At 48.3% G+C, this 111690-nt stretch overlaps 2 protein-coding genes across 13 annotated transcripts; one reads left to right on the top strand and one right to left on the bottom strand.

The window, feature by feature from the left end:
- Window positions 1-15456: 15456 nt before the first annotated feature.
- On the bottom strand, window positions 15457-63654 carry NIPAL3 (NIPA like domain containing 3). 8 transcript variants are annotated; one of them, XR_006411433.3, is made up of 13 exons: window positions 63515-63644; window positions 60052-60385; window positions 43321-43389; window positions 41581-41752; window positions 38846-38905; window positions 36144-36289; window positions 32036-32132; window positions 29837-29972; window positions 27892-27980; window positions 25815-25878; window positions 23777-23871; window positions 18446-19652; window positions 15457-16101 (listed from the first exon to the last, which is right to left on the bottom strand). XR_006411433.3 is itself a non-coding variant. In XM_026517037.4 (12 exons), the coding sequence occupies exons 2-12, from the start codon at window positions 60142-60144 to the stop codon at window positions 19453-19455; spliced, it is 1221 nt and encodes a 406-aa protein (XP_026372822.1). In that variant the 5' UTR covers window positions 60145-60385; window positions 63515-63654; the 3' UTR covers window positions 15457-19452. The 8 variants fall into 8 exon arrangements, 6 of the variants coding, with proteins under 6 accessions (XP_026372822.1, XP_044246394.1, XP_026372823.1 ...); XR_006411434.3 differs by having other exon boundaries at window positions 15457-16098; XM_026517037.4 differs by having other exon boundaries at window positions 15457-19652; window positions 63515-63654.
- A 124-nt stretch (window positions 63655-63778) lies between these two features.
- Window positions 63779-110513, top strand: STPG1 (sperm tail PG-rich repeat containing 1). Of its 5 annotated transcripts, none has more exons than XM_026517043.4 (11): window positions 63785-63953; window positions 64385-64492; window positions 67407-67509; window positions 69295-69435; window positions 77162-77280; window positions 86447-86548; window positions 90836-91006; window positions 95384-95492; window positions 99209-99374; window positions 107053-107243; window positions 109227-110513. In XM_026517043.4, the coding sequence occupies exons 4-11, from the start codon at window positions 69363-69365 to the stop codon at window positions 109301-109303; spliced, it is 1008 nt and encodes a 335-aa protein (XP_026372828.1). In that variant the 5' UTR covers window positions 63785-63953; window positions 64385-64492; window positions 67407-67509; window positions 69295-69362; the 3' UTR covers window positions 109304-110513. The 5 variants fall into 5 exon arrangements, with proteins under 5 accessions (XP_026372825.1, XP_026372828.1, XP_026372827.1 ...); XM_026517042.4 differs by having other exon boundaries at window positions 67400-67509; XM_026517040.4 differs by lacking the exon at window positions 64385-64492 and having other exon boundaries at window positions 63779-63953.
- The last annotated feature ends 1177 nt before the right edge of the window (window positions 110514-111690 follow it).

The following is a 111690-nucleotide window of genomic DNA, read 5'->3' as shown; positions in this document are numbered from 1 at the left end:
TCCCCTGTACACGTTAACGTTATATACAGTGTTAATGATATTCACATTTTTAGTGCTTTATTTTCCATTTACAAAACACTTCTCAACGCACAGTCTTGCTTGATGCTCTCAGAGGCCCCGAGAGACAATGGGACATAATTATGCTTATTTTACAAATAGAGCAAGCCCCTAAGCTAGTCCATGAGTCCTCCGAAGTTACAATGGTAGGCCTGGGGCTCTTTGGCTATTATTATTATTATTATTATTATTATTACATTTTCTTCTTCTTTTTTCTTTTTACAAGGCATCTGAGCCAAGCTTGGAAGTGAGCCTGTATCTCTTCCCTTAGCTGAAGGGGAGGGAAACAGAGGCAGAGAACAGGAATGGACTTTATCTTAAGGATGTGCAGTTGGAAGAAAATCAGTTCTGATCACCCGCCCCTAGCTGCCTCAGAGGCACGGTAAAGCAAACTGAAGGTCAAAATCAAGGAGGCAGTGTTGTCAGGCACTCAGCACCCTGGGCATGGGGCAGGAAGAAGGATTAAAGTGTCTGGAATACATCTAATGGCATTCACCCTAACTGACGCTGCACCGTCAGGGAGATCACCCCTCCTGCTTCCTGCTCATCGCTTCGGCTGTTTCTGCTGCTTCCAACCCTGCTGCCCCTGCTCCCCATCTTGACCTAACCAAGTTCTTCTCTTTTCTTCATTTCACGAGTATGTATTGAGAGCCACTTCTTTCATCAAAGACACCCGAAGAACAGCGATCATTTTTCTTCTCTAGCTGCCTCTCACCCAGCAACTTGGGCAAAAAATTGAGTTTTTAGGTCCAATGAGTTTGGGCACTGCTCCATTCGGTAGCACTGCTTGAAGGTCCATGATGCCTGTGAACACAGAAAGGGTTCTGAGAGGCCCTCATGTAGAAAGACCGTGTAGCCTCGTTTAGCCCGGAGTTCCCCTTGAGGTATGAGGCTGGGCCCTGGGCTGTTAAGGGTCTACCCTTTCAGGAGCTCACAGACAGAGGAGACAGATAAACAAGTGACTGTGTGACAATTTTCTACACGCACTGAGGCAGCATTTGCGAAGCGCTGACAAAACAGAGGAAGAAGTGAGCAGTTCTGCCGGGAAGATGGAGGGAAAGATTTGCAGAGAAGACACTGTTTGAGTAGGAGTTTTCTAGGTGGAGAATATGGGAGAGGGCATTTCATAGTAACAACAGCATTTTTAGACACACGCAAGTATACCTTTGTGTTGGTCTTTGGGGATCGGTATTAAGTGTTATTCAAGAGCGTTTTTTTTGTTTGTTTTTGCGTGTAGTAAACCCAGCTAGGCTAAGCAACAAATGGAATTCATTGCGTCATGTAACAGAAAAGGTATGGGCTCCAGGCAGACTGGATCTGGGGACTTAAAACTATGACATCGGGACTTAGTCTTTTTTTTTTTTTAAAGATTTTATTTTCAAGTCATTTCTACACCCAACATGAAGCTCGAACTCACAACCCCAAGATCAAGAGTCGCCTGCTCCACTGACTGAGCCCGCCAGGTACCCCCGACTCAGTCTTTATTCACCACTTCCTGACTGTTTTCCTTTGTGTTGATTTTTCATTCTCAGGCTGCCTTTCTCCATGAGATGGCAGAATGACGGCTTACAACTTCACATCACGTCCTCAACAACAGAAAGAGAGTTTATTTTCCTCGCAGCTGTCAACAAAAGTCCTGGAACTCCCTTTTGTTCGGACTTGAGTTACTGGTTCCTCAGTAAACCAGTCTCTTGAGAAGGGGCCTGGAATAGTCTAACTGCCCAGGCTTGGGGCACATCTCAGCTCTGGAGCTGCGGTGCGGGGAGGTCGGCAGCTCTCAGATCTCACAGGCTGAGAGTTGAGGAGAGCTGGCTTCCTGTGTGAGGGTATTTTCTGTTGGTCCCTTTCGGTGGTGTACTCCCCACCCTTTTCCTTCCTGACCTGTATCTCAGGAGGCCAACCTGCATTCAGTGGGTCCCTTCTCCTCTGGCTTCCAGTTGAATTTTTCCAATGGAAGACTTAGGAGATCAGAGGGGTTGGAGGAAGACGAAGTGAGGGTATTATTACACAGGCCCCTTCCCTCCCAGGTTCCTGCAGGTTGGCTGCATACACCTACTGAGGCTTCTGTCAAGTGTCCTACAGATCTCTCCTCTAGTCTTGCGCAGGTCTTTCTTCTCTTGGCCTAGAGATGGTCATGCCTCCCCTCCTGGCAGCCTCAGGGTACCTCTTCCATTCCTTCTGGTTTCCCTCAACCCTGCCCGCACACTTGTGAATAACTTTCACCAAATGCGCCTCCGATTAATCCTTTCCTGGAATCCTGATGGTTACATTCACCAAAGGTAATTCAGGTGTCTATTACCAAAAGAAAGGGAAGAGGATACAGAGCAGACACTGGCAGGAAGAGAGCCATGCTGGTTTTGTAAAGCTATGGCAGTAAGGCGGACCAGGGATGGTAGTGCCTTCAGCCAGGGTCGCCGGGAAGCATGTGGTGAAAAATAGTATGATCCCGACTGTATTCTGGGTTTTTAAAAAAGATTTTATTTACTTATTTATTTGAGAGAGAGAAAGAGGGTGCACAGATGGGGGGAGGGATAGAAGGAGAGGGTGAAGCAGACTGCCTGCTGAGCAGGGAGCCTCTGTCGGGTCTCGATCCCAGGACCCTGATCTAAAGGCAGAAGCTTAACCGACTGAGCCACCCAGGTGCCCCCCTGACTGTATTCTAAAGGCAAAGTTAACAAAATTTGCTGATGAATGATAGGTAAGTATGAGCATTCGACAGTAGTTGAGGATGGAAGCAGTTTGAAGACATAGGTCTGGAGCCCACGGTGAGGTCAGACCAAGCATGGTGACCTGGGAGGGAGGTGTGATGGGGAGTTGAAATCATGGGCTCGGATGAAAGTGGAGTAGAGCACAGAAAGAGCAAAGGGCAGAATCCAGAACAGCATCTGGTCTTTATTTGGTAGGTAGAGAGTTGCCACCTGGTATCCATCAGCTAGGTTGTGAGCAACTGGAGAACAAGAATGGAAACTTCCACATCTTTCCTCTTTCCTAGTGTGTCCAGCAAAGGGCTGGGCACACCTGTATAATAAGTGCTCCTTGTGAATGAACTTTACACAGTTTCACATTTCTAACACTCCCTCCTTCTCCTGAGGTCTGAGTTACAGGCAGAGAAAAAAAGAGAAAGAGAAACTGATCCTTCGTGGCTCAAGTCTTTGAAAGCTATACCAAGGTTGATAGCATTTTGCCGTCCTGGAAAACTCAACCAGAACCTGTCAGGTGGTATTCCGGATCCTCGGCAGCCCACGCCTGACTCTCAGGAGAATTTCCAGAAAGGCGATTTCACTCCAGATTTTGTGATTCTTAGTTGATTAAATGTAAAAGTCAATACTTTAAGAAGTCATTATGGACGTAACAGACGTAGTCAAAGCTCTCTTTCTCACACTCATGCAGTGCGGGTGAAAGAAAGGATACAACCACTTCCGGAAACTGTTTGCCGGCTTATCCATCTAAATGGACACCTACCCAATGACCCAGAAGTTCCACTCCTAGTTGTACACGCAAGAGAAGCGTAAGCAGAGGTACACACACACACTGCTCTTACTGTCTTTATGCATCATATCCCCAAACTGGAAATATTCCAAATATCTGTCAAGAGAAGAATGGAGGAACTATGGTATAGTCAAACAATGGAATAGTACGCGGTCATAAAAAGGAACGGACTACTGATATACGTAACGACATGAATAAATCTCAAAAACAATTGTTGAGGGGCGCCTGGGTAGCGCAGTCGTTAAGCGTCTGCCTTCGGCTCAGGTCATATCCCAGGGTCCTGGGATCGAGCCCCACATCAGGCTCCTCCGCTGGGAGCCTGCTTCTTCCTCTCCCACTCCCCCTGCTTGTGTTCCCTCTCTCGCTGGCTGTCTCTGTCTAATAAATAAATAAATAAAAATCTTAAAAAAAAAAAAAAACAATTGTTGAGCAAAAGAAACCAGACACCAAAGAGCTGCAGATGTGATTCCATTCGTATCAAGTTCAAGAGAAGGTAAAACTCGTCTCTGAGTAGTGACTACTTCTGAGGGGTGGGATTGAGTAGAAAGGGGCACGAGAGCACATTTGGGGCTTATGGGAATGTTCTTTCCACATGGTACATTCAACATGTATTTATGTATGTGTCTGCCATTTGCCAGGCACTGTTTAGGACATTGGGAATATAGCTGTGAACAGAACAGACCAAGGCCCTGCTTTTACACAGATCTATCTCAACTCTTTTCACTGGCTGCATGGCATCAATGCTTTTTTTTTTTTTTACTCTTTTTTTTAAAAAAATATTTTATTTATTTTTTAGAGAGAGAGAACAAGCAGGACGAGTGGCAGGCAGAGGGAGAAGCAGGCTCCCCGCTTAGCAAGGAGCCTGATGCAGGACTCGATCCTAGGACCCTGGGATCATGACCCGAGCCAAAGACAGACGCTTAACCCACTGAGTCACCCAGGAGTCCCTCCATGCATTTTAAATAGAAAAAGAAAGTGGCCTGGCTTTACATATGGATAATGACAAGCCTGAGGAACTTCTACTTTATTTAGCTGCTGATGAGAAGGTAGCAAAATATAGTGGAAAGAGCCTGGGATTTAGGGGGGTCAGCTCCCCCATTAACTAGTTCTGTGACCATCGAGCAAGCTCATTAAACCTACTGAACCTTACTTTTCTTGTGTGTTAAATGGCATCGATGATAGCTGCTTTACAGGGTTGTTTCATAAAGTGCCAGACACGTTCCAGATGCTCAGTACACACTAGTTGGTTTATAATCAGTTTATCAGTAAATTTTACTCAAGGCAGCAATATTTTGCCTCCCTTGCAGCCATGTATGACTTAATTTTGCCCAATGAGATATGAGCAAAAAGAAGGTGGTTTCACTGGGAAGAGGTACCCTTTTGCCCTTCTACCGTTTCTCTTTCTTCTAGCCTGCGATGCGAATGTGATGTCTGGAGCTTCAGTAGCCATTTTGGATCAGGAGGTAACCCTGAAGATCGAATGCTGGGATGGTAGATCAAAAAGATGAGAAGCCTGATTGCCTTGTGATACCGGAGCTGCCGTGCCGGACCTGGGTTGCCTATATCTAGCCTGCCTTTACTTGGGAGAGAAATATAATTTTCTATTGTTAGGTGTCAGTTGCAGCCAAACCCAATCCCCACTGATATACCCTGTGAGTCATCCCACCATCTAGTCTGTTCACTGATCGAGCCTTAGCTCCTATAACAATATCTGGTTCTGATACATAGTAAGTGTCCAATAAATGTGGAAGAGAGGAAGGGAGGGAGGAAATTGAGCTGCTTCTGACTGTGAGACAGCATGTAATGAGAAAGGAAGAGAACTGAAGATAGAAGCCTGGCTGCCAGTTCAATCGGTCTCTCTCTTTCCTCTCCCTCCCACCCCTCAGGCTCATTAATGGGCATCTGGGCTTTCTAGGTATTTAAATTCCTCATCTGCCTCACACTCTAGGTCTCCTATGGGGTTTGTCTCACAGATGGTACTTTTACTGCAGAGCCTTAAACTAACCTGCTTCCCTCATTTGTCTCCCCCTCTTGGCAAATCAGTCTTGCCCCCAACAGGAGAGCTGCAACATGGTCCAATACTCGCTGGAGGAGTGGAGCTTCTTACCAGCACCACATTCAACATTGGTTGGGAGATGCATCATGTAGATTTTTGATATTTTTAATTTTCCCATTATAAAAATTAGTCTTGTCCTGTATAGATAATTTGAAAACAAAGAATAAATAAGAAAATTAAAATCACTTACAACCTCATGGTCTAGAGATAGCCACTATTCAATATTTTGGTATAGTTCCTTCCAATCTTTTTAGTAAGACTGGGTATATCATTGGAATCATTCAGTTTGGATCTCCCATTTATTTTGCCTCACATAATATTGCAAGCGTTTCCTTGTGTTTTAAAGTACTATTTTGAAGTACATTTTTTGATGACTGCATGATATTGCATTGTTTGTATTCCATTACTCATCTAATTGTTCATTGTTGGAATCAAGATTTCTTTAGAATTTTCTCTTCTATAATTAGCTAAACAAATACCTTTTAAAAAAAGATTTATTTATTTGAGAGAGAGAGAGTGCGTACTATGGGGTGGGGAAGGGGGGAGGGAGAGAGAGAATCACAAGCAGACTCCCTGCTGAGCACAGAGGCTGATGGGGAACTTGATCCCAGGACCCTAAGATCATGACTAGGGTGAAATCAAGAGTTGGCCGCTTGACCAACTGAGCCACCCAGGCACCCCCAACAAATATATATATAGAGAGAGAGATAGAGAGAGAGAGATACTTCATATATAAATATACTGTTACATTTATGATTATTTCCTTAGGGTAGATTCCCAGAAGAGGTAATTAGGCAAGGAGGCATGAACATTTGTAAAACTCTTCTTGGAAATTGACAAAATGCATTTCAGAAAGTTGTACAAATCATACACTCCCACATCCTCAGTGTACATCTTACCACATCTTTAATAATATTGGGTTTTGTATTTGATTTTAAAAGCCTTTCCTGTTTGGTCAGCGGAAACAACCCCATGACATCTTGATTACTGGAGAGGAGGAACATTTTTTCATGTGTAATTACAAGCTATCAATATTGTATGATTGATTGTAAGAACATCTTATATACTGAAGATAGTAACCCTGTGATGATCATACTTGTTGACATGTTCCTTTAAAAAATAAAAAGATTTATTTATTTGAGAAAGAGAGAGAGAGGGGTGGGAGAGGGAGAGGGAGAGTCTCAAGCAGACCCCACGCTGACCCCAGAGCCTGACGCAGGGCTCAACCTGACAACCCTGAGACCATGACCTGAGCGGAAACCAGAAGTCGGATGCTTAACCGCCTGTGCCACCCAGGTGCCCTTGTTGGCATTTTTCTTAGTTTGTATTTTCCCTTTTGAATTTTTTCTTTCCCCTTCTCCTCCTCCTCCTCCTCATTCTTCTTTGATATACAGATGTTTTAAAATTTTTGTTTGAAGGTAACTGTATCTATCTTTTACCCCCACAATTTCTTCCCTTGCTCTCCCTCTTACTGACATCTCATTAATAATGACCTTCATTTGGGGGGATGATTTTTTTTTAAGATTGATTAATTGATTGATTTGACAGAGAGAGAGAGACAGCCAGTGAGAGAGGGAACACAAGCAGGGGGAGTGGGAGAGGAAGAAGCAGTCTCCCAGCGGAGGAGCCTGATGAGGGGCTTGATCCCAGGACCCTGGGATCATGCCCTGGGCTGAAGGCAGACGCTTAGGGACTGAGCCACCCAGGCGCCCCTTGAGGATGATTTCTATTTTTTATATTTACTGCTTTAGCTCAAGTGAAATTTATTTTAGTATAAAAATATGAAGTAAGACTCTAACTTAAATTCTTTATTTTTATAGATTTAAAAAAAATCTTTAAGTAATCTCTTCACCTAATGTGGGCTTGAACCCCAAGATCAAGAGTCACATGCTCTGCCTATTGAACCAACCAGGCGCCCCTTAAATTCTTTTTTCAATGATTCTGACATTAATGATTACAGAATCCATTTAACCCACTCCTTGTATATATACAATTTAGTATATATAAAAACACAGTACGTGTATATTTCTGGTTATTTCTTCTGCTTCACAGATCCAGCTGTTAATAGAAACTGTTTTGATCATTGTAGTTTTATTATCTGGAAGGGAATGTCAGGGTACGGATATTTTCAAATACTTTTCAGAAAAGTGTTACCAATTTGTACCGCCTCCTTCCTGTCTCCCCCTTCCCACATCTCTCAAGCTGCAGCAGGAAAGGACAGAGCCATTCTCAGGACGACAGGCGTTTTACTGAAAAGTCTTCAAACAACTGCAGTCACGTCCAGGTTGCTGACTAGATGTTGAACCTTGAGCAAATCTCACACGATTTCCCCTTCCGCTACATGGAGATAACAGTGGTACCTCCCTCCTAAGATGGTTTGGAGGCACAAATGAACTGTTTATTGAAAGCCCCTGGAAAATGATAAAATCTTAATAGAAATGGAGACAATCGATGACGATTACATTTTTTATAAAGAGAAATGTTGTGAGTTTTTAAGCGTGTGAGTTTTAAAAAAAAAAGAACGTGTGAGTAATTTTGAGGATTGGGTATGGAAACATGTCTTTCAGTGTGTTCTGAAGCCTGGATGCTGCAAAGATTTGATCTTCTGTGTTGCTCTGAATGACAAAGACTCTGCTCCATCGCCCGCAGACCCAGGGGCCCCGGTATTCACTGCAGATCAGCTCCAGGGCCGCGGCGCCTGCACCACACTGGAAGGAGCCACCCTTTAAATGTTTCATTCTTGCATTTGCTACGTGGAGATATTATTTCCTGATTAATTTGAGCTGCAGATGGGTTGAGGAGACTAACAGCTAGATGACCGTAATTAGGAAAGAAGGAGGGGTGGGGTGCACACAGAGGAAATTAAAAAATGGAACATTAAAAACGGGCAGCTGCATAAATGGACCAGGGATTCGAATTATTTTAATTTTTCTTGACTATCAGTCAGGGTTTGATTAGGGAACAGAAATCACAACAGTGATCTGAACAGAAAGAATTTAATATAAAGAATTGTTGGGGTGCCTGGGTGGCTCAGTCGGTGAAGCGTCTGCCTTCGGCTCAGGTCATGATCCCATGATCCGGCGATCGAACCCTGACTTGGGAAGCCGGCTTCTCCCTCTACCCATCCCCCCCTTCTCGTGCGCACGCGCGCTCTCTCTCAAATAAATGAATAAAATCTTAAAAAAATAAAAAGAATTGTTATCTAGATAGAAGATTATTAACTAGTCACCCAACAGGTAAAAGGAACTCAAAGGGATCACGGCGTTAACAACTGCAGGAAGCAGCTACCATTCCTAAGACGAAAAGAAGCAAGCGAAGAGGTGGTATTTATTAAAACTTATAGGGTTAAGAGGATATTCAGCCATAAAAAGGAATGAAGAACTGATACGCGCCACGACTTGAATGAACCATGAAAACACGATGCTGAGTGGAAGGAGGCGGCCATGTGAGTCTATACGTGGTACGATTCCACTCACGTGAAAAGTCTGGAAGGGGGAGATCTGAAGAGGGAGAAAGTGGATTAGCGGCTCCTCGTCTTAGTGGAATCACACAGTATCTGTCCTCTGGTGTCTGGCTTACTCACCCAGCGTACTGTCCTCAAGGGTTGGCCACGTGCTAGCACGTGTCAGCATGCCCTTCCTTTGAAGGCTGAATAATCCGCCCATGTGTACACCACAGCTTGTCTGTCCATTCATCCGCTGTTGGACGGCTTGAGTGGCTTCCATCCTCAGGCCGTGGTGAGGAAGGCCGCTCTGAACATGAGTGTGTTCCTATCTGAGGCCCTGCCGTCAGTTCTTGTGTGTATATGCCCAGAAGTGGCCTTTCTGCGCCATGGGGTAACCTGGTTTGAGTCTTGTGAGAAATCACCACAGCGTCTACCACAGTGGTTGCGCCATTTTACGTCCCCCCGCCGGTCCACAGGGGTTCCCGCCTCTCCACATTCTTGCCAACGCCTGTTCATTTCTTTTCAGCGTTTCTTTTCAAGGGGATGAAAATGTTCTCACACGGACTGAGGTGACAGTTACACATATATGTGGATTTACTAAAAACCATTGAGTTATATACTCATATTGGATGGTGTGTGAATTGTGTCAATAAAGCTGTTGAAACAAAGCAAGAGGAGGGGTCCCCAACCTTGGGGAGAGCATGCTGATGTCTCTGAGGAGTGGGGGCCCCGAAGCGGGTTGTGTACGGGTTGGAATGAACTGCAAAGTTAGACTCCACTGCTGATCTGTAAGGCGAGGAAGTGTGGCCGGGGGATGTGTGCAGGGACAGGAAATAGGAAGGAGCGAGCCCCTTCCTCCTGCAGCCTCACCGTCCCCCTCACGGGCGGCCAGGGAGGAGCTGGCCCAGGGGGAGGGTGGCTTGCAGAGTTCCGGCCCCAGCGTCCCAATGCCACCCCCTAGAAGGGCAGGTTTGGAGCTGAGAGACAATAGCTTAATGACTTGCTGTCTTAATCGGCTCTGGTTGCTATAGTAACACGCCATAAACCGGGTGGCTTATCAACAACAGACATCGATTTCTCAGTTCTGGAGGCTGGAAGCCCGCGATCCTGGCGCCAGCGTGGTCGGGCTCTGATGAGGGCCCTCTTCCCGGTTATGGCCGTCTTCTGCTGTACCCTGACACTGCGGGGAGAGAGCAAGCCGGCTCTCTGACCTCTCCCTGTAAGGGCACTAGTCCCACTCACGAAGGCGTAGAATGTGTGCACATCAATAAATGAAAAAACCAACAGTTGAGTTGGTTTTGTGCAGGGTTTCCGCTGTCCTGATAAGAACACATCACGTCTTCGTGTATACGTTCTGAAATACGAATTGTATGATATCCGTGATTCCCATACGAGTGAAGTGCTCTTCTCTGTGCCTTTAAGATGGGTATTGCAGGAAATAAAAAATGAATGGTAAAAAATTGTCCCTTTGCTGGTGATTTTCCTGCTCTTTGAGCAAGGGGTCCCTGCCTTTTCGCTTTGTGCCTGGTCCGGGAAGTTGGGGAGCGGGCTCTGCAGCTCTCCTGGTTTGGATGGAAAAGTCCTTGGTCTCTGCCTTTTCCTGAGCTCTTTTCTTTCCTCATGGCCCACCCCAGGCACCGGGTCAGGCCAGGCCCAGGCTCTGGGGCCACCCTCCATGCTCCCACCTCCTTCCCTGCTTCGCTCACCTCCTCCTTAGGCCTGACCCTGCGGCATTTCCTCATGGCTCCCCGCGTGCTAACACCCTCACCCTTGCTGCTGTGTGTCTCCTGCTCTGACTCCTTTGCACGGAGTCTCTCTTGTTCACTGCCATGCACAGAATCCGTGCTCCACAACACTTTTGCACTTAAAAAAATTTTTTCCCCACTTTTTATTATGAAAATTTCAAGCATACATAAAAATCGAGAGGATCATTTAAACACCCCTTGTGGACTGTGACCCTCTTTGTCTGCATCACCCGGCATTTCCTCTTTCATCTCACTCGTTTGTCTTTCTCTTTGATGCTGATCACTTCCTCAAATGCCCTGTGATCCTCGGTAGACCGCTCCGTCGGGAATAAAGAACTGCACTGTTTGCTGCAGAGAGCTGGTGTGGGTTTCCTTTGCTGTTGCGGGGCCCTGTTTACCCAAACCGAGGCCCACTGTTCCCTGGACGTGAGGGGTGGTTTTCTTTTATCTCTGAGGAAGCGAGCTGGGGCTGTCTATGGCTTCCCCTTAAGGTGTGGGAGTGAGGGGTCAGCAGGCAGCCTGGGGACGAAGGCAAAACCAAGCAGGACCCGACCCGAGACGGGCAGAGTGCTTTAGCGCTCACCAGACCCGGCAGGGCTGCCTTTCCTCCTTCCTCCTCCCGGTCACCGAGGAGAGCCACGTTCCTTCAGCTCTGTCCTGCCTCCCTCCCTGCCCCAGTTCCCTTGCCGTTGGGCCCCCCACAGCCAGATCGTCCACTGTTGGCAGTCATTCTCAGGGTTCCATGTGGGGCAGATGCTGCTTCGTGTCTGTAGGGCCCGTTAGAGTCGCCCGAGGACTCCCGCTGACTGCTGCCCACAGCACCCTTGTTCTTGGTACCTGCTGACCAAGCCCAGAGCCGCTCCGGGACCGGAGGAGGCGAACGTGGGTGCTTACGCTCCGCACTGGGCAGGACTCCTAACATATGTCTCTGGCATGAGGAGGTGATGTTTTCCTCTCCCACTTCAGTTCGGGGAGTGCGTCTTCTTGCTCTGTGCTGTCTGGGGGCTCATACAGAGCCTCACGGGTTGGGGCCCCATTCCATCAGACCTCTCCTCCAACCCAGAGACAGCGCCAGCTTTGGCTTCGGCGCCTCTGAGGATCGGTTTTGCAGGGCCCCTCCTTGAGACAGAACATCTAAGTTTTAATAATTCCAACCTCTTCCTCGTCTTCCCCCGGCCCTCGGGCGGGAGCTGCTTCTTAGAGTTGCCGCCTCTATGATACCTTAGCCTTCTCTCCATACCCTTTCAGTTACCTGGTTACCAATTCTTTCTATTAAATTCGCTGTTCCAGTGACTGTTGTGGTTTCTGTCTCCTGACTGGACCCTGATTGATTCAATAGCTGCCTAAGAAATTAGGTACTAAGTGCACCAAGGGAAAGAAAGATGGCGCATCCCAGGCAACCATGAAGATGGGCAAGCTGAGGCTCTTACGCTACTCCAGACTCAGAGACAGGTACATTCGATACTAACCAAAGAATAAAGTATTTAGAAGTAAAAGAATTATTGTCTGTTGACATATCAAGGACTGGATTTAAAATATCCAGAGAATGGACTATGAGAAACAAACTGAGGGCCTCGGGGGGGGGGTGGGGGAATGGGATAGGCCGGTGATGGGTAGTAAGGAGGGCACGTATTGCATGGTGCACTGGGTGTTATACGCAACTAATGAATCATGGAACTTTACATCGGAAACCGGGGATGTACTGTATGGTGACTAACATAATATAATTAAAAAAAAAACATAAAAAAAAATAAAATAAAATATCCAGAGAGACTTTGGAGTCCGTTCTATCTGGGTTTGAATCCAGGCTCTGCCACTTACACACCAAGTGCCCTGAGCAAATCACTGAACTTGTTTGAGCCTCGGTTTCTGTGTTTGTAAAACAAGGACTGAGCAGATTCCTTGCAGAGCTGTTGTGAGAAGAGAACGAGACGAGGCAGTAAGTAACAGAATGAGCCCAGTAAATGGTGGTGGGTGTAGAGGACAGGCTGTGGTAGGACTTAGTGGTGCAGCGGAAGAGGAAGAGGCCGGAGATCTGAAGACCTGGGTTCTAGTCCCGCACCTGCAGCTAACTGGCCAGCAAACCCCTCTGTGGTCCCCTCTTTCCTGACATGCGTAACACCACATTTGAGTCACAATCAAACCAAGTCTGGTTCCCTAATGCCAGTGTCATCTTACGGGCCTGTGGCAAAACAAGGCAAATAATGACACTGTCCTACCTGTTTCATAAAGCTAAATTAGTCAGCTTAAAGGATTATCCTTTATTGTGAGATTTTGCCCTTCTTACTATTTTGGTGTCAATGTCCTGTTTTAATGAAATGGTAGTATGGGAGGGTATTTTTTCCTTCTCTTATTTGACAAAATAAGAAGTATGAGTAAGAGCAACACGTGGAGACTTGCCCTACCAGACATTGAAGCACAGCCTCTGTTAAAACCCTCAATAATTAAAACAGCATATTAGTGGTGAATGGATAGGCAGACAGTTCAGTGGCACAAAGTGGAGAGTCCAGAAAATAGAGAAAGTTAGCATATTATAGAAATGGCATCTCAATTCAATTATGATTATAAAATGTTTATAAAATATATAAAGGAACATATTTAAAAAAATTTTTTTTAAAGATTTTTTTGGGGGAGGAGTGGGGTGGAGGGGGAGGGATGGAAGGAGAAAGAGAATCCCAAGCGGACTCCCTGCTGAGTGCAGAGCCCTATATGGGGCTTGAGCCCACAAAACTGAGATCACAACCTGAGCTGAAACCAAGAGTCAGACGCTTAACCGATTGCACCACCCAGATGCCCCTAAAAGAACATATTTTATAGCAATAATTGGATTATATGTAAAATAAAATACATACAACAAACAAAAAGATTTTCTCATAGCAAAATAAAAAATACTATAAGCAAATCAAAAAGCAAGTAACAAACTTTGAGGACTATTTGCAGTTCACATCACAAAGAAGGGGTTGATCACTGCAAAATACAAATCACATGCTCGAGTCAATAAGAGACCCACAGAGCGACAGAATGTGCGCCAAGACTGTGGACAGTTCACAGTAAAGGAAACGGAAATGTGTATAAACACATGCAAAGATATTTACTGTCATTCACGTGAAGAGAAATGTTTGTGACTTGAACATTTTGGTAGAAGATGACATTTTGGTAGAAGGATAAGACAGCGATCTAGTTGCCTGAATTGTTCTGGGATGCTTACGCAGACCAGAGTGGGAGGGACACCTGCAAAGATAGATTTCTGGTCCTGTTGTTTTCATAACAAATAGGCTTTTGGAGAGTTAAAGAAGGGCTTTGGGGAGCTTTTTGGTTTTTGTTTGTTTTAACTTATAAAGTAATCTTGAGAATTAAGCGCACAGATGTTTCTAGGGTTCGCTGTTGAAGATTCACATTTCAGCGTCAACAGGAGAAGGCAGCCAGCAATATTCTCCCCTCAATGAGAACCTTCTCTCCTTATACTGGTCTCTGGGTCCATTCAGGCTGCTATAACAAAAACATCCATAGACCGGGTGGCTTCATTTCCCGCAGTACTGGAGGCTGGGAATTCCAAGATCAAGGTGAGAACAGATTGAGGCTAGTGAGAACCCGCTGCCTGGTTCATCGTCTTCTCGCTGTGCCCTCACTTGACAGAAGGGGCGAGGGAGCTCTCTTTTTACAAGGGCACTAGGAGATAACCGCAAATATACAGATCGGTCTCTGCACCCTGTCCCTGCCACAGAGCTCCTAAAACCCTTGTAATTTCCTCAGTGGTAAGAACACTTCAGAGCATCTCTTGCTCTAGTATTTGTCTCTGGTCCTGTTCCTGACTCGGGGCTCCTAAAGCTTCATAAATTTGTGAGTAATCCGAGCACTAGAAGTATCTTTTGTTCTCATGAGGCGATGCCAGGTGGGCTCCTTGATGGCTCCGGGGTGGGGGCTGGCTACCAGAAAACCAAATCATGATTAGAGGGATGGGAATTCTCAGCCCCCCCAGCCCCCGGAGAGGGGAGACTGAGTACCTAATTGTTCAGCCTTCATAACGTCCCAATCATACAGGGAGGTGGGTGAAGACATCCACAGCAGGAAGCTGAATGACCTCAACTCTTCACGGACAGAAGTTCCTGTGCTCGGGACTCTCCCCATTGCTTCAATATAATATAACATTCTGATGGGATGCTAGACATAGTCGCAAGACTTTACATCTATTAGCTTCTCTGATCCTCATAACAACCCTTGGGTAGATACTGTTACTATCCCTGTTTCACAGACGAGGCTCCGAGAGTTTCAGTATCTTGTCATTGCCACACAGCTGGTAAGTGGTGGAGTTGGAATCAAACCCAAGCAGTTGGCTAGAGTCTAGCCTCTTAACCACTGCAGGAAAAAAAACCAAGTGTTTACTCCAGGCTTCGCAGCAATCCTGGGCATCTCTAGAACTGTGCTGTCACTAGAGCAGTCACTAGCCACGTGTGGGTATTCAAATTTAACTAAATTTAAAAAAATAAAAAATCGAGTGCCTAGGTTGTACTTGCCACATTTAAAGTGCTCAATAGCCCCATGTGGTTAGTGGCTGCTGGACTTGGCAGCACGGACACAGAGCAATTCCATCGCTGCTGAAAGTTCTATTGGGCAGCACTATGCCAGAAACTTTAGAAAGTATTAGCCAAACATAAGACTCAAACTAAACAGGTAACACACGTTTTTTAATTAAATACCACTTCATAAGGTTATTTGCACCTAACACACACATTTTTTTTTGAAAAATAAGACATGAAAAATAAGAAACATGAGTCATGGAGTTAACAAAATATAAGCATCCACATAGAATATATTCTAAGGTAACTTCATTTACACAGCTTCTCAGAGAAACACACAGTCCACTTTTTTTGCCTATCAGCCGTGGTTGGACCGGATTTGGAATTCCCAAGAGTGCTGGGTGGAGGCTCTCCAGCACTACCCTCATGGATGTCTCATATACACACAGTACATCAAGCCGGCTGGATTCCACCACAAAAGCAATGGAAACGTCGGTCCTCCCTTCCCTACCCAGCAATCAATTCCACATGGTGAGAACCCCATGTGACCTGAAGCTTATTGTGATGGCCTCATCCGACCTGTGGCTTCAAGGGGGGGGGGGGGTCCCGGGGAGGGGCTGAGCGCTCATCAAAGCCCACAGACCAGTCTTTCAACCGGTTCTAATGTCTGATTGGGGAACTCAGAGTCCCAGTCTTCAGAAGAGAGGGGCAGACTGGAGTGCAGAGAGGAAGACCAGGGAACAACGGGAAGTTTAAACGCAGGTTTCTTGGCCTTGCTTTAGGTCCTGGCTGCTAGGAAGGAGAGGAGAGACATGTTACTTAATGTGGCTTGGAGCATTCAAGAGGGCTTGGGGAACGGCAGAGCCAAGAGAAAAAATAAACAATGGGGGCTGTGAGTAGAAAGTTGATGTCCTCCTCCCACCCCCCACCTCCAGTCCTAAAAGCAAGTGCCACCAGCAAACAGTTCCTTTACACTTGGGGACAAAGGGTGGGAGAAGACAGCCCAGGACAGATTCAGAACTCTGGAGCCCGGGGCTCCACATCAGCTGTTATTCCAGAGTACCCAGGCGCCTACCCTGGCGTCCACTCCGGAAACTGCCCGGCACACTCTGCTCGGACTTCCTGTGGCTCAGCTTCATAGGATGATGCCATCACCCCGACCCTGAAGGTAGAGGAGGCCCAGGCCCCAGGGGCACTGAGACCATGACAGTCAGCTGACCTGAAACTATAATGCACTTTTATCCACTCGTCTTAGTCTTGCCTGGCTTGAGACTAAAAGGCGCATGACCAAAGAAGGGAAGGGAGCCCATAACACCCCAAAATGATCACCTGGATCCGGCACACTGAAATGGCTTCCCTGCTCACCTTCCATTTATCCACTCTGCCCTCACACCTCATCCCTGCCCACCTTAGAAAAACCACTTGGAAAATCGCAATAGCAGCAAAACCGGATTTTAATTCCCCTTTTGTGTTTTGTTCTGGTGGGCTTACGGCTTGAACTTGAAAAGTGACTTTTATTATCCCTTCAGATTCTCTCTCTATACTCTGCATAGAGCCTCCTTTCCAATCAGTGCTGATCCTGCCGTTCTCTTCCTTACGAATCATCAGTGGCTCCCATGCTCTCTAAGATATACCCCGACCTCCTTCAGCAGGCATTCAAGGCTCTACTGTGTATCTTTCCAGGCTCGTTTCCCACCACCCTCTCTACCTCTCCTTTCTTTGCCAACACCCACTCCCTAGCTCTGTGCCTTTGCAAATGCTGGCCCCTCTGACTGGGTGTGTGTGTGTGTGTGTGTGTGTGGTCACCCTACTTCCTATGCTTTGCTCAAATCTTAGCGAGATTTGCCCCCATTGATGAATGAAGCCCAAATCATCTCCAATACTTTTTATTTTTTAATTAATTAATTTAAAAATTTAAAACCTTTTTAAGTAAACACTATACCACACATGGGGCTCGAACTCATGACCCTGAGATTAAGAGTCACATGCCCTACTGACTGAGCCAGCCAGACGCCCCCAAATCATCTCCAATTCTGAATACCCTGTTCTGGGTTAGGGCCTGACCTTTAGCAGGGCTCCCCTAACCGTCCTTTTTCTGCGGCCCATGGTTGGCTGTGCACCTCTCGTGGCCCACTCTGCTGCGGTTTCCGGGTACATGTTTTCCTCTGCAGATTTGCAGGTCAGGGACCAATGCTGTTCTTTGTAGCCTTCGCCACCCAAATGCTTATTTATTTTTTAAAAAGATTTTACCCATTCATTTGGGAGAGAGAGAGAGAGTACACACACGAGGTGGGGGCAGGGGAGCGGCAGAGGGAGAGGGAGAAGCAGACTGCTGAGCAGGGAGCCTGACTCGGGGCTCGATCCCAGGACCCCGAGATCATGACCTGAGCCGAAGGCAGACACTTAACCCACTGAGCCACCCAGGGGCCCCCATCCAAATCCTTAACACACAGCAAATGCATCACAAATATTGTTGAACGCAGTTGACACGTATCCTGAAAAAAAAAAGGTCATTCATTGTGTGCTGCCTTCTCAGGCACGTAAGACACAACACCGAAGCGGTTATCGCAAGCAACAGATGCCCGTTCTCGAAGTCAAGGTAGTAAATCGGTATTAAGCACGATCCATAAAGGTTAATGATCTATCAACACTGGTCTATTAACACTGTTATCTCGCCTATTAGTTAAAGAGTGCCCAGGGAAACAGTTAAGTGCAGTTCTAAGTAGTAATCACTGGATGGATAAATGCCACGGATCCTATGGGAATTATCTGACCAGCGAAATGAACCCTAGACAGGAAAGAAGGAAGGGTAATTGCAACTTTCCAGCAGGGGTGTGTCGGCCCCTGGAGGTTTCTGCAGCCCGTCTCTCTCAATTACTAGGCTTTCAGGGTGTGTGATCCTTGGATTGCCTGCATCAGAATGACCCGTGCTGCCCATCAAGAATGTGGACTCTTCTCCCGTCATTCCCTCAGAGGATCTGTGCTTGGGGTGTAGGAATCTGCATTTTAAACACACTCCCCAGGGGATCCTTACGCTAAAGTTTGCAAACCCTTACTTGCCATTCTCAGAAGTTTACAATCAGTCTGGGGGGAGACAGTCATGTATGTAGCCTGAAAGAAAGCAGTAACCCCTTACCAAGAATGCCCTCTTTCCCAGACATACGCGCATGGGAATGACGTGACCCGAAGAGTCTCGGTCAGCTCCAAGGAAATGAACCAATAATTGAAGTTTGGTAATGATGGAGGCTGTCTCTGCGGCAAGCAACCCCAAGCTTCCCAGAGGGCACCAGTGTCCAGGAACACACACAAAACAGCCGGATTTTCTGCCTATCCTTTTATAAGTGGTGCAATCACCTTTTGTAAGATGAAAAGGGATTTTTCTTCCTTTAGGGGCGAACGTATCATTACCCCTGCTCCTGTTCTTGTTTCCCTCCTTCTCTTAACTTCTCAGTTCCTTCAGGGAGTGGGGGGGTAGAAAAGCAATTACATAGTTCACAGAACCAAAAGCAAATCAGTTTTCAGAGCAGATCTCATATAACCACACCAAGCATGTTTTCACTGGAAGGGCGCAGACGACTGGAAAGCAGAAGTGCATTTGCTACAGGTGACTGATAGGATGTTCCCAGGGCTGGCCTACTCTGCCTTGTGATGACAACACGAATGTTACCGGAAATCTGGAATCCTGAGTGAGATGGAGAGGATCAGGAAGGGGAGATCAGATGCAGAGGTCTCCAGCCTTTCACTGGATGTGGAAAGTGAGAGCAGAATCTCTGCCTTGCTCTGGCTCCGAGGAATGTGGCAGCCTTTGGTCAGGGCCGGAGAAGCTCAGTGACCGTCCTCAGGGATGAGGACGGTTTTCCCCAGCTGGCTGCGCAGAACCAGGCAGGGTCTGAACTCCGCACTCCCCCAGGAAATACTGCTTTCATCTCCCCCACCCCCACCGTGGTCATCTGAAATCTCCGAGACCAAGATCATGTATTCTTTGCCAGAGACAAAGGCTCTTCGAGATCCCCTTCTAGAGAGGTCTCCGTTTAAAAAAATAAAACTAGAAAGGCAAACTTTAGAATTCAGGGTTGAACCACTGTCGGCCCGGCTTGAGAGCAGTTATAAATGGAGGGAAGGAGAGTCTCCTTCAAGGTGGGCTCATTCCTTCTTGGTGTGTTCCAGGACTCGGTAGGGCACCCCAGAGGCACCCCCGGAGCTGTGTTCCTCTTGCATGACCGGCAGCGTGGCAGGAGCGTAGATCTCAGAAACGTTGTCGTTGTTTTCCAGGGCCCCATAGGAAAAAGAAGCTTTGAGGTCAGGCTGAACTGTCATTCCCTTGTCATGCATGTTTTGCATACCTGAAATGAAATCCATTTTCTCCAAATCATTACGGGGCAAGGGGGCCAGAGGAGACCGCCCCTTCCTCTACCGGACCACGGCCTAACTACAGCGCGGGTGCTAGTCATGCGCCTCGCCAATCTCCTGGATGCTTTAGGTTGAAAAAAGAACACCCACAAATATATGTGAGAAATATTATGGTTGCCAAGCAACAAGGGATGAATCTTCAGGAAATATGCACACAGACCAGCCACTGTCAAGAGAAGCATGGGTTGGCCTAGAATGAGGTGGGAACGTGTGTCTGGGCCCCAGGGGGAGCAGAACCAGCACTGTGCTTTGAACGTGGTAGATGCCAGTACCTTCCTGCTGAAATAAATCAGGATCCAGAGAACCTCATTATCCCCTTGAGAGAAGAGGGTAACTTTCGTGTCATGGACACGTGCTGGTGACACATGCATCACGACACTCAGAGGGAGCATTTCGACCTTTCACATTGAACATCCCTGATCAGCAGAGAGGGGAGGTGTGATCCTGCCTGCTGCTTCTGGGCACATGCTGGTGTTGGATTTCCACTTCCGGTTGAGAACGAAGACTCTAATAAGAATCCCCTTAGCCTTATTCTACAATTCCTCCGTCAGGTGAGACCTGGTCTTGGAGGCCAACTCTCTCCCTGGTAGGGAATGAAGACTTCAAATTCTCTTACCCCCAGGCTGTCCTACGAAACTGAATGCCAAGTGTCCTCCGTGAAACTCTGAAGGTAACAGCAGGTGCCGGACCGCTACTTACTCTGCCCAGGCTCCGGGCTGAGGGTTTAGACCCTGACAGTCACAGCAGCAAGCAGGAGAAGAGCTAGCAGGTACTGAGTGGGGGGGGGGGGAGCGGGGGCGGGGGCAGACCCTGTTCTAACCAATTGAAAAGCTTTATCTCCTCTGATCCTCACAACTACTGGCAAGGAAAATGAGGCAGTTAGCGGTGAGGTAACCTGCTTGAGGTCACGAAGCGGGCCAGCGGCCATGCCAGGATGGTAAAGCCCAGATGGTTTGAACGCTGAAGCCCACCGTCTTCACTAGAACCTGTCCGGCCTCCCTAGGCACTTCCACTGAACGCCCCCCAAATCCTATCGTCAGCATCTGGATAAGAAACCAGGTTCTAAAAGGCGAAGTTACTTGCCCGAAGTCACACAGCCGGGATCTGACACCACAGCCCATGGCCTTGTCCATTCCGTGAGCGGCCTGGGGAGCCTCTGTGCTGTCATGTTGCACAGGCCTTAGCTCATGGGCATTGGGAGGGTACAGTTTAAGAATCTGTGGTTTGGATTTCGGAGGGGGGGGCGCTTGCGAGAAGTTGAAGGGGGTGCCTGTTCCTTAGGGGAAACGGTTAGTTTACCGGGCACGGGTTAGCTTTCGGATTTCTTCACAGTTCCTCAGCCAGAGAGCGCCAGGACTACACCTCGAGTGTGACAGACGTGGCTTTCTTGATTCACTGCACTGAGAGACGTCCACCATGGGGGCCTGTGGGGTGTCTCAGTGAGGGGGTGTTAGAAAAGTCGGGATTTGGATTTGTGTTGGGTGATTTGGGGGAGGGTTTAAGGAAGCACAGCTTGGCTTTGGACTAGATGCTGTCGGGAAGTGGGGCTTGATTTTGTAATTGGGGGTCTTAGTAATTCTTATCTAGATGGAGAGGAGTCTGTGTTACGGCTCAAGCTATAATCGGTAAAGAGGCAGCAGCTCTCGTGTTGGGGGGGGTCAGTCCTCCACAGTTCGGTCAACGTGCGTGTTATGTCTGCGTTCATGCGTGACAGCGAGTGGTCCTGATTGTGTCGGGATCTCTCGTGGTCAGAGTGGCCCTGTCTGATGCCGATGTGCTATGAGGCTGGTTCTTTTCAGCCAGGCAACGCCGAGGCCCAGCTCTGAGTGCCAGGCAAGCTCCCAGCTCTCAGGGACGGCCTTTTTTTTTTTCCCCCATTTTTTAGAAGTTTTTCAGGTGCTAGAATTACTTAAACCTTCTCTAAATTGCAACATGCAGCGCATTCTTTGGAAATGGAATCCCTCTTGAACTGCGGCTACCGGTCTGTTGTGAAGCTACCGATCTAGCTGGACCAAAAGCAAGGTTCTAATGCTGGCCAGGGGGACCAAGTAGCTAGAAACGACACTCTGTTGAAGCAGTTTCATCTTTTTAAATTTTAATTAGTGAATTAATTTATTTCTAAAGTTTAAAAAAAATTTATTCATGTAATCTCTATGCCTGATGTGGGGCTTGAACTCATGACCCAAGATCAAGAGTCCCATGCCCTTCTGACTGAGCCAGCCAGGCACGCCCCCCTTTTTTTTAAGCAGTTGTATTTTTCATGTTCTACCTGGCGTCAAACAGTTGTTTGAAATTTTCGAAGTTTTTTTTTAAAGCAAAAGGGATGTGAAGCCAAATTTAACCAGGCATCTACCAAGTCCCAAACACTGTGCAAGGGGCGCTTAACCCATTATCCCACTACCCCGAAAGAAGGAATCCCAATTTACAACTGAGGGTCAGAGGCCTTGGGAGGTCCAAGGACACGCCCAAGGTCACACCATGGGTGGGTGGTAGAGCTGGGATTTGAATCCAGGCCACCTGAACTCCAAGCCCAGGCTTTTCATTGTACAGAACTCGTCTACTCCAAAGTGTCCTGACATGCCACAGCAACAGAGCGGGGGCTCCTTTTGTCAAGATCCGACTTCCCGGCGGCCACAAGGTACAAAGGGGAAGCCGAGAACCACATCCACGAAGAGACCACAGAATGTTGGTATCTAAGGTTACCTTAGGTTACCTCCTACTTTCCGTGAGCAGATACATCTGCATATATGCATGTACAAACACTTACAGCGATATATACACAAACACGGTTCGTAAACACACAAACACGCAGATACATACACATACTTGCACACACACGGAGTTGACACCTCACCTATCTGGAATTCAGCTATCCAGCGCCCTCATCTATCCGGGACACAGCCGAGAAACAAGGAAGTAAGCAAAAAAGGCATCTGAGCAGCCAGATTAGATGTTTTCAAAGTCCATGCACTAAAAAGCTCATGCACTTAACTCCTAGGAGAAAGCTTAAAGCCCCGACTCGGAGCTCGTTTATTCTAATTTTATACACAGTTCAAACAAGCTGGGTCAAATGAGACGTTTGACCCGGAATTGCTCTACACAGGCGGGCTGGTGAGAGCAGGAAAGACAGACGACAGCTTGATAGCCAGGGATGAGGAAGTAATATAAAAGTAGACACATAAACCTTGGGGCCATTTAAAGCAGGGGCACCGCAGTTGGCTCTGAGAACACACCTGTATCCCAGAGTACTTTAGTAAGCGGGGCTGTATGCCCTCGGAGGGGTTACAGTTTGCTCATGAGGGTGTCTTCACGGAGGGTGGGGATTGCGTTCTGGAGAGAGTTCCATCTTTCTAACTAAAATAAAAATTAATTTTGACTGAAGGAGTGAAAGCTAGTGGTCACTGGCCACCTACAGAATTTAGGTCGGCAAACCCGGATTAACTTTCCTAACCCGGGTGCCTTGAGGCTGGGCAGGCACTCTCCGGTTCTCCACAGACTCCCCCACTCCCTTCTGTGCGGTTCTCTGCCAATTCACACCTTCGTTACTGTCAGGACCAAAGGCATCTGAGCTTGTGCTTCTCAGTGTGAATCCCCCACTCCTTGGGAAATCAGGCTTTCCAGAACAATCCACCCTCTTGCAGCATCTAAGAAGGGAGGCAATAGTCTCTGAATTTCATTCATCCTATTTTCCTTCCCCTCTCTGGTCATTCCATTCCAACTCGATGAATGGATTTTTTTCCTTTCACAGGCCTGAAGCCGGACGTACAGATCATAATTATATTCAGTGTGAATCAGGACTGTCTTTAAGAGATCCCAAAATAGACATGGGGACTGGCAAGATGGGCTCAAAACCAACCGAGGTGCCTCAATCATTGCCTCCTATTTCGCAAAGCGAGATTTAAAAAGAGAGAGGGAGAGAGAGACGGTCACACCATAACGGCACAGCACACCTTCCCTGTACCAAACCCAGCAGCTAGTTGTCTCGTTTTAAACAGGAAGTAGCAGTCACTCTACATGGATGGGCCGGCCAGCGGGACACATGGGGTTTTAACGTTACCTGGCATGGCATCCATGGAAATATAGGGCTCGAATGGAATGGCCTTCTTCCGGTTCCGTGTGATTAAGAAGACGCCCAAGAATGCAATGAGGCACCTGCGGAACGGAGATTAGGGAGGGAGAGAAGAAAGGCCAGAGTGAGGGCGGGAGGGCTCGCTTTCCAACCCGGGTAATGGGAAAAAGGGAGAAAGAGGGCTGCGGGCTGCAGAGGGGGGGCTTGCGGCTGAGCCTGAGATGGGCAGGGAGCCGACACGGGGTAAAGAAGAGCCTCGCACGCCTTTCAGACGAGATCGGGCGCGTTCAGGGTGGTATGGCCGGAGACCTCGCACGCCTTTCAGCCTGCACCGCGTTAATCAGAATAAATGAGACTCTCCTGGGTGAAACTCCCACGGCTCTTCACTCCCATTCAGCCTGTATCTTAGACACTCGCCTTAAAAAATATTCTTTTTAATAAAAAAAGTTCTTTATGGCCTAAATTCAATCAATACAGGAGGAGAGAAAGAAAAAGAAAGTCCCTGAACTCCCCCTGCTCCCACTCCCCCAGATAAGGGTATATTCTTCTAGAGTCTTTTTTTTTTCTTTTCCCTAGAACTTAAATAAGCACACTTTCTAAAAACCGAGGTGTCGTTTACATGCAGTAAAAGGCACAAACCCTAAATGTAGTGTTTGAAGAATTTTACCTGTGTAAATGGTGACCCTGTGACCACCACGCAGGGCAGTAAAGAAGACATTTCCATCCCCCCCAGCCCAGAAAGTTTCCTTGCGCCCCTCCCGATCCGTGCTAGCCCAGAGGAAGCCACTGTTCTGACCACTATCATCCAATACTCGATTTGCCTGTACTTGAACTTCTTTTTATTTTTTTAAAGATCTATCTATTTATCTGACAGGGGACGGGCAGAGGGAGAGGGAGAGAATCTCAAGCAGGGTCCACGCTGAGTGCAGAGCCTGACGCGGGGCTCGATCCCAGGACCCTGAGAGCACAACCTGAGCTGAAACCAAGAGCTGCACGCTTAACCGACTGAGCCACCCAGGCGCCCCACCCTCTTCTTGAACTTCTTATACATCAAATCATACGGCGTGTACTCTGTCTGGTTTCTTTCCCTGGTAAATATTTTTAAGGTTCATTTGCTTTATTGTATGTATCCGTAGTTCCTTATTTTTGTTATACTGAATCCATCGTCTGAACATACGACATCATTTGTTCTGCACTCTCCTGTGCATAGACATCCGGGTCGTAACCAGTTTGAGCACATGATGAATAAAGCTGCTGTAAATATTCAGGTACAAGTCATTTTGTCAATAGATGTACTCATTTCTTTTGGGTATATATCTAGATGTGGAATTGCTAGGTCCTAGGGTAGACTGTCCATTTTAAAAAATGTAACTTTTTCCATTTCATGTATCCTAGACATGGCTCTTTGTCAGCATCTATAGGCTGGCCTCGATTTTTCAAAATGGCGGCACAGTACTTTATTACGTGGATATACCGTAATTCATTTAACCTGTATTCTACTCCTGGGCATTTTCCAATTATTTACTTATACAATTAATTTCTAAATTAATTCACAGCCTCATACATGTGTCTTTGTGTCCCATTTGGAATGTTGTATCACACACTGCTCATTTACAATTTTTCCGGACATTGCCAAACTGTCCCCTGGCATCAAAGATCCTCTCAGTGTGGCAGAGAGCTGGTCTCCTCATCCTCTTGCCAACATGGATACTACCAATCCTGTTAGTTTTTGCAAAATGATGGCGTCTCATGTGGCTTCAAAATGCATTTCTGTGATCTGGAGTGAGGCGGAGAGGCTTCTCATGCGTCGAAGTGGGATATTTTAGAAATGACAAGGAGATTAAAGCCCAAAAGAGAAGAAGGGGGAAGAAGACAAAGCCCTTTGGGGAGTAAAATGCTCATTCATCTCTGGGGGACAAAGCTCCAAATCCCGGCTGTTCCCCGGGCTCTAGAGGGCTGCCCGAGAGGCAGAGACAGCAGTGGGGCCAGAGCGGCAAGCGCACCGGGAGCAGGGAGCAGGACTCACCCCAGTGCAAACATGCAGATGTGCAGGGCATCCTCCCCAACGAAGTCCAGGTAAAACACTGCGCCTGGAGAGGCAGAAAATGGCAAACACGGGTGAGCTGTTTTCAAATCACCTTCTTGCCCCTCTGTCTAGGATTCGGCAAAGCTCTCCCCACTACAGGAAACCAAAGTGGTCAGGAGCCTGATGACCAGCAGGGTACATGTTAGAAGAGTGGAATAAAAGCCATTTGGGGGGACAGATGGTCTTCTCTTTCTCCTCCTACACCCCTCCATTTTTTTAAGATTTTATTTATTTATTTGAGAGAGAATGAGAGCTAGAGAGAGAGAGAGCACACAGAGACAGAGAGGGAGAGGGAGAGGGAGAGGGAGAGAGAGAGAAGCAGGCTCCCCACTGAGCAGGGAGCCTGATCTGAGACTCAATCCCAGGACCCTGGGATCACGACCCGAGCTGAAGGCAGATGCTTAACTGACTGAGCCACCCAGGCATCCCATACACCCCTCTTATCTCCATCTTTTTTTTCTTAACTGTTTGAGATAATATTAGACTCACAAAAATAATACAGTTCACATCGACCCTGCGCCCAGCCTCCCCCAATGAAACATACTAAGAACGAAACTGTAGATCTTACTTGCCAGTTTTTACACACCCCCTTCATCTGTCTTTTTTTTTTTTTAAAGATTTATTTGTTTGCTTTAGAGAGGGAGAGAGAGCGAGCAGGATGGGAGAGGGGCAAAGGGAGAGAGAGAGAGATAATCCCAAGCAGAAGAGAGAGAGATAATCCCAAGCAGGAGAGAGAGAGATAATCCCAAACAGGAGAGAGAGAGATAATCCCAAGCAGGAGAGACAGAGATAATCCCAAGCAGGAGAGAGAGAGATAATCCCAAGCAGACTCCGTGCTGAGCATGGAGCCCGATGCGGGGCTTGATCCCATGACCCCGAGATCAGGACTTGAGCTGAAATCAAGAGTCCTACGCTTAACCAACTGAGCCACCCAAGCGCCACTCTCTGGTCTTTCTTTAGATGGAAAAGCAAGCCTTGGAGTTAAGCTGTCGGAGCCTTCTAACCTGGCGTGGCCAGCAGACGGCAGGACTGCAGCCTGCTCCTACGAGGCGGGGGTGACATGGCCTTGCCACCCTCACTGCCCTGCAGCCAGCCTCTGTCTGGACTCATTTCACCTCCACAGGCTTCGTCCTGATCCCCACCCCGCTTCTGACTCCATCACGCTGTTGGCTCTTCCCTTCAACCTCACCTGGACCCAAGTTCTTGACCATGACTTAAATCTTCACACTGGGTTCACTTTCTGGCTGCTGTGGGCCAACGACCCACTTGATCCCCGGTTCTGCCCATTGCACAGGCCCTCGTAGCCGTGTGCCTACCGTGCTCCCGCCTCTATGGGCAGGATTTGAGCAGCCCTTGTCTCAAGTGCAAAACATACTGTTTTACAGCCAGGCTCTCCTCAGAGGGAGGCGCACTGGCTCTTACTGGTCCATTCCCTTTGAAGATTTTCCTCTTCACTGCCCCTTAAAAACAAACACAATCTGATATGCTTGCGGCCTCTGAAGCCACGTAAGAAAGAAAAAAAAGTAGGGGTGGAGTAGAAGAAAGGGGAACTATAAAAATGATGACAGGTTACCCACCACCTATTATGTCACAGATGTTCATTTAGTCATAACCTCTAGAAATTATAGGAAGAAATCTGTGGTCACTTAGTCAGTGGAGCTAGCAGACGATGGCAGAAGTTGTTAAAGAAACCTTGTACAAGCTGTACTGAGTACATATTGGACATTCACTTCTGGGAGGTGAGTCTTATTGCTCCCGTTTTATGAACGTGGAACCGAGGCTCAGAGAAGTTAAGGGATTTTCCTAGAGCCACACAGCTCTGTGTCTGTGCTGGGGCGCAAACCCACGTCTCTCTGGCTCGAATGGACTTTCTCTATGAAACCATATACAACTCTGACAGGTAGAACACGTCAGCAGGACTGGCCTTTGGACAGAGACAGAGCCTCATCCCTCCACACTGGGGTAACGTCGCTGCTGCTAAGGGAGGAGACGGAAATCTAGCAGTCGCCACCCTTACCTGCTGTGATGGCGACAGTAGTGGACAGGATGTAGCCCACGCTGGCAATCAAAGAGGAGTCGTACAGCTGCGAGGCTTGACTTAAAAACCTTCGATACAAGAGCACTCTGGTCAGTGGGCATGTCAGACAGGCTGAGGTGAGAGCCGGTGACAGTAGGCTCAGCTTGCAATATGAAGACAACACGTGAAAGAAAGATGCCATCCTGGTGCATCTCTGGGTCTGGGGTCCACGCTTCGCTCCCATTTGTCCCCTGGACACAGAGCCTGCGGTTCACCGCCATCCCCAGGGCGGCCATGCCTTCCCGGTCTCACGCCTCTCACCACATGGTTCTCGTCGCCCGAGATGCCCTTCTCCTCACGTCGGTGTTCCCTGCAACTCCACCCCCTCCCTACAAAGGGCCGTCCTGTTCTCGCAAACAGTCCAAGAAACTCTTACAGCCCTTATCACAGTTTGCCTGTTGCTGTCATCATTTTTTTTTAAACACATTTTCCTCTTAATGAAAAAATAATGCGCTCACTGCAACAAATGCAGGAAAAAGAGAGAGAGAAAATTAGAATCATTCCTCCTCTCTCCACCTACAATCTACACGCCCTCATTTCGGAATATATTCTTTGTCCATTCTCTACATGGTTGCTTGTATCATGACAGACTTCCCACTTGACTGTACTCGTCCGTTTACAGGGCTGGGAGTGCTCCGAGGACAGTGACTGTTGCTCCTGCCTCCGTGCGGCCCTCGGTGGCTGTGTGGGTGTGCGGATGTGTGCTGCCTGGGTGAGTGGGAAGCTCCCCAGGAGGTGGGTGGGCACTGACTCTCCTCTGTAACCCTGGAGTGCTCAGCGTGGAGCCTGGTGCTGGGATGGCTCGGGGTGATGACCAGAATCTCTGTAGTAGGACTCAGGACAGTAATAATCCACATAATAATAGCCATCATAATCGTGAAAGAGGCTGAGATTTTCGGGAGGTTATCCTGGGGACGGCACCGAGAGCTTCATGCTTCTCTTAGAGAGGGGCTGCTGTTATTCTCAGTTGCGGACAAGGAATCTGATCTTAGAGAAACTAAGGCAGAGGCCTGGAGCGGAGGGGTGAGGGGCGAGGGGTGAGGGCCATGGGATGGGGAGCCTGATGCCAGGGTTCATATCTCAGCCCTGCTTCTTCGGTTTCTCAAATGCAAAATGATGATGGTATCATTGGCTTCAAAGGGGTTTTGGGGCGGGGAGTCAAATGAGTTTAAGTTCATGTGAAAGTGGGGTGTGGGAGTTGCTTCCCCTGGGGCCCCCACAGCAGCGGTCACTCCAACAACTGCTGGAGGCCACCGCTGGGGGATGGTAAGCCCAGGCCGCCAGGGTCCCGGGGCCTGCCTTGCCCAGGATCAATCAGCCTTGCGTGCCATACTGAGCCCTGTGCCATTCACCTTCCTGTCCCCAACAGGGCCATCCCAGGCCCTCCCCGGCCCTCTGCAGAGCACTGGGTCTCAGGTGGGAACAAGGCCCAGGCCTACCCTCAGGACCACCGCTTCTGAGAGAGAAACGATCTTCTCTCTGGGGAAGATTCCTTGAGGACAAGAAATGACAACTTGCTATGTCCCGCCTAGCAGACAAAGAGGTGCCTCATGGGGACCACAGAGCTTCTTCTAGAGTCCCTGAGACAGACGCCTGTCTTGGAGCAGGGGGAAGTGAGGCTGCCTCTGATAGCACGCGTCTCCCCATGAGAGGCAGAGAGAAAAAGACATCCGCTGCAGGTTTCGTCTTTCGAGCGGCACAGAGTCCCTCCACGGGACAACTTAGCAAATCAGCGACCGCTCCCTCCACAGTGTGTGCTGGACCCTGGTGACAGGCTGTGTCTGAACGTTCTCCCCTCCCGACAGCTTCAAAAACAAAAGAAATCAGGCCCAAGAAATGGAAGAGCCCCCAAAACGTGGCGAGGCCCGGCAGGAAAGACACTCACGCGGCCTGGTAGACAGCGGTGGCCACCATGCACGCGAACATCACGTAGAAGATGGGGGAGTCGAGCTGCAGGTGGCCCTGTATGGACAAGACGAGCATCCCGGCCACGGCCTTCACCGTCACCACCGTCATGGAGCCTGCAGAGGGTGCGCGGGGACGGAGGGAGGCCGTCAGATCCTGAAGGTCAGTTTACGACCCCAAAGGACGTGGTGAAAAAGATGGAGGGAGCACGGGCAGGGCCGCCCCAGGGATGGCGAAGACGCCACGGGCAGCGGATCTCACGCTCTTTCCGCGAGCTGCCCCGATCCGCGTCTCCGTCCGAGGAGAGAGGGAAGGAAAGTACCCACAGGCGCTTCCCAGTGTCACCTCTGAACTTCAGCAAGAAAGGGCGTTGAGTTTCTGTCTCTCAACAGCAGGGCAACGGCCCTGTGCCTGGACCATGCTGGGAGGTCAAAATCATCCTTAAGGGATACACGAACTTTGTCTGAGTATCATTCGCACGGCAATCACAGGGAAAAAACATGTGGTGTGTCCAGAGCTCTCGCTCTCTCTTTTTTTTAATGCTCACTCACTTGTATTTTTAAAAAACATTTCATTAGACAGAGATCTCCAAGTGTTTGGGAACCCTACCTTCAGGCACATGCACGTACTTTTCCAAAATACAGGTGTTTGTGCATTTTAAAGTGATACACACGTAACACTGTGCTTATAGGGCGTGCACGTTACAAAGCAGGGGCCGGGATATCACCGCTCACCTCACCGTGGAGACCGCTGCTTTCCCTGGTGCTGCAGAAATGGCTGCCAACTGTCCGACCCCCACTGCCCAACCCCCTCCCGGCCAAAGCGGGAGTTCAAAGAAACCAGGTACCCAACTCTGGGTACAAATGAAGCCCCTTATTCTGGCTGAAGGGTTCTGCTTTCCTGTTTTTCTCGGCTTCTGCTCGTTTTCCCTCTTGCTAACAGCCCATCACACACAGCGGCTTCTGGCTCCCCCCCGCCCCCCCCAGCGACCTAGATGACCGTTTCCAAACATCAGCAGTCAGTTAGGACAGGCACTTTCATGAGGGTGTCCCTGTTAGTGAGAAGGGGACAGAGGGAGAGTGGCCAATGTGCCTTAGAACCTTCTGGCCTCCCTAAACGCCAGAGAGGACATTTGGGGACCGTGATGTTCCAATCTGCTTTGAAAACAAGATCACCAAGGATTGGACCACCAATATTAGCTACTCCAGGGACAAACGTCTAAAGTGTTATGCTCAGTGAAAGACGCCGGTCACAAAAAGCCACATATGATAGGGTTCTGTTTATACTGTATGCTTTCAACAGGTGAATTTTACGGTCTGTAAATTATAGGTCAATAAAGGTGTTTTAAAAATATCAAAATAATGCAAGCTTGTCCTGCGGTGGCCCCTCTCTGTGTGGCTGAGGGGTGGGGTAGAGTGGGGGCTCGGTGTGGGAGGGACAGAAGACCAACAACGGGTCCTGGGCCCTCGTGCCCATCTCATTTAACCCTGCTCTCCCCCTGAGGTCTGGGCGTTCTATGCCGATTTTGAGAGGACAGTGCGGCTTAAACAGGAGGGAGTCGCCGCCCAAGGCCAGCGTCCCCAGGAGGCAGCAGGAGGGTGTCCCCACCTCTCCCCCTGGAAGCTTGGGTACTTCTCACAGCTCTGTGCCGGGTCAGGCCTCGCCTCGGTCTGACTGGGGAGCCGTCTCCCACCTGGCACCCGCCCCTCCAAAAGGAGAGAAAAAAAGCGAGAGAGCAAACTGGGTTCCTGCTTTTGAATCCAGAACTCGTTCCTAGCCTGGCAGGTTTACCTGAAGCCCTAAGGACCCAGTTGTCGGAGCCTGTCCGCCTCTACTTCTCTGAAATCACCTCTTGGCCCGCCTCACCCTTCCTCTGCGTCCTCTTCACCGTGACCCTCACTGCCCCAACGTGTCCCTCTCCTAGGTATTCGTCTACTCACTTACTGGCCGCTCCTCCCTTCGGAACAGAGGCCCCGAGGGCAGGGGGCTGTCTGTCTCGTTCACCCCGTGGCCGGTTTCCTGCACCATTCCTGGCACGGAGGGGACTCTGGGTATTCAAGCAAGGCCACTGAACACAGTCAGCTGCCTGACAGGACTGACGGAAGCCGCCTTACATCCGCGGGGACCTCGTGGTGCTACCAGGCGGTGGCCACATGCAACCACCCAGACCCCCACTTACCGAGTAATGCCACCAGGAGAAGAATCACGATGATGTTGTGGGCGTTCTTCTCCTTGTAGAAGTAGAGCAGGAAGCAGAACAGGATGATCTCCACGAGCTACGGAAAGCAGCAAGGGGAGGTCAGCGGGGCGGGGACCTGGCCAGACTGGGAGACGCTGGGGGGTCAGCAGGGCCCAGGGACCCGGGCAAGACTGGGAGACGCTGGGGGGTCAGCGGGGCGGGGACCCGGGCAAGACTGGGAGACGCTGGGGGTCAGCGGGGCCCAGGGACCCGGGCAAGACTGGGAGACGCTGGGGGGTCAGCGGGGCGGGGACCCGGGCAAGACTGGGAGACACTGGGGGGTCAGCGGGGCGGGGACCCGGGCAAGACTGGGAGACGCTGGGGGGTCAGCGGGGCGGGGACCCGGGCAAGACTGGGAGACGCTGGGGTCAGTGGGGGCGGGGACCCAGCCAGACTGGCAGACGCTGGGGGGTCAGCAGGGCCCAGGGACCTGGGCAAGACTGGGAGACGCTGGGGGTCAGCGGGGCGGGGACCCAGCAAGACTGGGAGACGCTGGGAGGGTCAGCAGGGCCGGGGACCCGGGCAAGACTGGGAGACGCTGGTGGCCTGGGCTGGCGCTGACGCTGCCGAAGTCACGGACCCTCAGGACTGAAAAGGAACTGAACAGCCAGCATCTCCCAAACCACTGACAGACTTCCCGTGGAAAAGGAGGGGATTCTGAATGAACTCCGCGGGAATCTCCACCCCCTGGGTAACACCAACAAGGGGTTCACCTCGGAGCTTTGAAGGTGATGTGCGGGCCCCACACGCACCCTGTCTTAGATGGCCAGGATCCATCGGGCTAAGAAGGTTTCTTCCCACTTCGCTGCTCTGTGGGTAACCCCATTAAAACTGAAGGTCGGTCAAAGAGGGAGACCCTTGCTCACTGAGGAGAAGAGCTCTCTGGGTTCCGCGGACAAGTAAACACACCCCCATCCCCTAACCACGCCTCCAGTGTGTGCGGCTCCATAGGGGAGAAAGACAAGGACATCTGGAGTCAGGGAGGCCAAGTTTGAAACCAGATCTGCTTCTAAAATAGTCGCATGACCCTGGACAAGTCACTTAGCTTCTCTAAACCTCAGTTACCGCCTCCGTGAAACGGGGATAATGATTCTTCCTTTACAGGGCCATGACCGCTGCTAATACTTAATGAACTCATAAATACACCAGGCACCATTCTGAACATCGTATCTGTACTAAACTCGTTCAATCAGCACAGTGATTCTATGAAGCAGGTGGGGGAAGCTATTCAAAGGGCAGAAGTTCTGAACCTGGACGGTCTGGCTCCAGGGCCCGTGCGCTTTCCCGCGAGGCTACACGGCCTAAACTCAGGAGGCCTCGGGCCTGGGGCTTAGGAGGTGCTCTGTCAGTAGAATCTTCTACTAGACAGGCAAGTGGGAAGTCGGAGTTCCCTTCTGGCCTTAACAACTGTCCTTTCTACTCCTTATGGGCCCAGACATTTGGCAGTATTTTCCTGAGAAGTCAGGCCAGCGCCAGCAGCCAGCAGAATGAAAGCAGCGAACTTTGACGGTGGCTCAGCTCCATTTGCCTACCCCAACCTCCCACCGAAATGTATTTACCCTAACAACCGACGCAGGAACATTAATGGGCATTTAGAAAATTTTTTAAATTCCTCATAATTAGAGACCTTAAAGAAAAAACAACCCAGCTGTTTTCATTTTCCTGTTTCTTCCTGTCTCTGTTGCCGTGAATACATATTTTATCTACTTGTCATCACAGTCAACGCACAATTTTGTGCTAGGCTGTTTTTAGTCACCAAAAACAATTCCTGTATTTTATGATGTTATCATAATTATCTTTAATTGCTGCAGAATACACCATCAAGTGGGGGAGTTACTCATCAACACTCCCAACCATCGGGCGTGCACTCAGGGGGCCCGGTTTTCCAATCATTCTTCATGATGGTTAAATGCATGCTGGAACCACGCTTGGCCTTCTGCTGCAAGATGGCTGTGTAGACGACCTTGAGTTCTGGGAGCATGTCTCCCTCCTTCCCTCCTTCCCTCTTTCTTTCCTCCCTCCCTGTCTTTCTGTCTTTCTTGAAGCATAGTTGACACACAATGTCACATTAGTTTCAGGTGTAGGACACGGGGCCTGGACAACTCCATCAATTCCCTCTGGTATGCTATGTTCCCAGTGTACCCACCGTCAGTCTGATATCCACAATGTTTGGCCCCCAGCAGACAATAAATATTCACTGAATTTGATCTGGCCAGATCTCTCTAGCTGGCACCGTTAGGGTGCAACAGAGTTACTCAATTCAGAGGACTGAAAGCCATCAGGGGGAGGGACAAAAGCAGGGAAAGTATGTGTCTGTTTTGCAGAACAAACAGCTCACACCACGGAGAGGTGTGGCCAGGGACTCCCTTGGACACCCCTGGCGAGAGCCGCAGGCCCATGCCTGCACAGAAGCCCCCTCAGTTGCCCTAAAGTTACCTTTACCTTTACCTCATCCTAATACTAAGCTCTCCTCCTATGGGAGGGGTTTTCTGCCATGTTTTTTGAACTTACAATGTATGCACCAGCGTGCTGACATGCTGAGCATGCGCAATTGAACCAAAGTACCTACGTAGCAGAAAATGTGTAAGTTTCTTAATGTATCCAGCTCCGTGCCCATGAGCGCCTGGCCTCTGCATAAAAGCTCCCCTCCGCTAACCCCAACGGGAGACGGTGCTTTGAGAGCAATCTCCCTGTCTCCTTATTTGTGACAAGGAATGAAAGTTCTTTGCTTTTAACACTTCCTCGGGTTGTGTTCCATTTGCACCCCAAGCAGCCGTCCTCCTTGACGTCGGTTACCCAGCACACGGAAGGAAGACAAACTGAGTGGGTCACTGGGCATCTGCGAAGTGCTGGGTGATTTCCACACCACCTCGCGTCTCCCAGCCACCAGCCCCAGTCCAGCGACTCCCACCAGCGCACAGAGAAGCAGGCCTCGCTTCCGGGTAGGTGACTTGGCCAAGGCCACACAGCACGTGATAGATTCAAGCCCAGGGCTCCCTGAGAGAAAAGCCTGTATTCTGGGGTTAAGCTTTCTCTGAAGAGGGGGGGTTCTCTGGCCCCGTCCTGCAGCTGTTTCTCCACGCCAACCAGCTGCATGCTGGGGTGGCTAGAGGCAGGGAGATGACCCAGTCCCAATCCTGGGGAAATCTATCTTCTGTCTTGCGAGCAAACTGAGGAAAAAGAACATTCCAGGCCTATAGAGCAGTGCCAGGCTGCTCGTGCCAGAGAAAAACAGTGACTGCCTTCATCAGCAAGTCATGGTAAAGGAAGCCGGGTTTTCGATTCCAGCTCTGCTGTCACGGAACTCTGGGCAGTCAGCCAACCTCCCTGAGCTTCAGTTGTCTCATCCATAAAATGGGGAGAAAAACATTTACCCTATAGGGTGATTGGGAGCATTTGAGATGATACATAGGGAAGTATTTTGCATGGTACCCAGCTTGGAACAGCAATAGATAGCAGCTGCTTGATCAAATACCTAGATGCTTCCTCGATCAGTTTATCTGTAGACCTAACATGGGACATAATTGCGGGTGGGAGTGTAGGAGACCATTTCAGTGTCTCCTGTGTTTCCACCAGCTTCTATCAGCTGTGTGATACCGGGAAAAGTAAATAAGTAACATGTCTATGGCTGTTTAAAATTTGAACTGTTTTCTTACCATAAAAGTCTTAAATACTCACTGTAGAAATTTCGGATGATGCATAAAGACAAAGGTGAAATGAAAACTCAATCATAATTCCAGCTCCCAGAGACAACTGTGGATGGAACTGCTGTTCTGTATTCTGTATCTTTAGCGATACAGTATATATACACACCTATGATATCTCAAAAAACTAAAGTTATCATATTATCTATGCAGATCTAGACATTACTCGGAGCATAAGTGAAAAAAGCATTTCCCCGTGAACTACATACTCTCCCCAAGCATGGTCTTCGCTGCTGGGAAATACATCATGATTCTCTCGAATCCCCTATTGCTGGAGACTCAGGTCCCCAGGTTCTAGGACCTGATTGCTTCCTCCTGCGGGGAGGACCAGTCGCTTCTCTTACCATGTACAAGAGAAAAGGCCAGCTCACGAGGTGCCTGGTGATGTTCTCGCCCGTCATCTTCTCGTGACTGTTAGGTGCGAATGTCACCAGCAAGTAGGTGCCCACGATGGCCAGACCGCAGCCAACGAAAGACAAGACGTAGCGCCCTGCAGGGAAGGGGGTTGGCTGTCACAGGCTCACTGCAGGTGCAGGCTTCAGGCCCGTATGTGTTTCTAGGGCAACACGTGATGACCTGCTATTTCTGGTTTTTCTTCACTTTACAAATAGATCATCCCCCTTATTGTTATTTTAAAAAATAACATTTAGGAGTGCCTGCATGGCTCAGTGGGTTAAGCATCTGCCTTCGGCTCAGGTCATGATGACAGAGTCCTGGGATCGAGCCCCACATCGAGCAGGGAGCCTGCTTCTCCCTCTCCCTACTTGTACACACACACTCTCTCTCTCTGTGTGTCAAATAAATAAATAAAATCTCTAAAAAAAATAAAATAAAATAATGACACTTAGTGTTAAAAAAGTTCAGTGAAGTATGACATGTATACCAAAAGTGCTCAATGAATTCTCGCAAAGTAAACATACCCATGTAATCAGCACCCAGTTCAAGAAAGGGAACGTTAGCAGGACCCCAACATCCTCACTCGTTGTGTCCCCTTCCGATCACTAGACCGCAGCCCCAGGGTAGCACTGACTTCTACCAGCACTGGGAGTTGGCCTGGTTCTGTACTTTCTATAAGTGGACTCGTACTGTCTGATTTCTTGTGTCTGTGTCCGTGTAAGATCATGTGTGTGAGTTTGTGAGATTCTTCTGTACCCTGGTGTGAGTGTCGGGGTGGTTCCTTCATTCTCACGCCCCTACGGTTGTGGTATAATGCATCCATTCTGAGGCTGACGGGCTTTAAATCTCTCCAGGGTTATAACAAATACTGCTGCTATGAGCACCCTTGTGCGTGTCATTTGGAAAACCCATGGCCTGTATTTCTGTTGGGTATGAAACTAGGAGTGGGAATTCCCGGGTCAGGGGATATGTGGACCTTCAGCTTCGTAGTTACTATTAAATGGTTTTCCAAACTGGTTGCACCAATGGCCACTCCCACCAGGAAAGTATTAGAGTGAGACTGCCTCCTTTTTTCCCGTTCACGGTAGCCATTCTGCTACTGAACCATAGTTTCAGTGTGCATTGTACAGGGAAGCTTTGCAAGTTAGAATCACTTTATGGGCAACATAAAAAACCAAATATAACAAAACCTCACAAGCAAACCTTCAGAGCCTACCACGTACCTTTTAGAAATGACCTTATCATTTCCCATCTTCTAGTTAACCTACTCCCAAGGGACTGGTCCAAATACTACCAAAATTCTATTCCACAGACCTGTCAGAGACTGTTAGTGGGGCCTGGGAGTCCCCCGACTCTTTCCCTGGGTCCTGTCACACTCCAGCTGAACCCTGTGGATTTCGTCCAGCCCAGACCTGGGCAAGCTGCAAAGGGCTGTGAGTTCTGAGCCACACATGGTGACCACAGGCCTCTGGATTTTTCTGGATAGAACTAACTACACATTTCATTCTACTGCCTCCCAAAAATGTGATACCACATTAAATGTCTTTAATTCTCATTCTAGGCCTCATAAGGTGCCCCCAAAATAGTTTTTCAGTTTTTCAATGAATGAATGAACCATGGTTAAACTCAATAATAAGTTCTGTGCTAAGATATACAAGTGTGTTGTCTTAAGTTTTCTTCAGGCAGGGAAAAGTCTTACTCATCTCCATTTCACACCATGTCTCTGGTGTACAGCACAGGTCTAGCAACGGGTGAACGTTTGCCGAATTTGATAGAATTTTAGGTAGGACAGCCATGTACAGTCGTACAAGTTGTTCACTGCATAAAAGCACCTAGCTGAAGGGGTGAGAAAGGCTAAAATCTACCCATGCTCTGCTCCCTGAGGCATGTGCCCACGGAACCACAGATGCCCAGAGGGGCCATCTTTTTTTAATTCACATAGGGCACTGCCTGGACTAGCAGGTCTTTTATACCAGGACTTTCTAGAATGAGCCTGGAAGGAACATAAAACTACACTGGTCTCAGAACCAGCCCCGCTACCCCTGTACCCGGCCTCTGCCGTCAGAACCACCGCAAATCATTCTGAGTCTTTTGGTCTTGGCATTGTATATTTGCTCAGCCGGAGCTCTTCTTTTTTCAGTGTAAGATTCTTTTCTTTTTCAGCCTCCTGGCCCCATCTTGCTCTTATCCTGTACCAATGATTCAGAACAGTGGGTCCCAAACCTGGCTGCCTGAGCGAGTTCACCCGGCTGTGTGCCGAAGCCTCACGCTCTAATCCAGCTTGCGTAAGTAGCAAAGATTAACTTCCGACCTCCATGTTCCTTTCCCGTTGGCTTTAAAACTCATTTAGGTAAAGAGGGTGCCTTTTATCAGGCCTCCTAAAATCCCAACAACAGATGCTCAATAAATATTGATTGGATGGAATGAAATCAAGCCCCTTTTCGCAAGTCTCACGATGATTCTGCTGTGTAGCCAGATTTGGGAACGACCGATGAAAAAACCACGCTCTCGGGAGCCTGACGAGGGTGGGATAGGCAACACAGAACGGAGCACGAGACAGATGATCTCTAAACCGGGGCGAGCTGGTTTTACAATGAACAAACCGCACAAGCACAGAAATAAGAACAGGGGCTCGAATCAGTGAACTTACTCAGAAAGTCTTTAGGTTTCCATTTTTCTTTGATGAATATGATTCCTATGATGGCGCTAGCTATAAAAAATACAAGCACAGGGAAAAGAAAATTGAGGCAGCTATCAGTCCAGTGGAGTCCCTTCGCCCTGGCCCTGGGGTTGACTCATTTGCCTTAGCGCTTGGGACTTCCTAACCTCTCCCTCTGGCTCCCCCAAACTCAGTCCTTCTGGTTCCTCTGTTAGTCCATCTCAGAAAGGGAGGCTCCTCTCTGAGCCTTCCTGAGGATTTCTACAAGTCCGGGAGCACTGGTGTGGAGTAGTTGCGAGGAGACAGGTGATTTGCACAAGTTATTTTTGGCACGTCTACCCGTTAAGGTGGGTGCCATTATCATGTCCATCTGAAAAACGGGACACTGAGGCCAGGAGAGGGAAGGGAGCTGCTCGGGACCGTGCAGCTGGTCAGGACTGCTGGAGCCCAGGGCTCTCGCTCCTTCCATTGCCGTGATGGCCTCTGACACTCTCCCTCTGGTTCTCTTCTCTCCTCAAACTTACTTGTCACTGCCCGGAGGGATGGGGCTGGCATTACTGTGAACAGACCCGAATGGCTCTTCTCAGCTCTGCCTCTCCGGCTGTGTGTCCTGGGGTGAGTCACTACCGGGGAGTCTCAGTCTGGATCCGGCTCAGGCCAGCTTGCTGCTTGTGAAATACTCAGGGAACCGCCGTAGCGTGAGCGGCCACGGCGGTGGGCTTTACGCCACATACATCAGAAACACCACAAATGGGGTCTTCCTTTTCTCCTTTCCTGCTTTTCTGCCCCCTCCTTCCTTCCCTTCTCCCTCCCTCCCTTCCCCCACTGCCTCGCCCTCTTCTTTTTCTTCTCTCGTTTTCTCCCTCTCTCTGAATGTTGGCTCATCAGCACACCCCTGAGAGCACCTCCTTCTCTGAGTTATAAGGGCAATTAAAGGCGATAATGCATAGAAATCATGTGTCCACAGGAAATGCCCAATAACTGAGCTGTTATTACTACTGAGTACCTGGAGTAGCAACCGGTAAGTAACAGGTACCCAACAAATGGTGGTGATTACTTTCATATTTATTTCTTTTTAATATCATTTTTCACTGGGTGACTTAAGAAGGTCTGAGAGCCCCTTAATTTCTAGCGACTGATACCTGAGAACCCATCAGTCTACTTCAGTCTCTTATTTTTAGGAATTTGATTAGGTGAATTACTAGAGTACTAAAATTCGGAGGCAAATATTTAAGCACTTGGTCACCTGTTTCTCATTGTGAGGAAAGGTTCCGAAGCCTTTTCAGAGGTCAGCAACGGGCAGAGGGCAAACCTCAATCCCTGTCGGGGCGGCACAGTGATACACACACAGAAAGTGGGCCAGAGAAGACAAGGAACGGCTGGGCCTGGGGATGGCTGCTTGCCTCAACTAAAGGCATTCCGATTATATTATATTATATTATATTATATTATATTATATTATATTATATTATATTATATTATATTTTTTCAAAATTCTTTATTTAAATTCAGCTTAGCTAACATATACTGCATTGTTAGTTTCAGGGGGTAGGATTTAGTGACTCATCAGATGCATATAACACCCAGTGCTCATTACATCGCGGGCCCTCCTGCACGCCCATCGCCTAGTTATCCCTTCCCCCTGGACCCTCTACTCTACGGTCAGGTTATATTTTAAAACAATAACGTGTAGAAAAGAGCACAGTATGTTGGAAGGCCTCCCTCGTCTTGTGGGCTGTGAGGGTACAAACCCTGGTCAAGAAACAGAGGGACTCTTCATGGGATCGGGAAAAGCAAATAGGTTTCCACTTCTTTGCCAACTCCTGGTAACTGGGGGGACTGCCTGAAGCTCTGAGAATTCTCACTATGAAGGGACGCTCTGACCGATGACATCTGCTGCGGGCACAGGTGGGGTGCGTGGTTGCTGAGCTTACCTGTGGGGTAGAAGGGGCCCTCTTAACTGCAGGAGGAAAAAGACTACTCAAAATACTTTTTGCTTTAAGGGCAGGGAAGAGCTTCAAGGCCGTGTGGGGCCTGCCAGCAAATGGAAGGAAACATTTCAACCCAAGTTCACGGTCCCCGCGCCTGTGTTCACTAATCAACATCTTTTCTTTAAGAAGAAAATAATTCTTTTTTTCCTAATTCTACTTTATTTGTGGAATGCGGACATCAAAACTCCTTCGTCTTTTCCTTAGTTCAAATGTTCTGAGAGACTGGTTCAGGGATTACAGAAATCACAGAGAAATGGCAGGTGAGAAAGTAAACAATGCTTTAGAGGTGGTGTCAGCTGACGTAAAAAGATCAGAGAATAAGCTGAATGTGCATCTGTTAGAGATGTAAGATATCTGAACGCTACAAAAGCTTCGGTTATCTTGACAGAGTTCGGATGAAAGCTGCAAGTTTGTATCTTCCTTCTGCAGTCGAAATAGAAAGCAATTCTGATAAACTTCCTGAATCTTAACCAGATTAGGGAGCCAGACCATCCTGCACCCCAGCCCTGCCGCCCTGTACTCGTTTCCTCATCTGTAAAGTGGGGATCATGACAGTGTCACCCTCAAAACGGAGGAGTAGAAGAATTCATATCCATAAAGTGCTTAGTGCAGGGCCGGTGCGTGTGAAGCCCTTCCTAAGGGTTAGTGACATTACCAAGCTGCTTTGTTTACTGAGTATGGTGGCCGCCCGGGCAGGTGGGTCCCAGGGAGCGGTGGCAGGGACCGGGGTCTTACCTATCACGGAGACGGCGCTGAGGGGCACGATCAGCGAGAGCGGAGCGAAGGCGTAGGAGGCGAACACGCCCAGCTCACCCAGCAGCATCAGGAACAGCCCCAGCCACCATGTCTTGGTCTTGAAATAGGCCCGGGGGTCCTTGGAGCCTGCCAGGCGGATGTGGCAGTACTTCTAGAAATCCAGGAAAGAAGGCGATTTGCCCAGATATTTGGGGAAAAGGAGCTATGATGTCTGTATCCCAAATCTACCCCTCACTTTTATTTGGAAACATGTGTCAGGGTTTTTTTTTGGAGTCCTGGCTCAGAGAAGAGGCAAGCAGTCCCGATCTCAGTACCAGGTTGTCACTCTAAGACAGCTGTTCTCACACTGGCTGGGAAGCCTCAGACACTCCCCGGGGAGGCCTGGAAATGTGCATTTCTAACGCACAACACAGGCAGCGTGCGGTCTGCAGTGGGAGCCGGGGTCTAGGACGCCGCCCCATGTTCGTCCGGCTTTGGGTTGAGTGTCTTCCTCTAACTACAATGCCCCGAAGTCCCCACACCTGGGGTGTCTGCTTGGCCGCACTCCCTTCTATAGACGAGCTGGCAGCTCTGCTGGGCAGCCCGGGGGTATCCGTGGACCCTGCACCCCCTCAGGTGGATACTTGGCCCAAGTCTGGCCAGAAGTCTTTGTTCTGGAAATGTGCACTTGGGATGTAGAAAGTGGGGTGGTGACCAAGGAGAGCGGGGCAGTCATGTTGACTTAAAGGCCCACCGCTGCCACGTGCGGGGGACCATGATGAGGGCTGCATAGAAGCAGATGTGGAAGCAGAGACGCTGCTCTGTAGGAGCAAGAGCATGAGCCAGACAAGCGGCCAGGACACCACGTGGCCTCAGAAACTCACGGGCACACTCTGGCACACGGGCGTGCGTGCAGCCGAGATGTACCAGGTTACCCACGTGTGTTCGCGTCTCTGATCCAGGGAGGGAGAGCGCTTCTCCGCAGCTAGAAGCTGGGCAGTGCCGCAGAGAGGAGTGGGCCAGCGCGCTGTAGGATTTAACCCGTCTGCAGGTGTCAAGCCTCAGTGCGGGTGTCCCAGAGCAGTCCCCGAGACCGGACTTGGGAGGAGGTAGTTGCTTTGGGAGGTGATTCCAGAAGACACAGGAAGGGAGTGGGAAAGTGAGACGGAGAAGGGAGCAGACCAGTGGAGGGTGCAGAGTGAGTGCCCTGGGCAACGGGGGCTCATCCCACTGGGGACCCTCTGGGAAACCCTGTGAACTCAGCTCAGAGTCATGCTACCAGAGGATGGTAGCCTGGGGCATTTACCCACGGACTCCCATCCCCCTCTGGCCAAAAGCTGCCCCGGGGGCAATAACCACCATGGCTGTCACCCAAGTCACACATGCCCGTGGAACCAGTTCCCGTGGTGCCCTCAGGAGGTCCTCAATCTATCAGCGTGCTCCAAACCACAGCTGCAGGCCAGCTCAGATGGGCCAGCTGGCTTGGCTGCCCCAGGCACTCCAGGAACTTCTAAGTAATAGAGAGCGCCGTCGTCAGAATTGGGGGGGGGGGTAGAGGGATGACGTGGCGGCCAAGACACTAGAGAGATTCTGGAACAACCCACAAGGGATTGTCCTAGGCCCAGCCCAGGAATGGAGTAGGCAACGTCCCACAGTGAGGAGGCAGCTGGGCCTGCCCTAGACACCCCGGCTGATCAGCTGTCTCTCTGCTCCCAGTCAGTGCTAGGGACTGAGACTTACCTGTAGGTTAAGTGCAATGCTGACCACAAGGTGCCCGAAAATCGCCAAAAGGGCGCCGATCAAGTTTTCCTGTAAGGAAAGTTCATAGGAGCAGATGTGAGCTGGGTCTAAGTTAAAGGGCCTCGGGGCACATAGGAACCCCCACTGTTTGCTGTCCCAAAACAAAGGCAGAAAAACATCCCCCACAAAGCCACATCCCAGGCTTCTATTTGGAATTTTACGGTTTACTACTCAAGGTTAATGCGGCTGCCTTGTTGGTTTACAAAACACTGCCCTGAGCTGGACACTTCCAGAAAGCAATGTCCTCTGCCCTCCAGTCACAATGACCTGATAAGGCCTAAATCGGCTCTGCTCTTCCCTTAATGTACGGACTCACTGCAGTCTTGCGCAGGAAAGCAACACTCAGAAATCAGAATTTACAAGAGAAACACAGGCGGGGGTACTGTTTGCCATTTTATCAATGGAGCCTTCATGTTCCCAGAAGGGTCTCAATGAAACTCTTTAAACTGGCTAACTTGCTTCGGGCATTTTTAATGATTTCATTTATAAACATTTAACTTCCGTCACCTTAAGAATAAGGTTCAGATTCTTTAGCATGGCGTCTTCTTTTAACTTGAAAAGACAATTACCAGACATATATTCATCGTACAATAATTAGGAAATATAAAGAAATGACAGGAAGAAGAACAATCACAACAAAACAGAAAAGCCCCCTTAATTCTAAACCCAGAGCTAACTACGGCAAACATTTTGTTATTATAAACGTTTTTCTTCTTCTTCTAAAACTTTTTTCTGTCCGTAAATTCAGATATGAATGACAATGTTATAGTTTATTTTATAAAAATAAGATCATAATCTGTTTTTAACCTATCCTTTTACTTAAGATATTATAAATACATTCCCCTTTCAGGCATATTTAATTAATTTTTTAAAAAATATTTTATTTATTTATTTGAGAGAAATAAGAGAGAGTGAGAGAGCATGAGTTCGAGGGGAGGGCAGAGGAAGAGGGAGAAGCAGACTCCCCGCCGAGCAGGGAGCCCGACACGGGGCTCCATCCCAAGTCCCTGAGATCATGACCTGAGCCGAAGTCAGACCCTTAACCAACTGAGCCACCCAGGTGCCCCTAATTCATCATTTTTAATAAATACCAAATAACTCCTCATTTGGATGTGCCATATTTTATATCATTGCTTTTCCATTGTTGGATACTTAGGCTGTTTCTTTTTTTTTAAACACCGTTGTGATCGAATATCCCAGTGCACACATTTTTGTGCATTTATGAGGATGACTCCGTTGGGATAAATTCTTAGAAGGAGGACTGCTGGGTCAAAGGGCACTTGCCTCAGCATTTTTTTTTTTTAAAGATTTTATTTATTTATTCGACAGAGATAGAGACAGCCAGCGAGAGAGGGAACACAAGCAGGGGGAGTGGGAGAGGAAGAAGCAGGCTCATAGCGGAGGAGCCTGACGTGGGGCTCGATCCCAGAACGCTGGGATCACGCCCTGAGCTGAAGGCAGACGCTCAACCGCTGTGCCACCCAGGCGCCCCTTGCCTCAGCATTTAAATAGCCACACTATACTATATCCCCCACACACCCTCCAGGTTTTTTTCACCACTAAACACCAAAGAATGTTCTATCTTAGCCAAATATGAATCCTCCCTGCCCCGCATGGGCCTTTTCCAACTCCCCCTTTGCTCAAGAAGTTCCTCCCTGTGAAATCTGCCAGTTCTTCAAGGCCTGGCCTGGGCGCTAGCAAATCAAGAGTGAACAAGACAAAGGGTCTTGCAGTTTATCCAGAAGACAGGTAATTAGCAGGCGTAAGGCAGGAAGTCAACCTTCTGTCCTCTCTGCCCCCCATTTCCCTGGAATGCTGGGGACCTAGACAGCTAAGAAGGCGATCGGCTGTAGATTAGGGTGGAAGGAGGGAGGTGTTATTTACTGATGGAAACCACCATGGCTGTCCTTGACTTTGTCCCCAGCAAGGTGCAGCATTGCAGAATAAAGGAAAGATGCTGAGCGGAGAACCAGGAGACCTGGGTTCTAGGTCCTGCTCTGCTGCCTCATCACAGCATGACCTTGGATGAGTCCCTTCCCCTCATCAGGCTTGTATGTCCCTGTCTGGAAAATGTAGATGCTGGCCCAGATAACCTCCAAGGGACCTTCCAGCCCTCACCAAAGCCCCTGGGCAGGGCCAGACTGCCAACAGAAACCAGGCGAAGGACCAGGCCAGGCAGGAAACTGACTTATCTTCGTTCCACTTTGTGCAACAACTCATTAATAGAAGGTCACTGGGGGCATCTCATGGACCCAAGGGAGCTGGCTTCCACTTCTTCCCAAGATGGCTCTCATAGCCTGAGATGCACTTCCTTGGTCCTTCTCCATCTCTGTTTTGTATGTTTTTGTTGTCTCTTCTCAGGCAGAATTAAGCAGAAACCAGGTCTATCCTGTAGGATCACAGGATCTCAGAGCTGAAAGGGTCAATGGAGATCGACCAGGCCGGGGTTTCCCTGACTGCATTCGTAGAGATGTCAATGGAGCTCGGAGGCAAAAAGCACAACATGGTTACATAAGTTTGGGAAACAACAGATCCTCAGTCCACTGCTTGGAGGCCCACAGTGCCCTGAAGGTTAGAGGCTCTCCCAGGCAGGTCCTCCTTGTCCACCCCAGGTGTCCCAAACCGACGAGGCTCTAGAACTCTCAGTCTGCAGACATCTGTGATGCTCACACCCGCCATCTTAGCCACATTCCCTTTCTTTTGTTAATAGCACCCTGATTTTGCTGTGGAGCACTACCCCACGCCCCCAATTCTCCCTGTACGGTCTTGTTGGGACTGTCATTCCAAGTGCTCCATCCTCCCCTGGACCACGATGGGCCTATGACCCAAACTTGACCCACGCCAGGCAGGTCAGAAACTCTCTCTGGGGTCCAAATCTTTTTTTTTTTTTTTTTTAAGAAAGTGTACAAGTTGGGCGGGAGGGGCAAAGGGAGAGGGAGAGAGAGAATCTTAAGCAGGCTCCACACTCAGCACTCAGCATGGAGCCCAATACGGGGCTCAATCTCACAACCTGGAGATCATGACTGAGCTGAAATCAAGAGTCAGATGCTTCCCTGACTGAGCCACCCAGGTGCCCCTCTGGGGTCCAAATCTTGAACAGAGAAGCATGAAGCCTGAAAGAAGTCTGGGTTCATTGCTGCCCAAGGCCATGCCTGGGCAAGTCAGGTCCCAGGAGCCATCCTGGTGCCCATGACTTCCAGAAGCCTGCTTTTCTAGCTCTTCCTTCCATTTTGGAAACAGTCCCACGTCTTTTTTGCTTAAGAGCTGGTTTCTTTTACTTGCCCCACAGAGCTAACTGAGTCAATGCTTCACCGTACATGGTTTGGGAACATCTTTATAATTAGTCCAACTCCTAGTAAGCATGAATGTTCATTTCTTCGTCTTTGTCTTCTTAGGGGGATGGCTTTTGCAGACAAAAAAAGGCTATCTGCATTACTTTGATTCCTTAAAAAAATTATATTGGCTATAAAAGTAACAGATTCATGAATCTAGTTTCGTTTAAACAAAATCTTACCAGGGAACTAAGAAACTTGTAAGTCTAATAAACTGCACTTACGAATATAAGGAATCTGATCTCTTAAACAGTCCAGTGCTCTTTACCTACAACACATTCTATTATCCCTTTCAATTTAAAAAGCAAATTACAGAACTTCTGCTTCCAGCAAGATGGAGTAGACTTATATTTTCCTGTGCTTCCTGCTCTGTACCATTGGAAACCTTGGACATTATATAAAAGCAAACACAGGACAGCTCTGAGAGGTGGACAGAAGAAGGCAGACAGGCTAGGGAGCTGGGGGCCTGAGGAACGACATGGTGGTGGGTTCCCTGGGTCTTCTCTTTACCTCACAAACCTCAAACTTGAAGCTGAAGAAACAGGCAACTTGGAGTATCAACAAGTATAGACAAAAAAGCTCTAAGAGAGCCTGTGTTCTCTAGTCAAATGACCAGGAGATGAGCAGCCAAGCAAGACAGAAAACTTTAAGACAAGTCCTGTTCCAAACATCACAGGAAAAAAAAAAAAAAAAAAAAGATACCCCCCCACCCCCACACCAGCATAAGCCAAGTAGGGGGCTAGATTTCCAGCCTTTCATGGCTATAACAAGGCACCTCAACTCACAAGCTGGGATTATCAGAGAAAGCCAAGGAGGGATCTGGGGTCGAGTGATGAGGCACCCCCTGTCCCCACAGAGTGAGAAGAGCCCACATGGGGAGCCTGGACTTGTACCCCCAGCTGGCAGCAATGATGCACCCTTCTCCTACTGGGTGGTGTCAGTGGGGGCCTGGTGGAGAGACAGGACTTTTACCATTATACTTTCACAATTATACCCTCCCAAAGTTGGGGTTACCATTTGTAGCAAATTGCAGTGATGGCTGCCAACCGTTTCTCTCACAACTCCCGTCAAGAGGGGGGAAATTTTCCCCCCACCACTTGAATCTGGATGGGTTTGTGATCAACAGCATGATATGGAAATGAGGGTTGGGGACTTCTGGGCTCAGGCCGTATAATTTCTACTTTTGCACAGAAGGAAACTCAACCACATATAAGGAAGTCCAGCCTATCCATAAGAAGAGAGAGGCACCCTGTGGAAGACCAGCTATACAAGGAGGCCTGGTCAACACCCAGAGAAGAGACAGGCCCAGCCATCTCAGCCAACTGCCAGCTGAGTGAGCCATCCCAGCTGAGGCTCCAGGCATGAGTGACTCCATCTTGGATTCTCCAGCTCTAGTCCCAGCCGAGCACCCTAGACAACACTATATGGAGCAAAGAGGAGTCATTCCTGCTGAGCCCTGCCCACATTCTTTGTTTCTTAAAAAAAACTTTATTGTAAGAACACTTAACATAAGATCTACCGTCTTAACAACTGAGGTGTACAATGTAGTGCTGTTAACTGTAGGCACAAAGATCTCTAGGATGTATTCATCCTTCATAACTGAGACTTCACGCCTGTTGATTAGCAGCTCCATTTCCTCACACCACCAGCCCCAGCAACCGCCATCCTCTCTGATTCTATGAGTTTGACTCTAGTAGACCGCTCATAGAGGTGGAATCATGCAGTCCTTGTCTGTCTGTGACTGGCTTACTGTCTTAGTTCAGGCCGCTCTAACACATACCACAGACTGGGTGATTTAAACAATAAACATTTATCTCTCATAGTTCTAGAGACTAGGGAAGTCCAAGATTGAGGTTTTGGCTGATTCTATTCCTGCTTAGAGTTCTCGTCTTGGTTTGCAGATGGATACCTTCTTAGGTATCTCACATGTCAGAGAGAGATTATTTCCCTCTTGTGTCTCTTCTTATAAAGCACTAATCTCATTCATGAGGGCCCCACTTTCATGACCTAATTATCTCCCAAAGGTCCTACCTCCAAAACATCACACTAGGAATTAGGGCTTTAACATATAAATGGGGAAAGGGTGGTGACAAACATTTAGCCCATAGCACTTATTTTACTTAGCATTACGTCTTCAAGGTTCATCCATGTTGTCACGTATGGCAAGATGTCTTTTTTTTTTTACAAGGCTGCATAATATTCCACTGTATGTATGCATCATGTTTTCTTTCTTCATTCAACTATCAATGGACATTTAGGTTATTTCCATATCTTGACTATTGTGAATAGTACTGCAATCAACATTGAAGTGCTATTATCTCTTTTAGATCCTGATTTCAATTCTTTTGGATCCTGTCCAGATTCTTGACCTGTGGAATTATGAGCAGTGAAATGATTGTTGTTTTTAAGTTTAGGTTTTCGGGTGGTTTGTTACACAGCAGGAGCTAACTGATATATTTCCTTAATAAACCAGGCTCGCTTAATGATCCAGCAATTTTTGTCTGGGACTCAAGATCTGATTCTATCCCAGATATTCACTAATAGGTGACTTTCATCTTCCATCTGATTCTCGAGTGTGTATGATTCTACTGCTTAATCCCCCCACCCCCTTTCTTTGCCCAGCTACGTATTTTAACGTCTTCCCATTTTAATGCCTGCCTCTAAATATTCTTTAAGGCCATTCTAGAAACCTAGCATACCTTTAGTTAACCCATCATTTACTGAGGTAAGATTCACAAATCATAAAATTTACCATTTTGACCTTTTTAAAGTATCTCATTCAGTGGTTTTTGGTATATTCACAATGTTATGAGTGATGTCATTGATAAAGTGGTGGAATAGAGAATTTCAGGAACCCATCCCCTCAGAAAAATAACTAATGCACTGGCAAAAACCATCAGAATCACATTTTTATAAAACTCTGGAGTCTAGCCAAAAACGTGTAACAACCAGAGGAAGGCATGGTGAAGAAACAAGCTGTTGCTTTATGGTACGAAAGCACTGTGGCATTTTAAATCCTTTCCACCCCAGACCTGTGGCAGCCACAAGGATGCAGAGAGAGCAATATATGAAATTATTATTATTATTATTATTATTTTTAACTGTGCTTGTGGGTTCTGACCTGTCTGGTAACCCCTGAAGCCTTGGCACAGGGCTTGTTTTTGTTTTGTCTGACGTGGAGGGATCCCAGGGCTAGGGACAGATTCTCAGGCTGTTAATGACCAAAGCCTTTAAAGGCACAAGTATTGGCTGTGTAACAGCTTGGGGCAAGGAACAGTACTCAGGATGAGCGATAGGCAGAAGGAAAAGCCTGGGCAGGAGTAGTCTGGGGAATGAGATACATAAAGGATAAGAGCTTTCTTAAGTCTCCACGTATACTGAGGAATTGAAAAGGCCATGTATGTGGCCAGGGCGGGATGCATGCTCCAAAAACACCTGAGAAAACGGTAGCCTTGACCTCTGGCTGGCCTTCAGGCTGGGTGCAAGCAGGGAGCAAAGGCTAAGACAGAGTGAGCGGTGAACGGCCTGGCTCAGCATTGGAAGGCCCCAAGACACAACCAGTCTGCAAAGAGTGGGAGAATTGGGGGAGGGTTTTTTCCTCTTTTTTTCCTTTTTTGGCTCTAGGCGGTTAAGGAAACTGTCAAAACTCAAGCTGACCACTGAACAGGAACAGACGTCATCAGGCTGCCCACACAGAGGACACAGACTTTGCAAAAAGAGTTTAGAAAGATCATACAACAAGAAACACTAACAAACCACAACAAGCAACAACAACAAACAGGATGCAGATCTGATTTCTACAGTTGCAACGTAATATTTGAAATGACCAGTTTTCATCAGTGTTGTACAACCACACCACTCTCTAAATCCCGAGCATTTCCACCATCCCAAAAAAGAAACCCCAAACCCACTGGCAGTCCCTCTCCACTCCCGGTCACCACAGCCCCTGGCCACCACTAATCTACTTCCTGTCTCTATGGACTGCCTATTCTGGACAGTTCATATAATAAATGGAATCCTACAGTATGTGGTTGTGTCTGGTTTCTTTCACTGAACATAATATTTTTAAGGTTCATATGTTATAACATGTACCCGTACTTCCTTCCTTTTTATGGTCAAACAATATTGCATCAATGGATAGAAGACATTCTGTTTATCCATTCACCAGTTACATTTGAGTGATCTCCACTTTCTGTCTATTGCAAATGATGTTATTAACATGCTGTACAAGTTTTCATACAAACATATATTTCTGATTCTCTTGGGTATCTATAGTGACTATTTTAACTTTTGGGGGGAAACTGTCAAACGGTTTTCCATAGTGGCTGCACCTGTGTACATTCCCACCAGCAGAGGACTCCAATTTCTCCACATGTTTGCCAACACTTGTTATTTTCCTTTTTACTTATTTTTTTTATTTTTTAAAGATTTATTTATGTATTTTAAAGAGAGAGAGAAAGAGTGAGAGAGTGTGGGAGCCCACACCAGTGGGAAGGGCAGAGCGAGAAAATCTCAAGCAGGCTCCCCACGGAGCACAGAGCTTGACATGGGGCTAGATCCCACAACCCTGAGATCATGACCCAAGCTGAAATCAAGAGTTGGTCGCTCAACCAACTGAGCCACCCCGGCGCCCCGAGGAGGTGTTTCTTATGGATGAGCAAAGAAAGCGGTGGATAGAATCTACTCCAGGGGAAGATTGTTGAAATGAAGCAAATGACTTGGAATATTATATAAACTTGGTTGATAAAGCAGCAGTGGGGTTTGAGAGGATTGACTACAATTTTGAAAGAAGTTCTACTGTGGGTAAAAGGCTTTCAAACAGCATCCCGCACTACAGAGAAATCGTTCATGAAAGGAAGAGTCAATCAACGCAGCAAACTTCGCAGTTGTCTTATTTTAAGAAATTGCTGCAGCCACTTTGATCTTCAGCACCCAGCACCCTGATCAGTCAGCAGCCATCAACATGGGGCAAGACCCTCCACCAGCAAAAAGACCGTGACTTGCTGAAGCTCAGATAATGATTAGCATTTTTAAGCAATAAAGTATTTGTATGTTTATTTAATTTCTTTCAAGATTTATTTATTTTACAGAGAAAGAGAGCATGTGCAAGCAGGGGAAGGGGCAGAGAGAGAGGGAGACAATCTCAAGCAGACTCCCTGCTGAGCGTGGAGCCCAATGCAGGGCTCGATTCCAGGACCCTGGTAACTGCTGAACTGCCTGTTTCTTCTTTCTGTTCTGTCCATTTTTGCTTCATGTATTTTGGTGTATACATATTTTATTTTTGTTATATCTTCTTGATAGATTGACTCTTTTACCATTACATAATGTCCTTTTTTGTCACTCATAATAACTTTCATCTTAAAGTCTATTTTGTCTAATGTTGGTATAGCCAGTCCAGCTCTCTTTTGGTTACTGTTTACATGGAATATCTTTTCCCGTCTTTTCACTTTCTACCTCATTTTTGTCTTTGTTTGTTTTTTTAAGAGGGCTCCAATGTGGGACTTGAACTCACGACTCTAAGATCAAGACCTGAGCTGAGATCAAGAGTTGGATGCTTACCCGACTGAGCCACCCAGGCATCCCTCTCATTTTTGTATTTGAATCTAAAGTGAGTGTCTCGTAAATAGCATATACTTGGATTCTGTTTCTTAAAAAATCTGTTCTGTCAATCTCTCCCCTTTATTTGGAGAGTTTAAGTCATTTACATTTAATGTAATTACTGATAAGAAAGGATTTCTGTTGTCTTGTTTTCTACATATCATGTCTCTTTCTGTTCCTCAGTTTCTCATTACTGCCTTCTTTTGTGTTAAATAGATATATTTTCTAGTGTACCATTTTTTTAAAAGATTTTATGTATTTATTTGAGAGAGAGCGCACACACAGGAGTAGGGAGGGGAGCAAAGAGAAAGAATCTTCAAGCAGACTCCCTGCTGAGCAGAGACCCCCGCCCTGCCCAGTGTGGGGCTTGATCTCTTAACCCATGAGATCATGACCTGAGCTGAAACCGAGTCAGACACTCAACTGACTGAGCCACCCAGGTGCCCCTCTAGTGGACCATTTTAATTCCCTTATCATTTCCTTCACTATTTATTTTTGAGTTATTTTCTTAGTGATTGTGCTGGGGATTACAATTACCATATTCAAGCATGTGATAAAGCATTTATAATTACATTTGTATGTACAAATACTATAGTATTGTATGTATAGTATTAAAATATATGTATTGAGTCACCTGGTGGCTCAGTCAGTGGAGCATGCAACTTTTGACCTCAGGGTTTTGAGTTGGAGCTTACTTAAAAAATCTTTTTAAATAAAATATATGTATTGCAACACAACATAGGCAATGGTGTAGTAAAATTAACAAGATGTCAATTTCCCCAATCCTCTCTAGATGGGTTAATCCAACGTGCCTCTAAGTGAAAATTTATCAGCATAATTGATAATACCTTTTTGGTAAACTTCACAGAAATTGTTGAGGAGAACACATGACCCCAAAATATGTCATTTTGGCATACTGATTATTTTGAATTAAAGTTATTTAAGAAACAGCCAGTACAAGAAGGGTACTCGGAGCCCCCTTTTGCCCCCTGAAAGCAGGAAATTAATCTCCCATGTGAAAGGTACTTTCCCAATATGTACCAGGAGGAAGAGAGACATCCTTACCACCAGAGAGAGGAAATTTAGGGCCAAGAAGGCTATAAAAACAAACCTTGTTACTACCTCATTAATTTACTACCCCAAGCCCAAATCCCTTTGTCTTGTCAATTCTTCACAAATTTATTGTTTCTTTGTCTAAAACGTATCAAAGCTGCCTGCTTTGGTTCCTTCCTTGAGTATCATCTCTTTGTGGTTCCCATATACATGAAATTAAAATTTTCTCCTATGAATCTGTCTTATGTCAATTTAATTATTAGACTAGCCAAAGAATCTAGAAGGGAAGGGAACCTATATTGCGAAAGCAAAACAAATCCTGTTCTCAGCACCTCAGCTATAAAACCCAAAACCTGCAACAGAACGGATGTTAAAATCTGTCTCATTTTAGCAATCAGTAATATTTGTCTTGAATATTGGGGGGGGGGAGTCCCATTCTTCTCATTTAGATATTCATTCCTAATACAATAGATAGATATTAGATATTAGATATTCATTCCTAATACAATGTTATTTTATGCTTAATAATTATCAAACTTTATATTACATTCACCAATTGCTTTTATTCAATCGTATCAATAAAGAACTTCTGGATTGAGTCGGTACTTCTGAACCTGTTAAAAAGAAAACCAGAGGCCCAAAATGGCACCACTTATGTAAAATCACCAAACTGGGGCTTAATACTTAATCTAACTGAAGCTTTATCCTCCTCCAGAAAGGTCATCTTAATGGGTCAGTCAGGAATCTTCTTTTTTTTTTTTTTTAGATTTTATTTATTTATTTGACAGAGAGACAGCAAGAAAGGGAACACAAGCAAGGGGGAGTATGAGAGGGAGAAGCAGGCTTCCTGCCAAGCAGGGAGCCTGATGCGGGGCTCGATCCCATGACCCTGGGACCATGACCTGAGCTGAAGGCAGACACTTAACAGCTGAGCCACCCAGGCACCCCCCCCAGGACTCTTCTGATCAGCACCAATAAGGTAATCTGTCACATGGGCCCTCTCTATCCCCCAAAGGAAGATGAGGTAATGTACCTAAGAGGACCTGTTTGTCCCCAAAGGAAGGTCACTTCACCTGAAATAATTCTTTTTTCTGTTTAGAACTTTGTCTTACCTTTAAAAACTCTTCCCTTTCAGGGCACCTGGGTGGCTCAGTCAGTTAAGTGTCCAACCCTTGATTTTGGCTCAGGTCACGATCTCAGGGTCACGAGATCGAGCCCCAAGTCTGGCTCCACACTCAGCAGGGATTCTGCTTGAGTTTCTCTCCCTCTCCCCCCTCCCTGCACACACATGCATACACACGTGCGCGCGCTCTCTCTCTCTCTCTGGAATAAATAAATCTTTAAAAAAAAACTCTTCCCTTTCTGTAGCCCTTTGGAGCTCCCCTGCACTTGCTAGACGTGATGCTGCCTGATTCATGGATCAATTAATAAAGTTAGTTAGAGCTTCAAAATTTACTTGGTTGAGTTTTTGTTATTTCACAAGCCTTAGGTCAAAGAAAAATTAAAAAGTGAAATTTGTACATTTTACATTCTTTCTTTTTTGTTTTTTAAGATTTTTATTTATTTATTTTGACAGAGAGAGACAGCCAGCGAGAGAGGGAACACAAGCAGGGGGAGTGGGAGAGGAAGAAGCAGGCTCCCAGCGGAGGAGCCCGATGTGGGGCTTGATCCCAGAACACCGGGATCACGCCCTGAGCCGAAGGCAGCCGCCTAACGACTGCGCTACCCAGGCGCCCCTACATTCTTTCTTATAGACAAGTATGATAAGTGTCCATAAAATGTTTAAGTGTTAAAAGATAGACACTGTCTGGGGACAAAATTCTGTGGGGGACACATAAGGGAAATATAAAAGTAAGGAGAAAACGGAATGATGTAAAATTTCCCACTGCTGAAGAAGAGCTTTTTCAGAAGGCTGATGGTAGATATCAAGTGGGCTTTATGTTCCAGGCGCTATAAAAAAATACTAGAATTAAAATGTGCCAGAAATGACATACTTGGCAAACATAAACTTGCAACACAAGTTTTAAGTTTTAGATGTCAACCAAAGGAAGAGTGAGGCAATACACGGGGTTTCTTTAGAGGGTCCAGTCTGAAGACCCCAAAGGGAGCCCTTCGCTAAGTGTGGCTCATTATGGATACAGACAAAGACGTCAGCCTCATGGAGGCCGAGATCGGAGGCCAGGCAGGCACCGGGCCCAGAAACTCAGTTTACCTACGCAAATGATAAATGGTTGAAAGGAACTGCCTTGGGCAGGTAGGAGACAAAAGGACTCTGGTTCTGGTTCTGACAACACCTCACAGGCCTCCTTCCGTTTATGGTGAACAAGGGTGAGCCAGAAACAGGCTCTAGCGGTTGTGCAGAAAGCTGAGACCAGAGCGAGGGCTGTTCAGAGGACGCGTGGGGGTCACACAGCTACAGACAGCTTCGAAGGTGGGCGGGCTGGGAGATGTGCTTCATCTCCACCGCTAGCTGGCACGACAGTGCCCCTCGCTCAGAGCAGGTGCGTGGCCCTCCTGAGGTCATCGGGAGAAAGCGCTGAGCTCGGGAACTTGGAATTAGGGTGAACCGTATGAAATTGCCACTGTTCAGCCGTTCTGACCTATACAAAATGGTAGTTTCATACGGTTCAACCTATAACTGGTAGCCGCTATTTTATTTTTACCCCAAGAGACCAAGCTGTCCTCTGACGAGATGTGGACGAAATCCACAAGGCCGCCTGACAGTGTGTTGTTAAAGTGATGGAGAAGGGAAACCGGCTGCTGTCGCCACGCACGCACGTCAATACTGTTTCGGGGAGGAGGGGGAGGAGGGCCGAAACCTAGAGATAAAAACTGTAAAACTCACAAGGAAAACCCATCTGAGCAGCAGAAAAACAAGGTTAAAAGGTTCCCAGGATAATAAAGGCAGGTGTTTCTGGAGTATTTCTATATCTACACGTTAGGTGTGGTGCGAAGCCCTTTCCAGGCCTTTGGGCCACAACCACCTGATGAAGTGGGAACAGTTATGAGTCCTAATTTCTGCACCCAAGTCAGAAGGACTTTACACGTGAACAAAGGAAGGCCCAGAGAAGTGCAAGAACTTGCCCAAGGTGGGGATGGGAGGATTTGTGTGGCTCGAGGCCTGATTTCCAGTCTCCTGATGGTTTAACTACTCCAGACCGTCTCCCACTGCGTTCTCTCAGGTGTCTTTCAAAGGTGGCAAAGTATACTAGGAAAAAAATAACCCCACCTCGTAAGTGCGACATTCCTACTAGTGACATGGGCAGCTGAGTTTCTTTTAGAGGCCGTTTCCACCAGCATATTAATCTCCATGCATAATAACTGGCTACGGACAGACAGGGTTAGTAACAGCGCAATATAATTAAATGTCCTTTCATCCAGGCATTTCAAAGGGCTTCATCAATGTTAATTATGCCCCAAGCCCTTGTGAAGTGGTGCTTGGTTCAATCTGATGAGCATTTAAAGTCAAGCAAAGGCAATGCCACCGGCCCAGGGGTTACACAGTTTGAACACACACCCATGAGCAGCCCTCAAGATACTAGCCAAAGAGTTGAGGTGCGCAGAGCTCCTGACATTAAGCTCCTCCTCCTGTAAAATGGGGGTGCCTGCGTCTGCGGGCAGGGAGGGATGTGAGGGGCAGTGCCTGAGTGGCTCCTGCTTCTGGACGAGCCTCCGTGCTCCTCTTCGGCACAGGAACCACACCAGCTGTGTTGACAGAAGTTATCCAAAGTGGTACGTGTTGGACAAGCCACGTACGTGGAAGGCTAACCCAGAACAGGGATTCGACCCTGGACTCCGTGACTCTGTCCCAGACTGAAACAACGGTTTCCCACCGAGGGCCGGGTTGTGAGAACCCCCTGGTGCTGGCCTCAGGCCAGGCCTTCAGCGCGACGTCTTTGGCTCGAGTTCCTTCACCCGCAATGTCAGGCGGGGAGGATGTACCTGAGGCAACATCCAGTCCGGCTCCCTACCGGCTCTCGGCTTCACTGGGCAGAGCCCACTGAGGTGGGGGGGGGGAGGGAGGAAGGAGGCAAGGGCCATCCTCATCTGGAAGGTAAATACCTCAGCGGGGGCGCTGCCAGCGGAGGATCTCAGCTGCCCGAGAAGGACCAAGACTTGGCCAAAGTCACAGAGCGCGCATGCGCTAGGGGCAGGGCCAGACCTGAACGGGTGGCCCCCAACACTTTGGTCTCCAATGTATTACAGGGGAGGAAGTAGTGAGGCCTCCCAACTATCAGGACCTTATCCTTGGGACACAGGTAGTCCCCACCGGGACACCGTGGGAATAAAGGGGGCTCCATTAATACACGTGGACCTGAGGCCCAAGCCAGGACTTCCGGCCACTGTACGCGGAGTGCAGACTGGGCGTGGGAAGTGCCGCTGGCGAGGGAAGTGGGGTGAGGGCCACACGAGAGGCAGGCAGCAAGGCAGCTCTCTACCTTTGTATCAAATTCTGTCCTGAGGGGAAGAAAGAGCTTCCGCCACCTCCCTCCTAGACCATAAACCCCTTCGCATAAGCGATATCTCAATTATTTATACAGCTCCCCCACCCCACCCCAGCAGGTGCTCAGCTGAAATGCCTATTTGCTGAACAGAGGAAACTGAGGCCCGACTCTTCTAGACTGAGGCCAAGCCTCCAATGCCAGGAACCCCTTGCGAGGCTGCCTCCTGGGCAAGCTGGCCTGCTGGCCTCTCTTTCACAAATGCCCCCTCAACACCCCCCGCCCCCAGCCCCAACAACCAGGGCAGAGAGCAGGGCTGCCATTCAAGGCAAACGGGTTGGTCCTGACTTCACCTCACGGACCAAGTTGGACTTGGGCCTCCTCAATGTTTTCCTTGCCCCCAAAATAAGAGATGATTTGGGGGCAGCCTGACCAGCCGATATCACCATCTCCACTAAGAGCCACCCACAGGGAGAGAGCCCCAGAAACCTGCTCGCTGTGTGACTCCACCCCCTGCCCACCACAGATTGGACCCGGGCCGACACCTGACCCAAGCTGGCCAATCAGGTCTTCCCTCTGTCCAAGGTGGGGCAAGAGTCCGAATCCTTCCAACCCCCACCGCCCTTCCTACCTCTGGTTCCAGCGGCTACCCTGTAGTCTCACAATACTTTTCTCTTTTGCCTCATCGCCTCTGAAATGCGTTTTTATTCCTTGCAACCAAAATAGCCTTAACAAAATCAAGGAGGGAAACAACTTCCCCAGCCAGAGTTAACCACACCTTCCTCTGCTTTAAGCACCTTCATCAGCTCCTCTTTGTAACTGCGGGCACTTCTGAGTCAAGCACCCCCTGCATGCCCACTGCATGGGCTCGGTACTTTTTCATTGATGCACAGGAGTGGAGGGATGAGGGATGGAGGGAGGTATTATTACTACCCCCATTCTAGCCGTAACAGAAGCTCTGAGAGCCCAAGCCATATGGCCAACAACACTCGGCTAGGAAGGAGCAGAGCAGGGGTGCGAATCCCTCCCTTCTTCCTTCCCTTCCCTATCCCCCTCCCGGGAGCTTCAGTTAGCTCCTAACCTTGCCCATGTGCCTGTCTCCCACTTCAATTCTTTTTTTCTTTCTTTTTTTTAAATTTATTTGAGAGAGAGAGAGAGAGCGCGCGCAGCAGGGAGGAGCAGAGGGAGGGAGAGAGGGAGAGAGGGAGAGGGAAAGAGAGGGAGTCTGAAGCCGACTCCGGAGCCCAATGCCATGCTGGATCTCACAACCCTGAGATCAGGACCTGAGTGGAAACCAAGAGTGGGAAGCTTAACCAACTGCACCACCCAGGTGCCCCTCCCACCTCAATTCTTAAGCGTGTTGGTAGAGTCACCATAATTGATTCACCTCTGCTCTGGCACGAAGGTATTTCTGTAATAAGTAACTGAATTAATTTGTAATTAAAATGGAAACTTATTAGAAATCCCATCTTGGGAGAGTGCTGTGTGTTTTCTTAGATTCTGTATTTGTCTCTTTGGCCTCCATGCATCACAGAACCAACTGTATTTTCGCACGTTCTGTATACTTGATGCTGGCATTTGTGGCCTGGCTCACCGGGCACCGGACCACCTCTCCCAGGACTAGCCAATTCTCAGAGACAGCAAAGGAGCATGGACTGCAGCCCTGTTTACAGTCACCCCCAATTAGAAACAACCTGAAGACCCAGCAATAGGGCATCTGTCCAGAAAATTTTGATATGGCAACTCAACGTAGATGATTGGGCAATCATTCAAAAAGTATGCGTGAAATCACTACTACTCCATGACATGGGGAAATACCCCACACATAGGCTTAAGTGAAAACAACCAAGATACAAAACTTTCTGTACAATCTGATTCCAAATGTGTAACACCAAAAAAAACCACAGGAAGGAAATACCCTGAAATACGAACAAAGCTTGCCTCAAAGTAATAGAGTAGGGGATTTAAAACGACAACAGCAAATCTTCTAAGGGGGAATGCATCCCATTAAAAATATTTCTCTTTCTATTTTTATGTCTTTCTCTAACCCCCTATTTTTATGTATTTCCACGAGCATTTCTTTCCTCTGGATTACACGTTCTCCTACCCGTGGGGCGGGGGGGGCGGCCTGCCTGTTTCTGCCAGTGACAGGCACACAGACCCTGGACGTGCCTGTTAGCCAGTGCTGTACTGTGTGAGTCCCTTGTTAGAAAAACACGACATTTCAAAACCACAAAAGCTCTTGCCTTGTAGGAGAAGGGAAGCTCGCTGAGCGGGTGGGCGCTGCTCGTGGGCGGCAGCTGGCGCAGCTGCAGGGCCGCGCCGTGGGCTCGGTCCATGGTGTTCTAGAGGCACCTTCCCTGGGCCAGGCCTGGGAGCTGGAGCAGCTGCCGCTATGCGGGGCCCAAACTGGAGACCATCTTTCCTGGCGGTGTTCACCTCTTCTCCCCAGCCATTGGAGGACTTCGCGGCTCTTCTGGCTGACGGACAGCCTCTCCCGCACCTCCACGGGGAGAAGTGCCAAGTTCTGTCTCTCCGGAGCAGATGGACAGGGGTGCGATGCCTTATCCTGGCGGTGCTCTGGGGGGTGGGGGGAAACATTAAAAATGCATGTACAGGGAGACATAGAGCCCAGCTTTGTTACCCAAGGAGGGAATACTGTGAGGACAAAACACACCCCATGATGAGAAGTGAAGCCTTTCAGAAAATTATATCATGCCTTTGGCTCATCTGCCTCAGAACCTTTTCCCCTGGCCCATAAAAGTCACCTTTTCTCATCCCCCTGCTTCTTTCCTCCCATCACATCCTAATTTAAATCCTTCCTTTTCCATAGGCTCCCCTACACATAAGAGATGGAATACTGCCCTCGTCTACCTCTCCAGGCCTCCCCAAAAATATCCCGCTGCCATGAAAAAGGAACCATCTGTGTTCTGACTTAGGGAAGAAAGAATGAGAAGAAAAGCGATCGCCGTGGATGGCAGAAGAATTGAGCTGCTACCGAGGGTCAGCCAAGCACAGGTGAGGTAATGCTGGGCCCCGGGAGAAGACCTGTGGGACCGGATCACATCGGCTCTGGGAGACTCAGGTGTCTCATCTGTAAAGTGGGGGTAATAATGTGGCCTCAAGTAAAATCCTCAGTGACAGTAATTTGGACTGTCATTGTTAACTTTATCGGGCTGATATTTTCAGCGCAGGGCAAGCTTTTCTACCAAATAAGGAAGAAAGATGAAGTATATTCTCCTAGGGTTCTGGGAGGCATGACCAGAACCTCTTACCACAGTGCTAAGGGCTTTTTTGAGGTCCTCGTATAGTAAAAATTAAAACAAACAAACAAAAAATCCATTCAAATTTGGATTCCACTACAAAGTCTATGTTTTTTTTTCTTTTTTTCAACACGGGGGCATGAACTCACCACCCTGAGATCAAGACCTGAGCTGAGATCAAGAGTCAGACGCTTAACCAACTGAGCCACCCAGCTCCTCTGTTTATTTTAATATAAAAATGTTATAGCTTTTGATCTGTCATATGCTACCTGCTTGCCTTGGCCAAGTCATTTAACTTTGCAGGTAGTTTTCTCTGCTGTGAAATACAGATAATAACCTTCCTACCCCCGCCACCGGGTTGTTGTGAGAATTTGATGAAATAACGCATGTAAAATGCATGCACAGCAAATGGCTAATGAATGGCAGCTATTATTAGTATTAATTTTATTCTTATCACTTAATTATTGAATTTACCCACAAATATTCCTTTCTTTCATGCATTCATGCAACAAGTATTTATGGAGGGCTTACTATGTGCCAAGAAGATACAGCCTCTGCTATGCCCCCAAGGCTTTAGAAAGTTGCCTCCTGTGTCCTTTAACTCCCAGTTCCTTGGGTTCTCTAGCCCTGCCTCCAGGAATGCTGGTTCCTGGTGTGAACAGCACAGTCATACGTCACAGGGCTACCATTGTGTCCAGCATCTGGGAGACACTGGATACAGGGCTTAGCACTGGGGCAGCCACGAAGACCATTTGGCTCAGGTCTCACTTTGTTGAAGGGCCTCAAAATTAAATTATTGCTGCTGCCTCCAGATGAAATTATACATCTGGTATATATTTAATACCTTAATTATATATATACACATATACATATGGTACATATATATATACAATATATACACAAGATACACTCATCAGCCAATTTTATAACTCACATCCCAAAACCAGACCTCTCTGACTGTAAAGACCTATGAATATTTGCAATCTTGTGAAAAGCATAATTATTCTTCACGATACTTTTATGTGTGGGTGAAAAGCATGACTGTGTTAAATTTATGTATTTTAATGTTTTGAATATAGCAGCTTTAGGAAGGAAGAGTGGCCCTGAGAGAGGCGTCCGAGAGACCCTTGCAGGCTTTCAACCTGGACTGGAGCCCAAACTGGGGAGGTGTGTGAATTCCCTGTTCAGCTGCAGCTTGCCAAGGTCTGGCCCAGAGCCAGGCATGGTGACTTCCATACATACTGACTGAGTGGCTAAAGTCAGGCTGGTGGAGCACCTGGGGCAGCTCGCAGTCAAGAATGGAATGGCTTACTCAGGCCTAATCAACCACAACTCCAGAGATACAACAGCCGTACCAGCCCCGCCCACAGGATGTCAGAGAAAGCAAACAGGCCTTGAGGACATGCCAATCCGGTGATGGAAACCCAGGCCTCCTAAACCGTCTTTGCACCAGCTGTGTTGTTTAATTCTCTTTTAAAAAGCAGCTTCCCTCTTTGCCTCAGCACAAAGGCCTCTGAGGCATCCCCTGCAAAGGCAGAAGGCTCTCCCTCAGCTAGGTAGGAGTTAGGACGGAAAGCTTTGGAGGAACTCTTTGGAAGTTGTTTTCCCTTTTAAAGCGCACATTGTTTGCCTAGTGCATCTCCTTTTCTGCCTTCAAAGCACTTTTCCAGCACTAACATATGCCCAAGAGGCAAGTGTTCCCAGCGACCCCTTAATTCTGAGGTCCTCACAGCCAGCAGTAAGCACAGGGTCATTGACTCAAAAAAGGAAAGATAATTCCAGGTACTTGCTTCCATTCCATCACCACCCCCCCACCTTATCTCAATGAATTATTTCACCAACCCACAGAGCAGGTTGGACAAATGAGAGGACCACAGCTCCTGGCTGCTAAGGGTAGGGTTTGTATTAGAATTTGGCTCTATCTGAAAAAAAATCAATAAAACACGCCCTTTCCCACCACCTGACGATTCAGCTTCTGGCTGGTGGTGAGTGCCAGTTACGCCAAGCCCTTTCCCTTTCCTGGGCTTTGGCTCCCTAAAGGGTTACACTCCTCAGTGCCCTCCCATTGATCTGGAAACTGTAACTTCCAGCAGCCAGTGTAGATCAAGAATGCGTCCCCGTATCCCACCTGCTAACTCCACCATCTGCTATTGCCAGGAAGCCGGAGCCGGCGTGTAGAGGAATAATTTTGGCAAAGTTACTGCATTTCACTTCCTGATTTGGTAAAGCCTGCCATCACCTACATTAAGGCAAACCCATGCTCCCCTGCAAAAATGGGGAAAAAAACATTCCGAGGCAGCGAGACCCAGACCCGCAAGGCTGGTGACAGCAAGAAGGAAGGGTATTTGTACTAGGGGGCGTTAGATGATTCCAAATGCATTACCTTTCCTGAAAAAACGAAGGCTGATTTCAAGTCCCCACTGTCTCAGGCTTAATCACTACTCACCGGGCGGCGGTCTCCTCTAGGGCCCACCTATCACAGGTTTCTCAGAAATGACTTAGACTCTCCGCGCAACCCGGAGGCACAGCCTTCTTAATTCCTTCCCCAGCTCCAGAGCTGCATGGGTGCCGCAGTGTTTTGCTTTCAAAGGCCACGATTTGATTTGTCAGGCCGCCTGCCGGTCAGAAGCTGGCGGGGACTTCGGGCAGGCGAGTGGCTGCGAGGAGGAGGTGGGCGGGACAGCCCCCGGCTATTGGCTGCGCCTCAAAGCTTGCTTGAAGCGTAGGGGGAGCGACTTGGGGAGGCGGCGCCCCTCTCGAGCTTTGCGCTCACCTGGAGGGGGTCCCCTCTAGCGGCCGCGCCGAGGACGTTGGGACAAACCCCTCTCTCCCTCTCCGCCCGTCCTGGAGAGCTCGGGTGACTGCTCACCTCCCCTGCCCGCCAGGTGGGTACCCTGCCGGGACTGCTACCTTCCAATTCTCAGCGCCACCTCCCGGGCTTTGCTCCTGCTGTCCCTCCACCTCATCCTCCCCCCGTGCCTTCAAATCCTGCACGTCCCTCAAGCCCCGGCTCCCCCCAAAGCCTTCTCGAGTACTCGGGGGCATAAACAATTCCCTTGCGGGCCCTTCCCTAACACCTGCTGGCTGCGGTCTGTACCAACCCTCCCGGCGCGTCCGTCGCTCCGCAATGCCTAAGGTCTTCTTCCAGTGAGCCTAGCACTTGATGAATGCTGCCGTAATGTACAACTGTATACAGTAAGCAATAAATGTAATCAACACGTGCACGGAGCTTACACTTTTTCACTTACACGCATCTCATTTCAGATCCTCGCAATAACCCCCTGAGTGAGACTTTGACCTCATGCCCATTTTACAGGTGAAGAAAGGGCATTTGGGCCCAGACCCCAAGGAGGAGAGAGAGCCGGTTTGGGTTCAGATCTGGAGGCCGAGAGAGCTCAGAGGGAACACCCAAGAGCAGAATGAGGTTGGCATTTCGTAGGAACCGCCCAAAGGACAGCATGGCTGGTGCAAGATTTTTCTGGGGCGTGGGTGGTAGGAGCTGCCATCTGAGGACCCAGCCAGGGACAGAGGTTTGGATTCATCCTACATTTAAAGGGGAGCCGTTGAGGGTTCTGAGCAGGGGAGTGACAAGATCACCGACTGCTCTGAAGCTTGTGAGGAGGGGCTCAAGGAGCACTACATGTCTGTCCTTGCACCATTGCCCCATCAATCTTTTTTTTTTTTCTCACAGTTATACATAGGGCTTGGATGAATGTTAGTCGTCTTCTTTCAACGAGGATTTCCGGGTAGGCAAAATTCTAAGGCTCTTGGTCTATCACGAGATATTTGAGGGGTCACTTAGATAAGCCCCATGAGGCTTTCCCATTAATTCTGATGTAATTAACCTGAACCCTAAAATTCTGGCCGTTTCCCTGAGGGTTGTTTTTGTTGATTTTGAAACGCCTCTGATGATTGGCCAACAACTTTTCACGCTAAAGAAACAGAGGAAACCATTGGCTAGTTAGGAGGCTGCCTAAAGGAGGACTCTAGAACTTTAGGCCCGTGTTGCCATAGCGACGGGTCGGCTGGGCAGCCCAGATTCAGCCCAGGGGCACCCAACAAGGTAGGAGGCAGTTCCTGTCTGGGAACCGGTGGCGGGGTCGCGGGAGGAGGACATACGAGCTGGGTGCCTGCAGAATTCCTCTGCTGAGCTGGCTGGTGCCCCAGGGCGGCAAACGAGGTGCTTCTCCCTGATGGTGTGCCCTCAAAGGCCCACCTAAAGGGGTGCTGATAATCACGGGGTGCCCTCCCCACGGGGCTCCTGCGACGGGCCTGGGCGTTTGACTCCACTTTGCCTCTGCAAGTGTACAAACGGATGGGGGCTCTGGTGCTGGGCAGTGGGTGGACGAAAAAGAGCTGAGTTCTAACCCCAGGTCCACTCCACCTCCTTGGGGGTGCCTCGGCAAAATCTTCCCTGCTCTGGACCTCGGTTTATCCATCCATAAAATGAAAGGGTCAGATTGGAATTTAGTGGTCACTAGCCCTCTGCTAAAGCTCCTTCCCACTCTCTGACATGCTTTCTCAGTTTCTCAAATGAAAAATATGAAGTGGATTGTCTCCCCGAGTGCACTTTGAAAAATGTAAAATACTTTCAGGTTGCACCATAGCGTTGTATATAACTGAACTGATAGAAATCTCATGTCCTCAAAATTGCTCATGCAAATACCATAAAATTCCACATCAGGTAACAGTATACATGATTTAGTATGTATTGACATACACTGCACAGTAATATGCATGCATAAATGCATAAAATATGGGATAACACTATAACATAAATGATAAAGGTTTTTTTAACATAGAGTGGAAACATATTTGTGTGTATAGTCAGGTGAGTTAAGTCCTTACAGAATGTAACTCCCAAAGGAAAGAGCTGTATCAGGACTACATCAGTATGCACTATGGCTAGAATACATCTACCCCTAGTATTCCTTCATCACACAGATATTATTGAGCACCGACTATGTGCCAGGAAACAGCCTGGGGATTTAGTGATGAACATTCCATTGGGGAAGACCATAAACGAAGAAGTACATATGTAAAATATGTTGGGTAGTGAAAAGTGCATTGAGAAACATAAGGCAGGGTCAGGTGTACAGAGAGAAGGGTGGTGCTCCTTAAGAGGGAGTGGTTAAGGAAGACATCCCTAAGACAGTTTGAGGAGAGACCCAGAAGAATTTGGTGACAGGGCCAAAAGATGATACCCAGCATAGGGAAGGGAGGAATCCCCAAGCTGCAAGGAGGTATTGCAGAAGCTGAAAGGGTCCCAGGGCTTTAGGTGGTGGGATATGACAACCGCCTTCAAAGACTTGAAGAATAGTCATATAGAAGAGTGGCTTTCAAACTTTTTGACTGTGACCCATGGTAAGAAATGCATTTGATATTGTGGTCCAGCACATACACACATGGCAAACAAAAACTTCACGAAAGACTGCAGGCTGTGACCTGCATTTTGAAGATGACCCATGTGGAAGAGGAGTGAGGTTTACTCCAGACTGATTCCAAGGGGTGGAATTAGAATGACTGAAGGGGGGAAAATGAATCAGCTTTGATACAGGCAGGAACTTTCTAGTAATTGGAACTACCCAACAGTGGACCGCCTCAGGAAATTTTCAAACTGAGTTCTGGGGAAGCCCAGCATTCTGTGAAAATATTTGCTTTCTATTTTGAAAACTATATGCAATATCCTAGTTTTAAAAGACCAACCATACCCACTCAAGGCTGCCAAATGCCAAAACTGAGCATGTTAACGTTTAGTGTATGCTGTCTTAGGGAGGGTATGATAGTGGTTCAGAGTGAGCAGAAGTCAGACTTCCTGGGTTCAAAGCCTGATTCCACCTCTTACTTCTGGTGTGACCTTGTCACAAGTCACCTAACTCTTCCTTCTAAACTTCTGTTTTCTTATCTATAAAATGAGGATAATACCTCACTGGATTATTGCAAGGACAGCATGAAGTATTCTATACAAGGTATGTAAGACTGTGAGCGTTCAATAAATGATAGCTATTATTTTAAGTTGTTACTGCATGTGTTAAAACCTAACATTCATAAAAGCCCACTGTGGACCAGGCATTATCATCGACTTCATCATATGGATTATGGTATTTAATTCATAAGCACCTTGAGAAGAAAGCACTGTTATCATTCTCGGTTGACGGAGGGGGCAGTGGGCTCAAAAGATGAAGTGACTCATCTAGGATCAGAACTAGTAAGTGGCAGAGCATAACCTTGGACCCATACTCTTGATTACTGTACAGGTGCTCACCTGGGAGTTGCTTGAACATATGCCATTGATAAGGACGGGGGTATATCTTCATAACTCTTTTTTGAGATTCTAGGCCCATGACATCCTGTCATGAACAGTGACACAAGGAACTGCACCAGTAGGGCACACACCTGGTTCACACCTGGGCTGCACCTGCTCTCATCCTGGCTTCACAGGTATGCATACCAATGCTGGAAAGCATTATCAAAAGTGTTGTCTTTAGGCGGTAGGGTGATGGATTATTTTAGAAAGTCTTCCATTTCTTACATTTTCCAAGAATTTGATAAGGTGCCCATGTGGTAGAAAGCTTAAATTTTTTCTAATCACTTGTAATTCTAACACTTGAGTGCATTTCAATTTTTTATCATTTATTTATTTTTTAATTAATCTTTTTGTTTGAGTGTAGCTGATACACAATGTTACATTAGTTTCAGGCATAACAACACAGGGATTCGCCAAGTTTGAACATTGTGCTGTGCTCACCCCATTAGTGCATTTTTAAAATAAGAGCTTTATTGTAGCTAGGGAAGTAGACGGTAGAAGTACTAAGTACTTAGTAGAAGTTCTAAGACGACGACACAGCACCGTAGGGTTGTAAGTGAATGGTGGCTGCTTTTATAGATCTTAAAAGACGTTTTTATACCGGCGTGGTCGCGTTGCTGTGAGCATTATTGATTTCTGGTGCTTTGAATCTCTTAGTTTCTTGGAGTGTGTTGCCAGTAACTCTCATAAATATTAAAATTTCAGTATAGAGTGTTAAGGAGAAAAGATTGAGCATTGCCGCTGTGAGAGAGTCAAGTGAGGAGCAAACACTGAAGGTGAAAAGCATTGGTAGAGCACGCCACCATTCATTCAGTCCTTCCTTTGTTAGTAAATGGTGTGACTTCTTGAGGAAAAAAAGATGGCCGAAATAGAACTCATCTGCCCACGAAAGATTAACGCTGTGGAAACTGAATCCTGCTCCTGCTGTTAACAACTAAAACCCAGACTCCCATGAAGTAACTGGTTTTAGACATAAGACAGCTGGGTACGGCAGTTCCTGAGAGAAGAAAAACAAGGCGGGCTCTGCAATTTCCTGAGCTTCCTGCCGGGGGCAGCTTCCACACCACAGTTCAGGGATGGGGGACCCAAACAAAGCCCAGCTTTCCGGGTTGGGGAGATAGAAATCAGAGCTCAGGGAGCCCAGAGAGGTTGGAATCTACAGGGGAGAACACCACAGAGGAGGGATCTGCACAGATAAAGTTGAGAAATAGGAAGAAGATTCTCCTCAAGTATTTGACTGATTGGTGAGGACCGTGACAGTGAGATGGTACTCTTCAATCACTAGAATGCCTGAAATTCATAAAACTTACCAACCAAGTGTTGGTCAGGACATGTAGCCGTTGGAACAACATACTGCCACCTGCAGAGATGTGGAAGAATCTTGAAAGCTTCGTGCTATGTGAAGAAAGACAGTCACACAACGGTATATACTGTCTCTTTACATCTATATGGCATTCTAGAAAAGGCAACTGTTGGGACAGAAAGCAAAGCAGTAGTTGCTAGATGCCAGGGTTGGGAGGGTATTGACGGCAAAGAAACACAGGAAACTCTTGGGGATGATGGGTATATTTGTGTCTTAATTGTGATGGTACTTGACACAATCGCAAACATTCGCCAAAACTTAAAATTGTACACCTAGCCCTAATGAGTTATATTGTATGTCAGTTAGCTTGAGTAAGGATACATTTATAAAATTCAAGCCTTCAGTAGCTCTGTAAGCAACGCCAACAATGAGCACTTACGGAATTCCTGTTGCAGGCAGTGCGATGTGCTCGTGAGTTAGGGTCATAGCACGAGGTAAATCTCAGCCTCTACCCACAAGCTTGCTCAGTCTGTTCTGCAGAGAGAACAGAGCCCAATCGACATAGTTCTCCAGAATGTGAAATGATCCCTCCAAATGCTGTATTTTGCTGTTCCAGGTCCTTAGAAGAGCACGTAGTAGAGTTTTTCATCAAGCACATGGAACAGATCACAGAACGTTGCTAAGATGGATACCTCGATGCAGAAAGACCAGCAGCCTGACAAAAAATCTTCCCACCCTGCCAACAAACTACAGAAAGGTCTTGTGAATTTATTAACAGATATCTTTGGGGGGAGGAGAGAACTCTTCTTTTTTTTAAGATTTTATTTATTTGAGAGGTGTGAGAGTGAAAGTGTGCATGCGCATGGGGGGGGGCAGAGGGAGAGGGAGAAGCAGACTCCCCGCTGAGCAGGAAGCAGGACTTGGGGCTTGATCCCAGGATCTGAAGATCATGACCTGAGCAGAAGGCAGATGCTTTAACTGACTGAGTCACCCACACGCCCTGAGAACTCCTGACATATGTTCTTTTTGGCACGTAAGAACGCATTTTAGAAGAATATAGTCAATCCCGGGTCATACCCAGAAGGCCATCCTTAAGACACAGCAGATAGATTGCTTTGGTGGTTCCTCCCGGCTTTTAGAGTGATGACTGGGAAGAAACTATGAAAAGAAAGGATGAGGAGGGAAGTAGGAGGAAGTCTGTTCACCACACTTGTTATTTCTCTGTATGTGGTAAGAATCTCAGTCCTCATACTTAGATGTGTAGAGGGATCTTACTTTCACTCTTCCTAAAATTAATACAAGCCCCCCACGCTGCTGGGTTGGTGGCAAGTTGAACTCCAGCTATTATGGGCACAAATCCTATGTCGTCCTTGTTTCTCAAGTTTGGGATCCTTCTCAGTAGAAAGGGGTGATGTGATGGCTGGGTGGGGGAGGGGAGGGAGCACTCAGATCATTGCTCATACATCCACACGGGTGAGAGCTCCACTGACCCAGCCCACAGGCTCCCCTTAGTTTTGTTAGTATGCGTGAATTCTGGGGGCGCCTGGGTGGCTCAGTCGTTAAGCGTCTGCCTTCGGCTCAGGGCGTGATCCCAGAGTCCTGGGATCGAGCCCCATATCAAGCTCCTCTGCTAGGAGCCTGCTTCTTCCTCTCCCACTCCCCCTGCTTGTGTTCCCTCTCTCACTGGCTGTGTCTCTCTGTCAAATAAATAAATAAAATCTTAAAAAAAAGAAAAAAGTATGCGTGAATTCTGGACCACACCTGGGGTTTAGGAATCATTTCCAGAGCTGGAAACCTCATTCCAAGATCCTAACTCCACCACTTTTTCTTTCTTTTGGGGTATTTCCACCTCCCTGGTATGCTTCTAGAGTCCCTGCTGCTCTCCAAGCCAGAGCCAAACCTTTCTTTCTTCCTCCCATCCTTTGATTTTGTGCTCTTTCTCTTTAATACTTCTTTATTTTTTTATTTTTATTTTTATTTTTAAGATTTTCTTTATTTATTTGACAGAGAGAGAGCAGCCAGCGAGAGAGGGAACACAAGCAGGGGCAGTGGGAGAGGAAGAAGCAGGCTCCCAACGGAGGAGCCTGATGTGGGGCTCGATCCCAGAATGCTGGGATCACGCCCTGAGCCGAAGGCAGACGCTTAACGACTACGCCACCCAGGCGCCCCTTTTCTTTAATACTTTTTAAAATTGAGGCATAATTATATTCAGAAAAAGTACACAAATCATAATTATACAGCTTAATGAATATTCACAATGAAAATACAACCTATAGAATCATTCTCTCAGAGCAAAGAAAGAGAATCACAGCAGTGTCCCAAAAGCCCTGTCTTGTCCCTTCCCCTTCTCTGTGAAAGTAAACAGTACAGCTACCCTGTCTTCTAGTATCATTAATTACTTTAGCCTGTTATTGAACTTAAAAAAAAAAAAAGATTTGTTTGTTTATTTTAGAGAGACAGAGGCAGGTGTGCTCACCCGCATGGTGGGGAGGGAGGAACAGAGGGAGAGAGAATCCCAAGCAGACTCCCCACTGAGCTTGGAGCCCATGGGGGCTGGGGGCAGGTTCGATCTCATGACCCTGAGATCACCATCTGAGCCTAAATCAAGAGTCAGACGCTTAACCCACTGAGCTACCCAGGCGCCCTTCGTCTGTTTTTGAATTTTAGATAAATTGGAATCATACAATATGAAGTTTTTTCTCTCAGCCTTTTTTCACTCCTGCTTGAGAGATTTAACTTCATGTTTCGTGTATCAGTTAGTAGTTTGTTTCTGTTGCTATTTAGTTTTTCTCTGCTTGAATACGACACAATTTATCCATTCTACTATTGAAGGACATTTGGGTTGTTTCCGGTTTGGGGCTACTATGAATAAAGGCTTTGCTAACTAGGCTCGTACATGTTTCAGGGACAGACGTATAATGTATGTATGTCATCTATACCTCAGAGTAGAATCGCTGGGTCCTAGGATGTGTTTGTGATCAGCTTGGCGGATGCCGCCATTTTTCCAAAGTGGTTTAGCCAATTTTACTTCTTTACAAGCATCGTATGAGAATTCCAGTTGCTCCACATCATCACTGACATCTTTTGCACAGAACAGTTTTAATTTGCGTTGCTCTTTGATCAATGAAATTAAGCGATTTTTCATATGTTGGTTGACCTTCAGCATATTCTCTTTGGAGGAATGCTTGGTTAAGTTTTTTGCCCATTTTTTAAATTGGATTTTTCTTATTTTTAAGAGTTCTTTAAACCATTCTAGAAATGAGTCAATTTGTCAGCTACAGGGAGAATAAACACCTTCCTTCAGTCTGTGACTTTCTTTTCTACTCTTAATGGTGTGCTAATCAACAGAAGGTCTTAATTTTAATATAGCCCAATTTATCAATCCTTTCCTTTTTAGTTACTGCATATGTCTGTCCTGTTTGGGAAATCATTGCCTAGCCCCAAATAATTGCTTCTGGAAACTGCATTATTTTACCTTTCATGTCTAGACCTACAAGTCGGTTGGAATTGTTTCTGTATATGGTACGAGGTGGGTGTACAAGTTTGGTGTTTTCAATATCCATATCCAAGTGGCCCAGCACCATTTACTGAAAGGCCATTCCTTTTCTACCTTTCTGCAGATCTGCCTTTGTCATAAATCCAATGTCCATGTATATGCAGGGCTACTTCTGGATTCTTTATTCAGCTCAAATACTGCACTTTTTGCACCCAAATACTACACTGTCTTAATTACTATAACTTCATAACAAGTCTTGAATCTAGTAGTGTAAGTCTTTCAGCTTTGTACCTTGTCTTGGTGATTCTTGGCCCCATTGCATTTCCATATAAATTTTAGAATCAACTCATTAATGTTCTAAAAACAAAAATCCTTCTGTTATTTTGGCTTGGATTGCATTGATTTTAACAATCAATTTAGGGATCATTTTTTTTTTTTAAGTTTTTTTTTTTTAATTTATTTGACAGAGAGAGACAGCCAGCGAGAGAGGGAACCCAAGCAGGGGGAGTGGGAGAGGAAGAAGCAGGCTCATAGCAGAGGAGCCTGATGTGGGGCTCGATCCCACAACGCCGGGATCACGCCCTGAGCCGAAGGCAGCCGCCTAACGACTGCACTACCCAGGCGCCCCCCCCATTTAGGGATCATTTACATTTCTACGATGTTGAGTTCTCCCATCCATGTGCATTTATTTTATTTAAGTCTTCTTAAATTTTTCTCAAAAATGTTTTGTAGATCTCTATGTAGAGATCACATGTATCTTCTTTATGTCTGTCTAGGCATTTGATTTTTATGCTGTTATAAATGGTAATATTTTAATTTCCTTTTCTAATTGTATCCTAATCTAGAAATAAAACAAATTGACTTGTGTATATTGTATATACAATATTGTATATTGACCTTGATTCTAGCAACCTTACTAAATTCAGTAATTACCCCTTATAGGTTGTCTATAGATTCTCCCCCAATTTTTCCATGTATAATCTTGTCATCTGTAGATAATGACAGCTTTATTTCTTCCTTTCTGATCCATACATTTTTATTTATTTTTCTTGACTCTTGTCCTGGTTAGAGTCCTTTGGGACAGTATTGAGAAGAGTGACAACAGCCTCCTGGTTTGTCTATCTCAGGAGAAAGCTTTTCATATTTCACTATTCAGTATCATGTTGGCTCTAGGCTTTTGTCACAGGTAGCTTTTATCAGATTAAGGAACTTTGCTTCTATTCCTAGTTGGCTAGGTTTTTTTTAAAATCCTATAAGGTCATTAGATTTTATGCATGCTTTCTCAACAGATACTTCACAAAGAAAAGATATGCAGATGGGAAATAGCATGTGAAGAGGCACTCAGCATCATTAGTCATTAGGAAAATACAAATGGAAACCACAATGAGCTACTATTACACAGCCCACAGGATGGCTGAAGTGAAAAGGACTGCCTGTTGTTGACAAGGATATGAAGGAACAGTAACTCTCATACCCTAATAGGCATGTACAAAGGCACAACTTTAGGAAAGAGTTTAGCAGTTTCTTAAAAGTTAAACATTTGAGGGTGCCTGGGTGGCGCAGTCGTTAAGCGTCTGCCTTCGGCTCAGGGCGTGATCCCGGAGTCCTGGGATCAAGCCCCATGTCAGGCTCCTCCGCTGGGAGCCTGCTTCTTCCTCTCCTGCTCCCCCTGCCTGTGTTCCCTCTCTCACTGGCTGTCTCTCTCTCTCTGTCAAATAAATAAGTAAAATCTTAAAAAAAAAAAAAAGTTAAACATTTGAGGGCGCCTGGGTGGCTCAGTTGGTTAAGCGTCTGCCTTTGGCTCAGATCGTGATCCCAGGATCCTGGGATGGAGCCCCGTGTCGGGCTCCCTGCTCGGCAGGGAGTCTACTCCTCCCTCTGCTGCTCCCCCTGCTTGTGCCCTCTCTCTCAAATAAATAAATAAAATCTTTAAAAAAAAAAAAAAGTTAAACATTTGATCCAGCCATACCACTCCTGAGTATTTGCCCAGGAGAAATGAAAATGTATGTCCACTCAGAAGACTTGTATTGGGATGTAGATAATAACTTTTATTTGTAATATCTCCAAACTGGCAACAACTCCAATTTCCATCAGCAGGGGATTAACGATTGTCACATTTCTTTATAATGAAATACTACTCAGCAATAAAATCAATGAAGCATCGATACTTCAATAACATGGATAAATCTCAAAATAATTATGCTGAATGAAAGAACCCAGACAAAAAAGAATACATGCCACATGATTCCATTCTGCATCTACTGAGATGATCATATGGTTTTGCTTTTTCAGTTGGTCAATATGGTGATTGACATTGACTTTCAAAAGTTAACCTATCTTTGCATTACTGAGATAAACTCCACTTGGTCATGATGTATTATCTTTTTTATTTATTGTTGGATTTAATTGACTAAAATTTTTCTAAGAATTTCTGCATGTGTGTTAGTGAGGGTTATTGATCTTTAGTGGTTCCTCCCATGCACCCCATGACTCTGTCTCATTTTGGTATCAGGGTGAGGCTGGCCTCCTGGAATGGATTGGGAAATGTCTTATCCTCTTCAATCTTCTGGGATAGATTATTGCTCCATGTCCAGTGTCTGGAAAACCATTGTTTCATATATTTTGTCCATGTTTAACTTTTGTTTCCACAGCTAGGAGGGCAAATCCAGTCCCATTTTGATTGGAAATAGAAGTCCAATGATCCTTAGTGGTTTTTTAAAAATCTTATCTTTCTGGTTGTCTTCCTCAAGAGGGTTGCTTTTGTGCACATGGCTCTACCACAGCCGGAAGCCAAGGTGATTGATCTTTTGAGTCAAGAAACTTTTTTCCTTCTTCCAGGAAAATGGACTTCCATTTACCTTTTAAAAAACAGAAGCCCCCTTTCTTTGCTGTTTCCTCTGCAGTCTCTTTCAGTTGCTCCATAGACTTTTAGAAACAAAAGCTAGGAAGCCTTGCATGTGCTGCTTTCTGATTTGTTCTCTCTAGTTCCTTTAAAGAAAAAATACCTTGCCATCCACCTCCTAAATGGGGGTAGGGAGAGAAGGGAGGAAAGGAATAAATATAGCATATATTTACCTCTCACATGTTTTCTAGCCAAACATTTATTCTGCTTCTTCATCCTCAACCCGAGCAAATTAGGCAAGATTGCCACCTCCCCATTCTTTCATGCACTGGTCTGTCGGGTCCTTACTCTGGGCCAGACTCAGGAAGAGGAAGCACAGCTTGGAGCTTAAGGGCCCAGGCTCATGAGACCAACTGTGTTCAAACCCTGGCTGTTTCACTGAAAGGCTGTGTGATTTGGGTGAGTAACTAAGCCTCAGTTTCCTCGTCTGTAAAGCTGGTTCATCATAGCACCTCCTGAGGGGTCCCTGTTGGCCATGGGTTTCCCTGGCTGAAGAGAAGTTCTGTGTTTCCCAAAATTCAGAGACTAAGATATTGGGCCTTAAAGATCGTTTCTGTGCGGCTTTACCCCCACACCGCACCTTCTTTCTTTCTCTTGGCTCTCTTTTTTCGACTTCTGCACACGTTTTCTCTGTGAGGGTTCGGACTCGGATGTTGAGGTAACGTGGCTCAGTGTTGTGCACACCCCACAGACTCAGGATGGACCCCCCTCCAAAATTTGGCTTGAATGTCAAGACGCACACTCATCAAGAGGATATGACAAGGTTTATTACTCACATAATGAGGCTTTCTGGGGAGAGCAGGGTAGGCTCCCCAATCTGGTCCCAAAATGGCTCGAGAGAGGGGAGAGAGACACGCTTGGGGTTTTCTTGTGGTTAGGAAGTGGGGCTGGCATGAGGGCAGGGGTTTGTATAGTTTGAACTTCTGGCCTGTACCAAAGGGGAGAGCCCCTAGGCCTTCTCATCAGTTTACCCTATATGGGGCAGAAGGGGAAGAGGGAGGACTAAGGCTTAAAAGCTGTCAGCGGTCCAATGTCGAAAAATGGAGTCGGATTCTACTACACTCACAGGTTGGAGTTTGTAATTAATCTGCTGTGCAGAGAGTTGCTGCCTGTGGAGTCTTAACAATTGTCCCACACGCGAGAGCTCCTCTCAGAGCAGGGAATTTATATATCATTTATGTGTCACAACCCCGATGTGTACAATTTTAAGTTGATTTTCCATAAATGATCCCCTGATGCTTTCTAACCCCATGTCTGCACAAAGCTGGAGCCTAACTCACCCATGTCTTGCGCAGTGCCCAGACAGCAAGCCCCAGTCTGGGATTTCCCTACCTCTCTGGAATTTATGGCGCTTCGCTGAGGTGCGAGTCTGGGCTGAGGATGAGTGCCTGTCTCCTCTTCCTGGCTGCTCTGGAATGGTTTTGTGTCCCCTTCCTGCACGGCAAGACTGTCTTCCCTGCCAGATCCTTCCTCTTCCCTGGGACAATATCCTTCAGTGATGTGACCAAGTGTCACTAGTTTAAGAGTTGGGGCAGGGGTGAGGGTGAGGTAGGGAATACCCAATAAATTACTAAGAGAGAAAGAAAGTAAAGGGAATATTTTAAAAAATGAGTTTCCTGTGTATCTCCTGTCAAAAAGCAAGTTTCTCTTCTATTCCATTTCAGATAAAACTTTAAGGGGTGCCTGGCTGGCTCAGTCAGTGGAGAATGAGTCTTGGTCTCGGGGTTGTGAGTTCAAGCCCCAGGTTGGGTGTGGAGATTACTTAAAAATAATATCTTGAGGGGAGCCTGGGTGGTGCAGTCGTTAAGCGTCTGCCTTCGGCTCAGGGCGTGATCCCAGCGTTCTGGGATCGAGCCCCACATCAGGCTCCTCCGATGGGAGCCTGCTTCTTCCTCTCCCACTCCCCTGCTGTGTTCCCTCTCTCGCTGGCTGTCTCTCTCTGTCAAATTAATAAATAAAATCTTTAAAATAAAATAAAATAAAATCTTGAAAAAATCACAAAATAGAATAAAATAAAACTTTAAAGTGCTCTTTGTTTTCTATATTTGTCAATTCTCCGTGCTAATTTTCATTTTGTTTTTACAGGGTTTACTGCTGCATATCCAACACAATCCTCCATTCCTTTTAAAAGCCAGACGTCAACAGTTCCAGAATCAGAAAAAAAGGGATTCAACAGTCAAGCCAAGAGATTTTATTATAAAAAGGTAATGACATCGTCTTAGACGCTCTTTACTGTTAGTCTGGGTTTGAGCCTCAGGGGACAGGCACACAAGTCGGGCTGGTGCAGTTGTCCCTAGGACCAGTAGAGGGCAGTGTCATCCAAGGAGCCACAGCCTCCTCTCCAATTGCGTGATCTGAAGGAATTTTAAGAATGGGTTGGGAAGGTATGAGATTCAGAGAGAACAACAGCATCTGGACTTATCGTGCCGCATTGAACCCCAAAAAAATTTTTTAAGAAGAAATGTATTTTAAAATTTATTATAAAAGTATAAAATTCAAAAATTGCAGGTATATGAAGTAAAAGGTAAAACTCCTTTTCTCTCCCCTCTCCCCCAGCTTCACTCCTTCTGACAGGAGAGGAAATAACAAGGTTTTCTTCCAGTAACATACTAGTAAAAATAAAAGAGTCGAATAAATTTAAAATTACCTTTGTGATGAAGGCCCCCCTCTTTTTAAAAACTTCCTTTAACAGTGTATTATTACTGTTCCTGTTTGTTTTTCCTCCAGGCTCACCCTCTTCCCCACATATTTCTATGTCCCTTTTCCTCTTTGACCTGGAAAATTCAGCTTGGCTCCTTGTCATCGGGCAGCTTGGGGTTTCATTGGGTAAAGGCCCAAGGGTCTAACCTTCTCCTCTGTCACCAGCAGGGGGCTGAAGCACCTCACAGACGTCCTTAGAGTCTAAAATCTTCATTCCTTCCTTCCTTTAACAAAGATCTTTAGAATAACATTCTTTTGAAGGAGTCATCATCTCAGCTACCTTTTGCTGCATTCTGAAAATGTTTTTGATCCCATAACCTTGCCAAGATGGCGGAGAGGAAAGGAGGAGACGCAGTGTCTGAAGGCACATGAGTCCGGAAGGACTGGGGGGCGGGGGCTCAGAAAGCCCCTCTGCCCCTCCGTGGGTCCTGCTTTGTAAACAAAAGCGCTGAACGAGAGAATATTTAAGTTCCTTTCACTTCTAACATTTTAGGATTCTAAGAAAGCAAATAATATGCTTTTTTTAAAAAATGCGCACGTACACACACACACACACACACACACACACACACACACACACATTTTTAATTACTTGAAGGTTTTCCCCAAAGATGATAAACAAGGTATTTGCTCAGGAGTTTTTCTCTCTTCTCCCTCTAGTTTCTGTATCTGTTTTAACTGTCCCTCTGTCTGTCTCTTCTGTTCGGTGTCCCATTGGTCAAGCTGGAACACTCGCAATCCAGCTTCCAAAAAATATAATAGCAACCACCTTTTACCGATGCTGTCTATGTGTGCAATCATTTTTAGACCATATCTCTAATCCCCAGAACAATGCTGAAAGGATGGGTTTATTATCTTAATCTAGCAGGAGAGGAAATGAAGCTTAGGAAAGTTAAATGACCCACCCGGGGTCATACAGCACAGGGCTTGGCACCAAAGAGGCCCTACGTAAATATTTGCTGAATCAACGTGGAAAGAATTAGACCTCAAACCCAGGTCTAGCTCACTCCGAAGCCTCATGTTCTTTCCACACACTACCACACCCCCTTTTGTGGCCTGCAAAGCTACACATTCAATTTACGAAAGTCAGCAGGTATGTTTCTGAATAGACCTTAACAAAACAGCCCAAGCTCAAGAGAGGGAAAGATGTCGAGCAATGGGCATAGCCATGCTACATTGAAGACTCAAATCCAGAAACCAACTGGGCCGGCGTTTCGAGTTAGGCTTCCAGCTACCACTGCTCTTCAGAAAAGTCTGCTGAAGGAACCAGTGGTAGCCCGCCAAAGCGACAGGCGGCATCAAATACAGAAAAGAAATCGCCCAGAAATTCGATTCTCACTTTCCAGAGAGAGTCGCGTTGGTTTGACATATGGAAACTTTCATCTACGTACTTGAAAGCCTTCTGTAAATAAGTATGTCAGTAACTTTGTGGCGAGAGCATGGGATTCATAAATCAGGTTCCCTGCGATCTGCCCCATTAAAGAGCTGTGTGCCTTTAGACAGGTCGCTTGGTTTTTCTGAGCTTCGGTCTCCTCATCGGAAACGTAAGGAAGATTTGGGCTATAAAATTTTTTAGGTTCTTGAAGCTGTAAAAAGAGAAAACAAATGTTCTTGTCCCAGGCTCATTATTCTCATCTTTCTTGAGGGAAACAGACATTGAGAAGTTAAAGATGTTAACATCACCCAATAATTTAGTGAGGCAATACAAATTAAAAACAGATTTTAAAACTCTGGTGTTTCACCACCCTTCTTAAGAACACTAATCGTCCACACCCTATGCCTGATCTCATAACTTGGTTGTATCCTTGCATTAGTTCTGTGACCCATTTAGCACGTCTTTAACACAGAGCATCCATGTCCCGTGAAATGTGCAGTAACCTCATCAGGCTAACCCTGTGGGGACACTGCCCGGCTCCCATGCCCCATGCACCTCAGTCCTGGGTACAGGATCCCGTCACAGAGCTCGGCGTCGTGACTGGCAATCTGTACTTCTAGAAATGAAGTCTGCTTCCCTGCACATTTTATGATTATTTATAGACGTGCTGGTGACTCCGTGTGCATGAAGGGACATGCCTCACCTGGGACAGACACGGAGCCCAGGAGCCCGATGGACGTTTTCTTCATCCACCTCCCTGTTTCCCATTTCCCTCTGGATGGTGGTCACTGCTTTCCATGCTATGTAACACTAGTAATGTCTTCGCGTCATTTTAAGAGCAAGGCTGTTATAATAGTTAGGCCCTTGCCGGGGATCACTGTTCCGTGATTCTAAACCTGATTCATCCCTTCCAGGCCCCAGTGAATGAATGCTGGTAGCGTACGGGTACTGTCTTCTCTAGCCGGGCGAATGTAAAGATGCATGTTGATTGATTATGTAGCCTGACAGTAAAAGCCACCTTCCCAAGTGGTAAGCAGGCCCGTGTCTAATGTGCGATGAAGTTGTATCAAGTTAATACTGTGTCACTCACTAACTTGACAAGGCACTGCGGACCAGGGGTATTTTATACGCGAAGGAGATTTAAGTGAAAGGAAGTTCAGTTTGCAGGGGCCACCGTGTTCAAGGGGATAATCAGCCCAAGTGTGCACTCAGCTGCGTGTTTGGACCACAACAGGCTCTGCCTGACCTTTCTGTTCCGGAAGCCTGACTTCTCCCTATGGGTCACTGGCACGCCTCCCTAAGGAGTCTGCAGTCCCTGTTCCTGGAAATAGCAAACACTTGGCTGGCACCGATGGCATGCCAGGCACCCCTCTGAAGACTTTTGCATTTATTAACTCATTTAATCCCCATAATGACCCTGTGAGCTGAGTCTCATCATTATCTCTGCTTTTCACATAATGACCCAGAGACACAAAGAGGGTTGAGTGACTCGCACAGCCAGGGTCAGGCAGAGCGAGGACTGACGCAGACGGCAGCTCCTGGTTCCCAGATGCTGTGCCCCACGTCTCCTGGGGACAGAAGCAGGGACACCCTCCTCTGTGCTCTGACAGTCACTCTCGTGCCCCTGGCCGCCTTCTGCTTGGCCTGATGGTAGTGGGTGTGCACATCGGGACCCTCCATCCCAGTCTAGAACGTGTGAGCTGCTAACAGGTCGTACTGTATCCTTGCACCTTGGCCTGGGCTCTGGTCCGCAGTGGCCTTCCACATGTGTTTGTTGAGTTGCGTTTCTGCTGATATGCCACTCAGGGGACTTCAAGGGGCTGCTAATATGCTGACACCAGATTTGAGCAAGAGGAAGGCTCTGAAAAAGAGAAGCGGATGTGCACTTGGGGATAATACCCCCAGTAACCAACGCTTCAAAAATGTGGGTTTGACTTCTCTTGTCTGTGTTTCCAGCCCAGCCCACGGGCCCAGCTGTGGGCAAACAGCTGGTGACTATTTTCATCTGTCGGGTGGCCAGTGTCCCACTGCCTGGCTTCCCCACGCTTACCTGAGCGACTAAGAAAAGATCTCCTCAAGAGACCTCATCCCATTTTCCTACTCGCTCCCTTAGGGCTCCCAGGGACCTTTCATGGCTGACATCCTCCCCCATTCTGAACAAAACAGGGGTGTTTCCTTGCATGGAGTATGCTCGCTGCCTCTTTCCCTTTTCAGCCATGATCAGAGGTGCGGGAACGTTGAAGCCAGGCAGAAACATACGTGGGGTGAGGCAGGGAGGGAGAGAAGGCAGGAAGGGGGAAGGGCATCTTACAAGGGGCACATTTCAGAGTCAGAGACGGTTTGAACCAGAGGGCTTCAGTGACCTGGAATCCCCGGGCTCAGCAGCAGGGCCCTTTCTGTGACAGTGTCTCCCCGTGCAGCCCGCTGGTAAAGGTGCACTGCTGCTCGAAGCTGCTGCCCACTCTGGCCCCTTTCCTGGGCTCCCTGGTGGACCCCAGGAATGTGGTCTGAAAACCACAGATCTTGACACCGCTTGCAGGTTCACAGATGAGGGCCCTGAGGTCCGGGGAGGGGACATGCCCTGGGGGCCGATGGCAGCTCTCCCACCATGCAGTCCATGCTGTCCTCATCACTTTGGCCACGTCAACCTGAGTAAAAGATCTCTGGCTTCGATGAAGTCAACACGGTCTATGGACACATGGTCCTGAGACCCTAAGCCTAGAGACATTTGTAAAAAGAGATTGTTCCCTCAAGAGCCCTAAGTTCCTGTATGGTTTACCAGTGGACTAAGCACAGCACAGGGCTCCTCCTGTTAGAAACTTCTAAGCCCTTCAGCAGACCCCTAATTTTCATTCACCTTGTGCACTCCTGAGAAACGTCAGCTCGCCAGCCCCAAAATGGACCAAAACAAGGTGGAATATCTTTGAAGAGTCAAAAGGCAGCTCTAGTGGGGCCTTTAGGCAATGACCCAACAGAGACTACATTTCCCAAGACAAGAAACAGTTTGACAAATCATTGATTCAAAAGTATTAATTGGACAGAATTTCCGAAATCTGGACTAGAAAATTCAGGCTATGTAGCTGGCTCCAGGCTGGCGGACCTCAAGCTTCCTATAACCTATGGACATACTGGGGGAGGTGGGGAGGAGATACACGCCCCACTCCCTGTTGCCTCCTCCTCATTACCTGTCCAACCTATCCCAGGGTAAAGTGAACATAGACATTTGTCCCACGCTTGGCACCTACAGGGGCTGCCATTTGGGACTCAAATCCTTCAAAAGGGCTCTCAAAGATCATTTCAACCAAATGTCACCCAGATGCATGTTGGGTTCAGGGGTGGGAGCACATCAGCCAGTCCTCCCTTGGTCAGTCCCACTCTCAAGGTCTTTAGCCCCCATGGGAAGGTGTGGCTCCGTGGCGGGCAATGCCAAGAGTAGCGGCCACACACCACCACTGCTCTCACTGCTCTGTGTGTATCGACTCATTTAATCCTCACCCTGTGGGACAGGCCTGGGAGACAACAGTAGGGCATCCACATCGTCCTCTCGGCGTTCGGCAGGCCGTCAGTAGAGCTCAGTTAAATAGTTCTTTTCCCTTCTCCCTCCCCACACCCATTTTTGCTTTGTTTATTTGGTTTTTGCCCTCTGGTGTGGTCTTGGCCAAGAAACCAAGGATGGCTAAGGTCACCCCCATTGCGACCTGGATTCTTATTTTGGGGATCTGCTCTGAGAGGCCCAAACTCACCAGGTCACAAAAGGTTAGTCAACAGAACTGTTATCCCAGAGGTGAAAGGCCTGGATTTTTATTGCCCTCCCAGCCAGCCATTCACCAACCCTTCTAGCAGTTGGAGGAGAAGGCCTGAAGGCTCTGCAGTCGGAGGTTTCCCTCCAAGGAGCTTAGAAACCTACCTGCGTGATGTGTGAAGGTCATGACATGCTGGTAAACCAGCTCTCCCCTCCACGAAGGAAAGTTCTGATTTATAGCATTTGCCAATTTCTGCGGTGTAAATACTCCCAGCTTGCTTTCAAGCTACCACTAGCAAAATCTCTGACACCCTAACAGCCACCCTCTCAGGCTGCCCCGGGACAGCTCCGGCACACGGCTGCCTGGATGAACCTGAAACTCTTCCTAAAGATTCCTTAAGAGCCAACAGGCAGCCCTCTCTCGCTTTAGGCTAAGAGGTGACATCCCTCTTCATATCTGGCCTGGACTCAAACCAGTTTGCAACGCAGCAAAATCAAAATGTGGTCAAGGTCCAGTGGGGTTGCCGGATTTAGCAAATAAAAACACAGGATTTCTAGTTCGTTTAGAATTTCAGATAAATGACAATTATTTTAGTATAAGTATGTCCCAAATATTGCATGGGACATACTTACACTAAAATAGCTTTTCATGGTTTATCTGAAATTCAAATTTAACTGGCCAGGGTGGGAGGGAGGAGCCTTGCATGTCTTGTATTTTATTGGGCAACTCCAGCTCCTCAGACACGTGTAGGTGCCCGGAAAACGTGTGTGAACTGAGGGCGGTGTTGAGTGTGGCAGCGGACTGGATGCCAGTGGTGTGCGTCTTCCTTGTTCACTGTTGAAACCTGGGAGAGTCACGGTGACATGTCCTGCCTCAGCTCTTCCTTGGTTTAGGGGCTCTTGATGCTAAGAGGCACCCAAAGGCGTTGAGTCCGATGTCTCTGATTTACAGATGAGGAAACCGAGGCCCCGCAATGTGACTTGCTCCAGGTCACTTAGCTAGCAGCAGCATTGAGACTAAAATTTCCTCATTGAAAACTGTGCGATTTTTTTTTTCTTTTATCCTGCACATCCTCATTTGAAAATCAGTTTGGTTAATGGGTAAGAGTAGGCTTCGTATGTTTGGTGGGGGTGGACAAAATGGGTGAAGGGAGTCAGAACGCAGAAACTTCTAGTTAGAAAATAAGTCGGGATGTAACGTACGGCGTGGCAACCACAGTTAGCAACACTGTATTGCACTTTGGGAATTGCTGAGAGTAGATCTTAAAAGTTCTCACAAGAAGACAAAAATTCTGCAGCTGTGTATGGTGATGAATGTTGACTGGACTTATGGTAGCGATCACTTTGCAGCGTGTACAAATATCGCATCATGCCGTACACACGAAACTAATGTTATGTGTCGATTATACCCCAGTTTAAAAAAAAAAGAGTAGGGGCGCCTGGGTAGCGCAGTCGTTAAGCGTCTGCCTTTGGCTCAGGGCGTGATCCTGGCGTTCCGGGATCGAGCCCCACATCAGGCTCCTCCACTGGGAGCCTGCTTCTTCCTCTCCCACTCCCCTGCTGTGTTCCCTCTCTCGCTGGCTGTCTCTCTGTCACATAAATAAATAAAATCTTAAAAAAAAAAAAAAAAGAGTAGACTTTGTACTAAGACCGCCTGGGTTCAAATTCTGGCCCTGACAGTTACTAGCCATGCGACCGTGGGCCTTATCTCTTTTGGCCCTGTCTTCCCATCTTTAAAATGGGGATTAAGGGGCGCTTGGGTGGCTCAGTGGGTTAGGCGTCTGCCTTTGGTTCGGGTCATGATCTGAGGGTCCTGGGATAGAGTCCCACATCCGGGCTCTGTGCTCAGCAGGGAGTCTGCTTCTCCCTCTCCCACTCCCCCTGCTTGTGCGCGCTCTCTCTCTCTGTGTCAAATAAATAAAATCTTTAAAATAAATTAATTAATGAATTAATTAAATGGGGATTGAATGAGTTACTGCATGTGAAGTACTCAGAACAGTGCCTGGCACACAGTGAGTGGCCACGCAATAAACAAATGCTAGCCCCACGAACAGCCCCCTAGAAAAATCTGTTCTTGTTTCCCTGTAGCTCCTCGAATCTGCTCCCACATGCCGATGTCTTCTGAACTTGGCTTAGGGCCCTGGTGCACCTGGTTCTGCCGCCTGTCTCATGGCCTGCCCCACTCTCCCTGGTGATCAGCCCCCACTCTGTGCACCTGAGATCATCATCGCCTGCAAAGTGGGAATCAGCACCCCTGCACCCACCTGCTTTGAGCAACGCTCAAGGGATTCACTGCGTTTAAAATCCACAGAGAAACCTGTTGATCTCACTGACGGCCCTATCCCGTATCCTAAACCATAATCAGACACTGCTCAGGCCAGACTGGGAAGTCCTGGGAGGCCCTGGTGGCACCTTAGGCTTTCTTTCTGCCCTGAGGAAGGTAGTAGCGATGGTGGCGGCAGGATGAGCCTGGGGGACAGAGGTTGGAAAGAGGGAGCTCTGCAGTCAGGCTGCCTGGATTGAAATCGGGCCTTCGCCATTTACTAGATGTGGACCCAATGTCTCTGGGCCTTACTTTCCTTAAAACGGACTTGAGAACACCCCTGGTGCAGATTTTGTGTTCATCGTGTCCTTAGCACTGAATTCAGGTACTGTCACTAACAGCAGTAGGATGTTGGGCAAATTCATCGCCACTTGCCTCAGTGTCTCCATCTGTAAAGTGGGGACAGTAACCCTTTCCTCATCGGAGGACTAAATGAAGCAAACTTTGAAAAGCTCGTGGCATCAAGTGGGCACCCAGTAAACTCTCAAGACAGTGGAACATCCTTTTCATTTCATGCCACTTGCTTGGCCAACTTCTGTCAACATACTCTTCCCCCTGGTAACTAGCATGGGAAGTGAGATGAAAGCTCCATTAACTGCAAAAGCAGAAACGAGCTTAGAAAGGCCTCTGTTTATTCCTCTCTCTCTCTCATACCTGCATCATTTAGCATTTGAGCCTCATGAGCCTGCCTCTTTTTGTTTGCGAATTAGACATGGTCTTGTTTGGGATGAAGGTCGTTTTTGTTTCATTTTGCTTTATAAACAGAAACACTCCCTCATTTCTCTTCTGAAAGGCTGAGGAGGAAGCTGAGTCAGGTGGGTGCGGTTAACGTGAAATCGGTCATCGTTCCTTCACCTTGGGCTTGGCTTCCCCAATCAGCACCCTGACCGGCATATCAGCCGCACTGAGCATCCCATCTTATGCTCATTTCTCTGATGGCATGAAAAAAACAACAGCATTCTTCCGGAATGCAGGGCGGCATGGTGGAGAGAGACAGACCCAGGCTGCGGGTCCCAGACCCAGGCTGGAATTCCAACCCCCTGTGCTTGGTAACTGAGACAGTGAGCGGGCAGGCTAGGAAATGCGGGGGCCAGCCTATCACCTATGAATTGGTGGTGGTGCCTGTCCTGGAGGATTACAGTGAGGCCAAGTGTTAATGGACATAAAGCTTGCGGAAATGCACCGTGGAAATGAGTGTACCCCAATGACACCCTGTTCTCTTCCTTTTAGGATAGCATCCCAGGTCCGGGGTTCTACAATGTCATTCACCAATCTCCAGTGTTCAACAGTGCCTCATTGTCTAAGAAGGGGACGTGCACTTTTCCCTCTATGGTGAGAACCCCTTCCTTGAGTAAGCCCATTAGCGGATCAGTAATTTCCTTCATCCATTGCGCAAACATGTGTTGGACAGCTGGTCCCTTCTCTCCAAAGGCTGTGGTTCTAATTAGAAGAGTAACGGCTGCCTCAGGTGTCATGCAGGTAAATTAGAGCCTGTGTCTTTAAGTAATTCTACCCCCCCCTCCTGCTACACATTGACAGAGTGAGAAGAGAGGCTAGAGGGATATTCAGAACCTCAGCATCCACATCAATTTTGTCATCATGGAGTGAACTAGGCAGATGTTTCCCTGAGATTTTTAGGCACCAGGGAAAAGATCTCACCCTCATAGGGTGTTTTACACCACTTGGTCTAATTGGGTTATTCAAGTTATTGAGAAATCTGCTGGGAGCAAAAAGAAAGCAGGCAACAGGCTGAAATGGAGTGATCTTCCTCCCTTCCCTACTTCCCTTCTTTGTAAGATGTGGGTCTTTATCTTTGTGGATGGCTCTTAAGAATCAAGGAGCTATATGAAGTGCCAATGTCCCTGACCAGACTTGGACAAGGATTTTTTTTCTTTTGCTCTTAATTTGAGTATAAATTGGCAAGAAGAAGAGATATAGCGAGGGAAAGAGGTCAAACCGGGGTAAGACTAGCTGAGGTAGGAAAATGAAAAAGAATGCCGACACAAACTAGCATCAACAAAACACATATGCCCTCTGTCCCTTTAAAAATTATAATAATCTCTTGCAAAGATGTATTATAATGCCTGACACTGGAACTGATTTCAAAACAAAACAAAACACCACACAAAGGGTCCATTTAAGACACGCTGAATGCAGCCACTTACAGGAATTTGACTTTGGCAGAGCTGACTTTGGTGCTAGCTTCCCATCAGCGGAGACATGGAAGTCACCCAGGCCCCCAGCAAGCTCACAGAACAACCATGCCTCTGCCTCTTTTTCCGCCCCAAGCCCTGCAAATAAAGGGACCTGAAAGCAATAGGCAACAGAAGTGCCATCTCACGAAGTCTTGGCACAGGAGACAAGACTTAAGACCTAAGCCTGACTCAGCTGAGGCTTCTCGATGTGGCCTCAAGCACATCACCCTTCTGTGTCCCTATTACCTCATAAAAGTGGAGACTCCCTGGAGGCGCTGGGCAAATTGCAATGAGTGAAATGCTCTTTGAAACTGCAGAGCATTGTAAACATGTTAAATATGATGAGTGTTACCACCTGAGTCACAAACAAGACCTCCCGCACCTCCTTGGTTTTCTCTCTGAGAAATTCACTGCCGTAGAGTGGCACTGCCCATTCCTGCTTGGTGCCGAAGAAGGGACGCAGTGAGAGCACACGATCAATTCCCTGGTAGGCTCTGTGTGCAGTAACTTTCCAAACGAGGAGGTTGGGCCATCTGGAGGAGAAGAGGCTCAAGGGGAGGTCCGAGTATTACAGAATCTAACCACGCCTGTCAGGTCCTTAAAAAATTCAGGTCAAACCCAAAAGAAAGCAGACATGGAGTTATGGAGGCTTCCCCTCCCCACTTTGATGGATGGAAATTTATATTTATAGACATTTAGGTTCCTGTAACCAGCCTGCAGTGGCTGATGGAGATCTGTTAGGAGACCCCACATCTTACCTACTTCCTTTCTGTGCTGATGTGAATTTCACGCCTTTCCCCTCCTCCCATAGTGACTTTCACACTTGGCACCTCCTCCATTTCTTGATCTGAGGACTCTGAGGGTGTGAAAAGTAGACCTCGTCAGAGAAAGATCTGCCTGACTGACACTGGTATAGCCAGGAAGAGAGTGATTGTAGGTGAGGCTGACCAAAAACTCTGTGGATCTATAAATTCTAGAAACTTCCTGATGACTGTTGGAACCACTACACCCAACCTTTGGAGAGGACCTGTCATCTCGCTAAGTCCAAATAATTTAAAGAGCTTCATTAATGTATTCTAAATCTTTGCTCCAGGATTATTCATGAGGCTGATGGAAGGTTAAATGGGGCAGGCGGGAGGAGACTTTCACGGTCTTTCTCTATTTGTCTGGTGGCAGGAGTGGTTCTGGAAAAATTAGTAGGTGCTGGAGAAAGGTTTGCAAATGCCAGCATGTGGCTAGATTGGAACCCACAGGCCCGGCAATTAAAAGAAAGTCAAGGGGTGGGGAGGGTTGCGTGAGTGTTATTTCAGCTCTATTCTGAGACAAATTCTATTACAATGCTTTATGAAACTTGGCTTCAAATGAACAATTAGAATAATTTTTCCCCAAAAGTGTGTTTGTAGGTGTTCTAGGCCAAAAAGATTTTATGATCCAGTAAGTTTCAGAAAGGCTGGGTAAGTCAAGTTAGGTTTGTTCACGGTAGGACTTCTCCGGGTACCTACCACGGTGGTATGTATTATGAGTCTTCGACATGGGAACATGCTATGAGTCTTCTCAAATTAATTTGGCTCTGGAACTCTCTCCCCGCTGCTGCCACCATCAACACTCACTTATCTTATAGAACTGGTATGCCAAGGAACACTCCGGGAAATGGTGCTTTAGAAAAATGTGCTTGCCTCATCTGTCGGCTGAGTCAGGATAGGCATGCTACAATCGGGATCCCTGGGGGTGGTTTCCCCTTACCAGCCTTTACCAGCCTTCCTTGATGGAAGTGAAAAGGAAAGGTGTGCCTATCCCATTGGGCAGAGGAGAGAGAGGGTACTGATTCTCCTTGAACCAGAATATCCCACAGTCAGTCATCAGCTGATTATCTTGTAAATGAAAACATACATTGCTTTATTCCTTTTGAGTTTCCCTTCTTAGAATGGAATATCTAATCTACATCACGTAGTGGGGGCAGACGGGTGCTAATGTTGGTTCCACCCCTCAACTAGCAGAGGAAGTCCGGTGGCCTCATCCCTAAAGTGGGGATAATCATAATATCCACTCCCCACGTTTTTCAAGAGGATTAAATGCAACAGCCCATGAAAAGCACTCAGTTAACTATTGCCCGAAATGCAAAGAGCATAGGGGGCTGGGGTAACCTTCCTTCTGGGAGCATCAGTGAATCCTGACAATTAGGAGAAGGCTGACTGGGACTTGAACCCAGGTTAGACTCTGAACAGCCGAGACTCTGGACAAGAACACGTTTGCCCCAGGGAGCCCATCCGCTTGTATACCATCGGTGGTCCATAGACTATATGTCGAGAACCATTGCCGTCAAGCTCAGGGCGAGGGGCTGGGAGGGGGGGTGGTGCAGGTTAACGCCGTCCCACAGCCTCACCGGCTTCCTGTGCTTGTGTACGTGTTGGCCTCTGCCCGGCTGAGGAAACCCAGGGTGATGTTCTCAAGCTCTTAACCATAAAATTATGAGAATCTTTTGTTTGTTTGTTTTATCAGACTCCAATACTTGCCATACTCTCCTAGGGTAAAGCGATGTTATCACCTAGTTTCTATGGCTTTTGCCCCTTTTCATTTGGCAAACATTCTGTTTGTTGTGTTGGGTTTTTTTTTTAACTGAAAATAGCTTGTTAGGGCTTCCCGGAAGGCGTAGGATTGGTTCTACTGAAAGAAGAAAAGCTGTGGTGTTCTATGTGATCAGCAATCAGGGGGCACCTGCTCAGTTACGCATCTGCCTTCGGCTCAGGTCATGATCCTGGGGTCCTGGGATGGAGCCCTGCATCCGGCTCCCTGCTCAGCGGGGAGTCTGCTTCTCCCTCTCTCTCTGCCCCTCCCCCTGCTCGTGCTCGCTCTCTCATTCTCCCAAATAAATAAATAAATAAATAAATCTAAAAAAAAAAAAGAAATCAGCTATTAGGTGGAGGGTAGGAGGCATGGGTGGACAGCAAGCCCCATCGACCCTTGTGCCTTTAAGACATTAGAAGCAAATTTGTTATTTAGGCAATTCAGATTCCTTAATCTTAGAAACAAGGCGTGAGGTTTTACTCAGAAGGAAAGCCTCGGCTGGAGGAAAAAGTCTAAAGCTTCCCGTCGTATAAATTACCCAACAGCTGATGAGTCAAGGGTAAGTGCCCTGAAACGGGATTGGGTGGCAATGCATTTATGGCAAAATTATTTTTGCCAAGTCCCAAATGTAAGATGAATAATTTGAGTTAGTTTACAGAAGTTGAAACAGGTCAGAACTTGCGTTCTCGAAGAGCAAATCCTCAAAGCCTGAGGTCAGTTTATTGTTGCTACCTGCCGGAGTTTCAGCTTTCACACAATGCTTCTAGACCTAGCGCTGGGCTCCATTCCTCTGACATCTGGCCTGTGGAGCCAGGAGATGATGTGAGAGTGGCTGATGCCTTTGGCTTTCTCCTTGCAGCGCTCCCGATTGGACACCATCATTTCTAAATACCCTGCAGCTAACGCGTACACCATCCCTTCACGTTTTGTCTCGAAGAAAGACTTCAGTAATTCCTGTTCCAGCATGTTCCAGTTGCCAAGCTTTGCAAAAGTCCTCAAATTTGAAACTCCTGCACCAAACCAGTACAATGTAAGAACGTCATGTGCGCTTGTTAAATATATACTGAATGAATGCTTTCCTAAAATAAACCAAGGTGGGCGACGCTTTGGGAAATAGCATCCTAATGCAATTGATAAACCAGGTAGCATTTGTTGACTGCCCAGCAGATACATAAGGCTGCGCAAGGCTTTATGGAGAATTGGCAGAACCCAGAGAAAAATGTGAGCGCGGAGGTCAGGGGGAAGCAGTAGGAAGACCACGCCCCGGAGAATACTTACGATAATCACTACTACTACAGAACCTTTCTGGGACAGTATTCTCATCTGTAAGAATTATTATTTTCTGCATTATCTGCAGTCACTATCCATTTACTGCTTGGGTTTTTATATGGAAAAGAAGCTTCCCTATTTCCATATCAGAAACTGGGTTTTTAACAGTAATGCTCTGCCAATTACAATCACTTTGTCGTTATGGAAGCAGAACGGTATGAATAATGGTGAAGAGATGGAGTCAGGTTCAAATGTCGACTGTGCCACTTTCTAACTGTGTGGCCCTGGGCATGTCCCTTCAGCTTTCAGGACTCAGGTTATTGATCTGCAAAGGGGGGAAACGTGTGTACTTTGTAGTGTTAATGCAAATATTATACTAGGTCATCTGAGCTGAGTGCTTAGCCCAGCCGCTGCCGCACAAGGACTCCACCGTCCCTGGAGATCGGCAGGGCTGCCTTTGGGGGAAGTCACGTTACCTCTTGAGCCTCAGTTGTAAAATGGAATCAATTATACTCACCCTACAGGGTGATGATGAGAACCAAATGAGACAGCAAATGCGGAAACCCTCTAAAATACATAAGAAGTGAATTGTATATAGGTATTAATATTATTATGACATATTGCAAAATATTTTGGTCTTAGAGTACGTCATTTTTAATTTCCTATTTCTTTTATGATACTTATAAACAATATTTATTTTTCTGACTACAAAGACCCTGCCGACCTTCTGTGATCGATCCAATCAATTGTAATGTGCTCAAAACGATATATGAGCTGCTAGGCTGGCATGTCCAATAGAAATATAATGGTAGCCACATACATCATTTAAATCTTGGGTGCCCGTGTGGCTCAGTCAGTTAAGCGTCTGCCTTCAGCTCGGGTCATGATCCTGGGGTCCTGGGATCGAGTCCCACATCGGGCTCCCTCCTCAGCCGGGAGTCTGCTTCTCCCTCTCCCCCTCCCCCCAACTCGTGCTCATTCTCTCTCTCTTTTGGAAAAAGAAATAAATAAAATCTTTAAATCGTCCCAGTAGCCACATTTGAAAGTAAAAAGGAACAGGTGAAATCCATTTTAAGAATACATTTTATTTAACCTAGTATATTCAAAATACTATTTCCATGTCTAATCAATATAAAAATTATTAATTATACTTATGATTATATATATAATTATAAATAAAAATAACTGATGTTTTACATTCTTTCCATCTATCTTTACAATCCAGTGTGTGTTTTATACTTTCAGCACATCTGAATTTGGGTCAGCCGTGTTTGCAGTGCTCCATAGCCGGGGGCTACTCTGTTAGCAGCACATCTCTAGACAGTCTTCCCCTGGGATAATCAGAGCCTGAAAATAATGGTGATGATGATGGTGACGAAGTCCTTTTCCAGGCCTATGTACTGTTCTAAGCATTGTGCCTTCATCTTATGTAATATTCACGAGAATCCATGAAGTGGGTTCTCTCTTTCAGTTTCTGCAAGAGGAGGCTGATGCTCAGGGAGGGAAGGGATTTGCCCAAAGTTGTCCTGCTCAAAGGGACCATTTGCCTGTCAGTGAGCACAGGTAGGTGGCTGAGGTCTAGAGCTGGAGAGTGATCAGTCATCATGCGCCAGCCCTGCTGGGTCTCCCTTCATGGACTCTGTGGCTACTCTGTGCTAGACCAGTGAAACTGCTCAGATTCCAGTGGGGACCTCAAGACAAAGCTAGTAAACAGGCAAACGAAATAATTACAAACTGTGGCCAGCTTTGAGGCAGACGAATAGTTGGAGCTTGAGAGATAGAATATGTGGAGAATATGGGGGATGACAGCATCATGTACTTTAGACTGGGTGGTCAGAGAGGGCTGAGGCTGAGACCTAAGAATTGAAGGAAGAGCCAGAGTTGAGGGAACAGTATGTGCAAAGGTCCTGGGACAGCAAGCAGCTGAGCCTTGGGGAACTACAAGAAGGTAGCTGGAGTAGCATTAGCTAGGAGGAGAGGGGATAAGGGGAAGCCAGACAGATAGGCAGGGGCTAGATCATTCAGGACCCTAAAGACCCTGGGAGAGATTTGGTTCTCTATGGGAAGGCTTTGAGGGGGATGACATCATCTGATATACGTTTTTAAAAAGCTCCCTCCAGTAGCAGTATGGAGAATGGACCACCGTTCAGGCAAAGAGTGGATTTTGAAAAACCAGTTAGGAGACTATTATGCTAATAGGAGAGAGGTCAAGGCCTGGTTCAAGAAATTGATAATGTTCTTGGCCATTGCACCTTTGCCATTCCTGAGAGAGGGAGTTAGTGTTTTATGCATCTGCCAGCACAACCCACTGTGCACTCCTTCACCCGGCTTCACATCTCCAGTGCCCCGCACAGGTCCTGGTATGCGGTACACTGCCGTAAATGCTTATGACGTTGAAGGAATTACCCCCAGTAGTATATAGTCGTTAATCTAGAAAAGACAGCTTCCCAAGTCAGAGCTCAGACCTTCTGCCAACGGATTGATTTTAAGAACGTGGTTTTTGTTGATTATTGTTTTATTGAGACTGAAACTAATTCATGTTCTTCATTAAATATATTCAAGCATTTTAGAGATCCATGAACTGGAAAAGCAGAATTCTCTTCTAATTCTGCCCTCTCAAGCAAACCACCATCAAAAACAGGTGCAATTTCTTTCAGAGTCTCTTCCTCCTCCCTTACTCCAGTATTAGGATTATGCTGTCCACCGTACACATGCATTTTCTATTCAACTAGAGCCTGGATTTCTTTTCCCCATGGTGGTACAGTAAACCTGCTGCTTTTTTCCCCCCAACCTGCCAGTGGAGCTAGCTGACTGTTTTCCTCGTCTAATGGTGAAATCTTCCAGTGAAACAGACTCCAAGTATACAAAAATGCTCCCTTTTTCAGTTGTTTTTCTGTCTGGGTGAGGAATAAGGCTGAAATCGTGTTTTGTCTACAGGAGGCTTTTTTCAGATCTGGAGAACAATGGTTGAGTCAACTGGCAAGAAGCAGAAATGTGGTAATCCTGTTAGCCACACTGCAGCCGAGGGCTGTTAGGGCTTTTCTTTGCCTTTGCTTACCCTGATCCCCCACCTCTCTATTCGAGTCCTTTCTCCCTATACCGTGTTATTACTTCCTCTCCGGCAACCTGGCTCCTGTCCTTCTGTCCAGTAATTAGCCTGCTCCATCTGATGTTTTTGTTTGCCTTCCCTGCATGCATTCTAGCCATTAGGACCCTGGGAAAAGCTGAATTCCTCCGCCTTTGTAAACACAAAATCAAAATGCCATCTGCATTTCTTGAGAAACATTTTTTTTTAAACAAGGGAGTATCTCAGAAAAATCAAACCATCCTGGCCCCAGCAAATAGTTTCACTCATTCAGTAAATATTCCCAGTCACTGCATTTACGATTTTTATTGCTTCTTTATCTAATGAATACAAGGACTGACTACAAATTGGCATTTAAAATATGTATGATTCACGTATAGCAGAGGAATGATCTCAGGGTTCTTTTCTTTTTTCTCTCTCTCTCTCTCCTATTATTTTTAGAGTGCTGAACACACTGTATATTGTGTGGAATAGTCAAAATTCTTAATTTCTGGCCAGTCCAGAAAAGTCGAGACAAGGGAGTGTTACAGATCTGATCATAATCTTAAATTACCTGATGCCCTTGTGTGCCCCCAAATCCTGCATTCATAGGAGGGCTGTTTGAACAATAAGGAATCAGGGTGGGGGTATGTCAGACTCAGGGTCCTGAAAGGAATACAACTCATAGAAAAAATAAGGAAAATGCGCGTTTGCAGTGTTATAGACATGAAAAGATGCTGTCCTAGAGGTGTTGTCTGCGGACTGCTGTCACCCCTAAGAGCAGGGGTACCCGATCTGCTTTTCAGGTGAGAACACCCAAGTTCAGAGACACTGAACAGTCTGCAGCATCGCGCCCCGTGTGTGGCAGACCCGAGACGAGCCTGGCAGCCCGGTCTCCGGGCTCCTCTCTGGGCTCGGTCCGCTGTCCCATGAGGGTTGACCAGACATCCGCCCGTGATCACAAACTCCTCGGCCACTCCAGCTGGGCTGATGGCAAAGGCACAGCCGGGGGTCCCTTTTCCACGCGCGTCCCTTCACTTTCCGAGGAACAGCCTGCTTGTGTTCTGCCCGCAGGCCTCTGTCTCGTACTGCAAGCAGAGAAACAACGTCTGTGCCCGAGCCGGGTTTATGTCCAAAACCCCGAGAGGATTTTTCGCTGTCCCTGAAACAGGACCTGCCCCAGGTAAGCAGCCACCTTGCACGGGCCCTGACCTACGGGTTAACGTACCAGATCCGCTCTGTGGGGACCGTTGCTTCATAGGGAGTCTCTGTGGAAGGAGTTCGGCTTTGGGGGGAAGGGGATACGAAACAGGTGCTGAACAAAAAGGAGAGAGCCGAGAAGACCCGGGTCTCCCCCTCCAGGGGAAGAAGGGCTGCTCTGGCAATGGCCCCCAAAGCAGCCTCGTTGGCCTCCCCTTTCATGACCGGGCACACCGGCTCTGGGCCGCCAGATGGGGAAGTGTGCACATTCGCGTGGCCCAGGCGTCTTCACAGGCCACGGGGGGCACTCAGTGCCCTGAGTGTCCGGACCCTTCCTTTCCTCCTGAGCCTAGAGGGGACCTCATCAGCTAGTCAGTCACCGAGCACTGGGACATGGCTCTGTTAACGGCGAGCCTGCTCCGTGCTCAGTATTTTCCGCGCAGTCCTCACCCGTCCTCCTTGGCCTGTGCTCTTAGTCCCGCGTTGCAGGTGAGGAGAGGGGGCTCGGAGTGGAAGTGGCCTGCTCAGCGTCACACAGCGGGCGGGGGCAGGCCTAAGCCCAGAGGGGTCTGACTGAGGGCACTGTTGCCCCTGTCAGCCCACGGTGACTTTTGAAACTGCCCCAGGACCCGGCCTGCGAGTGTTTTCCTCTCTGGGCTGGGAGCCCTGTCGCTCTGTCTTGTTTCTCAGACCCACTCCCCGCTTCCAGCCTCGGGGAAAGGCTTCCAGAGAGGTCAGGCGATGCCGCCATTGGCGCTTGGGGAGCCCTGGTCAAAGCAGACCTTCCCAATGGGTCCTGAAGACACCCCCCCCCCACCGCCACCCCGAGGGAGCCTTGAGCCCCCGAGCTGAGAGGAGGAGCGGGGAGGGTTTGCCTGCTGGATCACACCTCTCGGAGGCGAGGCGGGGCGGGGGTAAAACTGTGCCTGTTGGATTTCAGCAAATCCAGATTAAAGTTCAGAAGATCAGTCTGAAGCTGAGGAACAAAAGCAGCCCTAATTAGGAGCTAAAGCTCCCCTGGCTTGCGTCAGCATGGGCAAAGCCCCACCTCGTTTGTTTATGCAGAGCAAAGCCCGCATCCCTGGAGTCTGGCCAGAGGCCCTGCCAGTGAGCCCCGGGCTGTGTGGGATGCGGGCACCTTCTCAGCCAGCCACACGTGCCCACTCCTTCCAGGAGGGTCCTCAGGGGCCCCTGGCCCCTTGTAACGGAGCAGGAGGGGGAGAGGTGGGGACCGGTATGTGTTAAACTCCTACTGTGTGCCAGAGGCTTACGCTTCTCATGGAATGATCTCCAAACCCTGTGCGGGGTTCGGCCAGCACGCAATGGTGTGCTCAGAAAGTATGAGCTACTATTATTGATCCCCGTTTGACAGGCGAAAATGGTACTTAGAAAGCAGGTAACTGGCCCAGGGTCCCTTCGTGGATTTGAGTCCAGGCCCATCCCACTTGATACCTGGTGCCTCAGACCCTCCCCAGTCGAAACTTGCCTGGGGAGTCTGCCCTTCCGCGATAAACACTCAGCTTTGACCTCTCGGAAATAACTCTGGTCGTTCCTTCTCCTCCGGCTGGGGGAAAACAGATGTGGAGCTGGGACTGGCATCCCTGCCGGGTCCCTGTCCCAGCTGCTCTCAGGGCCCCTCCTCGGGGACTGCGGGCCAGGACCGGCCCACCTCCAACTCTGAGCAAAACGCTCACCCTCGTGCATTTGCCGGTTGGATTTTCTAAAGTTTACCTTTGCCAAGCACGTCGCAAGTGGCCTCCTCTCTATTTTTCCTTAAAATAAAAAAAAGGCTATTAGGATGGGGGAAACGCTGATGTCAAAGTGTCACTTGACACACGTGGGTTTCAGCGTGGGAACTGCACTGTGAGCTCAACTCCGTGTAGTCTTCCAACCACGCTCAGGAAAAGACGAGAAGGAAATACACCAGCACTTACGCTTGGTTGTCTCTGGGCTGAGGAGCATAAGTGTCTTTTTCTCCTTGCTTCTGCTTTTCAGCATTTGATAATCAAGCCATAGCTTTAACCTTTTTGTGGAACAGAAAAAAAAATATATTTTGTATATATACAAATATATACCTATTTACACGCTCATGAGAGAAAAAGAAACATAATGTGAGAGATGTATACCACTATTATAAAGGCTGCTAACTGGACATTTGCCGTTTTTTAACTTAAACATCTATTGGGAACATCTTTTCATGTTATTAAGAAACCTCCTAAGAATATAATTGTTGAAACAGGTGTATGGTATTCCATTGCATGGCGGTACCGTGAGATAAGGACCTAATGGCCTCTTACTGGAAATGTAGGTCACTAATATACATAGAGAGGCAGCAAACATCCTTGTAGCTCACAGCTTGTGTGCAATCAAGTCTATTTCCTTATATTAATTGCTTGAAGTGAAATTGCTAAGTCAAAAGTATGTAAAATATTTAAGGTTTTGGGTTTTTAAAAAAATATTGCTGACCAAATTGCTCTTCAGCAGAGAAGTAATTTTTCCTCCTGCTTCTGTGAGGCACCTGTTTCTTCTCACCTTTGCCACCACTGCGTACGATCATTTAAACAATCCTTATCTCGCTAATACCCCATATTGTTGTTTTCAGTATCTTGCAGTGGAAAAGTAGATTTTCTTTAAAACGAAATCAATCTTACAATGTTTAGAGAACGTGAAATATTTTTCCCACCCACAATGCGACCACTTCTCTGGGTTCCTACCAGTTTTTATTCTGAGGGGTCCATTTGTACCTAGATGTCAACATAATATATAGGGACTTTGAGGCATGATTTTCACTCACCTTTATTTGCAAAAATATGGCCATGAGGCCTTATGGTCTCCATATTCATCATGGCCAGCGCCGACCTTCCACCAGACGGGGTGCTGTTTGCCTCTGGTGTTGGACCTTCAGGCCACGCACCCCTCCTCACACTGCGCACTGTGGTGTGCGTCTCTATGCTTAGAGCATTTCCGCGTTGAACAATTTCCTTAATTTCTGAGTAGTGGGAAGGCTGGGTCAGAGGGTCTAGACATCCGCAAGAGTTTACTCAGTACTGCCTCTTTGCGTTCCAAAACACCTACGCCCCCTGACAGGGCTCCCAACAATTTAGGGGTGAGACTGCCTCCTCTTCCCCCAACCCAGGCCATTCTCTTCCTCTGTGAAGCTTTGTGCGCAGCCAAATTAGTTTTATTCTCTCACAGTTTCTTGAAACAGGGCATGGTGGGACAGCAGGGACTTTGGAGACAGGTGGCCCTGCGTCCACATAATAGGTGCTAAATAAATATTTGCTGACTGCATAATAGTTACTAAACGACTACTATGTGCCAGGAACTTCAATATTACTCAACTCTCCTAACCACCCCGTTGTTGGAAGAATTATTCTTACCTCATGGAGGAGGAAGCCGGGCTTAGCTCCCAGTTAGATGAAATCTTTTTGACAAATCATTCAGTATCTCCGAGTCTCCCTTTCTTCCTCTTTACGATGGAGGTGACGAGGACCCCTCTAGCCGGGCTGCTGTGAGCGCTAAACGAGCACGTGGTACATGTTTCCTAGAGAGCGAGTGAAATTTTCAGTTACTTCAGGCAACAGGCCATCGTGGAGCGATACCACCTTATAGGACTAAATGTATTCTAGGTGCGAGGTACTGCTTTTCATTTACTTGAGAAGAGGTCCTTATCCTGTTTTAAAATGTCTTTCTTCTTAGGGCATTATAATATCAACGAATCCCTTGTGAAGCAGTCGCCAAAGGTATCAATGTCTTGTTTTAAATCCAAAACTGGACGTGGACTGCAACTGCCATCAACAGGCCCGGGACCTGGTTATTACAACCCCAATGATCACACCAAAATTCTGAAAAAGGCTCTTATCCCGTGAGTCCTGATTATGCTGATCTTTCTCTTGAAGGTGGTTCTGGGGAAGGACCCGACAGAAGCAGAAAAGGAAGGGGTGTCACTGGTTGGAAGGACAACGGCTCCAGGTCACTGTCTGGGGGCCCTCGTGGACATAGTGGGTGTCCAATAAATATTTACTGAAAGCATAATACTTACCGAGCTACTACTGTGTGCCAGGAACTTGACATCTTAGTCAACCATCATAATGACCCCGTTGTAGGAATTGTTACTCTTACTTCATAGACTGGGAAGCGAGGCTCCAGTGAGGCTGAGGATTTGCCTGTGTGCACACAGCTAACTTGAAAGGCCACTGGGAATCAGGCTCAGGACTATCTGGATCCTTCCACATCCCTCATGACGATGCGCTGTCTTGGTGCTGACATTATTCTATTTTTATAACATAAAATCTTTCCTGGGGTGGCAGGATACACAGCAGCAAGGGGCTGTCACCGTTTTGTGCTGATAGGTTGCAAGTCTAGACAGTGAGGTTGGTCGGACCTGCTGGATGTGAACTTCAGCCCTGCTGTTTTCGGGCTGTGCGACCTAGGGCACTGTACTGAGCCCTCGGAGCCTCCGTGTTCTCATCTGTGAAGTAGAGTGGGGATAATTCCTGCCTCATAGTGTTGCTTTCGGATTTTCTGTGTTTGGCGTGGTGTAGGTGCAAATGGTGACAATCTTAGCACAAATGCAAAAAGTGAAGATGGGGATTTGTGCTAACCCGTTTGATTTCCTATGCATTTAATATTACTTTCACCAGACAGGTATAAGAACTCACAGGGCTTATTTATTCCTCAGATGGTTCTAGAACTAGAACTAACTGTAAGGTCAGGCCTCCTGTCCCCCTCTAAGACCTCACCCCGGTATAGTCCTCTCCAGGCAGGTTTGGCTCCGGGGGGGCGGAGGGGAGGCTGACCTGCAGGGCGGGCCCCCCAGAGAGGTCAGGCAGGTGGCCAGGCTCATACCACAGTGAGTGAGACGTCCAGACAACCAGGGGAGGCTGGCAACAGCGGGCCTACTCTGACCGTCAGGGCAGGACAAGGAGACGGGGTTGGGGAGAAGAACAAGGCATGAACCTGCCGGGTCAAACTTAGGATCTCGAGAAGGGACTCAGACCCCAGATGGAATCCACTGGGTAAGTCCCTTCTGCCCTTCGGTTCTTGGGTTTGGCAGGTCGGCCCCTCACAGGCTCCAGGGCTCAAAACTGGGGCAGGACGGCTTCAGGAACAAGGCTCTCTGAACGTCAGGGACTTCGGCCTCTGGGCTGGCGTAGGGCACCGCTGCACACCACCTTTCCCCTGCTGTGCCAGCGAGTAGAGTGGGTAAGAGGACAGGGTTTGGAGCTAGCAGAACCGGTGTGAGTCGCGGCTCTGTCCCTTCCAGAGGCTTCTCCTCTCCGAGCCTCAGTTTCCATGTCAAGTGGAGATAAGGGTCTCATCTCATGGGGGTTTCGTGAGGGTTAGATGAGGATTTTATCATCACAGCTGCTGCTGTTCTGTATCGAACGCATATGAGCATATAGGATACCACTCCTCTTTGGCATAGCCACTCAGGCCCCTAGCTTGAATCTGGAAGCTTCTTCGAGGCCGTGGTGAAAAGGAGAGCGGAGAACACTCAGTGTTGAGCTGCTTTCCCCAGAGAAGTGCCATTTGGCCTTTGCTAAAGTGTGGACGAGCGGTTTGAAATCATTCTCATTTTATGACATTTGCATCTGTGGGTCACCAGGCTCTGTCGGTTTCTGGGTCTGTGCTGGAGGCTGTGGGGGTGCTCGGGTGAACGGGGTGAACCATACGTACCTTCAGCTGGGCTCACCTGGGAACGACTCCAGAGCAAAGCAGAGGCGCGCACAACAAAATGCTGGATCATGTGGCCCCAAGGCCGTGTTGCTGCACAGATCCCCAAGGGTAGTCTTTCCAGCTGGGTGCCGTGTAGTGGTGCTGGCGTGGCTGGGGGTGTCTGGGGATCCCTGGCTGTCTGGGGTGCCTTGTGAATGACACATCTTTGGTTAACAAGTCTAGGAAGCACTGCATAGGGACCCTCTAGGAACATCACAGTGTACCTGGCCCGATTAAAGGCTCTGAGATGTCCTGAAGTAAAGAAACCTATTAAACCCAGTGTGTCTTAAACTTGGGTTCCCCCTGGTGAGTACATGGTGCCCTGGGTGGGACATTTGTGTTAATTTCCCCCATGGTCTGGGGCTGCTCTCAGCACCTCCCTGGGCCTTATTTCTCTATGTGTTTAAAAAAAGAGGGAGGTCTCTCCATTTCTGGCACTCCGGGACCCCAAATTTGCTCACCATGTCATTCAGGAGCACGTACTGGGGGTAGTGAACACGGAGCCAGCCCGGACCCACAAAGGAGGTCCAAAATTACATGTATTTTTAATTGACATGGAAAGGATACAGCTGAGAAATCTCTAAAACAAGAAGATAAAACTCATGTGCTCTGGGGTAGTCTAAACAAGCATCCATCTGTTTATGTTCAAGGATGAAGAAATGAGTTAATAGAAAGCAAAGATACAACTGAATACCCTGTATTGAGGGAGTATCCAGACTCCAGTCTCGCAAACTGGAGTTCTATTTCCTCTCCTGTGTCCCTGAAGGGAAGAGAGGGACAGGGGCTGCGGGAGGGGGTGGGGCACCTGCTGGGATCATCAGGTCCCTGAGAAGGTTTGCATTGTTTCCTCCCCATCTCTATGTAACTTCGTTGAGACTTTATCCACACCAAGTCTGAGCACAGTTCCCTCTCCAGGGCTGCACGGGGCAGCGACGGAGAACCTGGGAGTCATCACCGGGTCTCCTGGTGGCAAGCAAGTACCCTAGGTGTCACGCCCATGTGACATGACGTGAGGCCTCTCCTTATTTGTCTTGAATTGCAAGTGCTTGGCTCCTTATTTGGGGGGAGGGTCCCAGCTTGCAAAAATTACCTTTTGGCTCTGCTTTCTTGAGGATGCAGGAAGAATCGGGAGATATTAGTTGTCCCTAGAACTGTTGGTCCCATGTTACACACCAACAAAAGGGAAGCCCAGGGAGTGGAGGATTGGGTGATGTCCCGGGAGTGCTCTGGAGGCTGGCAAGGGGCCAGGCATGGGCTTGTCTCCACTCTCCTCGCTGGCCTCCAGAGCTGAGAATGGGCTGCAGAGGCAACGGGGCTAGCGGGGGTGTGTGTACACCCGGCTCCGAGTCTGGCAGCGCTGAACCTCCCGCCTTCCCCACTCGCCAGCTCTGGGAGCCTGGGGGCAGGGTGGGGGTCCTGGACTCCCAGGACTTCAAATTCAGCCCTGCACATTGTGAAATGAACACTTGGTAATGTGCTTGCGAGGATGAATTCACCAGGTCTGGAGCAAGGTAAGCTTTCGATACGTGTAACTTGTATTTTTATTGCGATATGTGAACAGGTCGTCTGTACTCACCTGTGCTTCTCAAGTGGCCCCTGGAGGGCAGATGCTGTGCGAAGGGCTGGCAGGGTGTTCGGATGACCAGGTCTGGGCTCCCTAGCTGAAGAACAGGGCACGGGTGTCTCTTAGCTGTGGCCACCTTCTGACTCAAAGCTAAAGGCGTTTATCAGCTTGCAGGGGGGACTTTCGAAGAGAAGTGAAGTGTCAGCTTCAGGTCTTCAAAACCGTCACTGTGATGAGTCAGCGAATCAGGGTGAGTCAGGATAAGGGCTTTTTAGAGATCAAACTGGTCCCTCCTGGGTGCTGCCCTCCATGCACACTCGCCAGCAGCGAGGGGAAACGCCCACTGACATCTTCCTAACCCTTGATCTACTTCCTGGAGTTTCTAAGCCACTGGTTTTGCACAGACACGCTGTCCTGCCACAGCCAGAGCTGAAGAATCAAACCCTGTTGGCCCCACTCCAATTTGGGTAATTATCATGACCCACCTAAAGTTCCCCTGGGATTTTCAATTAGATATGGGATGCTTCTTCCCAAGCGGCTGTAATCTGTCACCCTCTACCTGTTAAACAGATGCTGCATTCCACCCCAGAGGCAACCAGCTGCCCTTTAATGAAGAGAAAAAATTGCCCCTTTATTCCTCCCGACCCTGGGAATCCCCGAGGCAGAGTGAATCGGTGCCTGGGAGTGTCCCGAGGGTCTCGGATGCCTTCCCCAAGTGACCCGCTGAGTCCTCCGAGACATTCATTATTCTTGGACATTTACAAACAGCTCACATTGGGAGCTGCAAACATACTTAATCCAGTTGTGGCCAACTCAGAGCCTTTGATAGATGTTTTCTTTCTACGGGGCAGGACCAGGTTGGCTTTTATACCTGAGCAATGAGGCTCATAAAAGGCCCGGTCACCATGCACTGAGGCCAGCCCTGGGTCTGATCCAGCCAGATCTTTGTGATCTGCCCAGCCCCACCTTGCCATGGAGGGAGCGGCCCTGAATGATGGTAAAACTGTCAGGTGGGGTTCAGATGTCTGGACTCCCCGATTGGCTGCCACCCCTCTATTTTCTCTGCAGTTCAGCAAATGTCCTGGGGAATTGGGATGGGGCCTCAAACATGAGTCAGACACAGTCCCCTGCCTTAAAGAGCTAGGCACGTAAAGAGCGTTAGAAAACCTAGCATGTTCTGTGCAGAGAAAAGAAGAAGGGCTAGAACATATCCAGGGCCCAGCCACGCTGAGCTTTCATGGATATCACCTCCTGTCATGCTCCCAGCTCCCCCACAGGGCAGTACTGTCACATAGAGTACGGAGGAAGGTGGTGGAGTAAGGAGTGGCATGCAGGTCCAGCTGACTCCAGGACCCATGCTGCTCTGTGAAGCCCCAGGAAGGGCGGTGGGGGAGGGAGAGGGCAGTGGCCACGGAAGTTTCCCTGAAGGATGCAAGATGTGAAGACTGCTCAGAGTTTGCAGGGAAAAGAGGTGATCCTGGCAGAAGGAACAGCATAGGCAAAGGCAAGGAGTGGTCGAACAGTGCTGTGTTGGGGTTTCTGGAAGGTCAAATGGAAGCAAGGGGCATGGGAGGTTAGGCTGGATGGAGAGGCCGTAAATGGGAGCTATTCCTTTAACTTCTCATCGGGGTCTGTGAGGGTGGATGGTCAGAAGCAGGTGAACATCCTAGAGGTCACGGGTGCATTGAGGGCTGAAGGCAATCTAGGAGGCTCAGTGGCCTCTGCCACCTTGTCCCAGTTCCTGCCACATGCGCTGCACGGCGTGCCTCGAGCGTGCTCTTACCCCTGCTGTTTCCTCTGTGGGAAATGCCCCCTTTCTACCTGAAGAATTCCTGCTTACGTTTCAGGGCAAATGTTAGCTTTTCTAGGGTAAAGTTCTGGATTCATTGGAATTTCTGCCCCCCCCCCGTGCAATGTTTTTACCTTTATTCTAATATTTCATGTTTAAAAAAAATAATATAAGTAAAGTACCTTCATAAGAATCTTCATAAGAATCCTGGATGGAAGGTATTATTACCCCATTTCACAGATGAAGGAACTGAGCCTTGGGGAGGCTGAGACTTCTCTAAGGTCACACGGCTGGTGATGGGGAAGTGCAGATTCAAACCCACGTTTGTCTGGGAGCGAAGCCTATGCTTCCTTAAGTTGTCACCAGCCACGACTGTCACTAGCAGGGGATTGTCAAGCACTTGGGAGCATTCAGGGTCTGTGTCTTCGCACAGAACCGTCTGGACTCCCCAGCGTGCCTGGCTCATGGCTGCACACATGGCTGGGGCTCTTTAAAGATCCAGAGAGCTGAGCTGCGGTGCTGAGATCTCCTGGGCACGTTGATGGGGTGGAGGGCCAGGGACTTCTCTAGGCCCTCTTGCCAAGAATCCTGGCGAGCCGCTGGCCCGGCCTCCTGCAGGCTGTCTCCGGTTAGGACAGCTGATACCTCATGGCCTTTTCAAAGAACGGGGCCCGGGGGTGACCCAGACCGCTGGGGTGACCTCACGCAGTGGTTGGCTCACTCCGGCTCCAGCTTTTAGGACTCCTGCCTGTCTCTCAGTGATGCCGGTCCCACACTCATCAAATTTCTGGGGGTGCTTTGAAGGGGTGACACAAGCCGGAACAAGGAGAAGCCAGCTTTCATTTCGAAGGGGAGGGGTGGTTCATCACATAAACTATAACCTGTTCTTCATGTCACCTGGAGGGGAAGAAAGAGGCAAGGCTTTTTCTCCTTTTCCTGTGGGCACCTTTGTTCTAAATATAAGCACCCTGCCAGCTGCTCCCCCGTCCTAAGATGGGAGCCTCAAGCAGATTTACGACGACTTTCAACGGCTTGGCCGTGGGAGTGGCCGGCCTGCCTCAGGGTGACTCTGTGTGAGGGGGGCCCCCAGCCACACTTTCCCGAGGCTCCGTTGCTCCTGAGACCACGCAGCAGGCCGTGGCTTCCAGGATCATCCTACCAACAGCAGCTGCTGTTTCTGAGCACGTCCTGTGCGCGGGTGTGCCGCCAAGTGCCCTCTTCTCTCCACTCGCCAACTGCTTTCCAGAGACAGGTCTTGCTGCTCCTTGCCGCAGGGACGGACAGGCCGAGGGACCCGTCGAGGTCTCACAGCCAGTCAGTGGGATGACTAGAATTCAGAGGCAGGTCTGTGCGACGTTCAGTCTCAAAGATTGCCCTCTGCCGTGATGTCTTCCCCAGACTGCTAGGCCCTGGAGGCTTGAGTTCGGTGCTGGCATTGCCACTCATTGGCTCGGTGACTTGGGGGGACTCGCTTTCCCTCTCTGGGCGCCGATTTCTTTAGCACGGTGAGGAGGTTGGATAGGACACCTCTAGGTCTCCTCTAGCTCTCTGAGTTTAAAAATGCCCTTGCTTCCAAAGGTGTTGGCCAAAGGGCAGCAGAGCCCCAGCGGCCAGGAATCCCGGTCCCCTCCTCTGTTTGGATGTGTTGGCTTCTAGCGGGGGTGACTCTCCTGTGGCTGTTCCGTACCGTGAGAACTTTCCCTTTCCTTTTGGTGAAAGACCGTAGACGAAGCCTCGGGTGTGAGATGGGAGCGGGCAGCCCTTCTACTGCACGGCCAGGAGAGGAGTGTGATTCCCAGAACAACCCCCAGAATTCCCTGGGCAACAGGTGGACTTCTTTGAACCACAGCCTGGTGGATGATCCCAGCTGGAAGGGACCTTAGAGGATATCATGTCCAGTCTCCTCATTGTGCAGATGGGGAGACTGAGGCCCAGAGTGAGTTAGTGACAGAGCCGGGGCTCCGGCACGGGTTCCGTTCACCTTTCATTCACTCTCTCAGCGCTGGATGCAAAAGACTCCTCCTTTTCCTGAAGGGCAGGGAGATGGACCCGAGAAGGAACAATCACAGTGTAAGTGGTCCGCGTGAGACGGAGGGCTGCCACGTGACTGGAGCTGGCACGCGGCTGCTGTTCCTGACCCGCTCAGCCACTTCGCCTATAAAGCACCTGCTGGGCCCTCACACTGTGCTGCCCCCCCCCAACTACAGTGTGCGGCGCGTCACCTCCTTGAACCCGGACCACAAGCCTATGACATTAGGACTGGGAAAATCGCCATAGTGCAGAAGGGAAAAGTGGGGTCTGGGGGGCCCCCCGGCTCAGGAGCAGTGGAGCCCGGCTCCGCCAGGTCTCCTGGTGCTGGTGCGGTCCTCGTGCAGACTGCTCGGTCCGGGCCAGGGCTTGGCTTGGGCTAAAAACAACCGTTTCCCCGATAGACCGCTTGAGTGCCGTCTTCACGGTTTGTCTTTTTTGAAGGAAGAACCCCATCCTGAACTTCTCGGCGCAGCCCTTGCCCCTGCCCCCGAAGCCGCCCCTCCCAGGCCCAGGGCAGTACGAGATCGTGGACTACGCGGGGCCCCCCAGGCACTTCATCTCTAGTGCATCGTTTGTGTCCAACACCAGCCGGTGGACAGGAGCCCCGTCCCAGCCAGGCCTGCCGGGCCCAGGTCAGAGGTTTTAAATGACTATAAAAACCAAATCTAGAATTGTTTGTCATTCCTGGGCCATCAAATGTCACTGATTTATGGGCTGTTTGCCAAACAGGCTGCAGAGGTTAGAGTCGATCTAGAAGATTTTAAGCTTGCACGTTCAGATTACGAAAGGGTTTTTTTTTTGTTTTTTGTTTTTTTTAAAGGTGGAAGGGCTCTTAGTGTTAATCCAGGCCAGGGATTCATCACCAATGACCGTGGATGTCCAAGAGGCACAGAGATGGGCTCCAGAGGGGTCTGTGACCCCGAACTTGCCTGCAGACGTGGAGCAGGAAGACATTAATTTTTGGAGAAAGGGGCCATAGCTGTTGCCAGATTGCCCAGTGATTGCATGTTCTTAGAAATGTTTAGATCACTGGCCTGATCCGGCCGAATCACTGGACAGCTGGGGCCCGGAGAGCAAGGTGTGCACTGAGCCACAGAGAGAGAGCGGCAGGGCAGGACAGCAGGCTGTTTCCCCTCTGTGCCCTGTGGTCACGAGACACACCAGGGATTGTTCCCTGGAGCAGCTCCTGGGAGCTGTCTCGTGCTGCGCCCTTTTTCCAGATGGCTGACTCGGGGGGCCCCTGTCACTTCTGGGACCTACCTGAGAGCTAACAGCGTGAGGACCCACTCCAGCAGCTGCTCTCTGTACCCCCTGACCTCTCTGTAGCTCTCTTCGAGCCCCTTAGCTGTTTGCCACCCCTGACGTCGGCCAGAGCTGGTGGCACTGGGGACTGACAGCTGTGCTGGTGGTGTGGGAGGGGGAAGGCAGAGCCGAGGGGGCTGTAGGTCTGCGTAATTCAGTCTTTCAGTGAGCACTGGGGATGCTCCCACCCTGGGGGGACAGAAGTGACTTAGCTTGGTGCTGACCCCCAGAGGCGTCAGTCTGGTAGGGGAGACAGCTTCCCCTCCACGCATACAGGTGAGGAAAACGTAAGGTGGACAGGACGGGGAAAGCCATTCTTAGAGCTTTGGAAATGTAGAAATAATGATAATCAAGTCAAGAAGACTGCAGAGGTTTGACCTGGGGGTCGCTGGTTAGTCCAGGCAGGGCTCAGCTTGGTTGGGCAAAGGTACTAATACTCCGTACACGCGTGGGCTCCAGGAGGCCCGGGGCCCAGCGAGGATCCTGTGTGGCCCAGGCCTCTAGGAGCTTTTCCTGAGGGTCTTCTCCCTGCTACACGCAGTGTGGGACACCTGGCGCCCAGGCACAGGCCACTTCCCGCTGCCGTGATCACCTGCACCACGGTGGGCTTCCCTGAGGGCTGGCCTGGGAGTAAGCCCCATGCAAACATCGGCCTTCTTGGCATCTGGTGCGTGCAGATGGGCCTGGACTGCCAGTGCTCCCATCGGCCTGGACCCTCATTAACCAAACCAGCATCAGCCGGAGAGTTTCCATTCATCCCCGTGTGGTCCTGGCAGCTGGTCTCCTGGAGAGAATGTGCCTGAATTTATCATGGCTTTCAGTTTTCTGGAAATTTCTTTTTCTTTCTTTCTTTCTTTTTTTAAGTATAGGCTTCACGCCCAGTGTGGAGCTTGAACTCATGACCCAGAGATCAAGAGTCACAGGCTGTATCAACTGAGCCATCCAGGCACCCCTTCTGGAAATTTCTGAACTAAATGAAAACAAAACCCCACCAAGCTGACACCTTGCTTCTTTAAAAGTATTGCTTTACTTGATAGTTTTTTCTAAACTGATAGAAAACTCTTTTGTAAATTTTCTTCTGTTAAAGAAGTCACAGGGAGTTAAAGAAGGCTGAAAGCCAGAGTTCAAGTCCTGCCTCCGCCAGGCCAGCCCCTTCCCCTCTGCCTCCCCATGTGTAAGATAAGGGGCTGGGACGGGGTTACCCCTGGTGTTGCCAGCTGTGATGTAGGATGCCAGGGGCTTGAGCAGCTGGCCTTTGCGCTCTTAATACTCTCTCTCTCTCTCTCTCTCTCTCTCTCTCTCTCGCCTCACAGCCACATACAGTCCGGAATTCCCTGGAAAGCAGTCCTTTCTCTACAACGAGGACAACAAATGGATCCCAGTGTCGTAGGGACCTCACACAAGCTCAGGGAGAACCCTGGCCACCGGCTGCCCCACCCAGGTTCCCCAGGACGTTCATTCAGAGAATGCCCATTTCGTGCGTGACCGATGACCTCTGGGGCAGCTCTGCCCCCACCCCTCCGCCCCCGGCTGGTGTAGAGCTGGGCTCCTGCATTTGTCCTTGTCTTGAGCTGCCCCCTGGAGATTGGACTTCCTCTCCTACTGACTCCAGTGGTTTCCTGAGCAGAAACAAGGCGTGGACAGAGCCTCCCTCGGTGACTTCGCCATGCACCTGTCCACGATGGCTTTCGCAGGCCTCCCCACGGATGTAAGGGGCTGCTGAAGCTCGGACTCCAGGGAGAAGGCGGCCAACGGCAGATTCCCCATCTAGAAGCCTGACGCTGAGCCACGGCTCTGGGGTCCAGAGTGCACCTGCAGGGTGGACCACGCAGGACCGCAGCCCCGCACGCTCCCATCCTTCGGCCTTGACTGCCAGACTTCCCCTGGAGTCTCAGGAGCTGCGAAGGTCCAGAGGTGCTTGTGACAGACATGAAGGGGTTGCTGGGCCCTTGTCTCCAGCTAAGCCTTTGTATTTCACGTTCCGGAAGAGCATGGCAGCCAGTCACCGTGGTCACTTGTGTTCATTGCCACCTTCAGGAGAGGCCCCCACATCCACTTAGTGGCTCAGTGTTTGGCAGCCCATGAGGGCAGGAGCCTGCTGGAGCCAGGGCCCCGGAAACCGCGACTCTGAGGGCGCAGGGAGGCCTTGCGCTGCTTGGTGCCTGCGGGTTCGTTCTTTCCCCGAGACTTCCCTGTGCCCGGGCCTGGCCTCCGTCTCCTCCCAGACCCCCTGCTCGAGTCCGACACGGTCTTTAGTGATCTTTTCTGGCCTGCCAAATCGGTTTCCTCCTGGCAAGACGAAGAAATTCCCAAAAAACCAAGGGGAACTGGAACTAAGCCTATGTCCCCTCCTTCCCCAAATACTGATGTTCACGTCTGCAAGTGCAAGGCTCTGGAGCAGCCCCCTGCCCGCTCCCCACACAGTCAAGGCCTCCCACTCCCCGGGCCCCGCCTCTGACTTTTCTCTGTGACCAGAGAATGGCTTCCTGTCAGAATGGCGGCTGACTGGCCCTCCCTTTGGGGAGGGGTGGGCGAGGAAGAAGGAGGGAGAAGGCTAGAATACTGTATCCGATTAAACTGAATTCTTGCATCTCACAAAAGCTGGCCTTTTAGTGAACCCCCGATTCCCTCAAATGCCTGCTGCTTTGGGATGAGCAGGAGGTGGCCTGAAGCACCTGGCAAACCTTGAGGCAGGATGCCCTCTGCTCCCCTCCTGTCAGGTCCGTAGCTTCTCCCTGAAGGAAAAGGGTCATGAGGCTCAAGGTCACACCTCGGGGGGCTGGGCAGGTAGTGCATGGAGGAAAGTAGGTTAGGCCGGGATGTGTTGTGGGAGCTGAGGCCACTCGTCTCAAGGGGCACCCAGCACGGCTCCAGCTAACTGTTGCCAGAGCTGTTCGACAGAAATCTGGGAAGTCTTTAAAATGCGAAATCTCCTGATGGGAGATGTTGACAACCATCTTTCAACTTGGAATTTTTCATTCGGGCTAAAGGAAACTTCTGCAGGCCACCCGTTGTCCGCTTGGGTTCTAGAAGTTCTGGAAGACCCTTTCGACGTTGGCACTTGATGCTGTAACTTTCTTTGACCCCAGACTCTTGACAATGGGGCCAGACCCCAACGCCTTGGTTTTTAGGTCCCTCGACCCTGGGGGACCTTTAGCAGGAGATTGGGCTGGATGCCGTCGGCCCTGGGGTCTCTGTGGGCAGAGGCTGGGAAATGTATAGGAAAACGAACCAGGTCTCTCCTCCCCTCGGGCAGCTGGGCTCAGCCCCGGCAGGTAAAGGCTGTCTCTCCAGAGGAGCCCCCTCCGCGTGGGGTCAGGAAAGAGGGCGCTCTGGGAAAAGAACGGCAGGGCTGCCCTTGGCCAGTCTGAATCTGGGTTCTGTTGAAGACATGACTGGAGCTGAGGCGCTGAGCTCAGAGGGTCTGTCTCGACCGCGTCTAGCCCCAAGGTGTCATGAGCTGCCTACGGCTCCATCCGGCCCAGTGCTTCTCAGACCCTGGCCATACAATAGGATCCCCTTGGGAGCTGTTACAGAGACAGCCTGCCGAGGCCCCAACCCTCAGAGTTCTGACCTAACTGATCTGACGTAGGGTCTGGGCCTTGGTATCTGTATTAAAGTCCTCAGCGTGATGATAATGTCTAGTTGGGGTTAGGATACACTGAGAGCTTAATAAAGTATTTTCCAAATTTTAACGTACATGCCGATCACTTGGGTATCTTGTTATAAAAGGCAGATTCTGTAGGTCTGCGGTGGGGCCTCAGAGTCTGCGTTTCA

This window comes from Ursus arctos, unplaced genomic scaffold (assembly GCF_023065955.2).
Source record: "Ursus arctos isolate Adak ecotype North America unplaced genomic scaffold, UrsArc2.0 scaffold_32, whole genome shotgun sequence".
In the NCBI taxonomy this organism is placed as follows: domain Eukaryota; kingdom Metazoa; phylum Chordata; class Mammalia; order Carnivora; family Ursidae; genus Ursus; species Ursus arctos.
This window is presented reverse-complemented; position numbering and strand designations above follow the sequence as displayed.

What these genes read in the sequence shown, in the direction of transcription:
- STPG1 (XM_026517040.4), top strand. Translation starts at nt 69,363, where the DNA reads ATGGATACCTCGATGCAGAAAGACCAGCAGCCTGACAAAAAATCTTCC. An exon ending in TGCCAACAAACTACAGAAAG is followed by an intron (nt 69,436 to 77,161) that starts GTCTTGTGAATT and finishes TTGTTTTTACAG; the next exon opens with GGTTTACTGCTGCATATCCA. An exon ending in TGAAACAGGACCTGCCCCAG is followed by an intron (nt 95,493 to 99,208) that starts GTAAGCAGCCAC and finishes CTTTCTTCTTAG; the next exon opens with GGCATTATAATATCAACGAA.
- NIPAL3 (XM_026517037.4), bottom strand. Translation starts at nt 60,144, where the DNA reads ATGGACCGAGCCCACGGCGCGGCCCTGCAGCTGCGCCAGCTGCCGCCC. An exon ending in AGCTTCCCTTCTCCTACAAG is followed by an intron (nt 43,390 to 60,051) that starts GCAAGAGCTTTT and finishes CTTTCCTTACAG; the next exon opens with GAAAACTTGATCGGCGCCCT. An exon ending in ATCTGCATGTTTGCACTGGG is followed by an intron (nt 23,872 to 25,814) that starts GTGAGTCCTGCT and finishes TCCGTTCCGCAG; the next exon opens with GTGCCTCATTGCATTCTTGG.